The sequence below is a fragment of the Sturnus vulgaris genome, chromosome 1 (assembly GCF_052056855.1).
Source record: "Sturnus vulgaris isolate bStuVul1 chromosome 1, bStuVul1.hap1, whole genome shotgun sequence".
Classification (NCBI taxonomy): Eukaryota; Metazoa; Chordata; class Aves; order Passeriformes; family Sturnidae; genus Sturnus; species Sturnus vulgaris.
The window spans coordinates 132,679,695-132,823,873 of NC_142243.1; the positions used below are offsets into that span (position 1 = coordinate 132,679,695).

Genomic DNA, 144,179 nt, shown 5'->3' on the forward strand with positions numbered 1-144,179 from the left:
AGAAAATCAAGGCACTGGACCGTCTCCAAGCACTCAGAAGCCTCAGTGATAACAAAGAATTTATATGTAGGGAAGGTGAAGTACAGTTCTGTGCCATCTGTATATCACTGGCTTTTAAATCCAGTTCACTTTGTAGCTAGATTCATGTAGACATTGAAAGGGACTAGAGAAAGAATGGGTCTTTGTCTGCTTGAAGACTTACTTTGGATTCATGCCACCTGTCAGACTTGACATAAGGTCAACAGTGCCAAATACTGCAAAGATATTAAGGAGAATAAGAATGGATTTCTCCCTTGTATCCATTGACAGCAACAGACCTTCTGTGCCAGTCATCCATCAGTGCCAGTGAGACAGATTCAACGTCCTGCCCTGGCCTGTGTCTGGGCCGCCTCTGACCCTGGATTAACATGAATAAACTTGTAAGTGGATTCTGTATGAGCTTGCCTTAGAATACCAGGTTTGATGGTAGGTGGCAGATGAACTGAAATGTTGTATTCAGGACAGATTATTGTGGAGAAAAAAACCCTGAGTTTAGGTACTTCTAGAAATACTGAAAATCCCTCCCTGAATTAAGCATTAAATATTTCTGCCTAAATGATAAAGCAGCAATATAGTATTAATATGAATCTTCAGATCCTTGACTCCTTGTCAAATGGGTGTAATGTTAGTATAAATTAGTAATCTGTCTAATTTGCTAGAGCCCAGCAATCACCTCAGTTGCACTGGGACCACCAAGCTTGGGGATAGCAAGGGAAATCTTCAGAGTGCTACTGCACAGACACATGGGCACAGGAAAGCTCTGTAATATGTGTTAGCAAAATTTTAAAAAATCAGCAGAATTCAGAGTTAGCCCTAAAGAGGCACGCAGGAGATGCTTACAGGGTTACTCATGAGTTACCACTTGTAATGGTTGTCATTCTTGTTCTTTTGCACCTTAGTGATCTCAAAAAGTTTGTTTTGTCACCATTGATAATAATAAAAAAAGAAACATTTTACCAAAGCCTATAAATCTCTGGCAGAGATGAAGCCTGCTTTTCCCAAAGTAAGAGCTTTCCCTGAACAAAAGTACATCTCTTTCATGTGAAGAGGTTGGATATCAGAGGCAGAAGGAACAGACAGATGATCACCTTGTCCTGGTTACAGAAAATTCTGTAAGTCAGCCTGATTTGTGTTTTGAAGTTAGGCTATTAGAGATGGACCATTCTTTAGGCAAATTTTAAGAAATGGCTACCAAAACTGTTTTATCACCCATGGTTCAATAAATGAATAACAAAAATAAACCAGATGAGCATCAGTGAAACTTTGGAGACCTGCAAAATGTTAAACCTTTACTTTCTCCCTTTTGTAGGTTCTAGTTATGATTGACAGGAGAATCAAGTTCGGCAGAGGGGACATTTTAAAGAATAGAAGGTTCCCCATGATTGCAAGTGCAATTTTTCTTGTGCTCTATTTGACATATAGCAGGATATAACAACATTGATTTGAACTCATCTAGTGAAGTGCCTGCATTTCTTGCAATTACAGTGAGAGTTATGGAAATAGGAATACATTAAAATGACCAGATATTAATATATTGTTTTGGAGACCGAGGGACTTAAAACAAGTACGACAGTTTTTATCTGAATTTGACTTAACTGAAGGAATCATTCCTATCATAAAATTAAATATTCACATCCATTATTATTATCGGACTAGAGACAATAATTTAAACTAATATCAAGATGCATTTTTAAAAATCATCAATCTGCCATCTTAACTACATTATATTCTACCTTCAGGCTCATGTTGTAGTTTTTATGAACATGATTCAAATAAATTGGCTCTTTTTCCTCGGTGGTTTCTTTAATTACTTTGTTATTATCCAAGGAACTGGTTTAATTTAAATGAACACAGTGTTCTTGCTACTACTACCCAGAGAAAACACAGACTCAGAACATGCTGTTTTGTAGTTACAGTGTGTGCTTCTGCATGTGGATGCCAAAACTGGTTTGGGCTTACCTGTTTACCTACCTTCATGTGATACAGAAGATTCCTAATCAGCCCAACATTGTCACTTGTCCTGAAGACCTTCTTGTGTCTCCAGATAAAGAGCAAAGGTAATTATGCAATTAGATTGAAGAACACTCTTACAGAGCATTTATTATATACCTAGATAAGACAGTTACTTCATTTTATGCAGGGCAATGTTCCCTTACCAACTATTTGTATATTTTTGATCAAAGAAATGTGTATAAAAAATAAAGACAATAAATTAACAGTATTTGCTGTTGTGTCCTTATATTCCTCTCATAATCATACAAGTTGGTAACTCAGTTCTGTACATAGGTGTAAGATTCTTTCTCCCCCTCCTTTTGGTGTCTTTCCAACTAAAGTACATAATAAAATACATAAGAGGGTGTTTTAAAAAAAAATACAAGCAAACATTGGTACTTCATAAAATATTTAAAGACCTTACAAAAACGCAAAACTGTATTTCATTTCCTGAAACAGTTATAGTTTCAAACTCCATCTATTTCTTTTAAACCAAACCCATATGTGTTCGAGGCAGTTTTAATCTGTGGAAATACTTTATTTTTGGCTGGCCTGCATGACTGAACATTAAGTATGAAGCAACAAGTATTGCAAGTCAGGATATTGAGAAGCAATTGTACTATCTCAAAGAACAAATTGTTAAAATCTGAGCAATTTCAGCTTGTTTCTCCTTTTCTGTGATTAAATATGAGCTATGTGACCACATTTTACAGCAGTGGTTACGTAGATAGAATATTTGGGGTTTTCTGTGTGTTTTAATGGGGAGAAGTCTTTCATCTGCTATGAAGCTGGCATGTTGTGTCACTTCTTTCTACATGGACACATGCACTATCCATTTTCAGAGCTGTGTTCTCATGTAGGGTCATATGGGGGCCAAATCATCACATAGATTGCTTGCTATTGTTCTTCCTTTATCACTTAATACTGAAAGGAGCTCTCAGAGGCAAGCTGCTCGGGACAGGAGCACTGGGGGAAGCAGGGAGGAGCAGCTCCCTGTCCCCAGTCCCACAGCACAGGCACCTTGGGAAGTCACTGCAGAACGAGTGAAGTGCAGCACCTTCACCTGTACATTCCTGTACAGACAGAAACAGCTGCTCAAAAACCACCCAGAGGAGAGTCAGGCTGGGCAGCTCACTGTGCTTAATCTGTGCTTGCTGTAGACAACAGCCCTGGTTGGCCTTCATGTATCGCCAACATCTAATTTCTGTTGCTGTTAGTTAATTAATACTGTCATCACTAAATCAGAGGGAGAGTATAGTACAAGGGTCTGTGGTTATTTTCTTTTTTAATGTGATCTCTGCTGAGCATAAGGTTTATATTTGCTTAATTAGAACTTTACTATAAACATTAATGACCCTAAGGCCAAACTGATTTGTTTGAGAAAGGTAATAAGTTATCTGACAGAACAGTTTGATCTCTGTATAGAAATCTTAGTCCAGCTGGAGCCTGCTACATCCTCAAGCTTCCCATCCGTTCATCTCACACATCTTTTTCTGCACCACAATTCCTCTTGCTGCAGCCTCAGACAAGTCAGTAAAAAAAAAATATATAAAAAGGCTCGTCTTTCCCTTTCAGATGGATGCTCTGCTGCCCACCACAGCGCTACATCCTGAACAATCATTGCTTCTTGTGACTACTAGGAACGTGTCAGGATCTTGAAAGAAATAATTAGATGCCAACTTTGGATAATAGAGTATTTAAAAATCAATTAGCTTTAATGGGAATACTTCACAAGTTTTCTCATGATTCTGCTGTTTGACACGATGTGTTGAAGTGTGTCTCACAGACAAGTAATAGCCCAGTATCTCACGGGAAAGTGAGGCCTCCACTGTGATGTACTAAGAGTGCATTTTGCTGCTTCTGGAGTCCATTCATTTCTTGCCATACCAGCATCAATGAACTTCCTAGCTGCTGTCAGCATGTTTAGTGCACATGTCAAGCCAGCACTGTGCTGGTCCTGACATCAAACAAACTGGCAGCAATCAAGATATTACCTCGAGCTGGCAAGAAAGAAAAATAACAGGAGCATATAAGGAACAATAACTGAAATACTTCATCGACCACTCCAAGTTTCCTATATGTTGTGGCCATAGAAAAATTAATCTGCAAAGACAAAGGCATGAAGAGTGTTGAATAGGAACAAATTGTATCTCTTGCTTCACAGTTCATGGAAATGTAATTTTAAAGGTGAAGTTTTTGGGAGCATGTTCTGCTTTTTCATTTCTTGGGGTCTGTCTGGAGGCCAGTCTCGCCTGCTCCCTTGCTACAAGTGCATCCTTAAATATCTCTTACCCACAGAAGGCAGATTACAGACAGAGCACTGCTGGTTGGCTTGGCAATTTGAACACTTTTTGGATTTTTTTTTTTAATTTTTCTTTTTCCCTCCCTGTTTTCTCTATGATGTTATGACGGGCCGATTAGTGACTGATCCTTGGTCCGTATGCATTTCTGAATACAACTCTCCCCAAATCACATTGACTTGAGTGTAAGATTTACTTCTAAGTACATTAAAAATGCACATTTTGTTTTTCTACCTCTAAGGAAAGGAAATCAAAGAACCACAGACCTACCAGTTCCTCCTCTATTCTCCTTTTGTTACAGCTCTGAGATCCAAGCACACAAGAAGTGGCAGATTTGGGATCTATCCCCTTATTTCATGGGATGTGCCTGAGCACATTTTTTCCAGAGAATGACCAGCACCAACAGTCTACCAAGTACTCCTAGGCAGAATTTTGCTTCATTATTCCTGTTGATGCTATATGCAGCTGTTACACCAAATATTGCCCCTGCTAACCTACCCCACAGAGAAGGTGCTTGAGAAACAGCAGGAAGATGAGATATCTGACTTTCAGAGCCCAGTACAGTGAATATTTTGTCCCTTATCCCCAGTAGCAAAGTGCCAGCAGGGCAGATCAAGCAATCCCCACACTTTGCAGCAGCCCTTTGCCTGGGGGAAAATCCAGGGTCCAGTGCCTCATACAGCAATTGCCCTCCAATGTCTCAGATATGTGCTGTAAATCCTGGGCCAGGGATAGAAGGGAATAAAGAACCTCAGCCTTGCTTTGTCCCCACCATTTCTTGACTAAAACACCCCATCCTATTTACATACACCCTCTCCCCACCACACACACACATAAAAAACTCAGCCCCAAAACAAATCCAAAGCCAACAAATAGCTACTATTTCATTATTGGCCAAACCAACCTGATGTTTTGGTGATGCTGTTTTATAAAATGCTTTTGGTGTTGAACCAGTTTGATATATTTTAAATGTTTCAGGAATTGAACAGAATGGCTGTTCATGTAATAGATAAATATTTGTCTGCTATACATACTAAAAGCACAAAAGTACTGCATGGGTAAGGGAATAGTAAAGATATTAAAAAATGCTTCATAAGCTAAGTAAACAAAAACACATATATAAATCAAAAATAGCATAAATCAAATTTTGTCTGTGGGGTGCCCTTTCGAGCATCAGAGCGTGGGAAGAGACTGCTGTGAAACATTAAAAAAATAGCTCTATTTGCATCATTTCAGTGGTTCCAAACAAAACAGCCATCATTGCATGAGATGAATAAGGGATGCACTTTCCCCTGTCATTTTGCCTGGCACTTTCTGACATCAGCTCAAACTTTAAGCAGTACTCAGCCAATCCTGCAGCATTTTCATATCACTTTGGCCATAAAATGAATAAATAAGCAAACCCACCCAGATGCAGCAGCATATCTGCGTAAATGGGTTGTTCAGAGATCTCTCGTTGAAGTTAGTTTCTCAGACTTTTTAAATGGGTAGCCTTGGGCTCATATATCTCTTTAAGTACCAACACTATGAATCACCTTGAAGAACTTCTTTAAAAAAAAAACATGAGAAAAAGAAAAAACTCTCTACTGTTGTAATAAAAATGAAAAATGGAGTTCCTTCTGGCTTCCACTATCTAAGAACTGTGTCATTGCTTTCTTTTCCTTCTTATTCTAGTTTATACACTAAAGGAATAAACATTTCCCAGGATTTGGCTGACAAATATTTGTGTATGAAAGCACCTGCACGATTAAACAGAACAACATGCTTATAGCTTGTCCTTTACTCTGCTCAGCAATCAATTCTTTTGCAGATTTGCATAGTTATGATGCACAGCAACAAGGAGCTCTAAGCACTTGTTTCATCTACCCCCTTTTTTCGAGTGCTTATCTTTCAAGTATATTAAAAAATATTGCTTGAGCTGTGCAAGCTGATAGCTAGGAGCCCGAGAAAAGATACAGGGACCATTGCTTCACACTCCTGGAAGCAGATGGGAATGTAGGGATTGGCAGCACCATGTCCCCTTTTCCCAAAGCAACAGGTAGAAGCAGATAACTCAGTTGGAGTAGATGGACAATATTCCTTCTTAGCTGCCCCCATCATGCTGTTGGCTGTTTGGTGGGTTTATTTAATACTGCTGTTGGCAGTAAAGGAAGCCTGCGGCAGAAAGGAGGCTCCTGTATGCCTGTCCCATTCCCTTGGACATGGAGCCAACCCGTGTTCTCTTTTCTTTTCATCCCTCTTTTACTAGAGTAATGGTGAAGTATTTATTTTTAGTCACGAATAATCTGTTATATTTTAAAGAAAAGCTTAGAATTGAGGGTTGGTTATTTTTCTGAACTATCTTAATTTAAACAAACTAATAAGACTGAATTTTGCAATTCTTTGCAAAAATTCATTGCAAGGGGAAAGAAATAAAAGGAGAGCAGTAAAAAACCCAATAGGGTTGTATTTAGCATCAGAATATGTTCATGCATGGAAGTATTTTCTGTTCTCCAGTCTACAAGGATTTAGTTTTGAGATTTGATTTCCTCTTTTTCCTAGCAAGCACAGCAAGAATCGAGGAACTACCAAGGAGACAAAGGATGGGAATATAGGGAGGGAAGGCATCCCATTGATGATTCTGTTTGTAACTGTCTGGCTTCCTGTTCTAATTTGTTTTCATAGAGGTTTTCCCTTCCTCAGCCCACTGCCTGCTTTGCTCCTGCTTTTGAGCCCTTCCAGGTCTGAGAGCAGCTGTGCTAGCCTTGAACCTTGCTGCATAGCTGGGCAGAGCCAGTGATGACCCCGTGGGATACTGAGAGACTGCAACATCCCCCGGAGTGCTTTGATATAGATTAGGGTCTGGAGGTACTGAAGACAAGTGCCTTTTCTCCTCTGATCCTGCTATGAGGAAGCACAGAGGAGGAGGGGGACCATTTCACCTGCAGTGTGGGATCTGGCATTGAAATACCTTCTGGGGATGGGATGCAGAACATGAACAGAATAAATTCATCTGAAAGGAGCTCTTGTGCCCAGAGAACAGCCCTATAGTCAGGAGAGTGAAGCTGTGCATTTATATGCAGTGTGGAGGGTTGGCGAGGCTGCTCCCTGTGCTCCAAGCACTCACTTGGTTAGACTTCAACATGACAGACAGCCATCAGGTGCAGACACAGATGGGAGATGTAGGAATTCTTCCTAGAGAGGACTGAAATAGCTGCTGACATTCAGAGAGCTGCACTGGAGATGGACACTTCACAGAGATGTGGGTAAAAACTGCCGTGGCTCAATGTGAGGGGGTGGGTAACGTGGAAGAAACTCTGTCTCCTTCAGAAAATATCTTAGCACATCCTGAAAAGAGGTGTCTTCTCCAGGCTGGGAGCACCTGAAGCTGCTCAGCCAACTCCTCTGCTCTCATGCAGCAGCTGAAGCAGTTGGAAATTTGATATTCTTTTCCCACATCTAGATTTGGGTGGTCTCACTGCTGCTTCAGGGAATCCCAGGTGCTGCTCCCTGCCCACTGTGAAGGGGCCACTTCAACACTCCTTGAAATACAGGAGTACATCACATGTCTTCTCTGAATTATGCACAAATCAGTTATTGAAATGAATGTTGAGGGTTGGCTTAATAACAGCCTTGAAAGATTGAACACCAGAGTGGTACTCTGTACAAATGGATTAGGAATTTTCTTTCCATTCAATCATCCCTTTCTGTTTGCACTGTGGGCCTTTCTTTTCCTGTGTACAGTGATTTGCAGCTCCAGGTTTAGGGCTGACACTGCTTTTGTGCTTCTGGTTTAGTTTTTTTTTTATGTACCCATGGAAGCAAAGAGCAAGGAGAGTAATCTCAGGTGGAGTAGGGATGCTTCAGATAGGAACTTGTTAAAAACCATCACCTCTGCATGCAGGCTGGTGAGAAAAATTGCATCCAGTGTTGTATTTTTCCAAAAGAAAAGAAAGAACACGACAAATTAGCAGCTAGGAATTAAAGACAGGTAAAATGCCACATTGTCTTACTTGGACATTAGTATTCCTGGTAGGTTTGGTGTTGCTTAATCAATGCTTCAGCAGCTAAGCTGTGAAGGGATGGCAGAGACTTCAAACCTGTGGTGATTCACAAGCAGCACAGCACATACCAGTAGGAGCAGCCATGGGATTCCACGTGAGCAATGCCTTTCACTCAGATAGGTTTCAGCAAGCCCTAACTCAGTCTCTCACAAATTCCCTATGAGGGAAATTCTTTGTCCTGCTTCACTTATATCCAGTCCTAGGCTGGAATGAAGAAAATGTTTAAGAGTGTTCATTCAGAAGCACTACAAATAAGGAGTGTACTTAAAGCACAGAGGAATTTCCACATAAAAAGAATGAAAAACCTTAGATTGGAGAGCATTAGATCTAGGTGCAAGCCAGCAGCACCTGCATTTTTATTACATGCACACACACACACACACAGACCCCAAATTGCCTGGTTAGCACTTACCTTGCTTTCATTTCTGAGGAATATTATTGAAATGAACCTTGGATATTGTATTCTGAAATGGGTACAACGCAATGCCTGAACCTGCCCCCATACTGCAATCTTTCTTTCCAACCCCAGCCCCAACCCCAATGGACTTGTCAGCAGTTTCTATCATTAGCAACATAATCCCTCCTCTCTCCCGCTCTTTCTTTTTTATGTTTTCCCAGGGCTGCACCAATAATGAATAATTTACCAGTGTGGAGAAAGAAAAGTGTCACTACTGGAGTCTCAAGGCTCATCACTCACAAACCTGTCACATGGTCAAGAGTCATCAGTGCCATTATTTGTGTGAAGAGAAATTAGCACTAATCTACTGCTGAGTCTCTTGCTCCAGCCACTGTAAATGGTGCCAGCTTCTTAACAGAGCAGATTGTCTGTGCCACTGCTTATCTCAGTAAAGTTAAAAAAAGGAAAAAAGCCTCCTCACCCACTTCACAGAGGACATCCCACATGTGTTTAGAATTAGAGGAGAGGCACTGTAATACAAAGGGCTGTTACCTTTCTCACACTGAGAAGTGCTAGAGATTTGATTTGCCTCTCTGCTATTAATAAATACCATTGAATTCAGAGAAAGGGATCCAAGCAGGACTTTCAAAGGTGCACATTCCTGTGCAAAAAGGAGATATGACTTCCCATGTCACAGAATAAGCATGTGAATGCTAAGATTTTAATTTTAGGGAGGAAAGGAAATGCCCTGTACTGAGCTATGAAACATAAACAAGGCACAAAATAGAACAAAATGGTGCCTTCAGTAAATAATCAGGGCAACAATGAGAACTATTGTGTGAGGGGCTTCCTCCTGTGAAAAAGGGAAGAGATGGGTAATGTGCTCAGTTTGCTCCAGCAGTCATTTCCATCCATCAGTCCAGGGATTTTAAACGTGCTACCATCAGCAGGTTTTTGGAACACCCACTACACAAAATCCACAGCAAATGCAAAGCTGCCATTGGCCCAGCTCATCCCAGTGGCAGAAGAAGTGACAGCTGTGGCTCAGAGGCAGAAAATCCCACAGTCCCTCCTCGAGGCCTCAGTGGATCCCCATCAAAGGGCAAGGCTTGTTCCCTGCTGGGGACAGCCCCCACATCTGGTGAGGTCCAAGCAGAGCTCTTGGCAGAAAAAAAAAAAAAATTGTTTCCATCTCTAAAGGTTTGAAATGGTTTCGTTTTCTCTCTCTGTGCTTCCCTTTGTTTAAAATAATTTTCCAATATTAATTTCTAGCAAAATAGACCTGTCTGAATAAATGAATAATGATTGTGAAATGGAGTCCTTTGGATCATGAGGGATGCTGGCCTAAAGTCAGAAAGAGGGTTTATAATACAAAATTTGGAAGCACAAACTTTTCTGATTTTGATCAGAAGAGTACTTAATTTGTTAAAAAGTCTTTCCTTTTCTCACTCTGGGAGGATATGCAGGGAGCCAGGTCTGCAGCCTGGCTCTGTGCCCAGCAGCCAGCCTCCAGGACTGCCCTCACACTTGTTGGCAGCACAGCTTTGCCAAAACACACTCTGGGGGCACCCCCCAGCTACAGCAGCCAGCCTAATCCCCGAAGTGGGAGACTACATGAGAAACACAACACAGCCTTGGGCTGCACTATGGTTTGCACCTCAGATCCTCCAAGGACACTACACATCCTACCTGCCAAAAATTCACCTCCTCGCAGCCCTTGGAGGTCACTCTGTCTCCGCCTGAAGCTGCAGGAAGACTGAGTTTGCTGTGGAGGAAAACAGGGAGAGATAGTGCAGCCTGGAGATCTCAGTGCCACAGTGAGAGCAGGGAGAGTGTGGGAGTGCTCCTTAGTGCTGGGACTGGGAGGGACCCAGAAGTACCCAGCACTTATGGAAATATCTGCATCCAAATGCAAAACCTCTAAGAGCTTTTAGATAGGAAAATAAGTGTGGACTTTAAAAGTTCAAAGATCTTTGAGCTTTTACATCCCCCCCACTCCAAGATTAATCTCTTTTCTTTGACTGAAAAAAGGCAGAATCTCACACAAGTTTTCTGTCACTTGTGCAAACTAATGGTCCAAAGCTGGATTCTAGCCTGAATTTCCCGAGTACCTTTCCAAAACTTATCCTCTCCACTATCCCTCTCGTCTTGATTTTGGTTTTATTGCCACTCAAGTTTGGAAAGTCACCATTCTTTTCAAAAACGTAGCAGACGAGCAGCCCAAAATATATCCAGGTTCTTTTTCCTTCTCCCCTTTTTCCTGCAGCTCAAAATCATATATTGCAGTGTAGTTGAGTGTCCCAAATCAACACACACCACTGCCAAAGCATCTCCGCCTCACTGCACTCTCTGCATCCCCAGTGCCCAAAGCTGACTCCCTTCCCCACGTTCAAGGATTCTATTTCTCATCACATCCTTGCCAGGAGAAATTGCCTACTTTACAAAAAGGCATTACAAATGTGTTCTGTGGCTGTGGGACCAGGAATCATGGGAGGGGACTGACCCTCAGTGAAGTCCAGTTACTAAGAGAAGGATGAGATCTATGAGAGCTGCTTGACTGAAGAGGCATCTCCTGGTGCTGCTGGGGATCAGGTCACTATATCTTGCTTCTATTCCTCTTTATCTCTGCACAGCAAATTGCTGTTACTGTTCCAGCTCACTAGAGCAAAGAGGCAGGACCTCAATTAAGGTGTTTGAAGGGACTTTTCAGAAAGAAAGTGAGGGCTGAGATAGGCCCTATTCAGACATAGATTTCATTGAGATTTTGCTCAGGAACCCCTGATGCTTTCTAGCTCCCTGAGCACATCTGTTGCTGGAAACATAACAGTATTTACCTTGTTAAAAGCAACTTGTGTCAAAAAGCATCAGGAAGGAGCAGAGTGGCTGTGGAGGCTCCTGGGAGAGATTTCCTCCACGTGCTGCTCCCAGCAGCTTGCAAGGTGAAGGAGAGGGCACCCTCGGCCCCTTGCCTGGACTCACTACAAAGGCAGTCTTGGCAAATCATGGTCCCTCAATTAACCACGGGAGGATTGGTCTCCAGCATCCACAGGGAGGGCAAGAAATTCAGCTGTTAAATTTTCTTACATCATTCCATTGGCAAACAAGGGCTTTCTTCATCTGGCAAGGCGTATGTTGAAGCCATGAAACCTGCAACTGCAGACCTGCGAGGCAGGTCTTGGCTTCCTCTGTGATTTTCCAGTGTCTCCACCCCCACATGGTATCATCTAGTTAGGTGCTGGGACCCCAGTGCTGCCTGGCTAGATGAGAACCTCACAGATGACAGAGTAACACCCACAGAAGGCATTTTGGGTTCCTGAAGCTCCATCTATCCTGACCAGCATGTCGGTCTTTTCAGTCACATTTACTTTGCCTTCAAGAAATAAGTTGATTATGACCTTTGCTCAGAGCAACTGGAACCAGCTTGAAATATGAAATCTGTAACATATCTGATGATGTCAGCTCACACTTTTCTGCAAGCTTCCCCCGGGCTGAGTCACAGCAGGAGGATTCAAAGTCAATACTCAATAGCATGAGCTTAAAGATATACTGCCAGTGGGCTAATTTATTGGTAATTCTGAGTGGAGTGAATTTTCCTAACTTGTTGCTGCTCCCTTGTCTATCTCCCGGTGCAAATGAAGAAGGATGCCCTTCCCATATCTCTGATTAGTAACAAGCTTGATGTGATTCAATGATTTTTATTTACAAATACAGCTGAAGTACTTGCTTTAGTTATTTCTTAGCACACACTTCATGCCCTTGTACCTTGCCAGGTATCAAACTTTAAAAAAAATATTCAGAATTTAAAAGTATTATAGTAAGACTGTGACCATGTTTGACATATTCATGGCAAACTGTCCTCTGTCAAATGTACATCCCAAAGCCTTGTTCAGCAGTTGTGGATGCTTCAAAATGATGTTAAAACAAATCAGAGTAGCAATCTGCCTCAGAACAAAAAAGCTTAGGTCACTCACCACATGTATGACCTCCTGAAAAAGCTCTTTGGCTGGTAAACAGAAAGTCCATTAGAACCTTCCAAATAGCTGTGATGCACACACATTGAAACTTCTGAGCGCATCGGTCCCTTGCACCATCATACAGCCATTAATGGCTGGATATCAAATGTATTGATCTACCAGCACTCCAATACACAATCCACTATTTAGACTGGCTGCTCTCATGAGCAGCAAGCACTCCCTAAGCAGGGGAATGTCATTTTTGTCTCTGCAGAATTGTTGGCTCAGAATGTCTTATGATACATTTCTTGCACTGCCATGGCTCTGAGCAGAGCAGTCTCAATGACCTCTGCAAAAACAGCTCCTACTGCAGGGCCACTGCAAAATTTGTAGCACCACTCATGAATGCTAATATCTCCCAGTGACTCGAGGAACCTCTCTGAAAAAAACAAACAAAAAAAGACCACCTTTTTTGTCCAAATAACTCTCTGACTAATGTAGTCTGCAGCATTTGTCTTTTGTCAACTCATGCTTGCCTCGTGATGCTGTGATAAATCACAAATGCTGTGGTGCACTAGTTGGTTTTGCTGCACTCCAAACCCATTGCAAATATAGATGTAAACAGTTGCTTTGAAACTTAACCTCTTTTTTTCCCCCCCAGCTTTCTTTACAGAGGCATGTTTTACAACTACTGGTGTCTGCTTTCTCTCACACTTTATTATTATAAATTAGCAGGGTCAAAGAGCTCCCCTTAGGAAGGTTTAAAACAACACTTTTCCCCTTTGGTTTTAATGCCCTACACCAGTTTCTGTGCCATCTACTGTGTAGCAGCATACCTCCCACTTGCCTTTGTGATCCTAAATATCTATGCCCTGATTCATTGTTGGGGCATGCAGTGGGAGCCAGATCACAGCACTTTCATGCAGACCTTTTTATAAGAGCACAACAGTACCCATTAAAAGAAAGGAAATCTCTTGCTTGAGGGAAAACAAAAACACACACGCACGCACAAAAAAAATCCCACAGCAACCTTATATTATAGTCTGCAGCTAAACCTGGAGCTGTGGACCTCAAGCCAAAACATAACCACAGTTTAGGGAAAGTGGCATAATATATATTGTAATTACAAGGTTCCACTACAATAACAGACCACAGAACTGGCCAAAAGGTGAGTTTATTTGTCTTTGTTGGCAGTGGGAATATGGGTAGGTTCCTTTGGCTGAATTTTTTTATTTCCTTTAAAAGGGAGAAATGGAACCTTCCCCTTTCTCCATCACTCTCCACCCAAATGGCAGTTCCTACATGCTCTGTCAGCTGAGGTTAGCTCCATAACACAGATCTCTTTTCACTGAGCTATTATTTTACTAGTAGCTGTAATGGGCTATTATCTGTGTGACACAGCCTCTGGAGTGGCAGAAGACACCTCTTTCTCCTCCACTGACAGATTGAAGAGCTAAATTATAATTTAAGGAACCAGGTGCCCAATTCTGTCAAAACATCTCATGTGATGGTTTCTTATTCAAGAGAAAACTATACATAATCAAGTAAAAGCATGTGAGGGTTCCAGGCCTAAAAAGAGATATCAGAGACAATATCAAGTAAGTGATGTTAATGCAAAGATGACCTTCTAGCTATTGTGTGCTTAGGGTTTAACAGCTTAAGAAAAGCTCAGTAAGGAAAACAGATATTGCTAGCTTTGCTAAAATCTAAACGTGAAAATAATTCCAAATCAAATTGACTGTCTGAATTTCACAGAATAAACAGGAGAATGCAAAAATTAGTTAATTCCATAGGTGAGATAAAATACCTAACAGTTTTAAATTCCTTCATTTTAAAGACTTTATGGTTTTAAAACTTATTAGCTAACACATGAGATGCTGTTATGTTAAAAATTTAGTGAGTATTCTTCCACTTAAATGAACAGAATGTGAATTTGAAAACATTCAATGATATTACTTGAAGGATTATATGTAACATTCCCAGTGTAAGTTTAAACAAATGTCAAGGTGCCCTGCTCTTGGCATCCCAAGTCTTTGATTTGTAAAGCAGCTTTTAGATAATTTAACAGCCAGAAATAGTTTAAAAGAAACAGAATTTGCTGGTGCATGTAACAATTTGTATTGTCTGTCTCAGATCTCATAACTTCCCCCCATTCCTGTGTGACAAGCATTGATGGGAATGCTTGTGAGGTGTTTTTACACTATGTTGAAGCAAAACCTCTCCCAACTCTACATTATTTATATAGCACCATTTACTGTTCCTGTGTGCTGGTTTTGGCTGGAGTAGAGTTAGTTTTCTTCAAAGCAGCTAATATAGGGCTGTGTTTTGGGTTTATGTTGGAAACAGTATTGATAATCACAAGGATGCTTGAGTGATTTCTGGGCAGGGCTTACACAGAGTCAAGGTCTTTTCTGCTGTTCACCCACCCCAGCAGCAGGCAGGCTGGGGGGGCACAAGGGAGGGACAGCTTGGACAGCTGACCCCGGCTGACCAAAAGAGTAGTCCATAACTAATACACAACCTAGGCACCACTAACACATAATCTATGGAATCATGCTCAGTATATAAAGCTGAGAGAGAAGTAGGAAGGGAAAGATGTTTGAAATGACAGTGTTTGTCTTCCCAAGTAACCTGTCCTGATGGAGCTCTGCTGTCTTGGAGAGGGCTGAACATCTGCGTGCTCCAGGAAGTGGTGGATGAATTCATTCTTTAGCTTTGCTTGTGCATGGGGCTTTTACTTCACCTATTAAATTATCTTTATTTCAATGCACAAATCTTCTCACTTTTACTCTTCTGAATTTCTCCATCTCCCTGGAGAGACTGAGTAGGCAGGTGGCTGTGTGGTGCTTGGTTGCCAGCAGAGGTAATACCCCAACATCCTATGAAATATATATTTATATTCTAGGAATAAAACTAAGAGGAGACTGTGGTAGTGATCTTAGGGACAAAGCTACTTCTAACCCAAAAATGTTACATTGATAACACCTGCTGAAGGTGACTGGTAAACTTTACAGAATCCAACTCACAAGAGTTCTAATACAGCAGCTCTCTTGCTTCAGTGCAAGCAGACACATCTTTGATCTCTCTCCTAAACTCGGCTTTGAGATGGTTTCAGAGACACACAGCATGTAGGAGTACAAGGTGAGCTTTTCCACTGAGATTTCTTTTGACAGTCACAATCACACATCAAAAGAAGTGAGACAAGCTAATTTAAACTTAAAATAAAGGAAACATGACACAGTGTTTGGTGAATGCTGGCTGTTCTCTTTGGATCGAGTGATGCCCCCACCCCAACACATCTGGGCAGGTCCTGTGGGAATGCATTGCAGACCCTGCTCGTAACAAAATTCATGCTCACTTTCTGAAACTTGATTTTAGAAATAGTCCTCTATGAGTCTCCTCTTGTCTCCTCTCTGACTATACGATACCTTGTCCTTACAGGCAGCATTTTCCACAGCCAAGATCTGCTCAAATGAACTGTGTTCTCACAGCTGGGGAGGACCAAAGTAGAAAGTAGTTCCTCTTCCCCTACATATATTTAGGTGCTGAGGGGCCAAGCCTCCCTGTTTTAATTCAGTAGTTTCTGTATCAGTGCAGGAAGACCTTCCTGTCCTCCTCTTTATGAACTCTGTTTCCATCCTCTGCTGGGTTAGTGGAGCCAGATCCAGTGGCACAAAACAGCAGGAGGCTCAGCAGTCACAGCTGCTCGCACTACATTTATCCATGTTAATGGTGGTAACAGCCTACTTATTCCCTCTTTTTGCCCTTCCTCTGTAGCCCCACACCTTACCTCAAAGGAAGAAGTAATTGCTGTTGCACTTAACTCATCTGCAACAGACTGCTGAGAGCCTTCCTTTACTACCCTTGCCTCACATCCAGTTACTCCTATCCTGACTTCAATAATTTACCTGGAGTCACAGCAGGGAATTGCTTTGCTCTGATGCTTTCCTGAACAGTGCTAATGATCAAAAATACGTCAAGACACAGAAAAGTCACAATTTTCAGTTTATTCCAGTGATAAATTTTTATCCCTTACTTTTTTCTTCTTGAAGCTTAGAGATCCCAGATTCCTTCCTGAAGAGTCCATTAGCACCCAAAGTGTTGTCAGCCTGAAGGTGAATCTAGAGCACTTGTGTAATCTTTCAGTCTTTTTCTCAACAGAATAATTTAGATCTGTTGAAGCTTGCAAATGCAAAGCATTTGCTGTCTAGCTTTGGAAACATGTATGTATATCTCTATATACACATGCATACGTATTTAATTTCCATTTAAATCTTCAGACATCTTTTTTGAAATGTGTCCATCATGAAGCCAGCTCTGTAGCTACTTCCTACTTTGTGATTCAATGGTTACATTAACTATTGTGCAGCAGCTTGAGATTTGGAGCTCATTTTGAACTGTTTATGCCTAGGACCACTACTTTTGGAGGCACTGCTTGCCAGATCCACTGCTGTGAAAGTCTGCCACCATTCTTATCCCTGCTCATCTCTCCACATTTGTCTTTATTGAAATGCAGTTTCTTTGTCTTGACCAGTTTGCCAAGCCTCGCGTATCACACTGTCTGACTTTCTCACCCTTACAAATATTTCTTTTTCTGTTTACTTTTCCATTACCTGGAAAAGTTGCCAATTGTCATTTCATGAGTATAAAATGAGCATTGAACTTCAAATACATATACTTACAGATTAGAAGCAATTTTATACATGTTTGTATTCATTTTGTTCTTACATCCAGATTATTTGTGAATGCCCTGAATATCAGATGACTCAAAATGGCTTGTAACATGACAATTTCTCTGTAGATGACTCCTCAAGACAGCTGAGACCCTTACAGTTGCTCTCTCAGGGTGTTCTTTTTCTATTACAACACTATTCAATATTAAGACAAAATCTCTGTAAAATTTCTGTGTATTGTCCAATAAACTCACAGCCTCAAATCATGAGAGCTGCAGTGTTGAAAAGTGCTTCTGAGCAGAGACCTGTTGGCCATAAGTACACAGCTGTGGGGCCTAGTGATCCCAATCCTCTAATATTACTGATTTAAATCTTCTATCAGTCTTTACATTCAGGTGCTCTGTGTTGTTAACATTTTAGCATGACACCAGCCAATAAATAATTTTCCCCCTAGTATTCTTAGCCTTGCTAAACAGACTTTTTTCCTGTCTTTGGGTCTCTTTATTAAATTTGTAGACTTCAAGCCTTTTATCTGTAGTATCCTTTTTACTTATTAAATATAGGTGGTTGGGGGCTTTTTTATCTCTAATTCCTTCAGTTGGATCCAATTTTAATGAGAGGCAGCCAGGCAATACTACAGAGAGCCAAGATCTCCAGATCTCCATATTGCTATATGCTCCCCACACATTTACCAGCCCGTTCTTGTTTCTCTGCCTTTCTGTCACACAAGAGCTCTGCTCCTGTGACCAGTGCCTTTCTGCATGACCTCACATATTTCCATTGAGGAATACCACTACCAGGACAGGATTCCCAGGGGACCCATGGTCATGCCAGCCACTGCAACCCCACCTTCCTCCCACCCTGGCTGTGTGGCTGAACCAAAGCCAGAGCCTCCCAAGCCACGCAGAGATCTGTGCCAGCAGCTGGGCTTTGGTCACCACAAGAAGTGGTTGCCTTCCTTCAGGCCATGCAGGTGACACACTACAGAGGATCTGTGGTGCACTTAGGGGAGCTTAAATGACCCTATTAAGCCCTTTGAGATACACAGGTATCAGCTATTAACTACTGCAGATATTGGAACAACAGCAGCTCCCTCTTTGGTGGTGTTTTATTTACATCGATATTTCTAACATCTCGAACCATTTATTCTCTAACAGAACACAGACCTTTCCAGGAGCAGCAGAGTAGAGTGAGACTGAATTTTAATGGATTTTTAAAAAGGAGCAAACTTTTCAGATACTTTTTAGACATCATAAAAGAAGAAAGAAGGGCAACAAGCCCATTTCCCCACTTTTTGCAGATCTTCTTTAGGAAAACACGGTTTATTCAGGCAACTGAACACAGACACAATTAATATTATTTCCTTTAGACCAGAGCCTCTAACGAAACTGAGCAGGAGGGCTTCAGCTCATCCTGTGTAGCTGGCAAAAAAGAAAAAAACCACATTCAGCAAGCTGATCTCTTGGTATTCTTTGTCTCGTGCCCCAGCTAAGGCAGCACAGCTGCTTTCTGTACATGTCCCTGGGCCTACATCAGGCACCTATACCGATATTTATTGCTTATTATCTGGTTATGAGGAGAATGGGTGACTTTTACTTGAGAAAATAATTTATTTAGCCTTTAACAAATAGAAATGTTTTGAAATGGGATAGAAATAAAGTTGAACATAAACACAGCCTTCAGAAAACAAGAGGTTTGGCTGGCTGTAGTCAACAACAAAAATGTGACACCTTCTTTTTGCCCACATTTTTAACAGTAAAGGACTTCTTAGCCTATTTTATTTCTGGAATGTTTCAAAGCCCCTCCACTTAAGCAGCTCACCTGAGAGTAGTACACAGCATTACAAAAATGCCCCAGTGATGCCATGCTGTTCTCTCTCTCATTTGATGAATATTATTTAATTTCCAGCATCTCCAGTATAATGTTTCTTCCTCTGAAACACCTGTGCTTGTGGGCTAAGAATAGGATCCATATTCAGAGCTGTCACAAAAACAAAGAAGAACATCTGGGCTTCTATGTCCCCACTACATTCTGGCAAACATTGTTCCACACATGCCTATTTCCCACTTTTGTCTTCCCAGCACACGGGGGGTTGGTTGGTTCTGGAGAATTTTCACTGTCTTGCTCAGGGGTAGCAGGGACAGCATGTTTGTCCATTGGCCCTGGAGGGACAATTCTAAGAGGTTGATAACTAGAGCAGCTTTCCTGAGAAGAGTGGTTGATTCGTCCCTGGTATAACTCTGCTGATTCTAATGGCTTTTTACCAGGGATGAATTTGGCCCCATGTTGTTAGATGTCTGCATATTAGAAACAGAGTCATTTGCTACAAGGGAAACAGTCAACATCTTATTTGCATCCATGCATATCAACAATGCAATTAGGGCAAACTTCTTTGAGAATTGGATTCAGATGGTAATTAAAGTATTGTGTTATGAATTTTAATTTGGCATTAGTGAAGTAAATTATTCTGTATTGCTCTGTTCTCACAGTTTGGGCAGAATACATTATGCTTTGCTTACTGAGACCTTTGAATTAAAAAAAAAAAAAAGAGCCTAGTCCCTGTGTCCTCAGAATCTAATTGTGTGGAAGAAAATGAGTTACATAAAACCTTTTACCAGTGATTCAAAGTCAAGCAGCAGTGAACATCATTCCTTTGATACCCTCCCACAATTTCGGGACTCAGTTGGAAGGGCTGGGGAGGAAGCTCTTCTAAGCAGCAATAATTTGTAAGATTCAATTTAAAAAGAAAGCATAAAAACAACTACTTTCAAAAGTCAGGTGAGATACAAACATTTAAAAATGTCAATGTCTACATCATCACTGATAATGATATATGGCCAGCAGATGAGAGCTTAGAAAAACAGAGTGAATTTACAAATTCTTATTGGACTCCTGGCATACACATAGCAGAGGGTTTTAAAGGAAGACCAGTAAGAACAACACAATGACTGTTCAGATATAACTCTCTCTGAGCATAAGAAATCTAGGTGCATGCATGTGGAGAGGAAAGGTTTTCAGTAGTTGTCTGATGACTTGCTTAATGGCAAGTGAACCTCATCATGCAAGATGTTCCACATGTTTGCAGTAAAAGACAATCATTGCTTGCAGAATTTGCCCACCAAGTAGACAAGACAGAGGGCACTCCATGGGAAGAGTAAGACGTTATTCTATCCATGTTATAATGGCACAATAATCTCCATTCTTCATCAGTGTTTTCCTTTGATCCAGCCTTCCTTCCAACTCCTGCATCAACAGCATCCAGGCATTCTTAGGGTTTGGCCCAGCAAAAAGGTCTAGAAAAGGCAAGAGATAAAAATCAATTATGTTCAAACCTTTTTGGCTGCATTGACCCTGGTTGCACACCAGGTGCCCACCAAAGCTGCTGTATCATTGCCTCCTGAGGTGAACAAGTCCTCCAGGGAATCTGCTCCAGTGTGGCCTTCCCATGAGGTTACATCCTCCTCTGGGCACTCAGCTGCTCCAGCTTGGGATCCTCCAGGCTCTGCAGGTGGATACCTGCTCCACTATAAACTTCCATGGACTACCTCTCCATAGTCTTCTCCACAGGCTGCTGGGGAATCTCAGCTCTGGCTCCTGGAGCATCTCCTCCCTCATCTTCTGTACCCTTTCCATCCACAAAATAAGTGAACATCCGAACTCCCTTTAGGGAGTGGGAGACCTGGCTCATGTTTCTAACCACAGAACTGCTCCCAGCAGGGTGCCCAAGAGGGTTTGATAGCACTTGCTTCTTACACAGGACGCTAATTGAATTGATGGGGGACTCTCAACTGACACAAGTATCAATCCCTTATCTAAAACTTTCTTACCTTTCCCCTCATTGAAAGTAGGCTCAAAAGGCTGATGCTGAAGATGATAGCAAGCATCAGCAGTTTATTAAAACCTTCTGCCTTTTTTCTGTCACAATCCTACAGGCAGCATCACATAACACAAACTCCTTCCTCTCACAGCACAACCTGCTAGCTCTAACAACACCTCTCGCCCCCCTCCCAGCTCTTTATACCTTTCTTTCTCACCTGCATAACACCTGTGTGCCCTTTTACTCTTTTATGGTTGGTCAATACACATCAGCATTCCATGCTTCTCCTTCTTCAATGCTGTTCACCTGTCTTATAAAGCTGCACCCCATTAGGGATGAGGCTTGACTGCAGCCCCATTCCTAATCTCCCACAATCTCTTCTTCTACAAGGATTTGCACTGTGGGGTTGGTGAGGGGTCCTCCTCATGCCACCTTCAGGTTATGACCCCTCAGTACTCTCTGTGTCCTTTGGAAGAGTCATTTGCCTGACTTACTCTTGAGGCTGGTGACAGAGATGTTGTATTTTCTCTAGGCAGTCCATCCCAGTATTTCACAGTCTTACTGTTAAAGTCAAGTATATGCTCACATTTAACTGGAATCCTTCTTACAGCAATTTCAGTCAATCAGGCCTTGTTCTTTGACTAGTGAGAAAAATCTTCAAGTCCATTTCAAGTCAATGAAGCTGAGACAGTTTCTACTCCCTAAAGGTATAAAACTGGGAGGTGTTTGAGTTTTTTGTTACATGGTCTGCATTTCTTAATAGAAAAAAATTGCAGCTAAAATTCCAGAGCGTCAAACTGCCATGCAAAAAGGTTATGCTTTTAGTATTTCTCATTTAGAGAGCTAAAGAGCCAAATGTTTCACAAAGACCAGATGCTCTCATGAGAATGAATTTCTCCATGATTTTCATAGTAGATTAAAATGTTTAAGACTTAAATAATCTTTGGATGAGGTCCTGACCTCATGTTTGTATAAATATGGGCTTGTTCAGCTGAAGTCTATGGAGCTATATAAAAATAGCGCCAGTGTAAGAGAGAATCCAGCCCAGAATATGTCAGCATATCCTCAACCCCATGATATTGCCCAGCACATACTGCCTGGCCCCATATGCTTCCACGTGTCCTGACAGAGGTGTTTGCAACTGCTGTTGGAGCGCTCAGATATGTGCTACAGTATGAAACAGATGGTAGCTCCATGTAAAATAATATATCCAAAGGTACTGCTGCAAGAAGCCTCATGGTATTCATGTCTTTGAGGTAAGTTTGTTACAGATGTTAGCCAGAGGACATACTAAGCTTATTCACTGGATGTCTTTAGGGAAGGTAGATGCTTCACCACCTCAGGAAATCAAAAATATATTGCATTTTCTTCTTGCTGAGATTAGTATTTATATTCAGATGTTATTCATCAATTCCCCATGCTCTGTGTGAGCAAGCATGGGTGTTCCCTCTTGCTGGTGAGGTGCAGGGAGGTGTGTGCAGGTATCACAGCAGGCAGACAGAGCCCACAAGGGATAATATCTTCTGCCAGCAGTGCAGCGCAACAAAATCCATGGCAGTGGCACTCAGCATCCAGCATGCCCAGCTGCCCAGTCCTAAATGCTACAGAACATTAAAAAGTAACAACAACAAGAACAACAACAACCCTATGATGTCCCTCCTCATTAACTTTTTAAAGCTTCTGCTCACTTTGTGGAATCACCATTCTATCGTGTGGTCAATAATGTATGAAATGAAAAACTCCTGTCCACTCTGCGATGCAGACAGAGATTTACAGTAACTGCTTAGTGCTATTTTTGGTAGACCTGAATTCAGGGGCAATAAATAAAAAAAAAAATCCCACAAACACAAGAAAGAGCAGAGGCAAGAAAATTAAGTTAAACAAAACAAAACAAAGATCAAACATTTTAAAGACAGTTGCAGTGAGGGAGATATATTTTTCTTTCTTAATCTCTTTTTGTCACCTGCTCACAAGAGAGCCACAGTCTAGAGAAAAAGCAATGCTATTTTTCCTTATTTTCTTCTTTAAAATCAACTTATTGTTCATGGAAGACACTTATCTCTGCTAGCCCCCAAGACCCAGAATTAGGAGTAAATGAACATCTTCAATCCATCCTCCCATCACTACCAATCTCCTTGACCTATTAACCATCTCACTGTTAGGCTCAGCTGAAGCATCTGTCCAGAGGTAAAATATGGCAGGATTTTTCTGGCTGTGTACAGCCCTCTAAGGCTGGAGAAATGCTTTGCCCTCTGCAATTGTGTGAAGAATAAAGAATAATGGCAAAATATATTCCTAGCCTTTTCTTCTTAAAATTAGAAAGCACTTATTGTTTGGCAGAATGGGCTAGCTGAAAGAGGGCAAGTAGCAGTTTCAGAAGTATATTTACAAAAATAATATGCTTAGCCATCATGGCATGCTGTCTATGTCCAGTGTGACTCTTTCTGCTGCCACTGCTACTGAATTCCTTTGCAGAGGGACCAGCACTGGCAGACCTACATACACAGCATTGGTAAAACCTATTTTCGGTAAAACCTGCCAAGGAAGCTTCCAGAAATGGTGCTGAACCCTGAACCTATCCTTATTCCTACTAATGTGACCTGCTTCATTGCTAGGGTTGCTGCCCCAGCCTCCTTTTACTTTAGCACGTGGATCAGAAAATTCACTGACGAATGGCAGCAATGAATGGTTTCTTCATCTTACAACAGCTCACAGCAAATTGTTGTAATCTGCATTTCCAGCTACAGGAGTTTTGGAGCAGAATTAATTGTAAATGACTTCTAGCCTAGTTATAATCTAAAATACTGTTTCATTTTGGCAGTAGAAAGGAACTGCACTTTCTGCATAAAGCCAATGCCTATGAAACAGAAGAAAGCAAAGCATGATCAGTGTGGTGAGCAGGAGATAAAACAAGCTCCTTGGCACTGGGCAATGGCAGAGGAAGTCTGTTTCCTCCCTGATAGCTAGTCGAACATTGTTACCCTAAGCTGGGCTGGTTCTCCTCCCACCAGGCTGTTCATATACCATCTGCCCATGCTGAAAATTATCAGGAGCATTATGTTGCGTCTTTACTTATTAAAAGGCTGAATGCAAACTTTCCAGAGCATACAGAGTGTTACAGCTTACTGCACTGGAAACTTTATACCATTATGCCTAGTGAGGCCCCTGAGTCTCTGTTTTAATGCCTTGGAAAGGCGACAAAGTAGAGCCAAGAAAGGGCAAAGTAAAACCTGAAACTTGAAAATCACGACGCACCGTCTTCTCGCATTTCCCTTCTTCACTCACATAAAACTACAAACAAGCCAAATTTGTACTTGTATTTTTAAAATAAGGACAGAGTAAAATCTCTCCCACAGTCATTTTGTCTGTTCTGGCTTTGGGAGACAGAAAAGCCTTTAGAAAAAAAGACCCATCGTGCTGGCACTTTTTATTTTCCCTCAGTTCTCCCATCAAAACTTACTTTCACGAAAATGCAAACAGAAATCCATCCTCAGATACCACCTAGATAAAAGGTGAAGTTCTTGCTATTAATAATTAAGAATCACATATCTCTCCACATGTTAAAACATTCTATTACCATCACCTGTGTCCACTTCCCTTTGATAGGCATCTTGATATTTCCTGTAGCAATAAGGTGATGATACGCTGACTTGACCTGTATCTTAGATATTCATTCAATGAAATTAGAAAATCAGTCACATTAGAATAATACATATGTGAATTCAAATTCTTATTTCCATGTGCACCTCGGGGGTGGACAGGGGAATATAGAAAGAGAACAGAAATTGCTTGCTTTCACTCACAGAACAGGTAGATAGCACATGCTGGGCATAGGGTTGTGCATCCTGGTATTCAAACCACTGCTTCAGCAATTGACTCATTAGTATTTTGAGAAACATATTTTATAATTCCAGAATTAAAATCTGTCACTGCTGATCAGTTTCATGTAATTGAAAATAGGATATAAATTCAGCAAAATGCCTTTAGTAACTCTTGAGCAACTTCAACAAGTAGGAACGTGTATCAATTTGTTGAAATCTATCACTGAACACTCTATTTTTAAATACTATGAAAAATAACAGACCTTGCCTCTATTAAACAATCCTTTGGAATATTCTGCTCTATGTGAACAAGTAATTTTATTTATTCTTACAGATCTTATTCTTTAAAGAGCTTATTTTAAAAGCCTTACGTAGCATGGGAAATCTTGTTCTGTAACTTTTGCTATGGACTTCATGGATAGCTGATTCTCCTTGGTAAACATCCTGATGGCTCCTACTAAGGGTGAGAATTTAGAAGCCATCCAGGCAGTGTTAGGACAGTGCCTTTGAGGAACCCTGTGCATGTGCAATAGCCTTGCTGGCCAAGCATGGCCCACGAGAGGCTCATCTTCCCTAAAGCCTTCATTGCTCAGATCACCCTTCTCTATTTATTCAGTTTTGCTTCTCACCCAGATCTGTCACAAAGTACAAAAGCATATGTCTTTCTAAGCCAATCTCTATTACTTTATAAAACCCAGTGAAAAACATACAGGAATTGATTGTGGTAGCTGTCAAGCCTGCAAGTGATTCAAGCGTGTTTGCCCTTTCATTCGCTGCATTTTTGGGTGTTATATAAATAGAACAGGAAATGTAAAATGCAGGTTAAGTCATTCAACACTTCTGTTTTTTTCTGATTTCTGCCCTGTTCTGGCAGAAACTACATTTGAAACTACATTTTTGTCAGTCAGCTAGTGTTAGAATATCTGTAGGTTTGAAAGACAAAACAATAGGCTCTGCAGTGAACTTATCAGCTTTGTCAAAATCAAGTATTGACTCAGAACCAGGATCCATCCAGGTTCTTCAAAAACCATAATAGACACATTCCTCATTAGGCATCTGTTTATTCCAAAACACAAACACACAGGGGATAGAATTAGATAACACTTTTCTGGCTTACTAAATGGGTTAGACTTAGTAAATATGGTACTGGATTTTCAACTGATTCTACCATCTGTCAGCAAACTTATTGCTTTTAGCAGGGGTTTTTCTTGTGGTAATTTCTGGGTTTTTTTCCCCTCTGTTCTTTTCATGAATATACATGCCTACAAAGTTTAAGGGAAAAGTAAATTGAAGAAAAATGAATCAATCCACAAAATCTGAACAGGGCAGGTCAGATTATAATCAAAAACTACAAATGGACTGGCAAATTGCTATTAACAAGCAGCATAGGAAAAAAAATCTCATGTGTGGAAGGAACTTCCTATTGTTTTTCAGGTATATCTAAATCCCAAAATCAGTTATCATGGCAAATGGGGGTTTTGCAATGAACAGCACAGCAGCAACTGTGTGCATGGGTAGAGACTGGTGTGAAAAGGACAAAGAGCTGGGCTGAGAAAAACTACCCAGTAAATTATCTAGCTGGGACCCAATGTCATAAAAATCTAAGCATAACATTTCTGTTGTATTTTCATACTGAAAAAAAAAATAAAGTCTCAGATTATTGATCACCCATTCTGATGAAGTAGGAGCAGAACTAAATCATGGAAATTCTGTCACATGGGGATGCACTGGTACAGGCAGTGGTTTGAAGCTCCTGCAGCAAGCTCCAGTGCATGGTGCAGATGCATTGTTGCTACACTAGCAGCTGCCTTGCATCACACAGGGATGGCTGTGCTGCTGTTGAAGAGCATGATGAACTTAGCTACTTGGAAAGCAGTTTTGGCCTCATCCAACAGAATGGAAGGGCTTTTGCAATATTTCCAGGAGATTTTTAGTCTCAGTTCCTGACTTTTTTTATGTTTAGGGAAGGCATGGAGTCTTAGAAGCAAGGAGAAAAGGAGAATGAAGACTCAGTCAGAGTCACTGGTGATGGTGATGGGTTTAGCAATGTGTCTCTCCAAGGTGTCTTTGGTGCCAAAGACTATTTCTCTCCTCCTCAGGAGCCTCCAGCAGCAGAAACTGCATTCTTGCCATCCCCCTCTTTTGCAAAAAATGTTGTTGTTGACTGGGAAGAAGATGTAAGGGAGATCTTATACTTCCCCTACCAGTAGGAGGGAGAAGTTGGTCGTGATATACAGTTCATCAGACAAGACTACTCTGCCCTTTTTTCACTCACAGTTTCAGGCAGAGTTTGTCCCCTTGACCAAAACAACCCTTTCGGCCCAGGAATAAAACAAAACTAGGGCAAGGCATTACTTTGCTATGAACAGCTTGGGCAGAGAAGTCAGCCTGCTGAGATTTAAAAAATTATGAATGGCTGGGAAATAGATTTGGGAAGAAAAACAGCAGATAGTCAGCGATTCCTTATAGGCAGGTTCATCAATATATCCACAGCATTAAGCACCATTGGAGTGTACCTCATGCAATGAACAAAAGTACAAAAATAACAAGGGATGAGATAAAAGTTAGCACTGGACATAAAACATCAATACAAGGGAGGAGTAGGAAGATTATAGAAATGTTTGTGGTACTGTAGTAAAGTTATAAGTAAAGTCAAGGTGAAGAATGGAAAGAGGTGTGAATGAGATGTAGGATAAATGGGAAGACACATTCCATATACATAAAGGAAGAGGAGATGGCAGAAAAAAATAGAATTAGATAGAAGGGGTAATAAATTGTTGAAGGGGCTGACACAGTAAAAAAAAAAATTTATTCCTACATTCACAATCTGTCATACAGTAATAATCAGATACTTATTTTCCATGAGAAGAAAATATACCATGATAAATCAAAGCTATGTCCAGAATGAAGTCAATGAAAGCAAGACATCAGAAGGCTTACATTAATTTCCAGTATCAAAGACCCATGCTCTATTCAGAAAAAAAAAGCATAAATTCATATATATAAGCAAATGTGCTGCATTAAAAAGCTCTTTAAAATATGAAGAAACAAAATCTGTAAAATAGAAGATATCATATTTAATGCCTTTACTTTCAAAAAGGGATTTGATGTGACAGCAAGAAACCATTCCTTTTATTCAAAACAACACTGAGAAAAGTAATCAGGTGAAGATAATATTGGATGAAAGTGCTGTCGGAGAAAATATTGGGGAAAACTTGCAAGAGAAAGCTATAGTGACAGTTCTGGTTTCAGTTACAGCAAGCATCATAGACCCAGTAAAGGCAGGAGACTGCAGATCTCCCAGCAGGATGTCATGGCCAAAAGACCTAAAAAGAGCCATTCATGAGTGAACAGGGAAATAGAAAGTAGGGTTATAGATATTAATTTACCTTGTAGTTGGTAGGAGCAAGAGAATTATTGTGATATGTTGTCTCTGCTTACTTCACCTACACTTCTAGGGGACAGTAGAAGATTGGAGAGGGCTTAGATTGCTGGCACAAGGATGCTGTGAAAAGTGGACAACATTCACTGGAGGGAGAGAAGTAAGGGAGGGAGGGAGGGAGGGGGAGAGGGACTCTGAAATGAACTTTCCATATCCTTCAGGGGAAAATTACTGAGGGCATTAAGTTGTTTAATCTTAACCACAGAAACAGAGCAGGATGCAGTGGCTGGAGGCTGACATCAGTCAAATTCAAAGTAGATTCAAACAGCAAACTCAAAAGTGCGTATTTTTCACGGCAATGTTAATTAGCCACCAAGAATAAGTGACCACTGGCTGTGGACAACTCTTACTCCTTGAATTCAAGACTAGGAGTCTTCCTGAGATATAGTCTGCAACACAAGGAGTCATCTACTCAACCTAAGAATGGTTGGATAAAACTGTAGTTCAGGTGACACTGAAGTGAGATGTCCTTTCTGGTGTGAAAATGTATACATCTATTAAATGCCAAAAAATTCAAATTCAAAATTCTGAGACAGTTAACAAGCTTACCACATGGCATCTGCTGACAGGAGATCATGATGGTAAAGGAACCATTTTTGTAACACATCTCCCCAAAAAATGCTTGGTGTAATAAATTATACTGACAGGGAATATAGAAAGAGTATTGAACTTCAGAGTGATTTAATGGGAAAGGGGATTATCAGAGAGTCAGAAGCTTTATTATTAGGGCCAAGGTTTGTTGTGTTTATTTATTAAAAGGTTGTTTACTCAGGCAGTGGTATTTGATGATACCAGGCTTGGAGAGAGGCAGTCAATAACAAGGCAGAGTGGATTACAGTTGAAGCTGGTGCTGATATACTACAGTCAGAGAGTGAGATAGACAGATCAGTGTCATGTAATTGATTGTAAAGAAATTTAAAGAGATGAAGGACTAAAAAGGAACAAGCATCCTCAGCAGGAATAGAAAGGGAAGGGGGAGCCTAAAACAGAGTTATAAGTTAAAAGCTAAGCTGCTTGATGGTATTTGTTGCATCTCTTAAAAATAATGTAGAAAAGTATAAATAGGCTTGAGAGGGAGATCCTTGAAAGGCATTCCAATGAGCTCATACCATAAGTCCTAAACACAGGTACTAAACCTGTATCCTCATTAGAAACAAAGGTGTTAGAGCATGATTTTATGTAAGCAGAAGCTGGAGAAATTCCGTCCAGTCTGCTTTAACAAATGCAAAAAAAGATCATATGTATATTTTTGAGAGCAATAGTTTCTATCAATCAAATGCTTATATGCAGACCTGGAGAGAATTCACAGAGCCACTACAATTATATGAAAGGTTAATGCAGAGTGTTTTGTGATAGCTTCTCTCAGCAAATGGCTGATATTATGTTCTCGTGAATACTCATTTCCTTAAATGACAGTGTCTGGCCTGAAGAATAAAACCAATTGAAAATACACTAGGTAATATTTATCATAGATTTTATTGCTCAAAGGGCCTGTGGAGATGGTACTCTGACTGCTTGGCACAGATATCCTGGCAACATCACTTTCATCCTGTGGTTCCTGTCCATCAACATGCAGTGGTCAAAAGTTGGCTCAAGGCTGAGGGCAACTTGGTAATGGATTTCAGCTGTGATCCTTCCTGAATTCCTGTACGCAATGTTTCTAAAAATTAGTATATTGTCAAAATAAGGGCTAAGAATATCTGAGAAAATATTTCCTTCATATAAGAAGAAAACCATCATACTAAAGGCTGGAGGTTAAATCAGAAAGTAATTTAGCTGCCTGATATTTGTTGAGCCCCCTTCCATGAGCAAACCAGTGGTGAAACCAAGATGAAGTACCATTTCCAAAGAGAAAGGAAAGGCTGTCACCTGCACTGAAGGATTGCTTGCAGGGGAGAACTGTCCCTAGGCATTAGTGTGGTCTCACAGGAGCTGTGGGCAAACACTGCCTCAGCCTTGGGCTGTTCTCCCTTCCTGGGGCTTTGCACAGGCATTAATTTAACCCTCTTCATGCTCCATCTCATGGACCTTGCCTGTGTTTTTTCTTCCTACCTAACACAGGTTTTATTCTTGTTCAAATTATTTATCCCAGTGGACCTAAACTTTTGCTCAGTCCCCTGCTGAGTTCCTGAAAGATAATGAACTAACTGATTTCTGGGTAATTTATGCATAAATTTATATACTGAGCTGTAGTTTAATCAAACTCCTTTGCCTTGTGTAGTATAATAGCAATATCTAATGAAAACATATGAAGTATGTGTTCCATAATTACCTCAGACAGCTCATTTCGATTTGCTTCCTATTTAAATCCCCAAATTCCTATCTTCTTGCATTGTAAACACTTTGCTTCCTATCTCATCAATCTGAGTTATGTAAATGATGTGGGAGTGGGGGTGGGGGTACAATTAAATTTTCCCTCAGTGTTATAGAAGGCTCTTTTTTTCCCAGAAACATCTGACTTGGGTGCACACGAAATATGGATTTTTATTTGACTGAAAACAAAAGTTAACATAAATCATAAATAATGACAAACACAAGTACAGTGGTATTACTGGAGCCAGGGCATACAGACTTCTAGATCAATTATTTAGAAGATACAGACATTAGAAAACTGCCTTTGTGATACCATACCAGAGATAATGAACATGAAATACACCCAGAATGGTGGCCTTTACTCTCACTGAAGGACAGTATATCAGGAGAATCCACTTTGAAAGCAATGTAGCTACAACAGTGCAACTCAGAGAATCCAGCACTGTTTTCTGAGAGACAGACAGTTTTTCAGAGCAGAGGAGAAGAAAATAAAAAACTTAAGTAAAACTAGATATTTGCTGTGCAGCAAAATTGCTTTTCACCAGCCCAACACAGTATTTCAACATCCACCTGCAGGGATGCAGATACATTTTCACTGCATCCAGCAATAGTGAACTTGTAGTTATATCTGGTGGCATTAATGCACCTAAGGAAAGGGCAAAGAAAAAAAATATCAGCACAGATGCCAAAGCAGTATAGAAAGAAATTTTGAGTGTCTGACAATTTGACATTCATGTAGTGTTTCTGCTTTGAAAGATTATTCTTTCCCAGAATTAATTCTAGGCATTTACAGTATAAGTGTCAGTTTGCTTCTTTATTATTTTTCCCGAAGACTACAAGTTGCACATACACCATCAATGAAACGTAGCTACCTCTCTGACAAAACTGCAAGAAAAGGACACAAAGCAATATGATGCAAAAGCAGAAGATGAAGAGAGCCTAACCAAGAGCACTGCGATAAGCACTGAACTGTTGATTTGTTTCAGCAGTTCTGCTTCATATACAGAGAACAAAGAGTGTTGGAGCAGCTTCTCAGTGAGTATGAAGTGAGAGCCATTTACACCAGATAAATTCTGCCCCCTGCTATCTAGTCTGGGACAAATTATTTTATATTCAGCAAAAAAACTGCTCAACCAAAAAGCAAATTCAACAGCTCCATATAAGACAGAAAGAGACAGTAGAAATTTGAGATGTATGAGGTTTCAATTCTCAAGTGCAGGATTTCAAAATCCAGAGCCACCCTCTCCTCCTGTCTCCCTGATTCCTTTAATTGTACCTTTTGCCCCTGTGCTTTTTTTCTAAACCCTGTATTACCGGTGGGTTATTTCCCTGTCTGGATCTACTCCTCTTCCATCTCCTGTGGTCAGTGCTTGTTCCTGCCAGGTCATGACATCACCATCCTTCATGTCACAAAATTGATCAACAGCTTCACTGCTTCTACTTTAAAAATTAGAATTAAAAAAAGACCTCTGTATTCATTTCTTAGCAGCATGTTTACTGTAAACCACGGAGTTTCACAAGGCTGGGAACAAGTAATTTTTGAGGTAAAATTAACAACAAAGCATGGCAAAATGGTCGTAAGAGGATTTTTATCAACTAAGTATTATCTAATTCTAAGTTGGGTGGTTTTCTCCAAAAATTGCACTACAATAAAAAGCCTGGGGTTTTTTTCCTCCTATTAAATAGTTTCTACATAGTAAACAGTTTGATTAGTAGCTTTTAAGGCTCCTTTTGTAAGAAATTCAGTACATGAGGAGAGTCCAATCCTCCAAACAAGCTCCAAGGACCAGCCATGACAGGACCCAAGAGTTAAAGATGTCAGTTTTGATACATCTGCTCTAACACATCATTCATTTCTTGAATCATGAGGTAAGTAGAGTTAAATGAGATTGTAATTCATTGAGTGAAAATGTGCAAATAGATATCCTTGGTGTGCTTGGAAGGAATATGAGATCAGGGGAGAGCCAGCAAACTGCAGGCAACAGGCAGTGAAGTGCCAATCTCAGGCTTTGCAGGAAACGTGCACCTCATCAGCCCCAGCTGACGAGTTATTATCGAGCTGGTGGAACACTCCTTGCATATGCTGTTTCTGTCTTAAAATTCATGTGCCTATATGTTTAGTTCACCCCTTCCACCCACCCCCAAATTGCTCTGCTATTATAATATATCCTCCTTCAAGCTGACCATGTTACTGTTTACAAAACAGCAGAAATATCTGTGTCTAGAGAAGTCCCAGTGCTCAGGAACATGGAGTCATTTGACACTTTTGCTAGCTAGCCTAGGAGAGATAACGCAGCAACAACCTCTCCTTCCAACTAACTGTCCTCCCAGGAAAGTTTTCAGCGAGAAAAAGTGTAAGGGAAGAGGAACAGTAAGGAGCAGTGAAGTATTATCAATATTATCACAAAGGGACGAAACCATGCAGCAGTGTTTTCCGTTTTGTGTAGTGAATGTGTTATTGAAACAGAGCTGCTGAGTGCTGCCTGCCGTTCCCAAGAGAGAAGTGATTGTCCAGCAGGTGAGGCTACGGCAGGGGACAGGTTCAGAGGCACAGATACAAGAGCATCTGTAGCCATTAGACCATAGCTCTTCACATCCTGGAAGCAAATCTAGTATTCCTGAGCAGATTCCTTAGTTGTTTAGGAGACGGGTTTGAAACCTTCTGGCAGAGGAGGGCCCATCTGTTAGGGGTTGTCATGGCCAGCAGCCCAGCAGAGGGGAGGGAGAGAGGCTGGTGCAGCTCTGCAGCCTCCAGATCAGCCAGCAGCGAGGCTGGCATGCATTCCCCACGGCTCACACACACACCACGTGTATACACAGACATGTGTACCTGTGACCAGCCACGTGCATCCACACAGATGGAAAACACAACCCTTGCAAGCACAAACAGCACTGTGGCCTCATCCTGTTCCCCTTTCCGGCTGATCAGGATGACAGCTGCTAATGGGAAAAAATGTACACCTATATACACAATACATGGGTCCCTCTACTAGCTGTCTCTAAACACTTTGTCTGCCCCAAAACTATCCCTGGATCTTCCATCTCCCAGCTGTTGACAACCAGACACATGGGTTCCTAAGGCAGCCCTTTCAGTTACTGGTGGAGAACTGGCAGACCCTCTGGTCCTTGCCTGTCTTTCCAGCCACCAATTCCAGTTTGATGTTTGGTAGCAATCCCCACTGGCACCCAGGCACCCAGGCAGTGCATATGGGCTCTGGCATCTTCACTTGCTGGCACCTGGGGCCTTATGCCCCCTGGCACAACTCCAGTTGTTGGACCCACACACATGTAAAATGTCCCTTACCCAGGGAAAAAGTTCAAAACAGATTTTAATTTGAGAACAGAGGCAATGCTTCATGTACCTGACCAAGGTATTGAAGCTCCACCATCTGCTCCTGTGTTTCTGGGATCCTTCATGTCATGAGCCTTTTATGCCACAACCCAACACCATCCACTTTCAGGAGAAGACCCACAGATAGGGTAACAAACTGTTCTCTTCACTGAAGGCTGACTCAAGCCTGACAAGACCTGGGACACTCATATTAGGATCTCAGACTTCCTGTTTCTCCATGCAGTGCATCTGAACTTTAATTAACATAGCTGATATTTCGGTTCCCCTTCTAAAATAAGATTGAATGTGAAACAGCTTATAAAAAAGATATGAAACTTTAAATCACTATGAAACATGAGAAACATGGTTCAGCTCTCACCCTGAGTACAAATGCTCAGGTATCTGTCTACCCCCCCAAGTTTTTTTTATACTTACCTTGACATCAAGGCTTTGATGAACACAATGCTTTAAATGTAGTTTAAACCAACTAGTTTCGACCAAAATTTCTCAAAGATGAATGAGACTTCACAGTCTGTACTTTGTGTGGGTTTGGGGGCTTTTTTATGAGAGTGAGCATCTGGATACTTTTTACTGACTCCTTTAGAACAGAACCTTCAGAACTCATTCATTATTACTGTCAGAGAACTAAGACAAGAGAAAAAATCTCCAATGAGGCTTGACCCTGGCTGAGACACAGAGGACATGAGGCAGTGTTGATGTCACTGATTTTGGTGCTGAGGCACACCACTGGTTTCACTGGGTGTTCAGACAGGATAATTCTCACCATATGCTGGATCACTCTGGGTTCTAGTCCTGTCAGGGGAAGGCCCTTTCCCATCCAGTCCTGGTACTGAATACAGGCATTTTACTTCAAGTCTTCTTCAAAGCACTCATAACTGTTACATCTAGCTGGTTCAAAACCTTTTATGACTTTATCTACATAACAACCTGATGATGGAGAGAGGCATAATTATCTCATTTGACTAGTGAGGAATGTAAAAAATTAAGATGAAAATAGTAAAAAAAAAAAAAAAGCCCATTAATTTTAGGTGCCCACTTTAGGATGTCTAGGAATTAATCTTTTAGAGTACTTAGCATAATGTAGTCGTATGCACTCAAGAATTTCACTGCAGTCAGAAGTGCTTGGCATTTTTTATGTAGAAATTCTCATCTAAAGCACTTTCAAATAGAGGAACTTGCAATTATTGGCCAATCCAAATGGCTGTCCAGCATCACACCAGAATTTGGTAGTGGAAGGAGGGAGAGAATCCAGTTCTCCAGGGGTCCTCTGACATTGCCCTCCTCTTTTCATGACATCCTGCCTGAAGCACTGAGTGTAACCTAACAGCAGTCACAAAGAAAGCAAAGATCTTGCAGGTAATAAACTTTTTCCCCCACAGATATAACACATCCCCTCTGCCATGAACTGAATGAGCCAAGAATCCTTTGGAAAGCAGGTTGGGAGCACGTAAGTGCAGACTATGCTCTTTCACAAGGGCTCAGGTTAAGAGTTCATAGACGGGCACCCATTTTTCTAATCCCTCTCTCCTAAACCTCCATCTCCTTATCTACTTTCTTCTAATTTTGGAACTCTTGGATTTATATTCAGGAAGTCTTCTAAACACATTTCCCTCAATACAACACAATTGCATATGTATCATCAAAATAAGCACTAGGAATCTCTTTTAATTTCAGAAATATTCCATTTAAAATAGAGACTTATAGAGGGCACATTTTTTGCAATACCACTGATATTTATCTTGAATTCCTGGCAAATGTTGGGCTTGATTTTCTGTGAATATTGACAGGATTGTAAAACAACTTGTCTCAGCAAGTTCTGGATGGGCATTCTGCTGCATCTCAGATATTCAATAGTATATCCAAAAATCTATCTCATCCATACCATCTTTTCTGAAGGTAGTTTTCTGATATTGACTGAGCGAAACATTTTTAAGATGTGCAGATTTTCAGATTGTAGAATTGACAATACTTGCATCTGGTCTTTTTGAAACCAGCTCATCCACACTGAGATGGTACTTGTCAAGCAGCATCAAGAAACAGTGTCTAGTAAGAGTCTTAATGTCAAGCACATCAGTTTCTAATTTAACTCATAAAATAGCTAAAGTAATCCAGTAATCTCACTTTTATAAGATAAGGACACGAGCAGCTCGTGAACTCAGACAGTAGCCAACATTTTATATTTTCTCTACTTATTTGTTGCATATTTCAGCATCTCTCTCCCCTTGAACATAAAATACATTGAAATGTCATGAATAATCACAACACACAGAGTTGTGATTGCTAAGACACATGTTGTGAGTAGCAAAAGTATTTAACTCAGATATTAATGTGGAAAAATGAAGGTCAATCTTGACTGTGGAGCTGCAATTGCATCATTTTGACTCAAAAATAAAGAAATAGATGTAGAAGGAGGATGTGTGTGGGAGTAAAAGGACAATAAACGTAAAACTTTCTAATGTTTAGCACAAAAGAACATGAAAGAAATGTAAGAAGGACGTGACACACTGAGCTATTTCGTCTACGGTGAGCAGCAGGAATAAGGGGGGCACACAGAGGACCCAATGGTGTCCTACAAAGCAAATGGCAATGGGGACATTCTCCAAGAAACTTCATCACTCCCAGGACATCCCCAGCACAGAGATGTATTCAGACAACGTGAATTAGCTGTGAGTTAATACATTTTGGAGGGTTCTACTTGAACAGAAGATACACATGGGCCATTTCTGAAAAATGAATATTCTATAGCTAGCATCATTAAACATGGGATAACTGCCTCCCACAACAATAACACTGTCTACAGCATTTGTCATGTTTCCAAATATGGGAGATGCCACTGAACAGATAAACATGACAGCTTGGTAAATAGCCAAAGCAACTCTTACAAGTTATGCCTATGTCAAGTAATATTTTTGACCTGATTTGCACAGTATGAGTGGGAAAAATAAATATTTTATTTTGAAAGTTTGTTGGAAAAATAATGAAATGATCCGAAACAGATCCACAAGTGACAGTCTGTTAATTTAAAAGTATACTATATGATAGGAAGCATCTTTTCCAATTAGCCAGCCGTGGCTGCACTGTATTTTGAAAAGACTGAGAAAATGTACTAGCCTGGCTTTGTTGATCTGATCATGCTCTGAAATTGCTAGCCAGGAATTTTCCCATGCATCCTTAGAGAAGCATCAGTGAGGGCTTGAGAAAAATCTCTGTGGCCCTGCACTGGACTGGTACAGGCTGGGCTTGTCAGCCAATTTACAGGAGAGCTGAAGACTTCTCCCTACTGGATTGATTGTCTTTGGAATGAAAATTTTCAGTCCAGTCTAAAACCAAAATATTGCTAAGCATATCTTACTATCTCCACAGAAGTGAAAGTATGCACACTGCTAGAGGAGAAAAACTATGTTTGTGGCCCAGGATAATTTTTAGCTGTGTGTTTTTGTGTGTATCTATGTACAGACACACATGCTCTTACAAACATGCATCTATACATTGTGTATTGTTGCATCCAGGAACCATTTTAAAAAGAAACACCAAAAAATCTTTTCTTCTACCAGAGATTTGGTGCCTCTTAGGGAAGAAAAACCCCACCACTGACACAGAAGAGATAAAATACAACTGAAGGACTAGTCAGAACAACAAAAAGGAATTACTCGTTTCAGGATGTCTGTATGTATCATGGCAATAATATCTAATTAGGTTAAGTGTTCTATTTAATAATTCACTGTGTAATGAGATAGAGTAACAGAGAGTAATGGGATTTGTCAAAGCCCAAGCCAGAGCAGTATAAAACATGTTAGATATTTAAAACACTTTCAGAATAACAAGATCAGTTGATTTAAAAGCCACTTATGATGTTGTGCTGTTGTCAACTGCCACATCCTATGGGTTATCTGACAGGAAAGCTGTTTACTTGTCCTTTTAAAACTTTTTTGTCACTGACTTTCAGGAGGAGATTATCTCTGTGCACTAAGCAAATTGCATAAAAGCAAGAAACTATGAAAATATGTATTCTTAAGCCTTTCTGAGGCAGAAAAGGAAAAAGAAAAGAGAAAATATACCTCCTATAAAATAGCCAGTACATAATCTCAGAAGTTCATTATAGCCTTGAGCACACTGGTTTGCATCCCAGATTAAAGGATTTTCAAAAGGAACTGTGATTGTCTTGTCACGGTTGAGCTAGATATTAGTTGGCTGAGCTGAGTATCAAATATGGGAAATTAGTTGCCATTAAAAGCTAGCTTCAGGCAGTTCATTTCTCATCAGCCAAGCTGTGTGAGCCTCCTGCTGTGGACAGTGAACATTAGCTTACTAAATACTTTTGCTAATCAGACACCACATTACTAACAGAGGTGCCTGAATTTAGAGAGGAGGAGTTGGATGGCAGACACTGAAAATCTGTCTGAGGTAAGATTAACTGCTTTTCTTTATCAGAAGAGTTAACTTGTCTTTTCACCAGGCCTCTTTTACAAAAAGATAAGAACAAATGCTTCTCTGGTTTTGTTTCTGCTTTTTGAACCATTCTTCTATCGTTATTATTTTCAATCCTGGGACAGTCATAGAGGAGACAAATTGAGTCAAGGTAACTTAAAAGGTAGATAATAAGAATTTGCTGCACTGGTGATGCTTTAGGAATTTGCTGGCTTGGAGGAGAACAACTATTTGTGACACCTTGGCAAATACCATCATCTTCGAAATAAAATTTGTGCACAGTGTGAGGTACAGAGAGTTGAAAAAGGACATGGCATGCCACATTTGCACTTTTGCTGTGTTGCTTTTAAGGAAGAAATAATCTGGTTTTGAAAAAATCAGAACTGACCTGAGTGTCTGACCTAGACCCAAATTTATTTTCCTTTTATTGCAATGGTGGTTTGGAAACATTAGTGGCATTTTTCTTCTCTTAGCATGCCCCTTTGCATTTGCTTCATTGCTATAACCACACACTAAAGTAGTAGTTTCTGGTCTTATTAGATTTCCAGGAAGATCTCTAGGTAGTGAGGAAATTGAATAGGTAACCTGCAGGTAAATGTGTTTGACCTAAAATGAACAGGCAGATTTTCACATGTCACTAGACTATTTTGTTGATGTTGAAAATGCCTTTGAAAGTATAGTTTGACATTAACCCAGAACATTATACAGGGAGATATAAACGTGATAAGACAATTAGTCCAGGAGAGGCAACATTCAGGAGCAATGGGAAGACTGAGCTAAGTAAGGAGTGTTGTAACCAAAGCCAGACATGTTCCTTGTAACAGAAACTCTTATACAAAGAAAAACTGCTCTGCAGTGAAGATGCCTGATTCCTAGGACAGGACACAGGTGCAGCAGCTACACATCTCTTATCCTACCTCACTACCCCGGCTTCCAACCAACTCCCAAAACTTCTACTGCTGTTAATACAGAAGAAAAAGGACCTTATAAATGTGAAGAGGAAAGGACTGTGCCTTAGGTATCTGTTCTGATGCTTGACCTCAACACAGTGATCAGCTCTAAAGTCATCCTGTAGGTAAGCATCTCTGCTCTTTTACGTGTTTCTTCAAGAAAACAGATAAGTGGATGAGTAAACCAACTTTCTCTAATTGATGAAAAAGGTAGAAAAAACTGTCTCCTAAGGGTAATGATGGAGATGTTGCTTCACTTTCAAGATTTTTATGCCTCTAGACAAGCCCAGGAGTAGATTTTTAAACACCAGATAAACTGCAGCATCAAAATCAGAAGCCAGTAAAGGCTTTAGATAGCACCTAAGTAAGAACCATTACTAAAATTCTGCATATAAAAGTGCCAATATTTATGCCTAACACTGAGGAACACACCACCTTGTCTATCTCTAGGTCCGGGAAACAAGAACAGGAAACAAAAATGCCCAGCTGGTTCCTTGGTTACCTGAAACTCAGTGTGCTTCAGCTACTACATAATCCTCATCTAGTCCAATGCTGGAGAGAGGCTTTAATGCATTGATCCACTGGCAAGGTGGCAGCCCTTCATCCTGTGATGAGTGGCTCATCTCAGTCCCATTAGCCCCCAGCCCAGCTCTCAGGATTGGGGTCCATGCAGAAGCTCCCAGTAGACAGCATATCCCTAACACCAGAGGAGATTTCTTTTCCCCTGCCATGTCCTCACAGAGTATTGGTTCCTGAGACCCTCCCCATTGCTCCTTGTGAGGGTCTCTGTCCTGCAGGAAGGCTTAGGGAAAAGGCTTGATGCTTTTTAAGAGTGACTCTTTAATTAGGAGTGCTCCCTTACTTTCTTTTTCTCTGCTCTGAGAGTTGCCCACAAAATAGATTTCTGTAGAATCTGGGTAAAACTCTGATCTGTTTTTTGCTGGCAGAGCTACATGAGGAGCAGAATGAGGTCTACCAGCTATTTTTTTAGAAGAAAGAAATATACATTTCTCTTGCATCATGAAACTTCCTTGAGGAGATTTTGTTATGTTATGATCCAAGTCCTGCTATTTGGCACAGCAAGTAATTATTGTACAGTTACTGATTTTCTGACTCACTCCTTTGCAGATCCGTTCTGCTTCTTCGGATTCATTACAAGCCTCAAGGAGCTGAGCAGAAAAACAGCATGTCCCACCTTCACATGTCAGATAGTAAAGCTTAGTCATGCAGCTTAAAATAAAGTAAGCAAGGGGCAGATGGCAAAAAGGACAAAATGTGGCTTATTTAATCTGCCTGTGTTTGCAAGGAAGTAATTGTCTTTTAGGCTCCAGAAAACAGAGTGCTACCAGAAGACAAACAATGAAGTCTCTCTTTCCAGGGCACATATGACACTATTTGTATAGCTTCAACAGGAGCCTGCAGTTAATTCAGGGCTTTCAATAAAATTTACATTCACCATATGTAGAGGATAAAACACCTTCCTTGAATTTGGGAGCTGAATTGACTTGATTCCCCTCCCTCATGTGATCAGTTCACCCAGAGAAACTGTAATCCTCTTTTGAGCCCATACAGTAAAAATGTCTTTAACAAAACAGACCTTCCAACATAAAACTCTTACGTGAGGAAACAAGGTACTAAGTGGTACAATAACTTGAAACACATAATACTGTCAGAAACAATGACTGTAGGCTTGACAGTTTCCATCAAACTGCTACCAATTTAAAGCTTTTAGTAAGTACAATCATTAATGTATGCAGAGCTGTTAAGTAGTGAGTCAGAGTAACTTAGCTACATTTTGTTTTGTACTGACAAACCACAAAAGAACAGCTCAAATGCTGGAAGTACAGTTGCTCATTAGGTATTTAGTTTTGCAAATACCTTTGGAGTTTAATTCAGTTATTTTCAATGAATGTGTACAATGCAGTTCTGCATAGGCTGAAAGGATCTCTTTCTTGCCACACATAAATAGGACACATTTTAAACCCTACCATGTTACTGGTGAGAAGATGAGCCCTGAGCAAAAACGAGAAGAGGGATAGCCCAAATTAAATTGTCTAAATGCTCTGAAAAGTTTTAGCTTTTAGATATTTTTGAGTAGGGAGCACCTCCTGAAGATTCCAAAGCCAAACATATGTAACACCCTTTGGGGAGCCAGAGAGACCCTGGCTAACTCTAGAGGATGCTGCATTGTGTTTGTACGTGTTGACAAATGACAGCTGGGAGGCCTGCATGGCTGGAGAAAACAGGCCACGGAAATCTGATGATGCCTACAAATTTATTCTACATTCCTAGATTTCCAGACTTGAGGTCCAGTATTTTTTAGGTGTCTTTATAAAACAATGATGGAGATGCAACCATTAGGGAGAGAAACATCAGCCATTATGAGGAGACACTCGAGCTGAAACTCCAAGTGAGAGGAGGAAGGTGTTTCATGGATGCAAAATCATGGAGATGACAGCTAACATTAATGCAGCTCTGTCATCTGCCAGTTGTCCAGGCACTCAGTAACTACTACAAGACTGCTTTAAAACAGACAGAAGGAAGGTCTGGACAAGCTTGTACCAGCTTGATTTCAGCTGGTTTAAAGAAAAGATGGACAAATCCACAGAATAACAGTATAGTAATAGAGTGAATAAATGAATGTACCCTCCATCATCTCTAGTTTTGGGACTACAGTGAATGGATTAGAGGGGAGGGCCAGGTGTTTCATGCTGCTGCTGTTGGGGCAGAACACTTGGCCAAATGGCAGCAAAAATAATTTGGAGAAGGGGAAGGTGAGAAATCTCCTTTGTATATAAGGCACTTCTGTGTCTGTGCCTATACAGGAAAGTAAGAGTTCACATGTAGGTTATGTATCAGGAAACCTACTGGTCATAAGAACTCTCCCAAACATAAAATGTACTTCTTTGGTGGGTTTCATCCTTGTTTTAAAGTATTGGAGCAAGGACTGTATTTGGGTGACTGCTTTTATCTAAAATTACAGGTACCATATACTTGGGATGCCTTTCTATTACTATGACTACTAGAGCAGTGGAGATAGACTTGCTGATGCACTCCAAAGAGCCTGAGAATTTGCTGAGCTGTGTAACCAGGCAGTGTCTTTCACATCCCAACTGCCCAGGCAGAGACACCTCAGCTGGGGCAGTGAGTCAGGAACACTAGAGCCCAGAATAAGGATAGTCTCCAACCCAATGACTATTTAGAGCAACTTAAGACTGAGGCTTTGGCCTGCAGGGAACATTGGCTTCTCTTAAAGGTCAGTGCAACCTTCTTGTCTCTTCCTTAAATAGCAATTGGCCATTCTGGTTTTGCACCTTTCCTTTCCAGCAGCCAGAACAGCAGGGCCAGGACAGCAAAGACAATTCATCTGTATGTGAGTGGGTATCACACATGATAGGGTGGATCCACCCTCTGTGGGGAAACACATCCCACACCCTTTCCACATTTTCCCCTCCATTGCCTGCTCAGCATTCTGCAGGTGGTCTTTCCTGCCATGATGTTCACATGCTTTTTACCTGTACATCTCATGGACTATATTTTGTGGCCATCGCAAAAGATGAAGGCTGGAGGATGGAGGGGTGGGTCAAGAAAGAATTGCATCTAGTGGAGATGCAGTCCCAGGATGCAAAGGAGGAAAAGGTGCATCCAAGAGGCTGGGTATATGTGCATGGTCTTCCCAGGGTTCTCCTCTGGTCTTAGGAGGGCCAGGCAACTCGTAAGGGTGATTCAATGTTTAAGTGGACTGAAATCACCTTTCTTTGACTACAGACGATCTACAGAGAAGTATGATCCACGTGTTAGGTGCTTAATGACAGAATCTGGGCTTCTACCTGAACAGTGATGACAGCTTACTAGGTGAGAAGGAGAATCATAGCAGAGGATATAGAGCTTTTCAGGATTTGAGCTGTGAGCTCATCTGAGTAACAGGGGGGCCCTGGATGCTCAGAAAAAAACCAGAAAGATGTAATCTCCATGGTACATTTTTTCTTTTAACTCTATCCCCAGATTTAAATCCTTCAGTCTTTGATGCTGTAAAACAATTCTGTGCTTAATATATTACGACATATTTACAGGTATGTCTATTTTAATACACAAGAGAGGTTGCTCTAGAAATTATGTGCACCGTTAGAATGATAGTAAAAGCAAGTGTACGGATTGTCGTATTATCCTACTTTCTCAATCTTGTGCCCATCAGGGAAACACCGTCTAGGACACTTCACAGAGAAGCAGTTCACTATAAAACTATCAAAAGATTAAAGTTTTCTGTGTTTTATTGCCTTTTGATACTGGAAGATTTGTTTATATCTTGGGAGGCCAACATGTGCTGTGATAGTTGCTCTGATGGTGCGTGGGATCTTAGGGCTCTGAGGTTTAACATCCCCACAAGCCAACACAGATAAGAGCAATCTGAGAAGGCTCTGCTGTCACACAAGGAACCTGGAATAACAAAATCCAGGCAGACCAAATACAGAGTTTCTGCCTTTGTTTGAAGTGCTGAAGAAGTGCAGGTCAGAGCTATAAACAGGGAAGGGAGGAAGGATAAAACATTTCTGTCATTCCTTCAGGAGCTGTTGCTACTCAGAAAAACTTGAGTAACTTGAAAATTCTGGGCATTTTTTTCTTTTCTCTAAGCATATGGGTCCTTATTACGTAGCCCAAAGACCTTTAATATCCAGCAGCACAACAGGAACACTATGAGATTAGCAGTTGCATTCAGATAATATCTTTGCCTTTTCTCTCCCTTTTCTATTCATAGTAGTCTGCTTTCCAAAGCACTGTCACAGACATACTGGATATGGCACAGAATCTGACAGACCCTGCTCATACACAGCAGAACTCCTTAACCAGGTTTCCAGGTCTCAGATAAATCCCTCCTAAGCTTCCCCATTTCCGTGTTTTGCCACTTCTAAGCTCACAGAGTCCTCATGTGAAGGATGGTAAAGCCAGTTGTTGTCCTTTTCTGGCACTGACAAGGGGCATAGCTGTGCCTTTGTGTTACGCTACTCTCTCTTCAAACAAGTCACATATGGTGAGAAACCACAGTACCTTAACTTTATAATGATTGGGAACTGCTCCTCTCTCTTATTACAGGCACACTGTGGCTGTGTCCTGAGGCTTTATCCATGCTGTGAACGAAGCACCAGATGACATGGGCACCCAGCTTCAAAAGGAAGTGATCTGTGCTAATAACAGAAAATAATACAAAGTTTCCTGTGGGCAAGGAAGGAGTTTTTTGTTTAAAACTCAAGACTTCTAATTTATAATGCTTAGGAAATGGAAAAATTAACTTTATTTTCTTAAGTGCCTGTTTTGAAGCAATTGCTTCTACAACAAGCATACAATTTTTTTTTCTCTTATTATGCATCCTCTCCCTATCAAGGCACAGAGTTGACAAGGTTCTTTAATAACCAGGATTCCTGGGGAAGATCAGTTCATCTCAGCAGTACCTTCACTACTCATTGCCCTAGCACCACCACAGAGTCTGGGAAATTGTTCCTGTGCTGGGAACTAAACAGAGGTTTGGGGGCTGGCTGCCCTTACAGCCTGAGTTTTAGGACAGCAGGATAGTGCTCACAAAGTTGCTCTTCCGGTGTTGCAGATAAAATGATGCTCTCCTGAATGAATTGTTGAGCCAGAGGGCTAGTGATTTAAACTCAAAGTCAAATGAAACTTCTTGCCAGCAACAGGCAAAGTCATGAAGATATATGTTTTCACAACGTGCTATTCCATTCTGATGAACAATCCATCAACTTCTTGTCACAGTCCTTTCCATAATCTCCCCTAAAACTTAATATACTTGGGAGAATTTGCAGAAGAAAAGCTCTAGCTTTTATACAATCAAAGCAATATCCCAAAACACTTTCAGCTTGAACCTTTCTCAATTACTGCTGTGGAGTGTTGCGTGGAGGGAAGGCTCTAATAAGCTGGGCCAGACCATTTTGGTTTATAAAGGTCAATGCCATCACCTTGAATCCTACCCAAGAGACCACTGGGAACTGCTGTGGTTTGTGGCACATTGTTGCTAAATGTTCCCTGCCTTTGATAAGTGGGATAGCTTGCACTGTTAAATTCCCTCCAGAAATAGCTGCAAGTAGAATGCATTGCAGTTGTCTGATCTCAGGGTAACATGGATAAGTAGAAGAGGATGCGTGCCTGAAACAAAATGCATGAACAAGCGCAGAGGCAAAACCCACAATTTTCAGCACAAACTCTTTCTCAGGAATCCAGTTTCTCATATACTACAGGTCTTACCTTGATGACTGCAGTCTCCCCAAGTCCTGTGAAAATTATGGCAGATAGAACCTTTATACTACTGTATATTAATGCAGATAAATTTCTAGAGATTCTGTGCAGAGCATGGTGATCTCACGAAAGATTGGCTTATGAATTGGGTCATTTGTTCACACAGAAATAGCTATAATAGGGACATTGAGAGGCACACCTTCCCCACACTGTAGACACTGTAATTCTACCTCTTAACTAACCTTTGCAGTCTCCCTGTGTTTGAATGAGTGAAACAGAGTGAAGCTTTGAGCTGACCTCTCCACAGAGACCTTCGAATGGATAAATCTACTGACCTTTGAGCTTTTGCAGTATAAAAAAGCAGCAAAGTCACTTCAAAGCAAGTTCCAGCTAGTACTACAAAGAACCACTGGCTTGTCAAAAATACTTTTAGATCAGCTAAGTCTGACATTTCCAGTAAAATCATGTTGGACATGTTTTACTCATGTTTTCACTCAATATTATGCAGAGCTCCCTGACTGATAATACAGATGCAGTTTTTGATCTCTGTCCAGACACGTGACTCCTCAATAATCTCTACCCTCTGCCCCAGAAAAGATACCTATTGACAGCAGCTATTTAGATTGCAACTATCAACATTCAACAATGTGAGTGGAGGCCTCACCAGACCCTCTGTGAGCCTATTTGTCCCCATGCCTTCAGGGACAGTGGCAAGTCCCAAGCAACACTAAAGCTGTGACAAGATGCCATCCAGGAAGAGTCAAAATCCAGACTTCACATCAAGATGTTGCTGCTCTCTCCGTGGTGTCCAAATGACAATGATGAAGCCGTTTGAATGCTGAAGCAGAGTATTCACAGCAAGAAAAAGTCAGTTTCACTTGTGGTGGTGCCAGACTTTATGATCTAATCTGTTTGTATCAAAAAAAATTGTGTTTAATTTTTCTGTACCAACATGCTAAAAGGTTATTTTCCACCACCCCTCCCCAGTTTTCCCCACAAATCCTTAAACTAAGACTTCACAACTTTGTTATTCCTTAGGTGGTCACGCTTTGCCATGTGCATAAGATGTTCACACCAGGAATTTTAGTTTCTTCCTCCTGTGACATCATTTGTGACTCATCTATAAAGCAGCATGACAGCTGAACAAAATCAGGGCAAAAGACCTTTAAAAGCCCTTGTGTCCACAGTGAGAGAGAAAAGATCTCCATAATTATCTACCCAGTTCTCCACAGAGAAATCGATGACCACCCACCCTCCTTCAGATTTCTGAGAGTACCAACTTTTTACTGCACTTATGCTTTTGTTGGATCTTATACAGACAGCAAGGTACCAGATAACAAAGGAATTACATTTATTGCAGCATAACAGTGATACCAGAAAACCACTAAGATGATTATTAAAGTAATATGCTTATCACGTTACCACACCATGTGAAAATCTCTAATACTACAGAAATCTCAGGAATTCTTAGTATGAAATCAGCATGGTCAAACAGCTGTTTCTCATGACACTTTGAGTAAGCCTGGTATTATCTGGGTATTTAGTTGCTTCAGATTGGTTAGGAAGTGAATATATATTTTTTTCACCTAATTATTTCTTGCATACTTTTATAAACTTTTTTCATGGGCTTATATAAACTAAATTAATGACACTGATCTGAACATGACTGTCAAGTGCTAAACAAGATGAATAAAACTTTTTTCATTGTTATAGAAAAAACGTCCAACTGTTCCCTATCTTTAATAATAGTAATATGTGACATTAGAGAAAGTCTTCATAAACACATGCTAACATTATTTACGTAACAAAATGCCTGATACCAAATTATTTAATAGATATTTCAACAAATACCAAAAAAAAAAAATCCTTATATTTAATAGAAATGCTTACCTTTGGACACTTTTCCCTGCCCATCCCTCTGAGGTGATGTGAGATTGACATGTCCATTAAAAATACATCAGATCTTCACACAGAGTGGAGCTGACATCCCAGTGCAAGAAGAATGTTAGCTTGGATAAGTGATGCTGAGAATCCCCACAACAAATCTATCACTCTAGGTGTGGGATTCAAGATTGTTCCCTGGATAGGCAGTAACGTCTTCCTGAAACTTGACTATACTTAATACAGTTATGAAGGAAAAAAAAAATCAAAGAAATTAGGGGAAGCAAGCATTAATGCCACTGGAGATAGACTATTAAATGAGAAAAAAAATCAAAGAGCAGTACAATTCTTAATTAAAAGAGCAGAACCGAGAGAGGGAGAGAAGATAGAGAAACTTATGCCACTATAAGGATGAGTGAGGAATCCATCAGGAGTTACAAGGCTGTTGTGCTGGAGAGGCTTGTATTGCCTTAAAAATATCTTAACAAAGGTACATTTATGAAAGTACATAAACTGAGGTCAATAAAAGCATAAACAGCTCTCAGTAACTTTCTTGAGAGTTAAAATGAAAACTTGGTGTTCATTTTCTATAATTTTCCTGTGCAGTAAATATTAGCTTGGCCAGGTATTTTCACAAACACTTTTTCATGGACTAGGAAAAAACATCTTTACTCTCATGCCCTCCTGCAAAGTAGAGTCTGCACAGATAATGCCTTGTGGGGTCAGCATCATTTTCATTTGCATACTCAGAGTCAAACTGCTCTCCTGCATCTGTCACAAATGCCTGAGCAAATCAGTGGTGAAATGATGTGTCTTATTATCCACTCCCTAAATCACTTAATCATAGGAAGCATGATGCACTTTGAAAGGTGTCTCAAGACACACTTTGAATGTCCTTCAGATGTGCTGCATAAAAGGTATCTGAAAGAGACTGTCAATAGTGTTTTAGCCATCAAGAAAAAACAGTATTGTAATTGCATACTACTTACTCTTTAGCACCAGTTAAGCCAAGTTGGACTCTTACAGCTTGTCTTACATTATAAGCAGCCAACTGGCAATCTAATGGCATGGGTATATCCATATAGTCATGTGGGAAGTGTGTAAAAGCTAAACTGAAAATTTACAGTCAATCTAAACCACAGCTGAGAAAACAAAATGCTGAAGAAACAGTGATTAACCTAAGGTTATGAAAAAGTAAATTCAGGGCTAATGCAATTCCTCCTTGAAGTACTGTGTAACCTAAACTGAGATAAAGTCTCATACAAAAAGAGGGACATAAGGCAAGAAAATGGACAAATAATCAAGTAATATTTCTGGAAGTTGTTGATTTTGAGGAGCAGTAGGAGGCCACATGAAAATGTAGAAAGTGCTGGAAATATGAAAAGCTTAATATGTTAAGAAGAAAAACAGGAGGGTGCCAAGTAGCCGAAACAAAGAGAAGAAATATGGGATCATGAGGGGATGTTTTTATTTTAATTGAAAGTAAAAGACCTACAAATAATGATGGGCTGCATTTCAGGTGGTTCCTGGTGCTGAAGGAGGCAGAAATGGACATGGATCACAGCAGTTGTCAGCTCTGAGTCCTCAAGATGAAATTTGGCTTGTTTCTGCTTTCCTGCTTTGGGAACTTTTATTTCTCCTGTTCCATAGCTTTGTTTTTCAGCACGTTATCCTCCTCAATACTCCAGACCCAAAGCAAAGGGTGCTAAAACATGAAGGCATTGCCTGTCTTGCCTGTTCAGCAAATTGATCACCAGGTCTACTATCCCAATGTCATTTCTTTTCCTTGAAGCTGAGATACCTCACTGGAATTAACCCTTTGCAATATTATTAGCACTCCAACAGCAGTCCAAAAAGCAGATGGAACATATAATATTCATAAAAGTTATTACAGGCATTCCCACATCCCCCACAGAGGGAAACAGAAAAAGTTGAAGGAGAAGGAGACTAAGCAGCATGGATAAACCTTAGATCTTAGATCATGGGAATGGCAGGAAGGATATAAAAACAGGTAGCAGGTAGAGGTTTATTCCACCCTCTAACAGCAGTGTGCAGCCAGACTAAGGCTGCACTATTTCTTTGCTTTCTGGCCAAGGATTCACACCTCTCTGCACAGCAGAGGATGGCAGCAGCAAGGGTGTAGGCAGAAGAACTTGCCATTTCTCAAAAATGAGGGTTTGCCTTTGCATTAATTAAGGCATCAGGCTCCACTGTCATCCTCCATCCTTATTACTATCCTTGGATTTTAGGCTATATTTAAAATCATGCCATTTCAGAATCCTTTATGAATAAATATGAGTGTCAAGACCTGTGTGCATCTCTTATGCACACAAGACAGTAGAGTACATCACGTACTCACAGAATCTTATTAAATTTCTCTGAGACACATAATCCTGTGAACCTCATCTGTAAACACAGGCAGCAGTTGTACTTAATTTCTGTCCTCTATCCTTCACAATCTCCCTTCAGCTATCTCCTCCTTAGTCACTAAGTGAGAATTGAGCAGGAACTAAGCACCCAAATAAGTATGTGGATAGGGTACCTGAAGATATGTGTCACGGAAAAGAGAAAATCTTGATCAAATTGTAAATATAGTGCATTGAATACTTGCCAGTTATGTGAAGGTATCTGAGTATTAAAAATTATTGCAGAAAACTGAAAGCAGGATAAGAGGCCTTATTTGTGTTAAGTGTTTTTTATTTTTAAGAATTTTTAAAAATAATTATTTTAGCAGTGACAACAAAATGAAATGGTGAAGTATTCAGTTTGATTATTCACCATTCAAGTCTATCACCAATGTGGGACATTTCTGCCCTTGGATGATTCCCAGTGTCAGGTACAGCATGGTCCAGAGTAACCTCTGCAACCCCAGAGATGAACCAGAGATAGTCAGGCAGAGCAGCACTCAGAGTTGGAAAAGAAAATTAAGTTTTGTAATTGCCATGGGTCATGCCTCCATCACCTATGTTGGTGTTTCTATGGCATAGGGAAGACAGGTGCTGTAAATGCAGTTCATGGAAAAAAGGCTGCAGCAGCCCAGCTCAGAGACCCCAGCAGAGATAAACAATCTCAGGGATCAGGTCTCAAGTCTTTGGTGGTGAGTGAGAAAACCATCAAAGTCAGAGCATTCTGCCCTGTTTAACAGATATTGAGTAAACAGAGCAAAAAAAATTAGCAGGCTAAGCTTGTTTTATTATCGGCTCAAACCTGATACACAAGAGGGATTTAGGCCAAGTTTGGCTGGTCATTCAGGACATGTTTGAACTTAAAGACATGTATTGTCCTGTCACAACAAGACACACTATCACTCTTGAATTAAGGTGTATGCTTCAGTATCCCAGAGAATAGGGAAAGTAACCTCAGCCTACCTCTCCATGGGAGCCACGCTTGAGTCTGCCACATGAATGAGAGTGTTCATTGTAGTTATTTGCAGAATGTGAACTTTGATCTTTTGAGGGAGGTGATGATAACTGCAGTTATAACAGCTCAGAAGCAGATCCTGATATTTTGCAGCTCAGGCTGATCATTCTAATTGTTATTGATTAATAATGAATATTGTGCCTTTGTATCCAAGAGAGACAGGAGAAAAAGACTCACATTTTTTTCTGCAGGGCTGTATGATCTGCTGCCCCACAATATGAGACTCCTCCAGCACATGGTTAAAGGGTAAGGAAAATCAAAAGATATTCTTTTTATTAGTTAGCAGTAATGACCTTTTATTTTTTATTATTTGTTCATTAACAGCATGGAATGGAGATGTGCTATGTAAGGAAGTTATTCTTTGCTAATTTGAAGCTTTTAAAATACACAGCACACTATCTATTATGTATCATGCATTACAATTACAACAACAGTTTAATTAATCACCAGCACCCTGTTTTGTATCAGTCTGCTGCTGAATTCTGGGTAATGGTGTTGTTTACCATTTAGCAAGTAGCAACATTTCACTCTGTTTCACTACATTAAACTGCTCAAATAAAGCAAACGGATATTGGAAAGAGTTGGCCATCTGCCTTTATTTTCTTTTACTTTTGTTAAGGAAAGGGAAAAAAATAAACCCCACCACAGCCTCTGAAAGGAGAAAGAGCACAGCCATGAAACTGATAGTGACAAAAAACACCCTTTTTTATCAGGTCAAAATCTCATCTAAATGCAGTTCTGATGAATGGTAAAAAGCTTGCTTTGTGGATTTGGAGTGGGTCTCAAGACCAGCAATGAAGTCTAATGATTATTTAATGGTGCCGCACTTGAAGCAGGATTATGTGAGACTCTCTTCCCCGTTAAGAGTTTGATGAATAGGTTTTGTGACAGCCATTTAGGAATAAACAAGAATTCATCAGTCTGCATAAGAAGAAGCCAGTTTATAGATTAAGTTTCTTGAGGTAATTCATGAGGTCAGTCCCATTTAGATGTAGACTATTAGGGCTCAGCTTTTGAGAGCGGCCATACAAGGGAGTTACTCCAAATGGACCTCTCTAATACAAAGCCCCCTTTCAGAAGGAAGCCTGAAATTTTTATGACCCTGCTGCTAGGAAGCACATCAACTTGTCACTGTGAAGATCTGCTGGGGCAAGACCTCATCACTCTATTAAAGAGCTCTGTGACCCTATTGATTTGAAGTATTTAAAGCAGGGGTGAAGTTCAAAGCAATTTCTTTTCTATACTATTACTCAGCCTCTCTGTGTCTTGGCTCTAAAACATCTGCTGTCAGTTCCTCTCTGGTGTCTGACTCTGGAATCTGTCACTGGAGAACAGAGTAGTTTTATTTAGAATAAATTGGATTCCTTTTCAGTTTTCAGCATTTTCTATTGTGATCAATGGTTTACACTCCTTCATGTGCCAGGAGACTTAACTGCCACTGTACCCTTTCATGTGTCCTCATGGCTCAGCCAGGGCCTGCTCCTGAGGCTCTGTAATCAATTCTTTCCATTCTAACAGGTCAGCTGCCACCAGTATTTCTAATTGGCTAATCATTAAAAGTAATAAACTTTTGCACTTGGAAATAAATAAATAAATAAACTTTAAAACTAAAAAAATAAAGGGGGGTTGAGAGGGGGCAAAAACTCCCAGAATGCCATTTTGGAAACAAAACCTTCACAGGATCTTTTATGCTTATTTGCTTGGAGGGAAAAAAAAAAAGACACTGAGTAAACAACTCCATTATTTTTAAATGTCAGCAAGTAAACATCGTAGCTGGCTCTTGGAGAGGCTTCTCCAGAACAGTGCAGGCTCCTCTGCTTCTCTGCACAAGCTGGAGGCACCAGGGTGCCTTCTCAATGCTTAATAATACATCAAGCTGGGTGTATTTATTAAAGTTGTGGTTTCTGACACCAGGCTAGTTATTAAAGGCTGCAGAGAGGACAAGACAAATATTCCGTTTTATGATGTCAGACAAAACAAATGAGATAAAGGAAGGAACAATGGGATGGAAATGGTAATGAAATGGTTACAAAAATATTTAATATAATGATGCATAGCAACAGAAAGAAATTAGGTAGGAAAGATAATTATGCACAGGATTACATAGAGCAAACCTATCTGTTATCTTCATCAAGGGAACTAACTTCTGATGAGGTGAAAAATGCACTTTCTCTCAGGGGCTGCTTTGTCAAATAGCTATCATGTTCATATCCTACCTGTAACATTTTATCACATATTCTAACAAATTGCCTAATATAACTAAGATAAAAGGGACATATTCTACCAGACAGAAATGTAGCCTTTGTTTTCAGCTGATTTGTACTGATTTACATTGCCTACGACTCTGCTCCATAATATATGTTTCATCATTTTATTAGGGCTGTCGTTTTACACAAAACTCCTTTTAAAATTGAATGTGTTTCTGGGGGGAATGAATTATGTTTATTGCAATATGGTAACTGCAAGGTTTATTCAGCAGTATCTTTAAGAATCTAGAAGACTGAAGACAGATGTACCTATTGCTTGTCAATCAAAACACATGTCCTTTGCAGCATTGTATTTTCTTTAGTCAGCAACGAAATCATGTTAGTGCTGTCTAAGGTCAATAGTAAATGTACTAGTAGGATCCCTGACTGAGAATTTTCAATAAAGGCAGAACCAGAGATGAGGAAAGAAGATATTAGTTTGTATTCTGCTCCTCTAAGGGAAGGGCTGATAAACAAAATTCTAAACTATTCCTTCTATTTTTCCTTTTTTTTTTAGAAAAGGGGAGCTGGTAGGAGTCACACAGAACACTATAACAAGCTGATATCATCTTGAGTTCATGATGCTGAATATGTTGGCATTTATGGTGCATTCTCCCAGGGCACATTTCAAAATGAAACTGAAACTTGATGGACCAACTGTACTCCATTAAAAAAATTATATAAAGCCTGTTTTTTTTCCCAGTGTAAAGAAATGGAGAGCTTCAAAACACTGTTTTCTGCCATATAAATCTACATGTTGGAGGTCAGTCCAAACACAACAAATCAAAGTGGTTTTTTCGCATTTTTTATTTTAGATTATGAATGATACAAGAATTTATAGAGCATGCAAATTTATAACCGTGTTAATAGGCCCCCCTGTTTATATCTGGCAACATATGTTATATCTAGAATCACTAGGAAGCAGCAGCATTTTTAGGGATAGAGGGGGAGGCAATTAAAGAATTAGGCCTAACTACCGTGAAAAATCTCTGGAAGAAACATACAGAAACCTTGTGCAGAAGAGACACAAAGAGAAGGCAGGGAAATATTCTTTAGCATGACCACAGTTGTAAACTGCAACTCTAATCCAGGCATTTGTAATCAAAAAGCAAACACAATCTGAACTCAATAACTCTTCTCATAAAATTAAATGGAAAGAAACAGAGAAAGAATATGTATCTGTATAGAAATTTTCTCTCTCTCTTCAGATCTTCATGGACATTTTGTTTTAACAGCTGAGCATGTACTGATTCAAATACTCACTGGACAGCAACCCAGTAGCTTGTTTAACACCAGCTTTAGCCCCAGGATGGTGGCAAAACCATTTGGCAGTCACTGGTAAAGGGACAAGAGATGAAAAGTAGAAATGGCTGCAGAAGAGGTGTTTCAACAAGGAATTTACCAAAGGCACTCCCAAGGATCCCAGGCTGCATGACAGCAGTTTGATAGAAAATGTAGAAAATGTCTCATATAGTGTTTCTTGCAGACATGTAAAACCAGACTGGTAAAGTGTTTGCCTTTTGGTAAACAAAGAGGTCAATTAATTGAAATTTGTGATTCTCACAAGAGAAAAAAAGTGTTTTGGGGAAAAGTAGATAGGTGTCCCACACTTTATACTTGTGCTCTTCAGTGAGCCAGGTTCACAGCTGAACCTGCATCCATCATGCCCTCTCCTGAAAAGAAAGTGAGATACTAGTTGCTATGAGAAGTGCAGTAAGAGTGCAAGGATGAGGTAGCCAAAGGGCTGGATGTACAAAACACCACAGTGAAATTTCATCATCAAAACCCTAGGAAATTAAATTTCTTTGGGAAAAAAAAACAACAGCTTTTCATGGGGCAACATTATAACCAGCCCTACAATTTTCTGTTCCTATAACAAGATGGAGATGTGTTGCAGGAAGCAGAGTAGAATCAGGCTGTAGAACTGAGCACAAATATTGGGCTTTTAGCATCAGCTGCTGTGACCAGAAAGCAGGCCACTGGAAGATGTTAGCTGTAATGGAAAAAATGTATGGGGGCAACAGGCCTAAGCTTTGCTAAAAGTATTCAGTAATTCAGTAACTCTTCAAATACAGAAATTACTGTCTAAATTTAACTTTTGTAAGGCTATGTATGACAGTGGGGGTCTACCAGGGAAGAATATTTCCAGGTGTGGTTAGGTCTATATGTCTCCACAGGAAGATCCTGAACCCACCACAATGAGCAGGTAGGTAACAGGTATGTCAGCCTCACTTCAGCAAGGACTGCTGTTACAATGAATTCATGGTCCAGCTTCTTCAATTGTTTTATATCCTAAATATTGATCTCCTTTATCTGTGTGTTGCCATATCCATCTTTGTCTTTAATCATTCTTCCTCTACAGGTGGGTTATCATTTTTCCAATGAGTGTGTATTATGAGCTTTGCCACCAACAGAGATAATATCTCCCCATTCTAGGTTGTTCAGTGTGAGTCCTTCCCATGCTGGAGTATTATTAATCATGTTGTCATCACTTAAATAAATAATAATCAGCAACAATTATTTCTATTTTCACAAAGCCACTAAAATAATAAAAAGCAAATCTGATATTAATTATTAATAAATATACAGGGGACATGTGTTAGGATTTAATTTCTATTTTTCATCTGTATTACAGTGTCATCTAGAGGTGCTGAATAAGAAGAGGGTATCTCTGTCTTAGGTGCAGAAATTCCAGTTTAAATGACCTAGCATGTCAAAGAAGAAGGTGTGAAGGGGAGAGGAGGAGCTGGAACTAGAAATCAGTCCCTCCACCCCTGTTCAGCTCCCATGGTCATGCAGAAATGTAGCCTGGCAAGAGAAGGACTCATACAGACCTACCCTACCCTGTTATTCCCCCTCTTCTTCCAAGGCAGCCCAGCAGGAGCACAAGGACACAAACCCCTGTCCCCAGCCCAGGCGGGGACAGTCCGGACACAGCAGCCACACTGCTGACAGCCCTGGGGCATCTCTCCCTCCTACCACATTTACACTCTGGCCTTGTCTCATCCATTTTGAAGATGTGTCTTTTCCCTCTCTTGCTCCTTTGAAGACAGACCTCCCTTCAGCCCAGACCAAGTAATTTTCCATCTGGTTTCTTGCAGCCATGACATTTTTGCAGCTGTCACATGTGTCTGTCTGTACCTGTCTCTGCATGTGCTTTTCTCCCTTTCTTTGCTAGCAATTTCTAAACCTATTTGCCACATTCAGCTGCACTTGGCACAGAGGCTGAGGTTTAAAAAAAATTAGATTTCTACAAGACTTTTGAAGAAGAAACTTCACCCTAACTTTACTCAGGAGGCAGGAAGCCTGAGATGTGTTCAGGGTTTGCAAGACATGCATGACTTTCCTAGCTCAACATGCGAGGGCCAAACAAGTGAGATGGACGAGAAGAATGCAGGAGACTAGAGTGGTTTAGGTAGAGTGGTAGAGGATTTATGGGGTGCAAATGTCTAGACAACCATCTCCTTTGGTCCTGCTACTCTGAGAGCGATTTGTTTCATGGAAGACCGATATGATTTGTATGTGTTATGTCCAAATGCAACTGGGTATCTTACAAGTCACTGATATAAAAAGATACAAATTCAAATAAAGAGGAAATGCAGCCTCTGAACGTCTGAAAGAGCTCCTGCACTTGTCCATCTGCTGTAGAAGCAGAAGATGATGCAGAACCAATGTCTTCAGACTGATCCTTTAGCAGAGGGAGCAGTACCTGGGAACAGCAGATGACTTCAGCCTTTGTTGATGTCCAACCTGAGTGTGATGTAGAGGGCAGAGCCTAGGTTCTGCTCTCTTAATCAGAGAGGAAAAAGGTCTGCAGCACAGCCAGTTCCCCTGACATAAGGTGAGAGTTCTCCAAGGTGCTCCTGTGTAATCTAAGCCTGTAGGGCTCATCTACAACCTGTGCTGTGATCACTCTGGGATCCAGAAACATTTATTTCTCTTTGGTGCTGGAGACACTTGAATGATACAGAAAATGCACAAACAGCTCCTTAGAAACCTTGCCTCCTTCTTCCTAAGGCATGGAATTGTCACTGTTTGAGATTTGCCCCATCTGTGGTTTCTGTAGTTTGAAAGCACTGGTGCATCTGTAGAAGGAGAAGTTGCTGCAGCACTTGGTCTCTCAGCAGAAATGAGCCAACCTGCCACAAGCATGTACTGAGCTGGACTCTGTGATCCACAGCAGGTTAATTGGCCTAAAAGGTCTGGGTTGTCTGGCCTGGATTTTTGCCACAAAAGTCCCAGGCCAGACCGTATGCCAGGATTTGCAGGTGGTTTGCACTTCAGAACTGCCTTTTCCAAATGTAAGAGGAAGATGGCACAATCCTTTCCCACTTTTGGACAGATGCAGTAATGTTTGCACCCTACTCATTATCTTGCTGAAAAAGAGGCTGGAAATTCACTGGCATGGCAATGCAGATAAAAATGTTATCACATTTACTGCACAGCATTTCCAGATGCAGTCAGAGGGCATTTCTGTGGGCAACAGACGGTGAAGTCAGAGCCAGTCTGAGGGGGAGAGTAGCAGAGACAAATCCTTAAGATAATTTGGAATAGCATTTGCAGACAAGACAAATGAATGCCCCACAGCTGGACAAGCTGTTATAAGTCCTAACAATGTACCTTACTTTTTTTTTGTCTTCACAGTATTCTTATAAGATGGGAAAAACTGAAGGCAAAATACTACTCTGTACAATAATAGTAATAAAATATAATGTGATAAATTCTGTTCTCAATAAGTACAATTCCATACTGTGGATTATTCCTCAAAATCTTCACAAATACAACCCTAATATAAACCTTAAAACTTTGCACTTGTTTGCATGATAGCATGTAGTACCTCACCTTTCCTGAAGTGTTATGCTTGGTACTATTTGTTTGCACTGAGCATTATCACTACATATGGCTCTGCTTCACATACACGATAATAAATACTGAATAGATCACAGATAATATTCGCAGACTTGCGTGGACAAACTTGTTATTTTAGGAAAACCAGAAAGTGACTAAATTGCCTTTCATTTGATGGAATTTTGTTTGTCAAGCAAGTAGAGAAAAGCTGCCTTCTGAGCAATTATTGCCATAGCCAGGCACGTTTTTAGCCTGAGAAAGCTGTGCTTAGCACTCAGCTGCAAGGCTTGAAATCTTCATTTTGAGGGAGGATGAGAGTTTTCAGTGATAACATGAATGTTAATTTGTTGGTTTAAGCCCCATATATACTTATTTTTATTGATATTTTCAAATTCAGTGCTCTACTTCTTCAGCTCTTCGACCTTTTCAGCTCCATCCCAGTTCACTTGACTCCTGTGCCTAAAGCCACCTCAACACTTCTTTGCAGCTATACATTGTACTGCACACTCTTCCTCTACATTCTACTGCATCAGTTTTTAATGGGGGAAATCTTACAAGTTATACCTCTCCCCTACTTTCTTCCTCTTTTTTTCCTTTGACAATATATGGAGGCTCTTCTTTTGCCTACAGTTCTCCTTCAAACCTTCCACTTAATGCAATAATAGCATCTCCTCACCTGCTCCCCATTACATATGCTATCCATCATATCCTTCATTTTCTTGTGAGAACTTAAACTTTCCACCTGGTGCCTCTTTGGTCTCTTCTATCTTGCATGTTTATGGGATAATAATATTTTTCTCTCTTTTACTAAAACCACCCACATTTGCCTCCTTCACCACTACTCCATTTATCCATCTCTAAATTTATTTAATGACAATGTGCTACTGCTCTTCAGAGGGCCTCTCCTCCATTGTCAAAGTCATTTCTTTTCACTGGCTTATGCCATCTGGTCTTGGTGAACTGTTCCCAGTGAAAATCTTCAACAACATTTTCCAACTCTCACCCTCTTTGTCCCACCTTTGTGAATGAAACCTTTTCCAAAATAATATGTCCACACTCAGAAATTTCCTGAAACCATGTGTTCTTCTTTAGTGCAGTGCCACCTGTGATGGTAAGGCCTGCTAGCAGAGATAGTGAAGACACGGTGGCCTTAAAGATAATGAATTATTTTCTTTCTTTACTTCCTCAGCTCTGTTCATACAATGTACTCTTTAGAAGCTCTGTGTTATCTTCCTTCCAGGTTTCAAAGCAGCAGAGGCAAGTGATGAGTCACACTCAGGCCACCTTTCTTCCCTTTTTCCTCTAAACTCACTTCTCTTTCTTTGCCTTTCTATTCAGAGCTCCCACCATCTGTGCAAATTATAGGTTTGACTGTTTCTGTGATGCATCTTTGTGAGGAGTCATGATCAAAAAAGGTAAAACATAGGTTATTATTTCCCTTGTCCTAAGTCCTCCTCAGCCTTCTCTCTGTCCCATACATTATCCAGTGTTTGGCTCAGTTTTCTTCCAGACACCAACATCTGGGTTATATTTAAGGTCTACAGAGTCTCCCTGTTGAACATCCTTCAGATAGATCTTTAGCAATCCTAACAAATTTCTAAAGATGTTGCCTGAATCATGATAAAGCTTTTGATATTTTCACTGGACATGAGAAATATAATACTATATTAATACTATACGAAGTCAAAATGCTTCTGCAAGATTATCTTCTCACCCCACTGCTCCAAAAACATCATCTCACTCTCTGCATATTCTCTTCTGATCTCAAGTCATTCCAGTCTGCACTGTACACGTACTAGGGCCACAAACAGGATCCTCCAAAACTTTTATCATGTCAGATATGGTGAGATTTTGGGATGCAGAGAAAGATGAGGGCTACCTCTCTGGTACATACTAGATATGCACTTTGCTCTCCTTCAAAATCTTGTCTTGCAATGCTTCTACCAATAAAATCCTTACAGTAAGAAGGTCCTGAGTCTAAATTCATTCAGACCTTCATTACTGTTTTAAGGACTTAAATGCAAAATGTGGATCCTTACAAATTTTTAATTAACCCTAGAAGATCGAGGATTGCCCAGAACTTTGAGTTTGCTCCATAAAGCTGTTCCACAGGTGTCTGGGAAAGTCTCCCCCACGGGGTATATACAGACTATGTTAATACACAGCAGAGCTGAGTACAGTGGGGTGTGCTTTATACCAGAGTCCATTGGGATGCTCCCACCTGCTGGACCTGCAAAGCCTGAACTGCTGTGACCATCAAAGAGATAAACCAAAAGAGGAGCTGGGGGTAGTTTATTTTCTTTGAACCAAAAAGCACCGAAAGTCAATGAACTTAGGATACAGAAGACCCAGGGTCAAAGTGTCACTGCGCCTAAGATAATCTCGGTAAACTAACTTTTCTTCTGTAAGAATTTAAACTTTGTTCATCTAGGACCAAATGAATATTTGGTAGGGTCATGCAGATGAAATTCTTTAACAGAAAAATCTAAGGAAGTACCTCTTTGAATTACCATATGGCTCAACAATTTGGGAAGTGTCTGATCTAAGTCTGGAAAAGGCATACAAATATAGATGCCTAACAATGCAGGTGAGGCTGGAAGTAGATGGTGACTTCCAAACTAAGTTTTTCACCACATCAGCAAATACTAATTTCACCTGTGAAGTCATATATTTCACCTTTATAGAGGTTTTTATAAAAAGTTAATTTAAATTGGAGTTCAGAACAGAAAGGTCAATGGGAGTATATGCACAGATATAGAAAGGAGAAATATTTAATCCCACATTATTCTTGTAAGGCTAATAATAACACAAAGGGCTGAGGTAAAAACCTCCCTAGCAAGTTAGACAGTAAACCTAGATGTACTGTGACTGGTATTGGCTTTTTGATGATCAGTCTGAGCTTATCATTCCCAAAGCAAATTCTGTTTGCAGCCAAAAGTGCTTTCTGGTGGATGCACAGCTGGTCATATAATTTTGCCATAGTAGATTCAATTCATTGTGTCCTATTTCTGTTTCCATACTGTCTATAAGTTATCTATGAGGCTCTTGAATGTTTTTGCTATGTGTAGGAGTTTGTGAGATAGTAATTTTAAATTAAGGCTTGGTTTGGAGCTGATTTTCCCCTACTCAAGAGCAAGATTTGCATTTTTTCATATTTGGTCTGTTCTAGTTAAGGACGAAGATGTGGGAAAGGTTTCTGTTGCCTGACTGGATGAATTTAACCTTTGAGTAGACTTTTTTTTGGTCTATTTTACTCAAACTCTTGCCATGGATGAATTAGAAGTTTATGTGCAAGATAGAGTCTTTACTCAAAGTGTATGTCTTCTTTAGGCAAGAGTTTCATCTACTAAAATCATAGTAAAAAGTATCTGCAGAAAAATGAATACAGAAGAATTTCAGTGAAGTTGTTTTTTAAAAAGTTTCAAAAAATTACTGCATTTATTACTCTACACTCTTAAAAGATGTTTTAATCAGGTTCCTGGTATTGTAACCAGTATTACACTGCTACAGCAGAAGCAGCAAAAGTGGTGGCAGAGATGGACACAGAAGGAGCACTGGTGACAGCAACAGACAAAGTTCAATATTTAAGACAGACCTTAATTTTTAAGTGGCTCTTTATGTAGAGAAAAAGTGCAGTCTTTTTATATAATGTTTTACATAAACATTTGCAATGTTTATCCAACACGCACTTCTGTATATTCTAATAATATCAGAGATTTAAATATTTAACTTTTATATTTGTGTACCATACCTATTGCTAACACTAATCAGTGATAAGATGCATTTTTACACTTATTTCACGAGGATTATTTTAACTGCTCTCTCTGCATACTGGTTCTCTTCTGAGCATCTTTGTTTCCACCGTTGCACTTCAATCCATATCGTGCATGTTCTTTTGAAGCAAGCTGCCTTCATGTACTGCATTTTCTTTGCATTGCAGGACTCTCTTGAATGATGTGAATTGGCTTATTTATACATTAAACCAAGCTGTAAGATGAGCTCTAGAAGAGCATTTAATGCCACTAATAGGCTTTCAGTCCACACAACCAGACTAATCTTAAGGGCAAAACCCCTGAAAGATGTATACAAGGGACACAGACTGAGTGTGATCAATTTCCCTCCACAAATTCTCCCCCTCTGAGCCACACTTGTTAGTGAGTGGGAATAGCCCAGGAGAGAGTCAGATGCCTCAGAGGGGCAGAAACACAAGAGTGAAGAGATGGAATGAGATGAAACACACAAGTGATGTCACACTCAGACTTATTTGCCCTTAAAACACTGTGTACTGTTGAAAGTAATAGAATTCTAATAGCCTTGAATATTGAGGTTCCAATGATGTGCCTAGGACCACTAGTGCAGAATAGCTGTGGAAGGACACAGATGTGCCCAAACCACTCCCTGCTGAGGATGTGCAGGTTAACTCCTCTTAGGCATGCTGTGGAAAAAAAGCTCAGCCATTTGAAGGGTTTGTCCAATCCTCACAAAATATTTTACAGGTGTGTGTGTTAATATTTCTCACTAGTTGTTTTGTATGCTCAGCTCTCTGTCCTGGGAAGTCTGAGTTTATTAGACATCCATTATAATTGACACATTGTTGAAGTAGGGGTGAATAGATGCATTAGACAGATGATCTTAATTGGCTTTCATCCAAAAGAATTAAAATAAAAAGACAGCTGAATTTCATTCACATTTTCAATTAGTAAAACTTCCTTTCATTATTATAATGCCTGCTGAAACAGCAGCCACATCAGGGTGACAAATCCCGTTATCATGCTTTCTGCAATTGTCTTCCAAAAAGGCGTCTATTGAAAGCATTGTCTGAGCGTGTGTATAATGCTGACAATCAAGCTCCACTCAGAGAGCTGGGGGAGGGTGTCTGACTGTGATCTATATAGAAATGCATTTCTTTCCCGTGCTGCTGGTTCTTCGGTGCTGTGTGCCTGCGCTGGGGCAATGTGCTCTGACAGGCAATGCGTACTGACAAGATCAATCACTGAGCATTAGTGGAATTCTCATGCTTTCCACCTATTTTTCTTCCCTTTCTTTATTGAGCATGATCCTCTGCAGGTGTTATTTGTTTGTCAGGCTGTTACATAGCCAATGTGGAAATAATTTTTTTTTAGGGAGTAGATAACAGCTGAACTCATATTGCAGACAATGGTTTCACATCGAAGTACTAATCGACGAGAATGTGAAAACAATTCTTTAGGCATTAGAGGAAGAAATAAATGGCTTCTTGGAACTGGGGAGCAAACAAAGGGGCATTAGGAGGCTGATTTTTTAAATCCTTTTTGAGTGGCTAACAAACCTAATGCACTTGTAATACATTCCAGATTCTTAGCTTAGCCAACTCACCTAACTTAATCAGACAAAATTATATTATTTATTTGTTCCATAGGAGACATTGAAGAAAAACATGTGGATAACAAAAAAAAAAAATCAGTTAATGTGGGGCTGGCCTTATCCCGTTTTCTTTTGCTGAGTTATATGCCAAGAGCCAAATGTATTGCCTTAGGGCTGTTTTGCTTTCATTTATTTAATTATTTATTTATTGAATAGTTCCAACTTACATAATTTCCTACATCATCTAACTTTTGATGTCCATGTTCTCTTATATCATCCCACCTGAAACTACATATATGGATCACAACTGTCACATTAGGGGTTGATTAGGGGTTCAGTTTTCCACATACAGAAGCTGGAATCCATTAATTTCAAGCATCCTAACAAGATATAGTTGGTCAATGACAGAAATCCAGTTAACAGACTGAACACTTGGCACTATGATGCCACAGAATTTCTGCAAATCACAGCCCTTTCAGAGATGAAAGGCATTTTCAAATTAATGTAATTGATAGTTTTTATTTATTAAGATTTTTTGTTCTTTGTCTCAGCACAACTGGGCCCTGCCAGGCTGGGAGTGTTCCTCACTCCTGGCCCTACCAGTTTAGTTTTCCACTTTTTCATCTGGCTGGCCATCTCTGAAGAATTAATTAATTAACCATTAATTTAATATCTGTCAGCATTTCTATTAAGTAAAACCAAGACAATTTTGCTCTTGGTCAGGTCTCTGGTAAGGAAGAAGATGTGTTTATTTTTTAATGATGTACTAGAGCTCCTGAAGTTGCTGTAAAGCATTCTTTATAAAGTGTGAAATGTGAAAAAAAAAACCAAAAAAATAAAACAAAACCTAAAACTAAAGCCACTAAGGAATAATGATGAAAAGGGAAGAATGCAAATCATTTCTCATCCTTCCTACTAGAGACGCATTTTATAGCTAATGCATTTAATGAGTCAACATTGACTTATATTGCCTGAAAGCTCACTGAATTATTGAATATCTGTGGTATGGATTATATGGAAAAAATAGTTTGAAATGGCTTTTTCCTCTGTGAAAATTTAATTTTATTTATATTCAGCTGCAGTTATTTTCCGAGGTTGTTATTAGATGAGTTCATCTTTCCTGTATATTTTAAAGAGCTAATGCAATTTAGTAAAAAATAGACTTTTTGCAGAAGCTTTAGAAGCTCTGCGGTTTGAAAAACACCTGAGGAAAGCTTAACCGAAAGAAGGACAAAAGAATAAATCAACAACAACAGCATTTCTCTGAGACATATGTCTACTAATTTAGCCCGAATAAAGTGTCTGTCATATACTGGACTTTTTTTCAGATGGATAAATATTGACTTGGTTTGATTTTTTTGTGTGTCCTCTAAATAAATAATAACGATCTGAATATTTAATTTTTTTCCCTTGGGTAATAGGAGGGCATGCTGCTGGTGAAGAGAGATGAAGAGAGAACTGCTCCAGGCACAGGTATAGTACATCCTTCACTGTGGACTTGTTTATTACATTTTCAACTTCCAGTCTTGGGTGGTAGATTGATTTGGCAGAGATTAGATAGGAGATAGAAAGGAAAGCTGTCTTGTTAACCATTTCCCATATGATGATTTAATATTGACTTGGCACTATTCTTTAGTGCCCTGCAAGCAGACAGTTTTCCAAAAGAAATGGTATCCGCAGCTCATATGTGAGCTTTTCAATAGCTCTGCTCTGCAGACGTTTCTCTGAAAACCTGGCCATGGATGACACACCAGTGGGAGCCATATTAGCAATATCATGCTTGTCAAACACAGCTTTGAGAAATATTATTTATAGGGCTGTCTGGTAAACAAACCCACTTTGTGAAAAACTTTCGAGTTTCAGAATGTGATTTTGGTCACATCAGAATGAAAATGCGAGCTGTCAAACTTTTTGGGCTTTTGAGGAGGGAAATAAATATCTTGGGGACTAGCCAGGATTGCCAGAATGTGCTCCCAGGATGCATGGAAATGCCAGAACTCAGTCTGTGTTTCTTCTGATTCTGCAAAACACTCTTGATTCAGCAAAAAATAAACATTTTCTTATGAAAAAACCATGTAATCAATGGTTTTTCTACCATCGTCAGTGATTAGCCATCTAACAGTTTATCCATCCAGTAACCTCTGTACCATGTGCTATGGCTCTCCATGGTTCCTGCCTGGCTAGTTAAACCTTTCATCTTTGTTACTGCTAATTCATCTGGTGCTTCTTAAGTGAACAAGAGTTATTAAACAATATGATTTGCCACCACAGTGAAATACATCACCTTTCTTTAACAGTGCTGTCTTTCAGGGCTGTGTGTCCCTGCATGTGCCTCATGGTGAGCAAAGCAGAAGATTCTGGCTCTTGAGTGCAGCCCTCAAAAATCATAACACATATGTTAATATGACTCTCTACAGAAAGACTTGGTTTCACTGGACCACAGCTTAAATTAATGAACTTTGGAGAAGAAAATCTCTATGCATCTCCATCTTTCAAACCACGTTCTTGTCCTCTGCTATCAGATTCTGAAAATAAATATTTGTTTGTTTAATTTTCGTATTCTTAAGTCGGAAGCTGGTCTCATCCAGCAAACTAGTCCAGTGCTCTTTACAGAATAAAGGCCTTATGTTGTAAATTCTTCTCTAAAAATCTTTCCATTTGGGCAATGATTACATATTGTAGAGATGAGAGTATGACACAGTGAAGCCTTAATTCCTCTGGTCATTACCACCGTGCAAATAACCAGCCAGCAGCAGTGAAGACCCAGAGTTGCTGCTGGCATAATGGCAAATTCATGTGCATAAGAAGTGATGACAGAAAGGGCACAGTCACAGCATAAGGGAAATATTAAAAAACCCAAACTTTCATTAGCAGGAATTAATTTGCACGGTCTTGCCAGGCCTACTGCACATGCTTAGGAGTTGTGTAAATAAATATCACTGTCCTTCTGCTGTAGCTGTGAAGCTTGGTATAATTTAGGGATGAGCCTGTGGCTATGGGAAGCACTGGGGAAGAGATCCCATGTGCTCTGCTCCCCAGCCTGTGCTCTGAGCACCACATCATGCTGCCTCCCAATAAAGCATGCCATGAGACTGACAGCCTGGCATGGCAGTGTATGAAGGAGGATATCCTAGCTCAGGCCACAGTGACCAGCTAGCACATATGACAGAACAAACCTCCAGAAATGAAGAAAACGATATACCAGGCAGGTGGCTTATGTGCCACACTCAGCATCACAGAATCATAGGATGGTTTGGGATGGTGGGCAGACCTTAGAGGTCGTGTAGACTCCAACCCCCCTGCCATGAGAAGGGACCCTCAGTAGACCAGGTTGCTCAAAGCCCCATCCAATCTGGTCCTGCACACTTTAAGATACCTTATCTGACGAAGGGTTAAAATTTAATCTTTCAACAAAATTCTCTCTTCAGAGGGAGCAGAAATAGCTTGTGCAAAAGCCTGTGAGGGGAGCACACACTGAATTTTATTTCCACAAGGCCCCCATGAAGGCGTAGGCATGTGACAAATCCCAGGCTCTCTGCACCTTTTGGAGAGGTAGTGAGACTAAAAGTTCAAGTAAGGCCACCATGAGGTGCTGTCTATGCAGACACCCCTCGAGATCTAATGGGACCTTTGGTCTGAGGACCTTAATATGGTAAAGCACCTAAAATGTTTCACAGATAAAGGTCTTGACTAGAAATGGAAAGCCTCTCTCTGAAGAAATACTGTACTACTGGAACAGTGTTCACTGGTTTAGCTGGTTGTCTTTGCTTTAGGTTGTGACTGCTCATAATTATGTCTTACCTCACTCTCCATGTGGCTGAACTTTAAATGGAGAGTGAAATTATGTACATGACACAATAAACATGCTCCTATACCAAAACCACATGCTGAAGGAGGCTCTGAGTTATCCTGAAGTCTTCTAAAATTGCAATGTGAACAAAATCTGACCTATAATTTTACAGTATATTTGCACAATATTGCTGGTTTAGGAGAAATACATTTAAAATACTTTCATACAAATAATCCTCATTTAATAATTTATCTATTTTTTTTAAATTGAAACACTGCTTTATACGCAAGTAGAGGAGTCTTGTTGAATATGATGTTACCTCCTTGGAACTCACTTTTGGGCTGCCAAAGTTGTGTTGCTTGCTTTTCTCCTTTCCATGAAGCAGCATAAAAGTCTTGGTGGAAATGCAAACTCTGCTGCCCTGAGCCAGCCCTTGCTGCTCCCATACAGCATCATCTGGGGAACAGCCTCACACTGACCCATGCTGAAGCACTAATTTGAGAGAAAGAGAGGAATTATAAATACAGATCCATCCGGAACACTGAAAGTGCCAGAATGTCTCTTGCTGTTACGATTATCCTGAATTTTAATTGAAGGCAGGCAACAGTTTCTAAACTCTGTGTAAATACATATTTGATTTTCTAAAATCTTCAAGTCTATAATTTTTTTTTTGTTTTTTAAATTATTGTTTCTGCTCATCTCAATTTGTTACTATGCATCATTTCTTTCAAAGATAACACACCGGAGTAATTGCAGTGCTTTAGAAACACACAAAGGGATGGTCTTTGATATAGCAGAAAATATGAACATTAATTCTGTGCAAATCTCATGGCCCAAAAGCTCATTGTGTCTGGGACAGATAAAAATCCACATCTCAAGCATAAATGACACCAGTCAGACCCTTTTACATCCATACAATAAAGGACTTATAATATTACCAATAAAAATAGTAGTTGTTATTAACAGGCACTGTGGTCTAACATCTGGCAAGACTTTTTAAGGCCTTGCTCCACTCCTAAGATGATTGCAGTGGTGCCAGATCATGAAGACAGCAGGAATGACAGAAGGGGATCCAGTCAATTCTTTATATTAATTGATGTATTAAATGTGGAGTCATACTGAGCAAAGATAGGTTGCATTGCTGCTTTTACAGTGGTTTTGTTGTCATCAGGATTAATTTAGGCTAATGTTAAGGCCTCTGCATTTCCCCTGGGTTCCTTATAGACAGTTGATAATTTACTGAAGCATATTTGGTTGGGATATTCGTTTCTAAAGAGCACAGTGATGCCCTTTTATTAGCATAACCACTCAAACTGTGTCCACGGTCTAAAAGCAATTTATACAAATCATAATCACTTGAGAATTTTATTCTGAAATTAAGGTTTTAAGAGTTTTGATTAATTCACTAATTTCAAGATTTCTGCTTTAAATACTTGAACAGTGTGGATTAGCACTTTGTCATCCATGGTATATAGAGCATGTGACACTCATGATCTCTCAAAACTGAAATCAATCCACAGTTTAATCTAATACCAAGCAGGAGCAATGGTGATGGAAATTACATGAGGTCCCATAACATTCAAAGATGATTCATAGTCTAGGATCCCATGAAGGTGCTGTGAAACTTTGCAGTCATCAACTTCAGCTCTGTAAAAGAAGTAACTAAGCACACCAGAAATTTATTCTGATTAGACAAACATTAACTTTACTGTGCACAGAACAGTACATTGCATCTAAAAAATGTCACATCCTTCTGTTTCATAGTCTCCTTTGACCAGGACCAGTCAGCCAAAAGTTGGTGGAAACTTTGGGAGTTGGAGTGTTTGGTATCACTCTGTGCCTCCTGTTTTTCCCTTGTCAGAGTCAGGCGTCCTTTTGGCCTCAGTTTCCCAAGTTCCGGGAATGTTATGTGACATGCTGAGCCTGACTGAGGCTTATTATTTGCAATTATCCCAATGGCTGTGAGTATTCCTCACAGGCATACTGATCTGCAGCACAGAGAATGCAGTGGAAAGGTCTATTTGGATATTTCATTATTGCTTCAGCAATAGCATGCAGCCTCTCCTCACTAGAAGAGAACTATATGGGAGAAACCTCTCAAACACTACAGATGATCTAGGGACGCATTTCTTATGAGGGTGCCATGGGAGCCAAATGAATACCAGCCATGTAACATTCATGGCTGACATGCTGTTAAAGGTGAGGTTTGTGGCCAACAGATGAGACAGAACTGGGATGCCTCCTTCTACTTTTCTGCTACAGGTTTCCCGGGTGTGCATCCCAGGGTTTGTGTTTTGCCTGTCAGAACACATCCTCATTTGTCACATGGATGGAAAAGGGCCAGGGCTAGAGCTAAACCTCTGCCTCTACAATCTGTGGTTTCAAGAGACACATCTGAAATAACACAAAGACCTCCAAAAGCACCCGAGAACTGAGGAAACAGAAGCTGTGAAGCAGTAGTCATAAAAGACAGCATATGTGGTTTAACTGAATTTGTCTGGAGTCCAATTAAGCAATAAGACACGATAGGGTGTGTCGTGTTACTGGGCCATTAATGCAGGTCTCTGGGGCACTGTGAGGCACACGGCCAGAGTGCAAAGTGCATTAACAGCCCCCAATACGTGCTTTGTCATGTCCCATTGTTTTCAGAGGATATTGTTTGTCTTCTGAAATGAAAGAACGAGGTTCTTGAAAAATTTGGGAACCAAGATCAAATTTTTATGTGAGAGTTTAGGAGAATGGAAGACAAGGGTTTGGAGATGTGGGATGGAAGGCTGTTGGCTGCCTGGAGCTTCTTGTTATGCTTCAGACACCTCACTGATGGACAGGTAAAGGTAATTTTCCTAACTTCTGACTGAGTTCACCTGGCTTTTGGGTGAAAAAGAAGTGGAAAATCAAAGGCAATGTATAAAGCTGAAAAATTTATAGTACTGAAAAAATAGGTGGAAATATGTGAAAGACCATTTTAAAAAATAAAGTTTCTTAATTCATCTCATCCAGATAACATAGTAGTATGTGTTTTCAATTTTTTGGCCAAGAAAATCAAGGCATTTGCTGTCATTTTTTTGTATGCAACACTATAAAGATTGTTGAGGACTCCTGGAAACCTCATCTTAGAGAAATAGTGAAATAATTTGGTTATAGTGACATCAAAACTCAGGCAAACGAATGGACCAGCAAATGAAGGGTTCAATCAATACAGATTTAAATTATGATAATAAATAATTATGTCAATCCATATGGTTTCATGGAAAATACATCTTGTCAAATTCATTTAATCATATTTTTTATGAAATTGCAATATATATTGGTAAAAGTGCCTGCAATGACTTAATATATTTATACTGAATCACTTCACCTTAGTACCCCAAGAATATCCTGATAAAAAATTAGCATCATACAACATCAATATTTCAAATATTAAATGCATTCAAAACTGACTGTATGATTCTGTAGCATTCAGAAAAATGCCATTAATGTGTTTTTCTATACAGTCTAGAGGCTCTGCAGTGGCATCCCAAAGATGGTGAGTGTGACGATATGGTTCAGTATTTCTATAAGTAAGCTGGGGGAAATAATGGAAATTTTTAGACAAGTAAATAAATACTGCTGAGGAAAATTAATAAACAAACTACAGAATAAAACAATATAGAGCCATTAGTTAATGTGAAATAAATTGAACTTCATCTACTTTCATAAAGGAGATGCCTGAAACTTCCAGAGAATGCCTCAAATGCCTGCACTCAATCATCCAGGTATGCACAGAAATGTCTAAGTTAAGTGCCAAGTGGAGAGAAAAAATAGAGAAATATCTAAGGCCCCAAGGCAGTCTAATTTATTTGCTTGTACCTAGAGCCTATGACAAACTTGAATTTCCTTCCTGGCTGCCAGCTACAGGTAATTTCCTAAATTGTGCAAGCATGTCCAATGATACCTGGAAATAAGAGTGGGTACTTGCAATTCTTGATATTCTATTTGCACATTTCTACAGAAAAACACCTATTCTTCACATACTGACTTTATGTTTTATTTTCACAACTGTTGTGGGCTGGTTTTGAACTGTATTGTTAACTTCAGTTCCTTTTTCTTTTTTTTTTTTCTTTCCAGTAGTGGCAGAGCAGATATAGCAGGTACTTTTGTTCTGAGGGCAAAAGGCTAAAATGCAACCAAAGCAAGGTCACTCCTTCTACTGCAAAGCCTTGACACTCTTCTTTATTCTATGAAAACCATGAATGGGTGCCTTGTATGATAAATCATCAAGTGATGGGTTTTGAGTGAAGTCCTACACCCATGTTGTAACATTGCTCTGGCTGGGCTATGAAAGTCACATCTGAGTCTGGAGAGGTGGCAGGATTTGGAGTGACATGATCAACAGTCCCAAAACAACTAAATACTGAATCTTCATTATTTCCAGCCTTATGGAAAAGATAAAGATGCATGTTGAATTCAATGTCTAGTGTCTTACCCCCCTAATTTAATCAATGTCAGCACATTTTTGACTAAATATTTTGTCTGTGCATCACCTATTATAACCTGCAGGCACAGAGGGATCAGTCAAGTGGCCTGCCAGTGCCCAGTATTCTGCAACACTAGAACCAGATGAAATGTGGGTAGTGGCTTTCCCACATTCTGGAATCTGATGCCATTTGACTTTACCTTGTGCAAGACATGTAATTCTTCCAAGGCCCTTTGATTTGGTATTGCTTTTGATTTAAGAGGAGCACAACAGGTAGGTTCTTATTTCAAGCATAGAAAGGTTTATCTTAGATTACTGACACCTAGCTATAAGGAAATCAATAAAAAGAAATAATTTATACAGTCACATTTAGAGAAACATTCCCACAAGATGAATCTTTCTTTAGTTTTAGCTGTTAAAAACATTTAATCAGCAGCTCCCTTCTCCATTCCCAAAAAGCCTTGGTTACTCTGGATTGCCACCTTCTAAGGTCCAATTATTGTCTCTCATTTTCACTGCAAGGTTTCACCCTCTACAAATGAAATCTGGAGAGTAGATTATGACTGAGAAGCAAACATCATTAAGGAGAAAGAAATACTAAAATCATCCTGTACAAATTAGAAATGCTGGCATAAATTACTGGAATAATTTTTGTCATGGAAAATGAAAGATAATATGTACATGGGAAATGGAAATTACTTTCACAGTAAAACAGAGGGATTGTAGAAAAAGAAGGAAACTGGAATGTAACAGAGCAGAGTCTTTCCCAGCAGTGTTACCAGCCATAATGTGTGTGCACGGTGCTGAACACAAGTGCACCAGCTTTCCACCTGCACTGGCTCCGGTCACTGCTTCTGGCTTTGGCTTTCCCATCTGGAAAAATCCAAGGACTGTCTTCAACGACAATTTGTCACTGAAATGGGAATTTTTCTTTTCTACTTTGTCAAGGAATAAAACAGATGGGAGAACAGAAGAGAAATATCAATACTTCATCACGTACTTACAGTATTAAATAGGTATATTCACCTGCATGTAAATAGACACGTGCACATAAAAACATAGGCAACCTTACTATGAGAATAACTACCTAATCCTGTTAGCACACACCCACAGCCACATGTGTGTGTGAACATGAACACATTATATAACTTTGGTTATGTAGTTGAAATCACTACATGAAAATATTCAATTCAGAACTGTTTCCATGGGAATATCGGGGCTTGCACATCATTGTGAAGAAACATCTGTCCTGATTTGGGATTTCACCAATGTACCTTAGCTTTACTTGCTTAATGTTGGTTGAGATTTTACAGTCAAAAGCCCTCAGGCAAATTAAACTAGCCATGTACACCCTCAGGGAAATGAGACTTTAGTTACATGCCTGATACCAACTGATGCCAACTAGAAGAACTTTATGATATTAATGAATGTCTATAATTAAAGAACTGTTAATTAAAGTGAGTCAACCAGTCTATTGGAAATCTCATACTATTTTTTGAACCTGACTTTCTAATGTAATTGTATTTCAAGATGACTGAGAATCACTTAGCAATTACTTAGTGCATTTTGCAAGAACTGAGCAGAGTTCTAGCCATCCTGTTCATTGATTTTGACAGTAGAATAGCAATTCAAATCCCAAACAGAGTTGAGAAATTTCTCTTTTAAAAACTTGGCTAAGCTTTTCACTTAAGTCCATATCCTAAAATCTACACATGATAATGCATTTGCAGGATAAGGAGTATTTGTATTGCACGCATTTTCCTTCAGTTCCAGTTTTGAAGGGCTTTCTAAATGCGGATACTGTTTTAAATATCTCCTTAGGAAATAAGATATCCATTATCTTATAACACAATCCCATTAAGGACAAGTAAGTGCTATGAACGCGTGAGTGGCTTGCATAAATTGCCAGGATGCACTGCCAGCTCTATCCCATGCTCAGGGCATCAAAGGCCAGTGATAAGGGCCATCAGCAGCACTGCCAGTTCTTACTGTGAGCTCTGCACTTTCATGCTGTACCAAGAGCTCCCACTTGCTGGAATCAGATGATTTTTTAATGTTAAAAGCTCTGATTCTAACTAAAAGCGTATTTCTAGCTCATACGGCAGTAAAAAGCCTGAGAAGAGCTTCCAAGAGCAGCTTCAAAGTCACCAAAACCCTGAAATAAAATAGGGAAGCCCCATTCAAATGAATTTCTTGATGTACAAAGGATAGCACTGGCTAGTCCAGTTCACTTGCCTGAAGCCACAAGCTAATGAAAGTTTGACTCTGCTGCAGCTTAGCAAAGGGTAGATCAGCAGTCTCAGTACAAAGCTCAATAAATTAGTAGGCCTACTAGTTTACTGCTCTTAAGTGAAAATGTTTTATGTTGTTTTGTTTTTTTCATTAGGCAGAGGAATCTGGCCTGGCAATTTCTGATTTTTAAATATCATCTTAAAATGTAGAACTACATCTGGCACCAAGTTAATACACACATAGGCAGGTGCCTGTCCACCTTATCACTCTGCTGCTAAATGAGGACTTTTTTGGGATTTTTCTCTACTGTTTGGTTCACTGGACACATCTGAGATACTCTGACTCCAGCAGAAAAAATTAACCACAGTTCTCCCAGGCTGGATCAGGTGAGCTCAGAGATCTTGGACTCAGAGAAAGGTCTGCAGTCTTTCAAGCTCAAGTCAGCTACAAAGAGGGGCTTGGCACAGGAACAGAAGGTGCATATGAGTTTGGAAGTGTAATTTTGAGCTGCACTTCAAGCTTTCAGAATAAAGTAGGAAGAGGAATCTCCTCTGCCCATCTCTAATGATAATCAAGATAATGAATTCTGCAGTAGCTGCCATTTTAAGACTTAGTTAAGCAATTCTCAAGTAACCTACATGAATTTTACACACAAAAATAATTAAACATGCTATGGAACAGATGCTGCACAAACAACAGCAATCAAATGATTCACACTTAGCAGACCTTACCTAGCAGTTAGTTTACAGCATCTCTGTGTCTGAAAGAGAAAGGCGGACATAATGTACATAATTTCAAACACAGCACACCTGACTCACACCATTCAGGAAAAATCAATAATTTTATTCCATTTTCATTTTGTTTGAGCCTTTCATTCATTATAGGTTTTACTTTTATATATGTATATATCAAAACACATTCTAAAAATTATTATTTTGCATTGCATCTCAGTGGCACACTGGTAAAAAAAAATCCAAATGCAGACAATTCAGAGTCAGGTTTTAACATACTTAGGTACACTTGCATGTGGAAAAGACATAACCATGTGCCCATTGAAAGCTCTCATGATTATTCATTCAGACTCATCAACTCTAAGCCAAAAGAGCAATCTGGTGATTTTATATATATATATTCATGTAGACTCTTCATGGATCATGTAGCAAATATACAGATAATGTAAAAATTGTTCATATGTCTATGCATTGTGGACACTGACTTGCTACCAAGGCATGTCATTAAGGTATGTTCATTTTATGTACTGGTTACCTTTCAGGTAATGCAGTGATAACAAATAAATATTTATAATAATAATTAGATAAAATTTGAGGTATTTAACCTATTTCTACTTTGTCTAAGTAAGGGGTGCGTGGGGTATAAAGAAGCCAATAAACTGCCCTAATAATTAGGGGGAACTGTAAATAAAAGAAACAGAAAGCTCAGAGAACAACAAAAGGGAGCTGATTTACATGAAACTTTCAGATTGACTTAATGTGCACAGCTCCTGAGGAAGTTTCAGGGCAAAATTCAGCAGTGACACAAGCGATGGTGTAAGTTAGATATGTGTCAATCACAAAAAGAGTGTCAACCGGGAGAACTGGCAACATACTTTAGTAGCACTTTCATGGGGTGATTTGATGATGGATGGTTGTGTGATCTAAACTGTAATTTATGCACTGTGGCAACTGAAGTGGAGGTTGGCAGCACAGAGAGTAGATGACAAGGGTGAAAAAATAAAACAGGCTTTCACCTTTAGTCACAATATCTCCATCCTTCCAAAAAAACACACTGGGGATATTGCAGCCTGCATTTACCAGGGCTGAACATAACCACCACTGAGTCATTCACAGGTGCCAATGACAAGTGTTTTGCTGATGTACTAAATAATCTTTGACACTTACTTCCTTTTCCTGATTGATTTCACCTGAATTGGCTCTACTGCTTTTCAAGGGGGGTAGGAATCTACATTTGAAATTCAACAATTTAAATGTTATTAGTCTCTTCTTTCCCATGTTTTGACTTCTCGACTAGCACTGCCTGCCTGACTACCTGCCCACCACTTGAGGCCATGTCTTGAGGACATATTAAAGACCACAACAACACAGACAGCAGCAGTTCTTTTGTTCTGCAAGGCTCTTACTGTGAGAGGAATGGCTCTGACACAGCCTTATGCCAACCTGTTTTAGTTGACACAGGAAGAGATGCATAAGCCAGATCTGTCAGAGTTGAAGAGACAGAGCCACCAGTAATTCTCACCATTAGTGATCCCTTGTAGAATTGCCAAAATTCTCCAGTAAATCTGCTTTTTGGGAAGAAAATTGATTTTTTCACAGAAATCAATATTTTTGTTAAAGATATATCTGGAGTCTTTTTGCCCCTGGTTATTTGAAGTTTTCATTGAAACACTGTATACTTCCATCTCCAATGAGTTTTGTTCCTTTTTTTTTTAATCTTAGGAACAACATAAATCAGAATCAAAGCAGTTTTGGTACAGAAATGCTGCTGTGATACCTGATTCCTGGTCAGACACACTTCATGACCTTATTGACCTGCACGGACTGGCTTCCCTAACAAGATCAGGCTTTCCATGATGCACTGCAGTCAGAGCCGTCCCCAGGCAGTTCTGCCCTGGCTCAAGACAAAGAGAAGCTATGGTGCATCTGTGGCCTGCTCAGAAAGTCAGGACCTCAAAATAGATGAAGGACTGAGCTATAAACATAGCACAGGACACTGGGATCTTTTTGAGGCTTGAAATTGCATCATTAAGCTTTCTGCTGGAGAATTTTCCTCAGCAAAAACCTCTCCATTTTTTAACCAGCACGAAGCCTTCATTTTTGACATCGGTTTTCCTGCATTTTCTCCTCTGTGGTCCTCATTCACAAGCTGGAAAACCTGAGCAGGCATTTGAGAGGATGGAACAATTGTGACAGGGGACAGCGGATTTGCCTTTTGTTTTCTCTGGGCAAGAACAAAAGGCACAGCATTTTCTGCTTTGTGCTGTGTTTCAGCTGACTGTGTATGATACGTGTGCTAATGTTTTGGGTTTTCATCATTTTAGTGCTGCAGTTTTCCAGGAAATTTCCAGGAAAGGATGCCCAGACAATCAGACTAAAGCTTTTTAATGTTGTATTTAAATCCATAATAAATAACATTTAAACATTAATGTTGCTGCTAAATTGAGCTGTAACTTAGAAAAGCTGTTCCTTAAATCAATCTTTTGCAATGCACAAGTGTACAAGAAACAGTTTGCTCTCACTACCAGTCCTGTAAATTCTGATAAATCATTTAATGAACACACAAAATGTGTGAGAAGAAAATAAAGAGTAAAATTTGACAAAATTATTCGGGAGCTATCTGACAACATAGCAGTGATGGAGGGATTTTAACACATTTTAACACATTTTTTAAACATTTTTAAATAATTAAAAAAAAAAACATTTTTAGTGCTGTAATAACATGCAATTTTCCTTATATACAAAAATTTAGTTTTATTAAAATTGGATATGCACATATATAAACTCTGTTTCATCTGAAAATGGGAGATAGTCAGCATGTTCTATCATCTGTTTGCAGAGAACTAATCAGCAGCAACCTCCAAGGTGAAGGTGGTTGATTATTAAGTGCCATCCAGTTATGGTCTGTAAGGCTTCAGGATAATGAGCAAAGGCCTTAGCTGTCCTCACTGACTTTGGGTAAACCAAGTGACAGCCCAAAAGTGATGCTGCAAGAACCTGCCAGACCAGAGCCACTCACACTGTCCAGATAGAAGATTCTGCTCTTTTCGTTTGGAGTATTTAATATGCAAAATTCCTTCAAACCATCATTCTGAATTTTCATCTATGACATACGTTCAGCAAATAGAAAAAATTAAAAAGTAATGAGGAGAGTTCCCAACTGCTTTGAGAAGATTCCACATATGTGCTAATTAGCGATTCTGTCTGAAAATATTCCCTGAAAGCTGTATGGGTAGTGCAGCCTGGGATAAATAATGCAAATGCCCCATGGCACTGTCACAAACACCACAATCAGTGCTGTTTGCGATTTCAGTGAGACTCTTCAAGTTCTGCACCTGAGACTAAAATATTAATGAAGTAAAACTGTAGTAAACAAACCTCCAGCCCCATTCCCCCACCCACAGCTGACACACACGGTCACACACCCTTCACCCACTGGCTTTCTGGCACAGGATTAAAAGTATTTTAGGAAGATGAGTGTTGACTGGTGTGTCTCCTTTGTACATAACTCTGCTCCTTCCCCTAGTTGCTACACCAAGCATCTCTTCCTCACTGGGCTAGTGCCTACATGTATCTTTGATGCCAGAAATGGAAGGAGCAATGCTGCACATTGATATTAATACTGGCAGGTTCTCTGCAACCTAGACTCACCCACCAGCATGGATGAAGGGAAAACCTAACAAACCAGTGTTTTTCCCCCATTTCCCATTCCCTCACAATACAACTGCATGGCTCTGCTGTACAACCAGAGCTAACAGAAAGTTCCTATTGCAGGCAGCAGGCAAAACCCAGACACACAAACTGTAAGGCCTGCTCTGCCCTGAGGTCTGAGCTGGGAGTAATGTGATGCCCCGGGGGGTCCCAGCCCAGCTCAGTGTCCATAACGCCATGGCACAGGTTAAGGCTGCCACAAAGGCCATCTTGCAACAGGAAAAGGACATGCCAAGGTACAGCTCCCTGGTCGTGTGAAGGGTGGTATAAATACTAAGATACATCTGTCATGGTCTCCCCTTGGATAAGCAAATTTTCATGTCTGAGTTATGCTTTAAAATACACTAATTTACTACAAAACACAAACCCATTCTGGAAAGTGGTACTGGTCTCTAGCAAGATTAATTCTACTGACTTTCAGTGCATATAAAAAAGAAAAAAGGTGCCTAAGCAGTATTATCAAGCTATCTAGCTGCATAGTGGGCTGCCACTGACTTCTGAAGGAGGTTAAGTCTTTAATCTACTTAGATGCTTTGGAAAATATCTCTCAGCTAAGCACCTGAGCCACTTCTGAAATAGGAGCTAAGGTTTCAAAGCTGCAGAGAGGTTTTAAGAACTTCATGTGGCACTATTCTGACCACACAGGTGCATCTCTAGAGTTAAATTTTGCTTTCCCACAAATTCAGTTTCTGTGTTAACTGCATTGCAGCTATTTCAGGTGCATAGCCAGAGTGAAATGCAGAGCAGATTTCAACCCCTAGTGACTGTTCACAAACTCTGGTCCAAGTTACAAATACCCATTAACCACTCCACTCATATTTTAGTATACGGTTTCATACTGCAAATCATTCCTTCTGAGATTACAGTGACTGCACATTCCTGAAGTTCTTTTATGAAATTACAGGCCTGCAGTTTTAGTTCCATGTTACAATACCTGCCTACATAATTTAGCATCACACACTCGTCTATAAATGTCAGTCCATGAACAGCACCTAGTAAAGCCAGTGGGAGAAAAAATCCTCTTCTTAGTTTGATAAATGCAGGATCAATAGCACCATTAAGAGAGTCTCTAGATGTACAGAAATCTAGTCAGAAGTTGAAGATTTGACACAGAGCTCTCATCTGTCCCAGACTACACTCACAGTAAGTCATCAGACCTTGTTTTGCCATAAAGTCTGTAAACTCTGGTCTGCAGAGAAGTTGTGTGTGTTTGCCCATGTATGCCCACACTCCTTTCCCCCTGCCTGTCCTGAAGAAGTGGCTATCCACTGGGAGCTTGAGGATCCTGGGACACGCAACAGATTAAAAACAACACCATATTTTCCTGATGATGCTAATTTACTCCATAAATCAGGAAGAATCATCTAAAGATATGCTCATCTCTTTGTGGGACACATTGAGAAAGTAAGAAAATTACAGCCTGAAAAATATTCCAGGCTGGAGCTTTTCAGCTCTGTTCCCAGCCGATAAGCTGGGCCAGCTCAAGGCTAGGGAGAATTTCTCCCAGGGTGATCATTTGGTCAAAATAAAAAGAAATTAATAACAAAGATAGAACACCTGTTGTGGTGTGTGACCAGGCCCTGGGAATGGGGTGTCTTCTCTCTGAACCAATCACCTCTTCTCTACTCTTGGAGTTGTGAGTCATGCTATAAAGCCAAGTCTGTTCCTGAATAAACTTGTCTCTTTCTTCCTGTCATGAAAGACGACCATGTAGCTGTGCATCTTATTTCCACTGCACTTAAAGGGTTAAAACCTCTTTCCACGGCTACATCTATCCCAGGAGCACTAGTGCCCAAATTATTGCTTATCTTCCAGGAACTATTTTAAAAACTTTTGAAATTCCCCTCAAAACCTAAAGTATGGCCTGGACTACCCCACCATGATGACAAATGTAATTTTACAATGGCATGAGATGTGCTAATGCAGCCTGTGTTCAGCAGACTGTTGTCACCTGGCATCAGCCTTCCTGCCACTGCCTCAGTGCCTGCTTTTCCCTCTCCCTCAAGCACCTCCTGGATGCCTCCCAGCCCAGACCATGACTGCAAAATATCCCTGTTGTATAGCTGGCTTCTTAACCTCATTTAAATTCTTCCTTCAAGCTACCTCCACCAGGATGCCCTTAAATTGCCACCATCTTTTAATGAGAAGGATGCTATGCATACCCATTTTATGGTTATTGTATTCTCCTAGCCCAGCTGCCTTCCACGGGTAGCTCCTGCCTGTTATGCAGATTGTGAGCTCTCTGGGGTGCCAACTGCTCTCTTCCTTGCATGTCTTCACAGTGTGTACCACGGAGGAGCCCTGATCCTGGATTGGGGTCCCATAACGCAAACAACTAGATAAAAGAATAATTTGTTAGCCTGGATTGCAAATCTTCTTTTGCAAGAAAAAATAAAGCAATTTCCCCAGGCTGTCAGAGGCACTTTCATGTGTCAGTATCGCAGCTCTCTTCTGGCAATGACAATGGTGCATCCAATTTCCCGGCACAAGGGGGAATGTTTGCTGAGCTGATGCGAGCTCTGCGTGTTGCTGCTCTACATCTAGCTGTGCCACAGAGAACCAAAGGGCTTGGAGGGAAGGGACCTGCTGTTGGGAAGGCAGCTTTCTGTGGGATGTTATTTTTAGTGTGGGGTGAACTCAGGGGGCGGCCTTTGATGGGATTTTTCCTGTGTATGATCCTCTCAAGGAATGTGATATTTGGCTTGTGTTTTGATTTTGTACCTCATAATGGTGAAGGGAGAGACTGTGCAAAGTTTGTTTGCCCATATTTATTATTAATTACAAATCTGCACTCTAGGTTACATATACTGAAGTGAAATCAACACTGCAGGTTTGTATCTACATTCAAAATTCATACAAAGAATATTATATTATCAGTAGGTATGTGATCTGTCTTCTACCTGTCTAGAGCAGTCTCAAAAATATTCCAACTTCTGTACCTTTATTTCAGCTCACTTCTTGGGTAATTGAATCCAACTATTAGCAGCCAGGTACTAAAGTTTTTGTCCCATAAGGATTTCATTTCTTGGTACCAAAAAGGTCAGCTCAGCCAGGAAGAAGTGTTGGTCTATACTGTCAGCACCTCACATCAGTGGTTTCAAGTACTCCAAGGTCTGACCATAAATACATTTTCAAACAGAACATAGCCAATGGCATCTCCTACTTCTCCAGAAAAATAGAACTGTTTCCACTCAGCAAACATTGCACAAATACACACTTATCTATTGCCAGGCATATCTACATAATGTTTTACAAATAATTCATACTTCACTTAAAGTTTCACTTGACATGCTCTGTACTTAGCTTTATAATTTTTAATTGAAAATACGAATCTCAGGCATCCACAGCTTCAGTGTAAAATCTTTTTTCTGTCACTCATATAATATATTCTAGAGTGTATTTTCCCACTTGTAACCAAGTATCCAAACCTATACATAACAGCTGCTATTTCACCTTATGCATTAAGGTACTCCAAAAAAAAATGGACAGACATTTTCAGAATGTTTAAAAATTTGGCATTACCCTGAACCCATTCCAGCAATTTAGCTAAATTTCTCAGTAAAACCACAGTTAAACAAGTAACTAATTTAGCTTTGTAAAACAAAAAGTATTGCATTGTCTACAGGGGAAAGAAAAGTTTGGGAAACTCTAAAAATTGAAAGGAAAATTGAAAGGAAACGGTTCAGACTCATCACCTCAAGTATTCCTTTACTGATACCCCTGAGATTCTCTGTAGCTGACATCTGTTTGGCAGGTAATTCCACCTGCCTTAATATTTTGCCCCAACTTTACATGTAAAACCCTTCCCAGTCAAGTATGGGACAGCTGCCCCATCAAATTAAAATCTTTAGGTAATTTTCCATCTATTGACTAAGATGTGGTCATTAAACTGCTGATTTTAAAAACAAATCTGTTAGAGATATCCAAGCCTTGGTTACTATAATCCATCAATTCCACCTATAATATTTCCTTCATTTCTTATTCAGGTGATAACATAAATATTGCCTTCTGTGGATGTCTGCATAAGTTCTCTTTCTGTTATATAGAGGGGCCTACAGTTTGTATTACAGTTTCTCTAGTCCACAAAACCCTTCCTTGAGCAAAATTTAATTGCATTATTCACACAATGCTTTAACTCTCTGCTTCAGTTTCAAGTGCTAGTGCTTCACTCCATCAGTTCTTCCCTAGTTTCTGGTGCTTTAATGACCATTGGACTTTTTAAACTGATGATGCCACACAGAAACTAGACTGCAGTTTTCTTAATTCAATTTAAATTTCCAATTTTTGAATTTTCAGTTTAACTGAGAGAACAGCAAATGGATCAGTCATTTATTTAAAACCTGCCCAATATTTAAGACACATCTGCACACTGTGCTCAAGGCAGGCTGTGCAAACTGTTGCAAAGGGATGTGCAGCTGCCTATATAATGGTGCAGATCATTTTGCTCTGGCTTCACCCCACTTCACACAATGGCATACTGCAGGTCCCAGGGTCTTCAGTCCCTTTCAGTCTGAGTGAATCATCACTGAGGGCTCATTAGAGTAATTTTGTATGCCAAACACTGCAGAGGTACTGCAGACCTCCCTCTACAATTTGCCCAGAGCTCTCACAGTTTAAGTTTGAAAACTAGGCTAAAATTCAAAGAGAGCCATCCATGCTGGACATGCTGCAGAATGTAGAAATGCAGATGGTGGTGTCAAAAGAGGGCATAATGTGAAACCAAATGGGTCAGGTGTCCCTCTGTCTCCCCACATCACATCCTTGTCACCTTGACAGTGATGTGCCCATGAGTGAGCCCTTGAACAAGCCTTGTGTTTTTACTGCAAGAGTGGGGAGCTGGGAACAGACCTGATTATTGCCTAGAGGGGTGTCAGGGCTGCTCGTGGTGCTCTTGTCTCCATGACCAGTGAGAAGACACTCGGTAAAGGGCCTGTCCCTCCTCCTCTGCCACCTCAGCTGCAATGTCCCTTTGCTTGGGCCCTTCTGTTTGACAGACCTCATGCCCTTGCTCAGCCCTCCCACTCACTGCTGGCCACAGCAGAGGGAATGAAGAAATGAGTGTCAGGGAGCACTGCAGGAATAGCAAACTCCCTGGGGGAGTGCCCACAGTTTGTGGGGAGCCCTTGGCTGGGTAGAAAAAAAGCCGAGGGAGAGACCATTTCTCAGGGCTGCAATTACTCACATGAGGTGCTGAAATGAGATGATGAATGTTAATGTTGGAGTAGCTGGGAAATGGCAACCTCTGGCTGTAAATGTGGGTCTATTAGAGAGGGAAGTCACCCTTTGGGGACTGCAGCAGGGGAGGCGAGGAAGAAAGGGAGCTGAACTTTCAAAGCAGGAGGTTGAGCTGTGGCCTGTATTTTCTTCTCTACCCACACTGCAATGCTTATTTGCTGCTGGGGCTTATTAATTTTTCACTTATGCCACGCTAAAAATAGTTAATTATTGAAAATGCATATCCATCTGATGGTGAAAGGCTGTCTCTTCTGAACAGGTGACTGGTTCAGATAACCCCAGAAGGCACTTCTGGGTCTTCTAGGCCCTTGATCAAAATTTCTTTTTTAATTTGAAAAGAAGAGAGGTGATTAAAACTGAAAATGATGGTAAGTCTAATGAAAGCTTCCTCCCTCCTTCCCAAGAGCTGGTGTAATGGGCTGAAATTGCTTTCTTTTTTTTTAATTCCTTTTCTTTTTCTTCCTTTCTTTCTTTCCTTGTTTCTTTATTTCCATCCTTTTTATTTTCCTCTAAAAGAATGTTTTCAATGTTTTATGTATGCATCATGCTGGCCCTTTGATTTTTTTTTAAATCAGATGTAGAGATTTTGCTGTAACAATAGAGTGAATGTGTGTGGATAACATTACTCACAGTGCTGGTGAGAGTTCAAAGGCTGGAATGTCCAGACTAAATACACAGCAGAAAGATCAGTTCTTTAACATTTCAATTAGACAGAAACATGAAACAACAGGCTAGTGACTTCAGATTCTCAAAATTAAACAGTTTGACACTGCACAGAGCACACATCGAAATTCATTATGCCTTCACAGCTTAAATCTCCTTCTGCCAAAATAGTGGCGGCAGCCATTCCTCAAATACAGGAGTTGCTTTATAAATGTAGTGAGTCCTGTACTTACCTGGAGGAGGGAATTATCCTTTGCATGGCAAAATCTATATCAAGAACCTCTCTGGAAGAAGCAGCTCTCCAAGGATCCTACTGTGCTGGGAAGGACTTGTCTGTCTGTCAGCAAGCTGTGGGATTGGTAGAAGGGAAGCGCAGCCTACACAGGGACAATGTCTTTATCCCTGCTCTGTAATACTGTCGACCCTGTGGCACTTACTGGCTCTGCTGCAGGATGAGAATGGCCACATCAGGGCAGTGGATGCCCTGGTGCAGGGAGCAGTGTGTGCTCACACCGCCCAGCCTGCTCCTGTCCCCTCCTCCTGTCCCCTTTCCCACCCTGGTTCTCCCCTGGACCTATGGGGACCAGGAAGCAAGGCAGGATTTCCATGAGGGCAGCCACATAGCCTTCCTTTGGGGAGGTATCACTGCCCTAATTAGAAAAAAGGTTAAATTATTTGTCTAAGGAATCATGGGGAAATCTACAATCTCCAAGTCCACAATATAAGTGGCTTTGTTAGTAATTAAATGTCCGCCGTGTGTGTCTCAGGAGTAATTGCCAATAAAGCTTCTGCACTGTGTCAGCTCAGTCTCACATACTCCTCTGACATGTTTGCAGTGGCAACTGAAACATTATAGTTCCCTGAGAAAATATTTCTGTTATAAAGTATACACACAAACATACGCGGTCTGAGAATTGCTTTTATGTTGGAAACAAGATCATGGAGTTTGCAAAAGAACTTTGATAGAAAGAGAATATATCTGCTTTTAAAGAAAGGTGTCTAGAGATGACTCGATTACCTCAGGAGAATTATTTCTCAATTACTGTAATTGCTGTTTTATGAGCCCTTCTCATGGACCTGCAGTCCTTGTCCTTAAGAATTGCCAATCTCAGCATAAACTGGGAGATGACAGATAACTGCAAAGAGAAGGGAACTAAAAAGTAGGGGGAAGGACAATGTTGGCCATCTTGATAAGCCAGAGTTTTAGCTCTCTGAAGTCTTGAGGGTATTCTGCAAACATCATGAAAGGTCTTTTGAGGATGGACATGAAGAAGAGTGAAGAGTACACTGAGATGTATAAAGGGAATTTCTTCCCTATTTCAAAGGAAAATTGGAGAAAAAAAAAAAAAGGGCAATTGCTTCCAAAACTAAAAGTTTTAACAACCTGACAGTGGAAGCTGACAAATGTCATCTACTTTCTTTATGTAAATTCATGAGTCCGTCCCAGATCTCAAAGATGTATTGGTCATTCATCATCTACAGAAACCATATCCAGCTGCAGAGACACTTCATACATTACTTTAGCTATTCACTGTTCTTCAGGGTCTATGCCTGGTAACATCAGCTTTGTGTCAACTATTTTGGCCCCTAAACATCTTGAACAAACTATGTAATGAGAAATAGTGACGAATATCAAAAATCTCTTTTTCTCACATGACTATGAGCATTTAGCTTTGCCAAATCTTCATTTTCTCTTTTCAGTATCTTCCCAGGAATACTAAAACAAATTTAAGGATGTGGTTGTAGAGCTCCACAAAGGTTGAAATCACACTTTTAGGCAAATGGTATCATTTTAAGCTTCCCAATTTTCTCTAGAGCTGAGAAATGGGCAGCCACATAACTTCTTACAACAGCTCACAGGGGACCTGGCCAATTGTTCTTGCTTTGGGTCTTGTTTCTAGAGAATATCAGACTGACAAGCCTTAGCATCCTCCAGATGTAACACAAACCTATTTCTCCATATGAGCCTTTTCCCAAAGAACACCACTACCTCATACACTAAGAAGACATAAAGACAACTCTGAGGAGTTAAGACAAGATTGCTAAGGAAAAGATTTTTGCTGATGATTGGTGTTGATTTTTGTTGATGATTCCCAAATGGTAACCCAAGCACTTTGACTATCCCAGTGTATTACCTTTTTTAACTATAGTGTGACACTCCAGCCTGATGGAGAGAATAAGCCAACAGGGGCCTGTAGGCCAAATTTCCCATCCTGATACCAAGATGACAATTATTCATAGCATCATGTCAGCACCCCACTTTTGTTTCTTTCTCAGGAGAAACCAGAGATAATAACCCTGGCTTAACTATTTTACCCAGGTATCATTGAGATGAACTGGTTTTCTGGTCACAAAAATCACTTAGCACTGCATTTTATCATTGCATTCTCCCTACTCCCTAAATTCTGACTCCTATGCTCTGTCAGACTGTCCTCTACACCTCTCACATCTTTCTGCTCTGAAGGTCACTCATCCTACTAGCATGGTAAAATGAAAAGTTGAGTTCAGCTTGCTATAATGCTCCTACAGAAAGTAACAACTGTTGAAACAAAAATGGAACCAGAGCTAGTTCAGCATTTAGAAGTAACCACACTTCAGCTTCACACTCTCACATATTTCACTGTCTCTTGTCATCCATATCAGACAGATACCTAACTATATTTGCCAGAGTACTCTTATGTGGTACACAGCCCATGCTATAGTCAAAGCCATCTGCTCAGACATATTCTCCTGCAGATCTGAGACTGGAGAATGTGAATAGGCAATTAAAAGCAGCTCTGTGAGCAAAATTTGCTTTTTAACCTGACCCTTCACAAAAATGCTGCGACAAGGATGGGGGGAAGATAAAATCTTGGATTTCCTACATTAAAAGAAGCAAAGTTTGGATCTCATCATACCAAGCTTATTTCTAACAAGACCCACTCTGATCATCCATGCCAACATCCTGGCTACTAGTGCTCACTCCATAGCACATTGGCTTCACTGGGACTATGTGCACAACTGAAAGCTTGAAGCATCCATCCCCAATAGTTTTAGTTAGCACAGCAGATCAAGGAGTAGGCACAAAGAAGTTTATGGAAGTCAAGGCAATAAAAACTCTATCTTCTTAGGGGGGAAAAAAAAAGAGACTATGCAAGTGCAGGTGTGAAGTCCTGGAGTTTGAATCTAATCTCATCAGATGCCCCATTAGAATCGAGTGAGACATATTATTGTGAGCAAATATGATCAGTCTGGCAGCTCTCTCATGCAAGCAGAAATGCTATTTTTACAAGAATCATTAATAGCCCTTTTCTAGCACTGGGCTAAACAAGGAAGAAAGAAAAAGAACAGGGTGAGATGAAAAGAAGATACAAGACAGATGAAGAGGATATAAACATGAGTGGGAAACTGGCAGATTTTCTACCTTGAAGAAAAGACAGAGAGCAGCTAAACAGAAAATGGGACATAAAATTAGTCTAAATTCAATTTTGATCAGCCAAGAAGGAAAATGAAGGAGGAAAGTCAGGAACAACAACATGGAGGGCACCTAGAAATTCCAAACCAAAAGGCATGGATTTTCCTAGATGTTCAGCCTGAGGCAGAACCAAACAACAAAAAAACAAGAGAAATATAACATATTACTTACCAATGCCTTCAGTTAGCCATCTGCTGACAGCAGTCTAACAAAGAACTGACTTACTCAACTCCATGATGGGTGTGAAATTCACTGGATAAAGTTTTCCATATGTACATCCCCTGCTCTCCCCCACATAATGAGCTCATCCAAAATAAATCAATGAGGTCCATTCTCCCTCTCCAACTGACAGAGTCCCATTAGTTCCACAGCATTCTGGGCCTCACCACACCAGTGCCAGACTGGGAAGTGCCCAGTTTCATGGAGACCAGAGATGGTCAGTGCCTCAGGCTGAGCTAAGTTACAGCAAGCTCTAAAGTCTCCACACCAGTTCTAACATCCAGGTTATAAACTTCTGAAAAATATGAGTTCATCATGAAAATAATAGTACAACAAATCCTATAATACTCACATTTACTATAAAACCTTAGATTATCTCATAAAAATAAATAATACACATCAGCTATCATAGAACCATGGAGATTTGTTCCTGTTTTTTAACTCAGATCGCTGTTTTGCATACAGAGGAAAATGATGATTTTTGGTTTATCTTACAGCTTAATGTTTTTTCTGAACAGACTTTTGCTGAGATGTCTGTAATCCAGCTCTCAGGCTACATAGTTTCCTCTGATATACTGTGATCAAGTCCCAACTGGTAGGTCTAGTTTCTTCCCATGTATCTTTTTAGATAAAGTCTCTGCAGGAGGGAGAAGATAGAAATGCAGTTGCCACAAGCCTTGGATTTGGCTAGTTTATCTTGCACCCTACTCCACTTTGCTGAAGGACATTAATTGTCCTCAGGTCTCCTTGGCCTGCACATTTTTTTCCCCTTTTCTCCCCTCTATTACCCTCCCACCAGCAGGAATCATAACCGTGTGAGCAGCAACTGCCAAAAGGCAGCAATTCATAATCAGCAGAGTGATTACAAAGGAGCCAGCAGCAATGCTGAAGTTTACAGCACTTCCTGTGCACAAAACTACGTGGTAAAAACATTTGCTGCAGAGAGTAAACATGCTTAATGGGTTCCAGTTTAATTTCTCTTTTATAATCCTCTACTGAATGTATATAGTGCTGGGGGGAAGTGCAGTGCTGACAGCACAGACAATGCAAGAGCCCTGCTAAGCTGCACAGTGTGAGCAGTGTGAGCACCTAAAAGTTCCCCATCTGTGTGCCCAGGTCTTGATGTGCCCTGGCCAAGGCTGACCCGGCAGAGCTGCCAGCCTGACCCCAGGGAATGCCCTGTCACACTGGTTACCCACAATACAAACCCATATTGCCATTATGAAAAAGAAACCTGGGCGATACGAGGCCACTGAAAAGCTTTAGTGATTTTCCAGCCCTTTTTTAAACAGACTGCGTTTCCAGATCCCAGGCACAGAGGATGTTCGCCGTCTGGAGCTCCACATATGCAAGACTCAATGTGTTTTTCTCTCATCTTCCCTGCACTTCCTCAGAGCTCCAAGAGCCAGGGAAAATTTACAGAATCACAAAACTACAGAATCATTTGCTTTGGAAAATACCTCTGAGTTCATCAAGTCCAGCCTTTGACTGGCGACCACTTTATGGGCTGGACAACAGCAACAAGTGACATGTCCAGTCTTTTCTTGAACATCTCAAGTTCCACCACCTCCCTGGGCAGTCTGTTCCAATGTTTAACAACTCCTTCCCAACTAGGCTGGCTCCAGTGGAGATCAGCTATTGGGAGGAGTAACAGGTTACAGAAGGCTTAAAACCTTCAACTGATCTGACATGATGATCTGGCATGGAGGAAAGTCAGCTCATTCTCCAGATCTTTTGTCCAATCCAAACTTTGCATTGAATGCATCAGGAACTACTGGGACTGGCAAGTAGCTATCTTCTACACAAGAGTGGAGAGCCATGGAGGAGATATATCCTTCTCCATCGCTGGTTTTACTAAGTACACCTTTCCCCACTCTTTTAGTAGATGCAGAAATGGGACAGACAAAATGAGACTAAAAAAAAAAAAAAAAAAAGACAAAGAGCCAAAAACAAATAAACAAACAAAAACCAACCAACCAACCAACCAAAAAACCCCACAACCCCCCGCCCCGCCAAAAGAAAACAAACAAAAAGAAGGCAACCACCAAAAAAAACCAAAAAACCAAGTCCTATTCAATTAAGAGTGGAAAAAAGAGATACAAAAGAACAAAAAAATATGTCATATTCTCTGTAAAACAGATACAATTTCACTTTTTGCATCTGAAAAAGTATATACTTGTCAAACAGAGGCTGCAAGGGTTTCCCTGTCTTTTTAGCTCCTAGAGTGAAAAGACTGCAAAACCCATCTTTTTAAACAGAGGCCTGTATCACAGTGTAGGTCTGCTTTTCCAGGAAACCAAGAAGTTTCTACTTTTATTCTTGTGTGATAATCAAGAATCTGTTTAAATACTGCCTAAGACTGTGAGTTTAATTAATTCTGGCCTCATTAATTGTTTGAGGCTATCTTGCCATTCTAGCCAGAGGATGGTATAGAGAAATCCTGAGATAATGGAGCAGTCTGGATCCGAGTTTCTCTAAAGAAATGTGGAGGGATTGAGTGATTTGCTAATCAAGGCTTGAAAATACAGAAGCTTTCAATATTGTCTTTTGCATTTAGCACTTAGGAAAAAATCTCCTCATCCTTGCAAGGTGGCAGGATAATGCACAGTATGCCTCAGTTTTTCTGGGAACAGGGGAAAGAGACAAGAAAACCATCAGTGTGATAAGGATAATGTGGAGTCTTGTGATCTAGAAAAGATGGCTGATACAGTCTTGTATTTTTTTGTTGTCAATAGTCCCCATTGCTAGGGGGAAAATTCTACTCCTGAATAGTTGGCTTGTATACTAGGGGCCACTGGTAGATCTCATAGTGGCTGTCATTCCCAGAGAGACAGTCCTGGGAAGAAGACATATGTGGAATTGCCAATCCTAAATGTCCCATAAACTTTAGTTTGCAACCTGAAGCAGTCAGTCTATGATGTCTCCTGTTGCACCACTTGTTGCTGGACATTTCACTTCAGCAGTGGATTTTGCGTACAACAGAGGATAACCTCACCTTCTACAGCTTCGAAGGAAAATAAAGCCACAGGAGAAAAAAGACTTGGATAAAATGATCGAAGTAAAGCATCCACTAGGAGAGTATTCACTCAAGAAAAGGAGCTTCTGCAGCAATGGAAAGGTCCTTAGAAGCACTTTATCTCTCACATCATGGAACCTAAAAAGAATTGAATGTGATAGACATTGCACAGGTACACTATATGGGTACTGCAAGAATCACAAGTCTCTAGTTTTCAATGTTTTCAGAAGATATATTTCTGCAATGTGAATGTGGACATGTTGGTGAATTGCTTAGATTTTTCATTTTGATTCCAACTTTCATACAGCTGAGATGAATACAGACATAGAGGACACCTGCAGGATCAGATCACTCTTGTTTGTATAACTATTTTTATCAGTTTTGCACTGCTTTTGTTTTGTGCTTACAGATTGCTACTACATAATGAAAAAAGCATGAGGACTGATTTTCTCTGTTGTTGAACACTGTATGCCATCTTCAAAACATGAGCCCAGAAACAGCCTGGCCCAGGGATTTTTCAAATGAGTCAGCTATAGAATGAGTTTCATTACTGACATCAGGGCAAAAAGCACCTGATAGCTCATGAGGTGCTGACAATAGCTCATCATACCCTTAGTGATGTCCTGGGTTGTTTCTTTGAATGGCTCACAGCTTCCAGCAGCTGCCTAAAGGACAAATGGACTGTGTTTTTATCTCCCTTGTTAGACAGAGTTCTGCAGAGAGGTGACAGGATGAGGCAAATTATAAGGGAAAAAAACAGAAGAAAAAAAACGCAAAACCAACAACATAAAAATTGCTTTCTTAGAAATTTCTGAGCCACATTGCAGAAAATACCATCTGTTTAAGAGTTTCTCAAACTGCATTGTCCAATCTGGACCCCTTGCAAAGATCCAGACCTACAATGTAGTGAAGACAGTGCAGACAGACCCAGCAACATCAGAAGAATATGATTCAGGGTATCACCATCATCTCTCCAGGTAAGTTTTTAAACAACTAAATTTTGTGACCTGCTTTAATGAAGATCTGGAAAAGGAAGCACACCATCACAGCAGATAAATATATTTATTTCCAAGGATCACCTGAGAATAATTTAAAGACCTAAATTACGAGATTCCAGATCATGGTAAATTATGATTCACATCACAACCTTTAGCAGTCAAAGTCTGGGGTGATAAGGAGTTGATTAAGGAACGTCCACTTTTAAGACATCATTTCTTCAATTCACCACTGTAGTCATTAATGAAACAAATAGACAAAACTGGGAGCTGGTGTTTTGGAGGAGAGAGGTGAGAAAAATTGCTCCCTTTGAAATTTTTTTTTTTTTTGGTCTAATGCCTAAAACAGCAGTAGTAACATGCTGCATAATTTTTTACTGAATGAGGTAAGGGATAGTAGAAGTGTCTTATCCTACAGCATTCCAATGCTGGCTGTATACAGATCTTTCCATACTCTTCTTCTGTCTAGGAGTAATGGGACAGGGAACTAGAAACAGGATAAATGTAGTCATTACAATAAAATATCAGCATTTTTTAAAGCCAAGTGTCTGCACTTAGGAGAAAAAGAAGTCTTGAGTTTCATAGGTGCTATTGCAAGCTTTTAAAATTGCATAGGAGAAATTATTAAGATGTTCTGCAAATTTCTTTGGTAAGATTTTAGGCAAGAGTTGATAGATATTATTATATGTATGTACGTTTGTGTTCTATACAAAAATTCCCATGCTGTGGCATTGTGTTACAAGAGATTGTGAGTATGTGGTGGGATGGTGAACTCTCATCCATCACCTCCCAATGAACTACTCAGAAGTCCATTTATTTATGACAAGGCAAAATAGTTTTGCTGTTTTCTAGCTAGTGGCAAATAAAAACCAAAATAAAACCCCAAACCAACTGGAACTACTCGGTACACTTATATTTCTAGAGGCACATTTTTAAAAATGACAAATGTCCAGGGGGAGAAATTTTTTAAACAGTTACTTATCTTTCCCTCAGGTTTGGATGTCTCTCTTCTCAAAAACAAATCCTTTCTAAAGTTTTTGTAAGGGATCCGATTCAGACCTCTTTTAATGTATAGGATCCAAAATCCAGACAATTGAGGACAGTTTCATGCTGTTGCCTTTCAGCAAAACATTTTTCTTGGAGAAATGGAAAAATCAAACTAATTTTTTACACTATTGTGTAAATAACTACTGTTATTAATTACTGTTATTAATTAATTATTGTTATTAAGTTTAAAGAGAAATAGAAAAAATCAGAGAAGGCTGTACCAAAGATATGAAGTTTTTATCCACTCAGAAAAAAAAACCCTGAACTTTACGATAATTATAAACAGAGATTTTCCATCATCAGGGTATCTATTTCCACACTCAATATTTGCCTTTTGGCTCAGGTAATTTTCTTTTGATTTCCTAAAAGCAAAAATCTTTCCAAACTTCTTATTTGTTCTGGTAATTAACTTCAGCCTCTAAATTTTCTTCAAATTTATATACCTAAAGTGAAAGGACCTCGGAGAGGCAGATTTTGTTTTCCAGGGTCTTTTAAAGGTTACAGCAGTAAATTACAGATTCTAAACTAACATGCATATGCGAAAGTAACAGAACCTGAAACGTGGGAAAATATTAGAAGCTAAGAACATAGGAAAAACTAATAATGAAAAAGGCACAAGATATTGTGATGTTTCCTCAAGGCTGATTTTCTGATTTCAGAAGCAAGCCAATACTGAATGCTCTGGAGAGCAGGGCAATTCATCTATTTCTACAATACTTTGCTAGAAAGCAAATGTTGGCCTGACCCCAGCTGGTGATTAGGTTATACTGAGGAGTCTGAGGATTGATAGCCCTTGTCATTTTAAATTAACACTAAATGTAGTTGAGGATGTTATTCTTATTTGGGTAAATATTGCATTCTTTTTGCAAATCATCTGTATTAAGGTATTTGTCTCATAAAATAGATTGAAATGCACTATTAAACTGTGTGCAGTATAAAAAATAGCTCACATAATTCATTTTTGCAAGTGTTGCCTTTAACTTTCATCAGTAAGAGCTCTTGACAGGTCATTCAAGGTTTTTCAAGCCTCTATTAATCCCTATCTCTTTCTTTCCCTCCCTTTCCATACAAAATACCAAGACTTCTGATCTAATACCAGAAAACAACAAAAAAACATTCATATGGTTTGTGTTTGGAGTTTGTAACATCCCTCAAAATTTTCTTTTATTGGAAGATGTACTGTTACTTTACATTTTTGAAGTAACTTATGGCAAATATAATATACACATAAATGTTTCTAAAAGAATGCATCAATCCACCTGCTCTTCCTTGTCCAAATTTAACACTTTGGAACAACTACTATACAGGGTGTGAAAGAGGGGCTTGAGAGCATTTCCCAGCCATCAGCCTTGTTTTATTTCAGTTTCAACTTATTTGAATAACTGTAGAGAACCGTATTCCTCTTCATCAGCTTGGTCATATCACCCTAGCATGGGTAAGGCATTAGAAGAGCTTTTGTCCAATTGTGCTAAGTGCAAAAATTATGACCCTGAGAATGAGATAATTTTTTTCCCAGGGGAGGACAAATGTCCATTAGAGACTTTGTGGATGCATTTTCTGTGACTGGAGTGTCCCCAGCTCACCCTCTGCTACGGGTCTGGCATTTCTTTCATAGCAAAATAAAAGAAAGTATATCACTGTGACTGATTATGCTAGCATTTAGCATTTGCTTTAATAAAGTCTTGGAGAAAATGCTTGAGTTTAAACACTGGAGTAATTCTATCGACTTCAGTAGAGCTATTGGTATGCTCAGAAGAAAGTATGTATTATAAGTGTTTTGTGGAATTTTAACAATAGGCAGGCACTGAGGCATTAGATGATGTAGATTAAATGTACAAGCCTCGCATCTTCCACCAAGCCCCTTCTCTTGCACACAATTTAAAATCTTGTGACTGATGCGCAAAAAATGGGAAAATACAATGAGGAAAATGTCATGTGTCTCTTCAGAATTGCTAAATATTTTCAGCTAGCTTTTCTTATTATATTTGCCCCTTTAGAAACATGAAGCCTGCTAATTAAGCAAGGACTGGAGACTTGTCAAGATTATGAGAGTACTGCTATGACATAACCATAATTCTTGATGACATTTCACTTTCCCCATCCAGAAAAATCTATCACACTTTCTGAGATGTGACCTTCATCTTGTTAAATGAATACTAGAGCAAAGAGCTCGTTTGACCTCTTACCTGCCCTCCCCTCTCCACCCTCTGTCTGGCCTCAGCCATTCTGTCAAGCTTGTTTGCTTCATACTAATTAGCTTGATTTCTTTGGCTATTGTTACTTAGCACACTTTCTTTGTTTTTGTCTCTCTTGACTTCACATGTAGCTATTTGGACCGCATAGTTTCTCCTTTCTAACTTGTTCATCAGATTCTTATCTTCTTTCTTCCTTTATTTTTTTTTCCCCAGGTTTTGGTGAAACTCCTTATTTAGCCACATTTGTCTTTTGATACACTCCTTGCTGGCAGAGGAGCATCCTACATGGTTTTTTTTCTCTATTCTATAGTTCTTGGGGTTTTCTGTTCCCTCAGTCCCACTCCTCAGCCAGTTTGATTTTTACAACCATGTAGCTATTCCTCTGGAGAAACACAAGTCTGACTCCAGCATCTTTTTGTTCTCCTTCTCCTCATTTAGCATTCATTTTTGCTGCAATCTCAGTTCTAATGAGATTGTGATCAATGCTTCCCAAGTTGCCCCTTGCCTACATGTCTTCAATCATACCTTGGCTGTGTAATCTACTACACTCTTCCTTCTGTCAATTGGTGAACATATATAGTTAATGTTAAAAGCATCCTGGAACCACAAAACAAAGCTTTATTTTCCCCTTCACTTAATAAAGTGGAATCTACCTTGGTAATTGCAGAATTTCCTTTGCATTCTTTCTCATGCGAAAGCTGTAATTTATGTGTTTATTTTTTTGTGGAGTCACTTTAGAATCCAGCTCTTTCTATTCTGGAAACTCAATACATTCCAGCTTTCAGCCTACTCAAGGAAAAAAGCAAAACAAGTATGACAAAATATCCTTTCACACATAATTATCTACCAGGCAATCACTATCCCATAATATTATCTCACAAAATAACCAGCTCTCAGGCGACATTAGCTTATCCCTGCAATGTTTGTGTGTGTGTCTGTCTTATACAAGATACCCTGGATTTCACAGGTGGTAGGGAGCACCTTGGGATGCCGTGGTTGGTTACCACTGTAATTAACCAACTTTAATCAGTGCTGGGCCTGGAGTGGACACAAAAGGGCTGTGATGCCAGGTGAAAACATCAATTCTTTTCTCTGCTGGGTAGAAACCCAAGTCTAGAGCTCTTTGAGCTATGCTGGTTTGCAGTCGAGTAGTGCTTCTCTGCTTTGCCTGAATTGTGGACTCTGATGACTCTCTTCCTTCAAAAGAAACTTAGGTGAAAATCACCTCCCCAACTTTGGCTCCACCAAAGGCTCCTATTTAACCTTCAGAAGAGAAAACTTGGGGTTTCTCAAAACAGTCGTAAACAAATGAGTTTTGTCCTAAGGACTGACAACAACGACAACAAACACAACAACAATTAAAAAAAAAAAAAAAAAAAAAAAAGAAGAAGAGAGAGATGAGCTCCATGTCACAAAATATTTTGAGGTTTTGGCTTTTTTTAAGCCTTTAAGTCATCTCTACTCTGTCAAGTGCCTTTCTTTTGTACATTATTTGTCTTAGACTGGTAGCTTTCTGACAGCTTATGTGTTATATTTGAATGCATTTTCCACAGCATACGAGCTATGACAACACAAATCACCCAGACAGATTACAAGGGAACAGTGCAGTTCATCCTCTTTACACCACAAAGCAGGAGCAGAGGGGCTGTGACCAGGGGGAGGCTGATGGAGCTCCCCTCTAGGCTCTGCCCTGCCCACCCTGAAGCGCTGGGGCACTGGGGAAGAGCCAGCGTTTCACTTCCAGGACTTCAGGGGCTTTGGGGTTCCGCACAGGAGATGAAACCAATTTATGATCAGACCTCTGCACATCTGTGCCATTATGGAAAGGTAATAAATATCAGGAAAGGAAAGGATATCACACACTCAATTTGAGAAAAACTGAAAGTCCTATGCCACAGGCCAAATATAGAACTCCATTAACCATTGTGAAGCACTGTTGATGAGGAGAGTAAAAGAACAGCCCAGGAGGAAATTAATAATTCTGTATTAAGTGCAGAGCTTGGATGGTGTTTGGTAAATAAAGCCTGAGGTCATGCATTGACTGATGGGGAAAACAAAATATTGAATAACTACCAGTTCAAGCAAACACTATCCACCCTGTGCAGGGAAGGAAGCATTTTGTCTATGGATTAAGAGGAATATTGTCACCTGAAAAAAAATTGCACCAGAATGTTATGCACACAAAGGGACAAAATAAATTTCCACAGTAGCTTCAGTTATTCAGTTCCCTAATTTCTGACTCTTCACATTTTTCTCTGAATGTAGTTCTTTTATATATTTCCTTATGAGCTTGGTACCTTTTTGTTACTGTTTAAATGAGAAAGTGTAAAAACAAGCAGATTACATCAACATAAATCAGCTTCAACATTATGCAAGTTTACCTCAATTGCTAAATCTTCTGGTTCCAGCAAGGCTTGTAGGCTAATTATAGTATATCACAGGAGAAAAATACTTGTATCATTCTGCTGAAGGACAAAGGCTATCTCTAGGCCCCAATGACTTAGAGCATCACCCTTCTCCATCCTCATGCTGGAAGAGTGAGAGCTGGTCCAGCAGTGCTTACAGGGGAGTGCAGATAGGGCCTGGCTCCTTCCCTCACACAGAGATGTCCTGGTGCTCCTGCTGAGCCTGAGCTTCTGCTGCTGCTCCTGGGCTGATGGCCAGGCCATGGCCCTGCTCAGTGTTCAGCCTCCCCAACAGCAGGAGCCCAGGAATAAAAAAGTTTCAAAATTCGTACCTCATCTAAAGCTCTAGCTGGCGTTTTGGAAGGGATGGAAGGGAGCACAAGGAAAAAAAAGCAGCAGAATTTCCTCTGGTTTGAGTCTTTTACTTGACAACTTCAGAGGTGTTTTGCACAAGATAGACAGCTTAGAGCTTCTAAAGATGAAGATGAAAACAAAGATGGCAAAGAAAAGGAAGGAGATGCATGAGGAGGAGAGGATGGTAGAAGAGATTATCACAAAAAAATCTGGAAAGGTACACAAATGATGTTTCATTACATGTATTTTTTATGCAAATCAACAATACTGACTGCTTAAGCTGGTCTTTGCAGACCCAAAATTGCACATAATAAATGACTTGTGACCAAAAATTAGCAACACATACCATTGATGGAGAATCCTCTGAGGTGAGTGTGGAAACTGATAAAGAGGTGTCAGAGGTGAAAAGAGCTGGTGAAAGGAACTGAGACAGCACAGGGCTGGAGAGCTGGGAAATGCAGGCAGACACCAAGCCATGAAAGCAATGACAAGAAACAGAAGTCTGCCCCAGAAGAGCCGCTGAGCTCAGCGGGTAACTCAAAACTTAAAAATTCCAAGGGTTGATTTTAGTATTTTGCTACATAAGGCAACTACTTGGAATTAATCAGATTATACAACAAACAATGTCACTCAACACAAAGATTGAAAACTAGGATCAATATAAATCTGTGCGCCCTCTTTCAGAGAAGTGATCATAGAAGCTAATGAAATGTAGATAAGTGCATTAGGTTTTCCTCTTTTCATGCACTCCCTTATCCTGTCATTTAAAACTCAAAATCAATCTGAGTTACTTTAAGTGGCAATACCGTGTCTTTAATCCTTGATTCATTTGTTGTGAAATATAGTCAAAATAATAATTTGAAAGGGAAATTTGAAAATGTCAGATAGTAAATGCATATTTTACTTATTTTAATGTTTGTTGATTTGAGGCTTTGAGGGCAACACGGTAAATATTCAGTTTGGCTGGCACAAACTGTGCAGGAATCTAATAGAAAGCAATATTGTCGAAAATGGATATCAATTGAAAACAGAGAGCAGTGTCAACTATTCCCCACTGGGAGCAGACAACAATAAAACCAGTCAAGCATTACACAGTTGAGCCTGCCAAATGTCATTAGAGTGTAGAAAAAAAGTAAAGGCACATACGAAGCGGGGGGGAATGTGGTGTGGTTGTTGAAGGGGGAAGTACTTGCCTTATTTATATTTTTCCCCTAGACAATTCAGTAACATAAAACTGGGGGGAGGGGGTGTGGTGGTGTTGGGCTCAGACACGATGGGATGGCGGACTCGAAAGTTTAAATTTGTTATAATGGTGTCAGATAATTCAGAAAAACAGGGAAACACATCATCCTATTGTGAATTAAGAACACCAGAAAGATAAAGCAACGCAGTTAAATGTCTCTCAACTGCACGGCAAATTACATTGGAGTACAATTTTAATTTTTAAATATCTTTTCGTTTTCATAAGTCTTAATACCGAGATTACAGTATTAGGTGGGATAATGAGGCCAATTTATTTTTTAAGCTCTGCCAAAACAACAATTAAAAATAACAAAACAAAAACGCAAACCCCGATCCAGGAGGATTTTTACACCGCGGCGCAGAGGGGGAGATTTGCTGTCTGAAGCGAGCTCCGGCTGTGAGAGCTGGAGGAGGGAGGGCGGGCGGGATGGAGGGATGGAGGGAGGGGAGAGAGGGAGGGAGGGAGGAAGGGAGGGAGAGATGGAGGGATGGGGGGAGGGAGGGATGGAGGGATGGATGGAGGGATGGAGGGGGGGAGGGAGGGCTAGAGGGAGGATGCCCGAGCTCTGCCGTGCCCGGCGCACCCAGGGCGTGCCCGGCGCTCCCTCGGCGCTCCCGCAGCTCCACCTAGTGCGGGGCCGCGGCCGGAGCGCCCGCCCCGCCACCCACCCCGCACAGACAGCTCCTCCACACACCCGGACGTACAGGTCTCGAAAGCCAAGGCATCAGGTAGTGTTTGGTCCCAGGACTCAAATTTTGTGTGTGCTTTTACCTGCCGTACAGATAAGCAGCTCCACCATTCATGCCCTTGTTCTGCCTACGCGCCTTTCCTGCGGATCCAGGTTTCCACATTCCTTTGGGTACCAACCAACCTTCCAAATCAGGAGTTTCTGCTTCACTGACTGCGAGATGAGTTTGACTAAAGGACTTTGCACTTCTCTGAGTAAGCTCCTCAGACATATTAGGTTTTACTGCCATATTTATTGTCTGCTCAGTCTAGGTAGTACCTCATTTCTCTATCTGCTCCAAAGTCTGAAGTTCTTCTTACCTAACAGCAAAATGTGCTCTCCAGCTCATCCCAACCCATCTCTGCCTCAGGCAAGCAGGGAAGACCCACCTGTTTAAAGCTCATGCTGACCAGTTACTGCTCTTACTAGGGAGTACCTCATCTGTGACTCTATAGTGCATTTGGGTCTCTGAAATGCCTAGCAGCACAGGTTACATTGCTCAGGGAACCACGGGCCTCAAGTCAAATGCAATCATCACTCCAAAAGGAACGTCATTGTTTACTCAGTCCAAACACACTGTTAAGTGAAATTATAATCTGCAGAATACTATAATATGTTTATTTGCAAAGTAGGTTGCCTACATTGCTGCATAGTAAAAATGCAGGTCAAAATAGCTGGGTAGAGATAAAGCATGTAAAGCACATATCAGAACTACCTTTACCATGTGGTAATATAGTTGTTAGATCAGAACTATGTCTCTGAACTGAAAGAGCCTGCATCCTGTTAAAAATTCCCACATCCCCATGGCAAATTTTATTTCCTTTTGAATTCAGTTGTAAAAATTGGAAGCAAGGAAATTCACAGGCCAAAACACTGTCTAGATAACATTAAGGGGCATGTTGCTTCCAAAGCCTTGCGTGGGTTTTAGCCACATGTCTCCCACTGATTTTAATGGGATTTGCATGGCTAAAATCCTGTGCAATGCTTTGAAAATGTATCCCTAAGGGTCTGTCATGAATTCATAAACCCCCAGAATTTCTGAGTTAAAACCAAAATACAGTGTTGGCTGATTTTAAAGGCTTGTTACCACTCTCCTAATTAAAATACAGCTCAATTTGGTAAAAGGTCTATTCTGCTTTGCATATAATGTATATGTGTTTAATATAATTCTAGTATGTGTATAATTTATATGGTTGTGTTATTTACACTACAAAAGAGTTGTGTTATATGCAACTTCTAATTTTCATAACACTTTCATTATACATTGGGTAGTAAGCTCCAAACAATGAATAAAATTGCTACTGTTCTTTCAATGGGCTCATAAATGTCACTGAAGAAATTGCCGTCATGCTAAGGGTGAGTTGGTTTTGTGGTACACTTATTGACAGAACAGTTTGTTCTCATATAAGATTACAACATTTTCTTTAAAATGTTTTACATGGTATTATATCATTAAGGATCAAGAAAAGTAGGAACACAAATCAATACATCACAAAATGTTTGGTTTCTGACCAATGCACAAAATTAAGGAAAGTCAATGGGAAGGCTGTTCTTCTTTCATTCTTGTGCCTCACAGGAAGGCTCACAGGTCAACATTGTCTTGATATTAAGTGGTCCATGAACAGCCAGTATGTCGGGTCACCAAAAGCAAACTGGTACTACAGACTTTAAGCCAAATTTTTTATGCTTTGCATTACTATGCCCACCAAATATGCAGGTTTACTTGTCTTCGTTTCCAACACTCCTAATCTGTTCCTGCATTTCTCTTTGTTTTCACCCTCATTAGAGTCGGATAATGTTATATTTGGTTATGATCACATAGAAAGAACACCTTAGTCCTATATATCTACCAAGGTAAGCAGGCATTTTAGCACATCCTGACTTGTCATATTAGATATTCAATAGGTGATTATTGAACACACATAAACAAATCTGATTCTGTGTAAGCAAACACACTTCAAATACTTGCCAGCAAAATGAGTAGGTATAAGAAATTTCAACCCAGCTTTGCAATTTGGTCTATTTCTTGTGTTAAGCTTAAAAAAAATCATGGAATCACAGAACAGGTGGGTTGGAAGAGAGCACAGTGGGTCATCTGGTCCAACCTCCCTGCCTAAAGCAGGGTCATCCCAGAGCACATGGCACAGGATTGCATCCGGATAGTTCTTGTAGACCTCCAGTAGGGAAGACTCCACAACCTCTCTTGCTAGAGAGGCTTGGTTATTTTTGCTGATCACCAAAATCACCAAAACCATTTTTGTCCTAGCTACAAGGTCAAACAAGTTTTGGGAGCATCAGTTTTAAAAGTAGATTCCAGAAAGAATCAGCTTTCCAGGTTCAGAGTTAAGTAATAGTAAAGCACAGAAAACTTGCTTGACATCATCAGCTGAACTAGCCCAATATGCAAAAGCAAATCTCCTCGCAGCAATCCAGTCCTTTTAAAATTTCTTATTTTGTATTTTGCTACCAAGAGGACGCTTAATGTATGGCAGTTACCCCGCAGGATGAACAATCCCTGGCAGGTATTCTTTAACGAGGACTGGTTCCATAGCTCAGTGGTCCACAAACCGTAGCCCATGGCTCTGTAGTGGCCCAAAAGCTTTGGATAATAAAAAGGAAAATATACCAACTTACACTGTGTCCAAACATACCATTCTGCTATTTTCAATGTAGTTTTACTGACTTGCCAGGAGGAAGTTTTCAGCTAAGTGCAATTTGCACATTTGCTCTGGGCCTTTCTTTGAAAAAATGCCCTGGTATGTTCCTCAAAGGGCACATGGCAGATGAGGGTTAAAGGTGGTTCACTAGTCTAGAAAAGCCTTGGGGCCATTGCCTTAGCTGATTCTGGGCAATGTATTTTCACTGAAATCACCAATCCTTGCATTTTAACTCTGATGCTCATTACCATTCTTTTCAAATACCATAAAAATTAAAGATAACTGTGCATGAACCCTGAAAGGCAATATCCCTTGGCCTCACATATGCATAAGATTTCTCCTCCTCTCCTTTTCTCTTTTCCTTTCTTCCTCCCCTCTTATCTCTCTCCTCATTGATCGCTTTTTGATAAACAATAACATACAAGATGCAAAACTCAGAGAGGCAATCAAACATGCAAGAGTAAAACCATACAAGAGGTAGTGTCTATGCACTGCTGTGAATTGCCCCCTTCTTCATTTCTTTTATTCTTAATTTAAATCCCTGAGGAATTTTCCTGTTTGCCAGAGACACGTTGCACATTCTGATTGAACATGTTCTAATTCTTCCACGGGGAAAAAAAAAAGGGGGGGAAAAAAGCAAAGAACAAAATAAAATCACAACCTCTTTGATTTTAAAAGAAAATTGTAATCTGTATCGTCATCTCTGAGTTTGCCTTTGTCAGCAAGGCTGGAAGAATATGTACTCGTCAAATATTTGGGTGTGTGCTTTTCATTCTGAAGATGAGGACCTAAGCTCCTGACATATCTTGGATGGTGGCCAAGTTTAGACCCCTAATAATTTAAAACAACCACCACCTGCTTCAAAGGGAAAAAGGCACCTCCTTCTTGCTGATCACTAGTTTAGGATGAGCAAAATCTTTCACTGCATCAAATTGAAATGTAATAGGTGCAAGAGATTTGAAGTCTTGCACTAAGAACTTCATTACCTGCAGGTTTCTATGTTTGCGTTTTTTTCCTGTCAAAAACATAACTATACAATGCTTTTTCAGATCTCTGAGTTAGCTACTTTGTCTCATAAGACCTATCACTTAAGCCATGTAAAGTCTGTCATTTTCAGCCTTTTGATGTGATCTGAACAGGATGTGTGTGTATATATATACACATTCATCATTAGATATGAACATTTGCAAAGTAGAAATATGTGTATGGCTATTCTGGAAATTCTTACAGCTATAATATCCATTCAACTTCTACAACAGTATCTTAAAATAAAGACTGTCCCAGTCTTATTCTTTTCAGACCCAAAAAGATTTTAAACAGGGTGTCATCCATCTTTAGGAACAATGGATAATGTTTTTCAAACCATCAGTTGCAAAGAAAGAAACATGCCTTTGAAGACACATGAAGTGGGAGCTGCATGGACATCCTCAGAGAGCAGCACTGCCCCTTCAGTTGCTCTCCCAGCCAACAAGCTTCCCCCAGTAGTGCTAAACTGTAAATGCAGCATATCTCCCATGACTCCACCAGCAACATCAGATTGCTTTGCATTCTCCAAATAAAACAAAGTCTTGGTTGCCCATGTCTTGACTTTCCTCCAAAGGCCCCAGTTGGCCTAAAGCACCAAATGGGAAGATGGGAAGATGGGAAGATGATGGGAAGATGGTTTATCTCAGGCCAACAGCTGGTCCCAGGAGATGACTGAGAAGCATCCTGTTGTCTAGGGTGAGCTGGGCTCAGGTGCTTGGGAAAATATGAAAATAAAGCTAGTTTTGTGGGCAAAGGTGAGGAGGAAGGGGATTTACTGCAGCAGCCAGAAGGATGGGGCTAAATCTCAGTAGTGAGACCCAGCCCCATGTCACAGGGCCATCCTGAGATGCCCAGGGTAGCCCCAAGGGCCAGGCTGCAGCTCCCTGCATGGTGAAGGGGGCTCAGTTGCAGGTGGTCCTGTGGGTCCAGGACAGGGGATGCATGCATGGCTGCTAATTAGAGGTTTCTAGGTTCATTAAGGCATTGCCTGAGGACTGCCCTCACATGGTCTGCTGTGCTGGAACAGGATAACATCCCCTACAGGAGATGGGATCTCTTCTACAAGAGATTCAGTCTTCTTCCTGTTAACCCAAGGGACTCCTGCTCGACATCCCCTGCACCTCCCAGGGAAAAGGAATATGTCTGTCATCTCACCTTTGAGCAATAGCTCCGGCTTGGATATTTTTCATCCTTCTAAAAACGTATCCTCTGTAACAACTCTTTAGGCAAAAATTGAGTTCTGATGGAAAAAAAATAAAGAATTCTTTTTTTCTTTTTTCTTTATTAAAAGAGACATCCAAAGTTGTGGGATGTGCTTCTTTTACATACTCAAAGTAATTTACTGGGCAAAAAGGAGAAAAAAAGACCTTGTTTTTTTTCACCTCCACAGAATCTAGCAGACATGCCTCAGAACATTCCAAAGGAAATGGTAATAGAAGAGTACATTGTGGCTCCACGTTTTTGAGGGCTTTCATGAATTGTGAGAATGATTGTCCATGCATGTAGATTCAAAGATAGGCTTTTTTTTCTTAACTGCTCCTTGAACAGCACAGTCCATATTTGACAAGTTAGAAGCATTAGAGAATAAATTCACAGAGATGAAAATAGAATTTCCAAAAAAGTTTTCCTTAGACTTCAAAGCAGATAAAAAGAATTCAAGGAAGTTTGATCTTTATTTTATAAGTATGTACAAGAGAAAGAGAGAACGAAGGCAACAGTCAAAGAAAAGTCTAGTTTAATATTTCTCTTGTGGGCATACATAATGAGAAGTGGAATGCCACAATTCCTCAGTGTTCATAGGGTAGCAATTCACTGCCATAAAATTATATCTGGCTTCTTAGAAAATTCCTTCACTTCTCTTTTCTTGTCTGAAGTATGACAACTTGCTCTTGAGGCTTACAGATGTTGAGCTGTAGTGGATGGATTATTTCTAGAAAAATTAAAACCTAACGGAGATGTAATATTTCTTTAAGTTTCCCACCTGAAAGGCAGTATATTTTCTCGAGAAAAACTAAGGGGGAAATTAATTTTTAAAGCAAAACCTTATAAAGGTTTCTAGTTTGTAGAAAATCAGACAAAAAGGAATGAGTGAATAGTATTCCTATTTGAGCAAAAGAGCATTTCAACATTCTAGCATTTGCAGAGAAACTGATCTAAGTGAATGTTTACAAAATGACAAACAATACACAGAGACAAGGGTGCAAAGAAAAAATCAGAATTAAGCAGAATGCTTTTTTTCCTGAGATTTTATTTCATAAACTGTATTTTTTTTCATAGGTCCATGCCTGGTCAGGCTAATTATATCCATACCAGGAAACTAAATAATGCCTGGGACTTTTTCCAGCTGTGGTGTTCCATCAGCTGTACCATTAAATTGTCCTCAGCAGAACTTTGGCCCAGGCTAATAAAGAACTCTTTCAAACAGGTTCTGGGCATGGCCTAGGAGCCATTGTGGCCAGATACCATTTCTGGATAAATTTTTGGATATAATTACCCTGTGCAGGAGAAAATTTGTTAACATAAATGCAACCTATTTTGTGCTGGTTGGCTCAAATATCAAAGAAGAGAGCTAGTCACATATAATTCGCTTGTATGAACACGACAACTTGATCTGTATCATGTCAAAGCAGAAACCTGATAAACAAACCTCAGTGACTATAGGTGTGAGAATGTGTACTGGATTTGCACTGTGCTTATAAAGGTGCATGCTCATGCATGAGGTCAGTGGTAATGTGAACTAAGTGGAAGACAGTCCAAGAGCACAGTGAAACAACCAGGACCTGTTTTCCTGGGTTAATTGACTGTTTTTTCTTCTCATTTCTATACTCTAAGTGCAGAGATACACTCATCTGATCAGTACTAAAACAACATTTTACTCAATGTCTTCCTTGCACAGAGTAGATTTGTCTTTTCAGAGGCTCATGGAAGTACCAAAATTTGACATGAGTTACGTGTGAATTTTTAAAACCTGATGAAAATCTGATTATTGGCAAAAATATCCAAATAATAAAAATGCATTAGCAGTATCATACCATGGACTGCTGCAAAGATCCCAGGACCAGCACTAGACAAGCCAGCTCTGAACTAGACCACATTGGTGCAGCATGTACCACATGGACACAAGAAACTGGAGTCAACACCAGCTCAGGCATATCCAGCAATTTTGATCCACCTTAGTGACCAGCAGGTCACTCCAGAGAATGCTGGAGCATGTACCAGTGCAAAACGCATAATATTTGCTGCATGAGAGCTCAGTTCAGAAAGCATCTGAAGTAAATTTTACTAAGGTTATTTATCCCAAGAGAGTCATCCAACTAAAAAAGTATTTGAGGACTGAGATGAAATTTTGTTAGTTAATTAAATATCTAGTTAATGGCTCTGTTGATTATGCTGCTTATCAAAATGCAAACATGTTTATACTTTTTAACATATAGTCTTTTTCACAAAAATACGCAAGTGAGGAAAAAGGAAGAATGTCTACAGTAAGTCTCAGGCTTCTCTCATAGTTGCAGCAAGACCTTCACATGTTTTGTTGGTAGAAAGGACTCTGGGGTTTGATGCTCTGAATGCCCATGTCTGATGCACCCAGTTATGCAGCTATTTTGCTGATAGATATGTTACTCACCCCACTTGCATGAACGACCGAGGGTTTTATTAGTCATATTGGAAGTGAGTGTTTTGAGCTGTGATGATTTTTTAAGGCATGATGAAGGGTCCCATCTACCCTAATCAACTTTGCATAGCCGGGGCTCAACTTCCAGTGTTGTCTTTCATCAGTGCAAGTGTCAGTCACTGGCCAACGCGTTGCCCACAGCCCTCTGCCCTCATTTCTTCATGGCGGGATGCATGTTGTTCTTTCAGGACAATTTCTTTTCGCCTGCTTTCCCAGCTTGCTTGGCCATGACAGGTCTGCCCCGGTTATGGCATTCACCATATGGCTGGGCTTGGCTCCACCCTATCTTTTAATAATTCCATCTCACTGACCATCCCCCTTGCGTTGCTTTCACTGAGGGCATTTCAGAATTCAGCCCCAAACTATTGGTTCTGACTAGCTTACCCATGTTAAATCTGAAAATATTAGCATTCATTTTCTGCTCAGTGATAGCCCCTGAAGTGACCTTAGTAGGTTATGTCTCATTTCATATATTTTCCTCCTATGGTAAACTGATACAGTGTTGATGCAGCTACAGCTATTAAGTCACAGCTTGAATTCAGATAAATATACTTGGAAATATGGTTCTAGAATATCATGTAATTCACAGACATTTTTTCTCTCATTTTCTTCACATTTCTCTATTGAAAATACATGAAAATATATTAAAAATCTACCAAATTTTCTAGAAAATGCAAATATGGAAAAATAAATATAGGCAGGTATGTACAGAATGGACTACAGACCTCCAGCTGTTCTGAAAGATTGGTGCAAATTCACAATCCAAGTTAAAAAGCAACCTAGAGAAATATTTGAAAGAATAATTTTTTTAATATAAAGCCTACAATTTTTTAAGCTGTTGAAAGGCAGAGATGGAGAGCTGCTTATTTCATCAGTGAGAAAGGCGAGCACTTCAAAAAGTAAAAGCTATTCAGCAATCTTTTATTATTACAATAACTGTAAGTATATTAGTTGCATTATAATGTATTTGATCACTCTTTTTACATCTTTTTGGTTGCATAGTTAATACAAACACTTTTTTTACCTAATTCTGTTTGTTTACACACTTGGGATCACATGGGATTGTCCCTGCATAATCTGAGCCTCATGTTAAGGCTAAGAACTTTCCTATTGCACCACTTTGGAAAAATTGCCTACAGCCATGATTTGGCCTAATTAGGCATATACATCCATATAGTTTTAATTACCTCTGTACATGCTATTTCACGTAAGGCTCTGGCCTCACACGACACGGAGGATGAATAGCAATCACCATGCCAGTGCCTGTTTCTTTAATCTGGTCAATGCTTTGTGTCCTATGAAACGAGAAAACATGGAAAGGCTTCTTTCCTTCTGAGCTTTGCCAAGGCGCTGTTCACTTCAATATCAAGCAAAGTGATAAAACTGAAAAGGTAACAACATGATCCCTCTTGGATTGAGAGGGATGGAAGTGATCTTACTCCTGTGTGCAGGCAGGATGATCATGCACGGGTCGATTAAGCAGCATCCCTCAATTTAGGGTGCACAGTTTGTTCAGTTATAACTTCATTTTATCCATGTTTATACATTTGATGTGTCAATACCCAGCTCCTGCCCACAGCTGGTCCACAGGACAGAGTTGCCAATGCTTTGGTTTCACATGAGGAGCAGGCTGAGGGTGAGGACTGTGGTCAGTCTCACAATGTACAAAGAATTAAATCTACAGTCAGGAGCCTCCAGTGGGATGACAAACCTCTCAGCTTGGTTCCCTCCCCTATTTGCTCTCTTCCCTGCACTCAGCAACCTGCTAGGGGTGATTGGAAACAAAAATTCTGCTAAGGGCTCTTTATACCCTGCTCCCCTGTGGCAGGGCAGGGGAAGGAGGTGGGCTCACCTCCAGTCCCCATGCCCTCCATCCAGGGGAGACACAGCACTGACAGAGGGTCTGGAGAGGTGTGACCCCATAACTGCAAAAATTCTTAACAGTAATCAAAAACTTCTTTCTTTTTATTCTTAAAAATCACTTTGAGGTTTTTGCTGGGAGAAGAGTTTTCTCTGAAACTTTTTTAAATGAAAGACTGGCTTTTAAGCCTTATGTCCCCTTTTAAGTGACATTAAAACATTGCTTTGTGCCAGCACTTGAAGTGTGGTATATTTCAAATAAAACAACAAAATAAAATTATTTAATGAGCAATATAAAGAACCTGAAATCAGTGCAGCTTTGTACATATAGTTACAGATGTATGTATGCAGCACACCAAGAAGTATAGCTATATGGCAAGACAGCCAAATTCCTTGCAACTATGTTTTTATAATTTACCTGTGCAAATTATAAGACCCTGTATAAGAATTATATGTTTTTTTATCTGGCACCATTTGACTGCATGTGTTTCTGTTCTGGTTTATTGCATATCAGCTAATCGCATAATTCGGCTGGATGCATGCTAAATTAAAGTCCAAATGCTGTACACCACAGTGTAATCCCTCTGGATAAATGAATAGTCAGTATACCCACTGGACTGCATTCCACCATCACTACTTTGTAAACAGCTGTTAGCATGTGTTGTAAAATAGGAGAAAAAATCTGTTACTGCTACGTATATAAAAATGTGGTTCCTGCATCAAAATCTTCACTGCACCGGTGAGAGGAATGTGCAAAACATTACATTGAGCTGAAAAAGCAGTGAAGTCCTCAGCCCTTCCCACGGTAGGTGCTGCTTCAAGAGCACAGGCAGCAGGAGCACACAGTGGGGACAAGGCACAGGAAGCCCTAGAGGTGCCACCAGTGATTCCTGCAGACCAAACCGCAGCTCTACTTAGGTCTTGACAGACTACATAGACAAAATGTAGCAACTACAAGACCTTTCGTGATTTGTGCATGTTTAGAAGATGAGACAAATCAAAGTAAAGCAAAGCAAATGAGAAGAAGGTGTCTTTTCCATCTGTTCTGCCACGGAGCAGCCTCTCCTCACCTGCCTCCCCCCCCGACAGCCCACAAGTTGTCCTTGCTTTTTGAAAGAGCAAGCAGTGGCCAACAGGTATGGGGTTTTGGAGAAGCTTTTTGAAGCAATGTCTTGTTTCAGACTTTTTGTCTAGGTGGGCAAGGGGGGTGAGTAACAGTTCAGGCCCGAGGTGAGAAGTTCCTGGCAGCTGAGAGAGCAGCTGTGGGCAAAGGGGAAATGCTCACAGGGGGACCGGTGTCCAAGCAGGGTGTGCACACATGGTGGGAGGGAGGGAGCCTTTGCCTGCTTCACCTCCAGCCTTCAGAGGTGGCACTGGCCAAGAGGCTGCAGGTTCAGCATTCTGTCTGCCGTCCCTCCGGGGATGCCTCGGGGCAAAGCTGGCTGCATCAGCATCCTTAACAGCAGAGTGAAAGTCTGAGCAACTGATCGTAATGGTCCCCTTCTGGCCTGAAATTCAATGAAATCTTTCTAATTCTGTCTTTATAGCCAAGGGGTATTGCACAAAAGCAATATTCCCCAAACACTCTTAATTTTTAATCCTTTCTTTAGTATTAATTTTCCTTTGATCCTATGACCAACTAGTGTTTTGTTTTCATATTTTCCATCTTCAGTCTCCTTTCTTTCCCCACTGAATGATTTAATTCTTGAAGCCAGATTTGAGAGACCTGAAGTTGGAGTTTTCCATGCCAGGAGGGCTGAGGCTGGTGCCCCTCAAACTATGCTTCAGCATCTATCATTCCTTCCATGTCCCCTTGCCAAAGGGGATTCAAAACTGGCTTAAATGGCAACCAATATACAGACATAGTGGAGGTGTGTCAAAGGTCTGTTATTTTACCTTACTCTTCACTTCCTATCAGGACAAATCAAATCTGAATGTAGTCAGCAGAAGCCACTCTCCATTGCTCAGGCTGCTAACACACTCAAGTGAGGAAAGGGAGGGATATAATGCGACATTGCTGTAAATGAGATTCTCATCACTGAGGCCAACAGCATGGCAGGATTATTAAAAGAGTTATGCACTTCACTGAGAAATGGAAATATCCATACTGATACTAGATAAAACAGAAAAATTAAGAGACCGACATTCCCATGTTGCAGGACAATGGCTGCACAGACAGATATGAAAGTTGTATTTTCCCTAGAAGTAGATTATTAAGATAATTGTTTAAAAGATTTCCTATGCCCTGCTCTGAAACATCTCCTATAGCCACAGTGTCCATGTCAGATGATCCTCTGTTTGGAGCCAGGGTGGGACATCTTCTTCTGCTTCTAATTTAGGGATGGTGAGTATATACTGGAAATTAGCTGTGTGCATTCCCTCTAATTCGTTGTGCTTCAAGGATGTTCACATCTCTGTGGTTCTATTTCCACTGGCAATGCAGGAGATGAGTTCACTGGCAGAAAAGCTCATTCAAATTATGAGATTTACAGGAATATCAGTGACTGTTTTTTTTAAAAAGTCTGGTGAATATTATTACTTACTTGCCAGGGCAAAGCTGAGGAGCATCTGAAATGCCATACACTGAGCATTCCTGATGAACTGCTTAGCAATAAGATTTGGGAAATTTTGGGATAAATTCTCACATACATTTCATACAACTCTAAGTTACTCATGCCTAACTTCACAATGGGAAAATTACTTGCATATGTCAAAGGTATTTTTTTCAGGCATGGTTCTGTTTTAAAATTCCAACTAATATTTTAACACGTAGCACAGTCTTTAAAGCTGTATTAAAATAACAAAAGTGACCAGAAAAATCCAGCTGGGAATTCTGTTGTAATTTTAATTCAGATGTATTATATATCTTATGCATTTCACAATATGCAACCATTATTCTGTAAAGAGCTAAGCATGTGTTTAAATTTATACATTTTGAGTTTTAATGAGAACTCATAGAGTGTAAAGTTAAGCATACATAAAATCAGATTAAGAGTTAGTGTTAACACTAGAGTGGTACATTCAAACTCTGGAGAGACAGAAAGACCCAAACACATACTCTAGATGAGAAAAATTTGATGAATTAACTTTAAACTCCAGGTGGTATTTTTATTTTTTTAGAACACAGTCTTCAACCCCAGAATTAAGTAAAGTAATACTCTGCTTTCTTGCTCCATTTTCTCTGTATTAAGCAGTTTTTGGATACAATCAGTCCCTTTCTATGAGAAAACATATTCCTAAATATAAGTATCTGTTCTGAATCCTATTTTTCATATTTTTGCATCACCTGACCTTTTCAAGACTCTGGCTTATCTGATCGTCTTTCCCAAGGCAATCCATTATTCTGCCATTGATATGCCTACCACAAGGGGTTTTTTATTAATTAACTTTATAGTGAAGAGGAGATCATGGGTTTAAATAGAGGTGAACATTTTGCAGGGGCATGAGTCATATCTTACTTAAGCAGCAGAGGCTATGAGAGAGAAATTCAGCCTTTTCCAATCAGCAGTTCTAGTGGTATCATACCCAGTAATTAATTTTTCTTATTCTTCTGCATGTTCCCCTCACAGAAAATAACTCTTTTCTTCTAGGTCAAAGTAATTAATGTGCTTCATCTCAGTTCTCCAGAATAAAGATTTTTTTGCCATGGAACTGGACAGTGCTTGGAGCAGCAGTACCTTTATTTTCTGAAGTCTTCTTGGAGCTTCTCGAACGTGCAGTGAATGCAACAGCTGCAGCTCAGCATTACAGCTCTGAGTGTGCAGGGACCCCCAAAAGGAGCTCCTCAGTGCATTCCTCTTTGGGACATTTGTTCCCACTCGTGTGCCACAGGGTCATCCCACAAGTATTCTTCCTTTGGCTATTTCCTCGGTTACTATTATTTGAGGTTACCACATTAGTCCAACTCTGCAAGCCTCATTCAGGAATATTCTTTCAAGCACAGAACCTCTGGGATGTACTTCTTCCAACATTTTAATCCAGCAGCAGTATGATTTAGCAGTGTATGCACAAAAAACAGTATTCCCCTCCCATCCACAGACTAGCAAGAGAGAGAAAGGTGGCCATGAGATTTTAGGAATGGTGCAGCTCTGGAAGGGTGGAAGCCTTGAGACAATCTACTTCCTTCTCCATCCAAATGTGGCATTTGTGCTGGGAGTCCCCATCCAGCCCCTCACATCCCTCAGACACAGTAGGTGCCCCATCCTTCCAGCCCCACTGCCCTGAACACCTTCCCCCTTCCTGTCCTCTTCCTCACCAGTTGTAGCCACCATGAGCTGATGGTGTCTTCCAAGCACCTCATCCCCATCCCTCTGCCACTCCCTTCACGAAGAGATTAACACCTGGGTTTGGTTTCTTCCCTGCCCTCCAGATCTCTTTGAAAACTTCCTTTCCCAGGGAGCCTTCCTATCTCATTTCAGCTACAGGCAGCTGTGGCAGATGTGCCCCTTCTCAGGGCACCAAAATAAGCAAATGCTGGGGAGAGTGGGAGGATGACATTGCTCCAGCCTCAGGATTTTATTATTTACCTGTGTAGACAAATAATATGAAAAAATTGTGAATGTATTAAACATGACACATTTTCTCAGCTAAATATTTACTGGTTTTTGTCTTATGGAGATAATGCTGATTTTACTAACTGGGGTGTGATCTCAAATCTCATTCCTGGCTTTTAACTATGTATAATAATTCAGTTTACCCATTTATCCCTTTAACACAACATTTAGGTTAAGCAGTAGGCCTAAGGGGAACAAGTTATTACTAGCCTGTTTTTTATTTTTCTTTGATGTCCTCGATTCTATTCTCATTCATGTATTGGGGTGTGCAGCAAATGAACCTTGAGCATTTATTTTATTTACTAATTTTGCTTACTAGCATTATCAAAAGAGTGGAGCAGCTGCGAGCTTCACAGATTGAGCATACATCTGAACATTTAACGGCCCTGGTTTATCCTGGCTTCAAGGCATCACAATATAATATTCACTGACATGAAAGCTGAAGAAAGGATGTCATGGGAAGTCTGAGAGTCACGCTGTGAGAGGGTATGTACTGCAAGACCCTCACTCCATTGGCTTCTAATAGGCTAAGTATTGATATGCAAATAAGAAAGGAGCTTGTGTGTGGCCTTTTAATACAGTCACTAAACATCAGTTCAGGAAAAAAAATAGTAAGACTGCTCCTCTTATATTTCTGCCTACAGATGCACAAAAACCAAAATGGATGCGTTTTCACTCAGCTGCTTTGAAAGCAAATGAGGCCATTGCTCAAAAACTATGCATAGGACCTGAAAGCTGAAAAATTGTGATCCAGATTTCAAACACCAAGTGCTGAGGTACGCTGATAAGCAGAAGTGGGCTAACCCATGTAGGGAGGGTTAAAAAAAAAAAAATCAGTTCCTTCATTCCTAACATTCCTCCCTGGGAGCAATACATGTGCCTGTGGAAGATTAGGTGCTGGGCTGCCATCTCTGAAAATAGAAATGTGTTTGCAAGGTAGCAGAAAGAGAGACCCAAAGGGCATCTCCAAGGAGGCTTTGACTCTCCTGGTTTTGACACACACAGATAATTCCTATTTCAAGTTCGAAGCAGGAGCAGCAGATGAGAGGAAAGCAGCTGTTAGTTTATCTTGTAAACAAGCCCCAGCGTGCCACCAGATTATGACAGGGCTTCAGATTGGAGATGGCCCTAGACAGCTAAAAGAGTGAAGTGTTCAAAAAATAGAATGGTTTCTGAGAGCACCATTACCCAGCTACTTTGGGCTGCCTCAAACACCACAACAGGCCTGAAAGCCCCAAAGTAGTGAGGATGCTGGAAGCCATCAGTCCTATAGCTGGGAGGGCATGTGTGGTCCTCTCACAGGAATAAATCAATGGGAAGAAATGTAGCCCAAAACCTCCTTTATGCTTTGAATTTATCTGCCCTTAGTAGGCTGTACCAAACCTGGGCTTCCAAGGCATCACAGAGGAAAACCATGGCTGCACATTAAAGGTGGTGCCAGATTTGCTACATATTCATAGAAATATAGAATATCCTGAGCTGAAAGGAACTCACAAGGATCACTGAAGTCTAGCTCATACATTTTGTGCATGGATCACACACAGCATTTAATAGAAAGCTCAGTGGCCAAAGGATGCACTGGTAAAGGTCCCTTGGTCCAGGCTCTTTGTGCTGCAGCTCTGTGTGGCCGAGCTCCACGCACATATGTTAATCTCTATTAGCATATGTCAGCTCCAGCTGCCCACATGCCCACATGTGACTGGAGCTGATGCCAGGGGTATCATGAATAGCCCAGCCTTCATTTTTTCCACTTGCCTCCGGGCTTGTCTGTGTGGGAGCATATAACAGTGCAAGATAAGATGCTATATTTATATTCCTATAAGGCACTCACAGATTTGCATTCCAGAACGACTACATTTTTCCAGCTTAACTTAGGCTGCTTTGAAAACAACTCAAGCTAAGCAAGAAAAAGCCATTCTTTATTCCCAAATAAGCATGTCCCACATCAGTATTACTGCTGAGTTGCTATTCACTGCTGTGATTTCTCACATGAAAACAAAGAGGGGCAGCAGGGCAGGGCAGACCCACCTCTGCAGAGCCATGGGCCAGTTGCCACTCTCCCCAAACCTCTCCATGTGCAGGTTCCCCAGTGCCTCTCCTCTACCCCTCCTTCTTCAGCAGCTGGTCCCACTTCCTCCTGCAGCTTTTCTCTAAATGGGTGCATGCACTCAGCCTGCTGTATACACATATTCCCTCCTAAATTCACTTCCTTTCCTCTATACACAAGCCTAATCACAAGATTCATCTTACTTTCCATTTTCCCTGCTGACATTAAATAAATAAAAGCAGCAGCAAAGAAAGAGAAATGTGGAAGTCAGCTTAATTCCCAGTGCATATAAACTGTTGCAATGCTGTAACACATACCTGCACACACACACTCACACACCCATATGAATCTTCATAAGAGATGAAATCACTTGTGTGTCTTCCTATTATAGAGCACACTTCCCTTTCAGCACAACCAGTAGGGAAGCTGCTTAATAATGAAGACTTGAAAATCTGTTCTTATTTCTGTAGGCTTTAAATGCTCAGATCAGCCCTGTGTTGTGGGCATCATCCTTTCTGGCATGGAAGGCTTAGGAGGATTCACAGAGAGCCCATTAACGTTGCTCCTTAATTGGCTCAAGGCATCACTGCTGATCTCAGCTTGGGGCAACCTTCATTTCCCACACACCACCCAAGGTCCCTGCCAGTTCAAAAACTGGAAAATCAGGACTAAAACCTGAGAATGACGCATAAAATTAAAACTACAACTTAGTCTGGGAAATCACAGGTGAAAGATGTGCATTCTGTAGCCTTCCTGGGAATATACTGCTTTCACAAAACTAGCAATGATGATGATTACAGTTTTAAATTCTGAACTTGTCTCAAAGTGTTTAACCTTTCACTTACCAGTTCACCACCACTATTTTAAACTGTGATTAAAATGAATATTCGCCTCCCTTGTTTAACTGCCTAATGCTTAAGGGAGTGTCGTGGTTTGACACTGGCCAAACGCCAGGCACCCACAAGAGTCACTCACTTACCCTCTCCTGCCACAGAGGGCAGAGGAGGGAAAAAAATTAAATGAAGGGTTCATGAGTTGGGATAAGGATTGGGAGAAAGCACTCCTGGGACAAAACAGGCTCAACTTAAAGGTACAAAGTAAATTTATTACTAACAGAGTCAGGGGAAGATAAAGAGAAGTAAAATAAGCCCTTAAAACACCTTTTATTCCCCAACCCCTCCCTCCTTCCCACTGAGCACAGGGAGACAGGGCATGGGGGTTTTGCTCAGTTCATCACTGAGATTTTCTTCCACTGCTCTGGGAGAGGAGTCCTTCCTCTGTGAGGCCGTGGGGTCCCTCCCACAGGAGACACTTCTCCGTGAACTTCTCCAGTGTGGGTCCAATCTCATGAACAGCAGCCAAAGCACACCTGCTGCAGTGTGAGTCCCTCCCAGGGGCACACAGTCCTCCCAAAACTGCTGCAACGTGGGCCTGTCTTTCCATGGGGTGCAGTCCTCCAAGGACAGGCTGCTCCAGCCTGGAAGCAGGGCCCCTCTCTCCACCAGGTCTTCCACTGGATCACAGCCTCCTCCAGCATCACCTGCTCCAGCATGGGCACCTCCCCCATGGGCTGTGAGTGGATTCCTGCATCCCCCGTGGATCCCCACGGGCTGTGGATGGATCTCTGCATCCCCCATGGATCCCCACGGGCTGTGGGTGGATCTCTGCATCCCTGTGGATCCCCATGGCTGCAGGGGCACAGCTGCTTCACCATGGTCTCACCATGGCCTGCAGAGGAATCTCAGCTCCAGTGCCTGGAGCACCTCCTGCCCCTCCTTCTCCACTGACCTTGGTGTTGCCATGTTGTTTCCCTCACATGTTCTCACCTCCTTCTCCTCCCTGATTAGGAACAAAAAACCTGTGACTTTGTTTTGATTTTCTTCTTAAATATGTCATCACAGAGGTGTTACCAACCTCTCTCATTGGCCCAGTTTTGGCCAGCAGCATGTCCATCATCAGAGCCAGCAGGGATTGGCTCTGCTGGACATGGTGGAAGCTTCCAGCAGATTCTCATAGAAGCACCTTCATGACCGCCGGTACCAAAACCCAGGCCATGCAAAACCAATATAGGGGAAAGTAAACACAAGGTGTACAGGGGCATGTTTTGCATCCTGGGGCTGCCTGTGGACAAAACTCATACCAGCAATGATGATTCAACCCAACGCACCTGCACTCTGCTGCATCAGAGCAGGTAATTGCCATAAATCACCTGCTCTCTACAGCATGGAGAAGATTAATGGCAGCACACATTGGAGCTGCCAACTCTGAAGATTTCTGTGGTGGAGCAGGGACAGCTACGCATGAGGAATTTGTGATAAAAAGCTACACTGGGGCTATAATAAAGTGCTGGAAAGACGCTGAGGTCCTCTTCTACAACACAGACACATTAAGGTCTGTCTGATTGTGGTGACAGACAGGTATTTGACTGAACACACCCGCAGCTATTAAAAAAGAACCAGTAACTAAAAGCTAATGTCAAAATGTGATGTAGAACTGTCAGATGCCATCAGTAATAATTTTTGCTGTGACCAGTCTCTGGTAGGGAGGGCAAAGGAAACAATATTGCTGCTGACTGCAAGGGACCAGCCACCTGTGATTTGTGGGTTTCAGAGGCAGAGGGTCTGCTGCCACCCTCTTCAGAAGAGAGAGAGATTTATTATCTCTACCGGTTTCCTTTGCCTTGGTTAAAGGGAAAACTTTTCTGGTGAAGAAGAGCATCGGAATATGTTGCACAGAAATAAGCAGCAGTACCTACACCAGGATATTATATAGGCATAAAGGTATCAAATAGCATATTACATAGGGTAAAGGGCCACTGTAGCCTTTGTGAAGGGGATGCATAAGAGCTGCTGGACAAGCAATATTTATAACAAGGAAATATCATGAGCAATTTAGCAGGAAAATCAAGCAGACAATTAAGACAGCCCCAGACCTTTCCTTTACATCCATCCTGAGGCTGTGCCAGCAGGTACACACTGCTGAGAGCTGCAGGGGGAGGTAGGTGACCCAGTCTAGATGTGCTGCTACTGTCTTGCTTCCCTCTCACTCCCCAGCAGCAGCGTGGCTATGAAGGAAAAGGAAAATTACCAATTAGTCCCAGTTTTGGGACCAGCAGTGGCCCTCTGATGTAGAGAGGTGCACTGAGCTTACCAAATCACCTTTAGATCCATCCACAGGAGCGGGGCCATGCTAAGACGTGTCTTCATTTGCAGGGTGAAATTTAAAACTCTGCCCCTACTCTCCAAAGCAGGCTGTTCTGTTGGTGTTTACGTCGTGTCCTGGCTTGGGCTTGTTCCCAGCAGCACTTCCAGGAGCTAAGGTTGGGCTACACAGCCCAGGAGCTTCAAGTCTCAGACTGATTTTCTAAATGTTGAAGGACAGATGTAACACCACCTTTCCTCCGGTCTTCTAATGAAGATTTTTAATTTCAAACTGAACACTGCATTTCTGTATTCAAACAGACTTCAGGTCTGTTTTTCTCTTCTATTAAAGAACCCACTCTCTGCCAACAACCAACTGCTTGTCTTTCTTATTTTGTTCCTCATGCATAAAGCAGGGTGCAGCTTTCCCAGGACAAATTCCACCACTAAAAACGTTTCCCCCAAATTTCAGAGTTAAAAGCAATGAGGAAGCTTACAGTGAGGGTGAAACTAATAATCTGCTGCTCTTAAAGCTGGTGAAGCTTTTAGTATTGCCAGCAGCAGACCTCGGATGAGATCTTTGCAGAGTAATGCAGCGAAGGCACGCTGTGGCTCACTGTGACAGATCCAAATGTATCCTGTCTGTCCAAAGGGGGCCAGTGGCTCACAGCAGCTGTCGAGCTGCTTTGTAAACAAGTGGGGGACATAGCTGTTTAACCTAGAATCATGCATCTGAAAATATGCTTTGCCTCTCCAAGGATTTTGCTGGAAATGCTTCAAAGGATTCTGTTTTTCCCAGAAAGCTGCATCATGTGGTGTTTATCTACTCCTCGAAAGTACTCGCAGCCTTCTTCCATAGGAGAACAGCACTTTGCAGTTTGACAGTAAAATCACACATGACTTGTTAAGCACAACTTCCTAATGTAGCTCCCTGTCTGTTGCAACAGTCTCCCTGGTGGTAAAAAAATACAGTACATTACACTCGCTATAGCAACTGTGATGGCAATATGCAGATTACATGACCATATCGCTCTCCAGCATCTAAAAAAGAAATATTTATTTTAGCATAGTCGGTACTCTTTTCACAGTCTCTTCTTTCACTGTTCTTTTTTGTTACACTCTCTTAACTTCATCCCAGGATGTCTCTGATAAAGCCTGATACTGACCATTTTCTTTCTTGTACACATACTTCTGTATCCCAGCTGACCCTTTGTATCCTTTAGTCATCCATTCTGGCCTCTGTATTCCTGTCTCTTTATTTCTAAATAGCACACGTAACCCAAGTTCATAGATCATTTTATCTTACAATACATTGCATTCACATATATCTTCATTCTCTCCTGCGGTTTATCCTATTTTTCTGCTTTCTTCCACCTATTATATCTTTCTTTCAAAATGTGCCCTGCTGAAAGATTTTTTTCCTTATCTTTTCACCGGATTTTTAACTGAATGTAGAGAAAATTAGGACTATTCTTGTTTTGAAAACCTGTTACATAACAAATTCCCATCTTTTGCAGATTTTCTCTAAAAAGTCTCTGGTTTCCAGGTCAAGGACTAGATTTTTTTATTATAATTTTTTATTCTTTTTACAGGGGCACCATAGGGAAAGGTATGTTATTTGAGCTGCAGCTACAGGCTCCTTTTAAAGCCAGGAATAATGAAGTTCTGGTTTGAAGCTCAAGTGTCGAATCATTCTTCTTTAGGACTGAATTAAATCAACTAATTGTTTTTCCATCTCTAGAATAGAAGCAATATTGTACATCCTACCTTACAGGTATATGTGAGGTTGAAATAACAACAATGAAGTCATAAACTACCCCAGACCATCCATATTACTCTTGAAAAATGTATTGCTGTACTCTTTTTTTCTCATTTGGTATTGTGGTTTGCCTTTTCTCAGAAGAGAGGATTGCCAAGTCTAGTCTGAAGCCTGCATGCTGCTGAAAGGATATTGTACTGAAATAGGAGTGTAGGTGTGGATGAAGACTGCCAGAAGCATCTCCTATTACCCCAACAGGAGAAAATGGCAGCCAACTTCTATATATCCTGTAGTCTGGAAAATTGTGAAATACCATCTTTTTGGCAGCCATAAATGGATAAACATTAGGTAAAAGCTAAGTGCAATGTGGATTCTGTCCAAAAAGGGCACAAGAAATTAGAGACACTATGAAAATGCAGAAGGATAACTAAGTAAGGGAGACACAACTAACCCCACATGCCTAAATAGCACAGATTAGAAATCTTTAGACCCACACTCTCTCTGCACCTGACTGGCATTCACCTGCACGGTTAGAGAACAATCCCCCCCAGTGCTGGCAGAGAAGAGGTCAGTCATTCACGCTGGGGTTTTCCTTTTGCTAGGTATTGCCCTGTGAGAAATGTCCTGTTTTTGCCAGGCAGAGTCTGCATGCACTCTTGTGGAGGGTCCAAGCACACACCACGTTTCTTCCACAGGAGGTGCACACAGATACGGTTTTTAGGGTTGTGGTTTTCATAGGTGTCTTGTGAGAAGATTGTTGGACTGTTTGCTTCAAATTTTAGTGGAAGATCAGAGAAAAGAAGAGAAAAGGTAGTAAAAATTGTAGCAAGTGTCTCTACAACACAGAAAAAAAAAGGAGAATTCTAGGGATTAGGAAGATATTTCTGCATTAGGTAGTATACGCTATATGAGAAGAAATACATTTTCCCCTGCTTCTTTTGTGGTCTCATGTAGAATCAAGCTCCTCCTCAGGTTCTGTACCTGTTGGACAGAAATCCTACTTTTAAAAAAGTACACTTTAAAAAAATTGAGAAAATAAATGAAGATTTTTACCAGTTTATTTTATTTTGGCAATATTTTTGAACAGTAATATTGTGTTTCTTTTGCATTGCTTAGAAAGCTCATGTTGATTTAAAGATTAGCTTGGGTTTGGCAATGTAAAAATACTCATTTTAAAAGTAAGGATTTTCATATTTTCTTCAACTCATTTTTCAGTCCAAAAGAGGGAAATGTTTTTAGGAAGGCTGAATGGAAGAAAACAAATTCATAGGATTTTTTATGGGTTTTTTTCAAATTCTTTTGTAAGGAAGTAAAGGAGATTTCTTTACTTTTAGATGTATTAATTCCTTACTTCTGTCTTCCACCCTTAATTTTCCATTTGAAATTAGTGGAATGAGGAGATTAAAAAAAAATCATCATATGAAAAGAAAACCAAAACTGATAATTTTTATTTTTAGAAATGAAATTACTGAAATCTTTGTTGATATATGAAATTGTAAACAAACTTTCTGCTCATATTTTCCAAGTATAAAATAAAAAAACTGTCAAAAAAGGCTTTTGATTGCAATGACCCCACATCTCCTGAAAAGTATTTTTTTGAAAAAATTTCTGCTTATTCTGCCAAAGTCATTGACACTGACCTTATACATGTAGATTCAAAGAGATTAATTAAAGGCAAGAAGCACTGCTAAATTGTCAGCAGCTGGGAGATGAAAGTGATTCTGGAGAGTAATTCTCCAATGATGCTGTGGATAAGGCAGGACGTTTAGTGGATAAATTATCTCCCTCCTGAATTTAAGCTGAGTCTGGTGAAATGGTAGTTTTCTGAATGTCCCTTTATGGTCAGGTCCTATTGCTAGTGGTGTGACTCTTTATAGAGCCAAAACAAAACACAAAATAAATAGTATAGTTAACATAAATGCTGCAAGTATACCAAGTATATAGAACTTACTGTGCACTAGGGATTATACATAAGATGAACTTTATCGTTTTTACATTTCAAAATTATAATTATTTTCTCCCCTGCATTTCTCAATATGTTTCACAGGCATTCAAAGAACAGGAGTAGAGTTCCCCTGTGGTTAATTTAACCCTAGGAAATTCCCCAGAGCATAATCAAAGACTGCACAGTGGCTAACATTTCTCTCCTGTTTCAAAACTAATGAAGTTAAATCCTGCTGGCTAAGGCAGTATATCTAAAAGTCTATTAGACTTTAAATATAGTAACAGAACAGACATCAGTAATAAATACAAAATGCATTTATTCCCAGCTGTCTAAAAGAGGCAGCACAGCCACAAAAAGACCTCTTCCACGGGCTTGTACCAGCCTCATTATCACCTATGAATTAAATTGAAACTGCCAAAAGTCACAGCAGTGAATTCTAGACATGACAGTCGGACCATTGCCCATGACAGGAAGGCGAAACACCTTGCCCAGACCTGGCTTGGGATTCACTTTTTTCATACCCCCCTGGGACCCACTGACTTCAAAGGGTGTTCAAGTGGATCTTAGGCATAAGAGATCTGCATATCTTAAGCAATTACAGCTGTAGGAAACAGCCGTATTAGGGGATAAATCCCAGTTTAAACCAGGCAGGGAACAGGGAGGCTGTTTGAGGGGACCAGGGTGAGCAAAGCCACCAGCAAAAATCACCACAAAACTCCAGCAGCATTGACAAATGTCTGAGCCCCCATTTTTTTGTCAGCATTTGTGCAGCTCTTGACTCAGGATATCCCCACAAGGGAAAGAAAAATGAGAAAGTCACACACATGCATTTTGAATGGATATTTATGCATATTTGTGCAACTGCTCAAACTTCTCATTCTTGTAGCTGCCTGAACCTAAGGAAGAAGAAGAAACACAAACCATCAGTCCCACCAGACAACCCACATAGAGAGCCAAGCAAAATCCTAAATACACCAGGGCAGCAAGTTGTTTACATATCACTCACTTAACATTTTGTGCATATGTTAGACTTGCAAATAGGATGAAAACAATTGGAAATAAAAAGTAACTACAAATGGTTCATTTTAACAGAATGAACATGTCAACCATATTAAAAATATTTCTCCTTTTAAATAATCTCTTTTGAAACCCTTGGAAACAAACTTGCTGGTGGCTCTGAATAACTCTGTTCTCTTTATTTCATGGGAGTCTTGCAAACAGCTCATAACAGACACCTCTTTTAACCCAAACTGCAATTTCTATCATTATGTTTTAAACCCTATGCAAACTAGATAGAAAAAAATGTTGCTTTCAATTCATGTTAAGAACTGAAACCAGAAGTTCTGTATTTACTGTGTTTTTATCAGCTAAATGATTACAAATGGACCGGTTTAGCCCAAATTATTGAAGAACCAAAAGAAGAGGCACTTGACGATTCCCGGGATTTGTTCTCTGCTCACTGATCTGGGGAAAGATGAAATTTTTTTCTGTGTTAATACATTTCTTCTATCCAGCCCATTTCTGCTGCTCTTTTCTCCAATATCATCAGTAATTGGATTAAACACTGACAGATCCCTCTAATTCATTAAAGAAGGGAGGAAAAAACACATACTGGAGCAAAACAATCCTGCCCTAGCTCCAACAAAACCAACACAGTACTATCACAGATAAATTTAGTTCATTCTGTCTTAATCTAGTCAGTGAACCCTCCACCCCACCTAACAGCAGAGCCATTACATATTTTTCCACACAGGATTTTCCTAATGGGAGAGACAATATCTCAATCTTGCCTTTTCTCGCTGCTAAAAGCAACTGGATATAACAAAGCCAAGTGAACAGCTAGGCTTGGAGCAAGTGAAGCACAAAATTATCCAAAATTAAACTGAGGAGAGGGTAGCTCTCAGCACATGCTTTTCCCACTTTCCTTCTTCACTGTCAATTGATACAACAGCCCATTTGCAGAGGTTGGGTTTAATACAACGATTACACACTTTTCATGTCTGGTTGGAGCAAATCCAAATAAGGAGTTAGTGTGACTCTTCTGGAGGGCTTTTTTTCTTTGTTAGTTGGATTCTATTGTTTCTTAGCATACTCTGTTGATAGTATATCCAAAACCTTCACATTTATTACAGTAGTTCATTACAGTACTAAGAGCTGGTGATATTAGTGGTTTTGTAAAGCTCTTGAATTAACTTTCAAGATTAAATCTGTAAACAACCTCTAGTGTGGTTCTCTGTGTGAATAAACAGCAAGTAATAAACAGTAAGTAGTGCCTGGCTGCAGACATGGACATTAGAGAGGGCAGAAATTGCATGGCTGTTTTTGTGTACATTTCTCAAAGTTTTTGACAAAAGGGGTCTGAACCCTGCAGTCCAGACCTCAAGTGTCCCAGCTCCTGCAGCCTTGGCAGGGGAGGAGCTCCCTGATTCACCAAAGCCTCTCCTACCTGGATTACTGATGGCATCTCCCTTTGTCCCATGCTGGCTTCCCACACCATCTTCCCTTTTCCTCCTTCCTTTGCTTTGAATCTTCTCCCAACACAGGGCTTCCAGTTCTGTCTACCTGGACTGGAGTTTGGAAGCAGAGAGAACATGACCAGTCTGGAGTGTAGGAAGAGGAAAAAACGAGGATGCACAATACCCAAGCCTGTGGCACTCAAATATTGTTCTTTAAGCCAGACCCAGGGTGAATGCCAAGCCAACCCAGAAGACAAGGGGAAAAAAATCTCACTGCAAGCAGGGACTTACATTTTCTCCTCATGTTCTCTAGGAAAACATCAGGCTGAGTTGTAAAGATTTAAGAACTGCACTTGTTTGCTGCAGGAGAGCACTTGGCAAAGAAATAAATGGGAACTTAGTTTGCTTTGGGGAAACTTGCACTGTATTTGATTTATTCTGAATTTAAGACTTTCACAAAGACAGTTGCTAAGGGGCACCAGTGCAGGAAAGGACAGGGGAAACAATGACACTTTTTATCATTTTTAAAAATAAAATAACTTAACTGATCCTGTTTTAAAGCCACTGCATTGCACCAGCAATTTTACTTCAGTTTGTGTACAACACAGCCAGCAAGTTTCAGCATAAACAGCACCTGTCTCTCTAATTGCTCTTCTATATCTTTAAATGCCACCATCACACACCTCCCATTACACCTGGGCAATAGTTGTAATCAATCTGTTTCCATCATTACCAATCTATTTTCCTGAGACTAACTACTTGCAACCCCTTTGGCCCTGTAATCATTTTAAACTCTACAAAGCAGGCTTTTCTAGAAGTATTCTATCTATATACTGCTGTAGGGCTTTAATTGCATCAAAACAGGTGTTATTCTTGGATATGTCTTTTCCCCCACCCCAAATAATTTAACTGCAGTTGTTAAAACCTGCATTAAAAAGCCCAGCTTTCCATATTGCACGGTGCAGTTTTTAAAACAATGAGCCTGAACCTGGAAGCTGAACAGAGTGTGAGCTGCAATTTTTCAGAACTACAAAGCAATCAATTAACATAACAGGAACTAAAGGAGAAATCTGATTATATGAAATTGCCAGCCAGATGCCAAGAATGCTGTAGGAATTCTTTACAAATATTCACTAGAGTTGCACCTCTACTTTTAAAGTCGTTCCCATTTTCAGTATTTCTAATTTTCTAGAAGCTTTGAGGTGTCTTCTTGGCATGAAATTCAAAAGCAGACATTTCAAGGGCCAAAAAAGACTCCAAAGATAGTTCCAGAGACCAAAAGCCACGTACCCATGTGCTGATGTTGGCAAATGAGCTTGGGCTTTCTAAAAGGTTGTGAATGTAGTTGACTGACATCTTCCAGGCAAATGATTTCTTGGCTGAAAATATTGAATGCAGGGCAGCATCTTGGACTTTTTTGACAAATACAGTTGGAATTATGTGTTTAAAAGTTGGAAAATATTGAAGTATTCTAGGATGACATCTTCTCAATGAAAGATTTCAACAAAGGGCTGCATGAGACTGATCATTGTTTCTTTTCTTCCTTTCTCTTTTTCGGTCTTTTAATACTCCTCCTGATTAATGTTAAGAGAAAAGTGTTTTGAATTTAGTAAAATATTACGTTCAAGCCAAACTTATTAGCCTTTCGCATATTTTGTCTTTCCACCACCATTCTGAAAAATCAGCAATGTATTTGCTATAGTTATTGCTCAGCTAAGCAGAAATATTAGGAAATCAACATGAATTGAACAAGAAGTAGCAGAGAATATTTTTAAAAGAGCTTTAAAAGGTAGCTTATGGCTATGACAAGACTTTAATTTTTTTCAAAGTAGAGAAGAGTAACTATTGAGGACAAACTATACATAGAATATAGAAATCATGGTTTTATTCCCAGAAAAATGTTGTCGCACACTCCCTGATAGAAGCAGTATTTCCAAGTGGAGAGGGTCAGAGGAGACCTTGCTGCTCTCTGTATTGGAAGGTGTGGAGAAGATGGGAGCAAGAATTCTTGGAGATGTGCAGTGGGGGATGAGCAGCAAGAGACATGATCTGGAACATGGCAGATTCATTGTAGGAGAACCATAGACTGGGACAGGCTGCCCAGGGAGTCTGGGAGCCTTCATCCTGAAAGGTGTTCAGGACAGGAGAGTATGCAGCCCTGAGCAACATGACTTCATTAGTCCTCTGAGAAAGGTTAGATTGATGACATCCAGAGACCCCTTCCTACCCAAACTGCTCTGTTTGTCAGTCTAAGAATCATCTGATTAGATGATTCTTAGACTGAATGATGATGAATATGGATGGCAACATCTCTCATATTCCTAAAGATTTCCACTCCTAGGGGAAGTTTGAGACGAAAGAGCAGATCCCTGGTAGTATGTGGTGGAACATATTTGCCGTGGTCCATTGAGGTTCATACCCTGCTCACCAGGGCTTCCTCCTCCATGAAATCAGGCACTTTTATTTATGGTTTGATGACAGACCTGACGTTCTGCATCTTCTTTGGGAGGGGAAGTATAAATGGAAAGAAAACTCATGATGAATCCTCTTTTCAGAGGAACTTGAGGACTTCTGCATCTCTTGAGCCTTCTGTGTATTTCACCTTCCTCATTCCTTGAATGGGAAATACAGGATATATTGTGAAATTCATTAGGAGGCGCACACTCTATCTCACTCTAATTCCTTTTCATCATGTTTGCATAAATAGGGGATTCACTGTATGCAAAAAGCATTAAAAGGATAAAGTTACTTGGATTATTTTTTACAAGCAGAAAAATACATCAATCTCCTTTAATTGGGGTCTCTTATGGAAAAGGACCAAGATGCTAATTGGAAAAAAATTTCCCTGGAAGAGCAACCGATGTTTGAATACCACATTTTTGTCACTTGAAGTACTAGATCATTGATACTCTAAAGCAAAGTGCTTGATGTCATTACAGCTTTCAGATCCTGTTGCACTCCAAAAAATTCAGACTTAGCTATTGGCATAGAGCAGATACTCTATTGTCTTACACCAACAATCAGGTATTAATGAATGCATTATAAAAGCAGGCATGTCTCTCAGGCTCAAATCCAAGTTTTTCAATGATAAATGTGCTAAAGATTTTCTGCAGCTCTGTGTTCCATTGGTGATTGAGACAACAGTCTCAATACCACTCTGCTTGTACTCAGAGCCTTTTTCTCATTGCTTTTCTCAAAAACTTCGGAAATAAAAAGACCTTCCAACCAGACATCCACTAATTACTTCTTGCCTAGACAGGATCCTCAAATTCACATCTCTTCTGGAAGTATATGAAAGTGAATTATTCTTTAAAGAGAATAAATCTGTAAATCTCTTTTCCCTTAAACACCACTAGCCTCTCATTTTCAATGTAACTCTCTCAAACACTCTCTGCATATTGTGCTTTGTATTAGTTAGCATGGGCTGGATTATGAAACAGAAGTCTGGTTCTTATGCATTGGAATGTCTATGTAGATATAATGCACCATATTGCTTATGGTGAGATGCATCCTAGATTTTAGTTCTTTATTTCTCCATAATCACTAGCCTTTGTTATGCTACTATAGCAAATGCTTTCATCACTAATTCAGATCCAAAATCTGCTGGCTAAACCAAGATTGCATCTGATACTGCCACAGTAGGGAAATAGGCTAAACCTATCCCAGAGTTGCTGGGTTCAGATTATCAGTGATACAATCAGGTAAGTAAAACCCTCAAATCTGCATCAAGTCTAAAGGGAAGGTGCTTATGTTTCAAGGTCCATAAGTGATTGAAAAGGGAATGCCTATTGTTTGTTTCATTGCTTTTTCCCCAAGTGATGCTACCTCTGGATAAACAAATAAATAATTTGGTATAAGGATGTGTGTTACTGTTTGTGTTGGACCAGAAATGTCCATAACCAAGGGATATCACCTTGCATCCTCATCTTTCCAGAGCATTATATTCACTCCTGCAGGAGGCAAGAAAAGCTAAAATACTTTAAAATTGTAAATGAAAGCACAATCACATCCATAATTTTTCTATACTGACTAGATGAGAAAGAACAGCACAGACCAGTTTCCTGTTTCACAGGGACAGAGCTCTACAGTAACAGAGTCCATAAAGAGAAAGTGGCATTAAAAATCCATAGAGGAAAAAAAAATCTGCTATTACATTTAATTCAAAAAACCTGCCACATAGGATTGTCTGGGAAAATGTTTGCTACATGTGAGGCAGCCAGCCTCAAGGAAGCAGAGGGAAACCAAGTGGTCCTACCAAAGCCCAGCCCCACTTGGCGGGAGGATGCAGTGGTGGAGGGCTGGGCTGGTCCATCCTGTGCCTGCAATAGATGCTCTGGCTGCATGGCCAGGGAAGTGAGAACACACCGTGTCCCCACTGCCCCACAGCTCCCTCACCAAAGAGCCACCCAGGAGCCAAACCTGACATGGAAATTTGCTGTACAAATCACCTGCATAATCTGGTGTTTCTTCCAGCTCCTGCTTTCTCCTGACCAGCCTCTAGTGCCAAGGCTTGTGCTCCCACTGGTGCAGTCAGGAGGGCTGATGTTCCCCAGGCACAGACATTGCCCCAGCAGCTCAAGGGCAGGGCACTGGTGTCACCAGCAGTGAAACAGGGACATGGGCCATGTTTGCCACCAGTTTGATCCCATCACTGATCTGCCCTGCTGTCTTCACTTGGGGGAGGAGGGATGGGGCCAAGGTCAGTGGGGACATCACCCTGAGGCCAGGCCACCACTCTCTGCACCCAGCCTGCTTTGCCTGGGAGCATCCAGCCCTTGCCAGCAAGTCCAGGTGCAGCAGCAGCAAAGCAACTTTAATGAGCATTTATCCCACATACAGGGATATAAATAACCTTATAAATACAGAAAATACATAGTCAGTGTGAGAATGCCCTAAGGGAGAACAAGGAAGAAGTGCAAGCTTCCAACTACCTCGAGCTCTCACTGGCAATGTACTTTCCCAATTAAAAGGCATGGAAAAATATCAGATTCCCAAATCTTTCTGCAAGCTCTGCAGTGGTCAGGAAAAGGCACTTTGAAATGTTCTTGTTGAGGAAGTATAGGTTTTATTCTTTTATTGTTAATTTTCAAGTTAAACATATGCACAGTGATTTTTGTAATCTTGAAGATGTATTTTAATTGATTTCCCAAGTATTTTAAGGTCTATTAATTCCACGGATCTTGCAAACACTGCATTTTCTGTATTCCAGCTGCTGTTTTAATCATGTTCATTAACAGAATTACTTTTACCTGCCAGTGAATATTTTACATTGCATTAATAAATCTTCTGTTTGCTATCAGAACTGAGCAGACAAATAAAACACCGAAGTGTGTGAATTTCTTCGGGGTCTAACACTGTTCCATTATGTCATCCTACCAAGGGATTTAAGCAGATTTGAATATAAAAGCGACAAAATTAAAAATATGTGTATAATATTTAAAAGTGTGCACTTTTACATTATTAACAATGTATTCTTTTTCCACATAAGGAATCAGCCAGGTTTCCTCAGATGCTTTGTTTTGGTGAAAGTCTGATGAAAAGTCTGCTTTCTCTCAGAGGAATAGTTGGCACTTGCCATATCCAGTATTTCACATACTGTATGATCAATTAATTTTCATACATTTTATGAGCAGCATAAAAAATACAGGTATTAAGAAATACATTATATCCTCAAAATTTCAGACTATATACCCATTAAAAGAGAGCAGAAAGACCTGATGCAAAAGTCTTTTTGCTGATATTGTTTCCACAGCGTTCTCAATCAATTTTTCTAAAAGCTCTGAGATTCTGCCAGCAACACACATGCATGGAAGATAAAATGAAACAGCAATTAATCCAATCATCTTTGATTTAACATTAATGTAACTCAGTGCATTAGGCCTTGTTTTACATGCAACTGTGTTGTTCTGACTACACTTTAGAGAGTCCCCAAATTAGCCAATTCACAAATCTTAATTGAACCAAGAAGGATGAGGGTATTCCACTTAGCATGGCCCTTCTGGAACATGTCTCTTCCCTGAAGAAGGATGGCAGATTAACAAGACTGACAACTCTCCATCAAGACAGCAAGAACTGAAAATGTGAGATGCTGCTGAACTGACATTGAGCTGTGCACTGCTTTCTGCAAAGCTACAGCAGAAAATTGGGGTGATCAGAACTTCCAGGGAAGAAACTCTGTGTCCAGGATGTCCCTTCTCCTGTGACCCTTGTGTGGTCCCGCAGATGAGAGCAGGACCCAGGCATGCAAAAAGAGTGAAGCACGTGGTCACACATTTGTAGGGTGGAGGGGCAGACTGGTGAGCACCCTCTTTATTGCCCTGTGAATCCTGGCACAAGGCAAAATGATTCATCTTATTGTAATAGATGGAATAGCATGGAAATTAAGAAGTATTAGGACTAATTGTACCATGGTACAATTACAACAGAGCTTTAAGCTGCAGAGATGACTTAGCTGTCTGTTTTGCATTTTGTTCTTTGCATATTGAAGGTTTGCTGACAGAGATGCAATATTTCCTGGAGATACATCCTTTCATTGTACCCCTCGTCTGAATGTGGTTTTGATTTTATGGGAAGGGTTGGACTTAAAGATTGTCACTCAATCACATGGACACCAAGCAAAGTTCAATTGCAGTACAGCTTTCGTTAAGGATTCATTAACAGACACTTCATATAAAGTGCTATCACATTCTCTTTCGTACTCTTTTTTCCTCTCCCTACCCCCACATTTTTTTTTTCTTTTTTTGCAGCTGAGAATAATTAACTGTTCTTTTGTGAGTGTCATTTGTTCTCAAGGAATTAAATGCCACCTTATTTCTCAGAACAAGAATTCAACTGTCATAATTATAGCTTCATTTCAGGAGAAAAAAATCATAATTTATTACAGATTGTTCAGCATGTGAAATAGGTTTAAATGTCTTTGAAAGTAAATTGTGGCATGTCACGAAGGGCTTTTGCCATCACTGTAATTGATTTATAATTTTGCATTTAAAATTAACAACATTCATCCATTGTTCTCCTTTATATAAGGCTCTGGCAGGGACTTGAGAGTTTTGTGTTCAGTTCTGGTCACCACATTACTGTAATGACAATAATAAAGTTTTAATAGCTGAGGAGATAAAAATGATATGTAGAAGTGAAGCCAATACCAGTATTAAAAATAAACTTCAGACTGAAAATAGTTATAGAAAAATTTCCTATGTCCAAGAAAAAATGAGCAAATGGGAGATTTATCTCTTTTTTTACTGTGTCAACAAGAAAGCTAGACTTAATTCTAAAGTTTACATTAAAGTGACCTACCAAAAATACAGAAAATATTTCCAAATTAATTTTGAAGTAATTGGGCCAAACTGCTTCAATAGGGTTCCTACATGTCAAACCATTGGTCTTTTTCTTACCCCAGAAAGCTTCAATGATTGTTGCAGAACTATGACCTTGTCTTGCTTTTCAAAACTGCCAGACAGTTGCAGAACAGCAAAAAGAACAATTTCATTTTGTTCTGGGCAATGTTAGTGTTGTGGTACAGTCAAGCATTATGATTGCCCATCCATTTATAAAGTGGCTGAATTTATGGAATAATGATGTTGAACAGTGCAATAATGCCATTGAACAAAGACAAAACTGAGATAATAGCATTGAACTGTGCTGAAAAAAGTAGTTTCTGGGAATGCATAGAAAATACAGAAAAAATCACATGACTCCAGACCCCGGATGAAAGATGGCACTTACTGCTTTTCAAATACTGTCTGTGATTCTGACCTCAGCAGTTTCTTCAGGTTTATTTCATTTCATTGGTGTCATCAGATATCACACATAATGACATTAGTGTAAATGACAATAGAAATGACAACAGAATTAGTCCCATTAACTAATTATTCTACACACAGTTATAGGACAGAGAGAGAAATTAATGAAGAAAGATGAGAAGACTGATTTTGTCATTCTGCCAGACAAACAGGAAACAGATTCCCAGTTGCTCATAGAGACTCCTGTCATGGTCTCCATCCTTTGGACACCACAGCCCCCAAAGAAGGTTGCATACAGTGAATACAAATGAGATAACAAAATACTAATTTACTTTTTTTTTTTTTTAAGGCAAAGAGTACCAACCCTTTCCAGAGTGCATGGAGATCATCATGCCAGAAACTTCTATGATACTTCAAGTAAGAAAAACCTGCCCTCTCAGAAGCTGCCTCTCTAATTTAAGGCTAACAAAAATGATTTACAATCTGACTTTGTGCCATAAAACCAGCTTCTAGTAATCTCTTACTTTTCTTTACTCTTTTCCTGATGCCTAATATGTGGAATCACATTTCGTGAAGCTTTACATTTTCCAAAGAAGCAATCAACAGTGAAATTACAGCTTTATCATTGACATCTTCATCAATTAAATAGTATTAAAAAATGCATCATGCTGGCTTTTGTTTGGATTTAGTTTGATTTTTTTTCAGATTAACAAAGCAAAAGATAATATCAAATCAGGGTGAGGAAACTAAATCAAAGCCATGAAATATAGCCCAATCCTACTGGAGTCCCTACAAAAAAAGATGGGTTCTGGAGGAGTCTGCGGCAGACAGGGGTGCACAGAGAGCACCAGCTGAACAGCAAAGGTTGCCATCTTCTAGTGAAGCAGAGGCAGCTCAAGGACATCAGTCTTTCCTCCTCCTCCTCCTCCTTGTCTCTGGAAAATTTTCTCCCCAGGTATTTAGCATATATAGCTTATGATGGTCACTGCCCTTTCTACAGACCAGCAAACAAGAGATGTTCCCCGGGACACTTTCTTTTCCACATATGCCTGCAAAAACAAGTCCCAGTCTAGCAGATGCCATGAAGGCCATGAGGTGATGTCAAAGACCAGGGACAGAACAGGGAGAGGTAGTTGTGCTCACCACACCAAACACTTCCACACTCCACAATGAAAAGAGCAGGACCGTGCTGTCCTCGTGCTGCAGAGAAGCCTGCTGGAATCTGACACTGCCGGCAAACTCAAGGTCAGTTTCCTCCAGTAAAAATATTGTCTTGTAATGTTGTCAAGGTCAGTGTCAGCTTGGATTACCTGCCATGCAAGTGCCACTCATGCATGCTCTGCTTGCCTTGGGCTAGTCGAACTCATGCTCAAACTTTTCAAAGATGTTAACGCCTACATCCTCACTGGCTGATATGGGGCAGCCTTAACGCAGATTTCACTGCATAGCAGCTGATTTTAGTAGCTGAGGCATCAAACCTGTTTTAACATAAAATCTTTCTTCTTCTTTTATAAAGCATATATAGTTTGTCTTCACACTCTAATCCAATCATTCAACAGTGAGCTTCCTCACACTGAAAACATGCAGTGAAAACTGTCTTAGAGCTGAATCACCAATACCCCTAAGAATGGTGGCTCTCACTCCCCGTTCTCCCGCAGCATCTGCTTCTGGAGGCTGTTGGATTGTTTCTTCTCAGTGTATGGAAGTTAAAGCATACATGGAGAGAAATGAATTCCCAATTTAACACACCCCTTCTTTGTTTCTATTGTGCTGCAGGACTGCTGTAATGATCTGCTGCAATGAAATGCTGCCTCTAGCAATCATCTTCTCTGCCTGCCCACCACTGCCTTTCCCCAGCAATGCCCTGGGGCTCTGTAGCACACAGCTAACAAAGCCAAGTTCCCAAACCTGTCCTGTTTACCAGAGCTTTACAGTCCTACTTCCTTAACCTTCTTCACCCTCTGGATATCACCACACACAATCCATCCCACTCCTAAACTTGAGAAAAAAAAACACCGGCAAAAGCTGGAAATTTTGTACAAAGAATGTTCTACATATGCCTCATTATTTTTTTCCAGGAGCTTGCTCAATTTCTTGGAATTACTCAGGAGTTATTTTCAAGGTCAACATGTATTTTCCATTAACATTTTTTGTGGTTTAGATGGTTCGCCTGACACATGGTGATGTCTCAACCTCAGCAGACCTTGGGGGGGAAACTGGGAAGGGAATTTAGGACAGGGATGCTGCAGCTTCACCTTAGGGTAGGAATTGCTGCCAGGAACCAGGCTAGAGGCAAGGAAATGGTCTGGAGCATGTGCTGAGGGGTAGTTTGAAAGTGGGATCTATCAAGCAGTTGTCACCAGTGTCTGATGTGTAATATAAACAATTGGGCTGATTTTTGAGAACACAGGAGCAGTCACACTCAAGATTTATACCCACTGAATACCAAGAGGGGTGATATGTCTGCTCTGACTTGGGCCAAAATTGCCACTGCATCAGAAATAGCACACACTTTCAAGTAACCAGGTCAGATTTGAATCAGTGACCCAAGCAAAAGGGTCTTTTTGCTCCAGTTATCAGATTAATCTTGGCCCCTGTGATCACTTCTAAACTTCACTAATTTTATTAGAAGGTTTTTCAAAGATCAGATTTATGTCGTTCCACATTCTAAAATCAACTGCTGCACAATATACCATACATAATAGCAGTGTCCACATTTTACACCCATTTTATGAGCCATGTTCGTTATTCTTTTATTTTACAGGGGAAAAAATGGCAACTTGTCAAAAAGGCAGGGATTTATTACTATTGCTCCCTTTGTCTAGAGAGAAAATGCAGTGTGATAGTGCTTTAGTTTTGCAGGGATCTTCCTTTAGACCACCAAAAAGAAAATCTTTTTATTTTTTTCCATCTCAGGCAAAGTTATAACCTCTTCCAGGTTATGCTTATCTTAATGCTAGCAAATTACTTCTTTTTTTTTCTTTTTTCATCTTTAGTAATATGGAATTACCATCATTTGAAAGAACTGTTTAGGTTCCTTGACCAGAAGAGGTGTTTAACTATGTCATGTGTGATGTATGGTGCATTTAATTGCTCTGTGCAGCTATTCAAAAAGCATTCAGAAGTAATCATTTAGCATTAATATCCTGGGGCAATTCAAGGTCACAGTACATTAAAAACTAATTCAGAGTAGTTCTAGAATACATTTTTCATATACAGAGATACATAATTCTTTTATGATAAAAGTGGCAATGGCATTGCAGTGTGATGAGGGGATGTGGGTATTCTAAATATCTGTTACTGGTCTTATTGTAAAAGCAGAAAGACACCTTTTCATCATTACTCAACAATTACTAATTTCCAGTAAACTCAACACATTCAGATAAGTGGTGATGAGCAAATATGCTTACAAGAGCAACTTGTTTTCAAAGCATTTTTAACTAAAAGTATCTAATTCCTCTTTTCCTGGTCTTCCTAGAAGTCAAGCTTCTGGGCAGATTTTTATGGACACGCCAGCCTGAAACAATTCTGACATGCCCACATCTATTTACATGTTTGGTACTGCCATGCAAGAATTCAAAATAAAATTACTGTTTTTTACTTAATTAGATTGATTTTAGATATGGGAAAGGAGAAAGAAAACATGAGGACAACATTACCCTCAGGAGTTGCAGGGAGAGCCCTCTCGGAGTTCAGAGGACAGAGCAGTCACTCTCCTGTCTCAGGGAGAGGAAATTCCCTTGAGTTAAGAGTGCACAACACAGAAAACACAAACAAAGAGATATGCACAGCCTGCATGCATCAGAACACAATTAAGTGTAAAAATTTTTATAGCCATCCTTGTTGTACTTTTACACACACGCTGTACAAGAGTGATGCTGGCAACCTGCACGTCAGATCTCATTATGGAAGGAGAAAACAAACAATTTAAAAATCAGTGCTTTTTCACAGTCTTACCCAACAGCTATTTTATGCTCCCTTAGAATGCCTGGAGTACCCAGAAAAGAAGCCATTCAGATTGTGCAGGTATATTACTGATATCAGGTGTATTCTACTCATGCAAGAAGATCTCAGCTTGGGAGGAAGAGACTGAGCTGAGCTCAAGCCCAGAGCAATCCCCTTCTGCAGGGGTTGTATGAGCCTTCCCTCATACTGGGAGGCTACAACTGCTGCTGGAAGCTGGAATTGGAAAGTAACCAGATCAAAGCTATGTCACTTGGGTCTGTACCAGCTGCACTTGCAGTTCATACTTCTGCTCTCCTACACAGATATAAAACTTGAACTGAGGACCATCACTTTTCAGCTCTGAGGATGGCAGCAGATGAAACACAATATATAAGCATCAAGAATTGAGTATTGGACACCTGCTGATGCATAGTGAATTAAAGCACAGTCAAACACAGAGGCTGCCAGACACCAGATTTATCTGTTTCTATTTAAAAAGAAAAAGTAAAAGGTTGGTTGCAAAGGGAACCATGAACAGAAACAATGTAAATGTAGGCAAGAGGTCGAGTGATGTGCTACACTACATCACATGCCGTTTTCTCACTTCTTTCTACCATTTTTATATAGCCAATATATATATTTATATTTTTTTAAATATATATGTGTAATATATAACCAATGAAGTTTCTAATAAAATAGGCACTTATTAGTATAAGAATTCAAAATGCTCTGATGAGCAGGCAGGCTGTATGCCTATCAGCAGCATTACTGACACCAGCTAAGGCTTTTCCTTACTTTTGCTCCATTTTAATAAAAGCCCAATTTCGAAAGGACCAAAATGCCACCCTCAAAGGAGACACAAGTAGCAAGCCTGAAACAAATCATTTTCTGCAGTGCTGGGCTAATGTTCCTAAATGGTGGATATGGTGGAATGTACTAGCTTTTTATAAATTGTCTCACATAGCAACTTGATAATCATCCCTCCATTAGATACGTTAGATCAAAGTGAATGTTTTAATGTAGATATCAGCAGAAAATGCTGATCCTAAGATTTCCTGGTACAACTAAAGCAGCAGTTCCTCTTTAGAAAAGAAAAAATAAATAAATAAAAGGAAAAACATTAAAATTTGGAAAGGTGATAGTTGGAAACTTGATAGTATGCAGAAAGAGTTTGAGCTCAGTTAAGGTACCTCAGATGTGATAATGTACCCAAATAAATACTTGTCTTTGTAGAAACAAGGGATCTGGTAGCAATAACTCTACAGTCAAAATGTTCTTATTCCAGTCCTAAGCCACCACCTAAACTGTAAAGATGTTTTCTTGTGCAGATCTCTGTTTTACTTTGGTCTTTCTCCTCCACCCTTACATCCTTCTTTTCTGTAATGCACAACAGCTCCACAAGTGCTTCAAAAGTAAAGCTCATCAATAGTGAAAGGAATTTTGAAAGCAGTGAGTGGCAGAGACATGTGGAAGAATATCCTAAAATCATCCTGAAAATATTTGTAAGCAATACCTCTCAGAACTTTATTTTTAAAATATCAGCATCTATCATGCTAGGCATTAGTGTGACAAAATGTACTGCAGTAGCATTGCATTTTTCTTTGGGATCTTATTATTTCTCTGTAGGCAAGTATTAGTCTTTGTGTATCAGAATCCAAACTACTTTTAGTAAAAAGAATACAGAAATAGGGAAGACTAAGGAAATGAAAATATTATTTTTCAATTCTCTGACAATTCAAAAGTTCAATTTTGAATTTGGGGCAATAAATCAGTTTTTGTGAGGAATTGAAGACATCTAAATTGGGTCTCAGTTTAAAACATAAATTTCAGTAACTAAATTCAACTTCCTTTAGATTTTGATCCTATATTAATAAGAAGATATTAAAATAAAAGTGTTGATAAACAACATATTTCAACAATAACCTTTTCACTTTAAAACATCTGTGTATTGATAATGTTATTTTGATCAAGGATATATTTTTAATTTTATTGCTCTAAACTGTTGTACTGTCTGATACAACTGCACAGTAGTGGTGAAAGAAAGGAACTATTAACTTCCCTTTAATGATTAACATTCTTATTGAGCATCTTCCAGTGTTCTAGAGCTGTTTGTCACCAAAAGCTCACACCCTCTCTTTGTCCTTGCGAGCTGATACCTGAATATAAAACACAACTGGAAAGCCTAAGAAGTAGCTGGGCGTGAAGGGCAACCAGGATAATAGTTAAAATCACAATGACACATAGATTGATGTTTATGTTTTGACTTAGCTTCACTGTCTAGATGACCAGTCTTAATTAGCTCAGCAGTCCAGATAAACACCTGCTTAAGTATTAGCAGGTTTTTTCTATCAGTGAAATATTGAAACAGGTTTCAAATTAAGTATATTCACAAATACTCTGCTGTGTTGAGAACTTCTTAGGCATGTGTAATGCAGATCTATCCAGAAACGTGCTGCTGTCACTATGTCACACTGGGTACACAGTGTGTACAGAGACCTTGTGCCCACAAAGAGCATTCACACATGATTTCCCTGCTAGTTAACAGATGGGCAAACATCTCCAAAGGACCAGTTCTTTTGACTTTATAGATTTTCAGTATCAATTGAAAGGAAGGTCAGAAAGCCACAGCTGTGGCACCAAGAGAAAACTGAACATGGCACACAAATCAGTACAGAGTCACAACATCTGGTCAGCAAGGTAACAGCTAGGCTTTGAGACAGACCTCAGTCCAGCTAGAGCTCACAGTGACTTAACTGAGAACCTGACAAATCTCTGCTTTCCCATTTCCCACCAATGCATCTGGTATTATCACTGTGAATTCATTCTCCCGGTCTTTTTCTGCAGTTGGCCAATGTGATACGGTACAATGAAAAATCCTGTTTTTCTGTTTCCCAGTCTCGTTAACAGGTTTATGCTTTAAAGTCCAGACATTTAAAAATCAAATTCTGCAGAAAACAAATGGAAATTACACATGGCTTCCACTGTAGTCATCCTATGGGCAAAATAATTAATTTTTGAAATACTTTATAACTCTATGACATTAAGGACCCATTCAGAAAATCAATTAAATAAAAGATCTTTAAAGAGAAGAAGGAGACAGCATTTAACAACTAGACCCATTCATTTTGTCAGGGGAATATTTTTAATATGCTTTCAAGTTTTCCACCCAACATTTCATATTCCCTTCAAGCAGTCTGATTCCAGAAAATGCTACACAGACAGCGTGATGACCTTTGCACAAAGGCAATGAATTCAAACCCTCTTGTCTGTAGCTGGTGTTGCCATAGAGGACAGAATAGATAGGAAGAACCTGGCCATATGGCAATTTTCTTTTTGTACTCTCTGTTTACAGGGACCACACGTTCCTATCTTCAAGGATTTGCAATTCCTTACCAGACCTCTTCCAAAAGGTGACCTGAGACAGTCAGGACAGGACAGTCAAGATGGAGCAGGCACAGAGCTGAGTGCCACTGGCACAGTGGCATCACAGGGATGGCACATTCCCTCTCACCTTCCCCAGGTACTTCCTGGGGGCTACATCCACCTTTGCCACGGCAATTCACCCCAGCTGCTGTGCAGGTCTGCAGGCTGAGCAGGAGGACAAAGCAGAAGACAAAGGGAAGAAGGACAGATCACTGCAGAAGGATCATGTAGCATCCTGAGTAAATGTATGGGTAATTTTAACCTGCCTAATATAATTACTTTGGTCATTGGGAGCTAATAATTTCAGTGGGGTTCTGGTTTAAACCCACTTTGATGGCAGTGACAAACTATGCACTGATTTGCTGCACCTTCAAATCCCCCCAGTTAAACCTTGTGAGGGGAAGATAAAATCCTCTGTGTTCAAAAGCACACACAGGAATTGTATTGCAAAGGAGACATCAGAACAGCAAACTTAATGACTTAATATTGTACAATATAAAATCATTCCAGTTGAATAACTTTTAATTTATTATAATACATAGATGCCAATTATGCCTGATTTATTAAGAGAAGTTCAGTAATGCCAAGGCCCTGTGTTTGAGTGGTTGCCATGGTACCCAGCTTTTACAAGGACATCTTAAGGATCATTAAAGTGTCAAGGTGATAAGTTTGACACTCAGTGGATTTAATGATGGATGATAATAATGTTACCTCTTCACATCCTGAAACACATAGGATTCAGGAGGCACCAATTTTAAGACTTTTTTAAAAGAGACTAGCTGGAGCTGACATTAAATATGTTAACTCAAACTACACTCTGCTCCCTTTAGTGTAAATTCCTTAACCTCAAGTTTTTTTCGTGTTTTTAGGTTGCCACCATTCCTCAAAGCATCTCAACCTTTTTTTATCAGATCTCACAGGCTTACCCCTGACCAGGGACTCCTGAGCAGCACAGGAAATCATTCAGAGGCTGAACACTGCCAATCCAGCTCCCAGCAACTCTTACAGAATATTTGATGGTAAGAAAGGAATTGAAAAAAAATTTTAAAAGGAGGTGAAAGAGACCTGATGGCAATATGTTCTGCATCTAAGCGTCTAAGCCCTACCCCAGCTGTCAAGCACAACCAATTCATCTCACATTGGACATATAACAACCTTAGGCTGGTAATGACTTTCAGCGACTTGCATAAACTTGATGCAAGCCAATAACTTGAATGCTAAAGGATCTGGAGGCCTGAGCACAACCTTGAGACTTAAAGATGCACACACAGGAGCTAATGCCGTTTGGGTTTTTGCCTCTTTTTTTTTTTTTTAGTATGTTCTCTTCTGATGTTATTTTAGGTGCTTGTTTCTGCTCTGGCACAAGAGGACATAAAATACAGTATCCTTGTGCTTTTCTCTTTTAACCTGATAGGAATTTTACTCACATAACACCTTCTCTGAAAACAAAAAAAAGAATAGTTAAGCCACCTTGCAAGCTGTAAAGTGATGGGACTATGTATCTCCCTTCAGTCTGCTGACAACGCCATCAGGCTGACAATTCCTAGGATACCACTGCTAATTTCAATCCTTAGTTCTGCTCAGAGCTAAAATCAGCATCATTTTTATGTAGCAATTTACCAGTTTATCCTCACTATGGATTAGAGTTGGAGTTAACAATCTCTTTCTAAGAGCAAATCTATTACACTGACACAGTTTTCAACCTGCCCATTGGACTGGTGTAAATAAAAGACAAGAGATTACAGATCTAAACCCCAAACTCACCACTAGCAGCCAGCACTTGTGCCTATTAAGCTGTGCTTCATTGCCAAGCATCGCTATGCCAGGTATTCCATGTCTAGAGTAAACACATTTGACAAGCATAATCACAGTTTAGCTCTAGTATCTTCTCGTAAAGCTATTCTACTGACATGAGAATAATAGTCTAGGACAAGTACATAATGTTTTCCAGTCATTCTAAACAATTCTGTGCATACTTTGCTCCAGGAGAACAATTTTTCTGTGCCAACATGGACTCTCTTGCTTGACTTGGCCTGTGTTTTTGGCATAAGTTCCAAGCCTTGACAACTTCCTCGGTGTCACTAATCATTTGGGACAAGTACTGGCTCTACCTTGGATCTTTCAGTCCCTGAACAACTTTTGTGTATTCATGCAAATATATTTTTCAGTACCATTTTAGGGAATTACATCCTAGCACTTCTAGCCTATGGATTCCTCAATTTGTGGAATGAGAGTCTGGAGCACAGACCCTTTTGCTTTCTAGAGAAATCCCTCAGTGTCTGTCAAGACTCCACATGGATCTGAACAAACCTAGGATACCCTGATCTGGACCTATTTCTACTGCAGAGATTCTCATGGTTTAAGTTAGCTTGAACAGGATGCTCAGTAGTTTCTCAGGCATTTTTGCTGCTTAAGTTGTTGAGTTTTGCAGATCTTCACATATGATGACTCTTTTTTTGCATCATTTAGTATTACACAAGCCTGCTGGGAAGCACTGTCTTTCCTTTCCAATGCTTCATCCTTGGCTGAGCTGTTTCTGCTTTTTTGCAAGTTCAAAAGTTAGGTATTACTGTTTCCTAAATGCCTTGACTTGGAGTATAGTTGTGGTCCCTTTTGTTTACCAGATGCCTTTTAAAGACTGCAAGATTTGCTTTTAAGATTTGACCCTATAGAGAATTTTATGACCTGTTAAATCACAATCCTTGTGATTAAAATATTTCCTTGCTGTAATTATTTTCATACCATTTGCAGTATTCTTCAGATTTATTAACCACAGCTTGAGGTTTAGTCTATCCTATCAATAGGATAGGTTACCTGAAATTAAGTGAAGTGAGCCACCATAATTAACCAACACCAAAACCAAAAGATGCTTTCTGAATTGTTCATTCTTTCTTTGTTCCAGCTGATCAGTACCACAGAGTAAAGACCTTCCTTTACCTCCTTCTATGTTTCCAAAGAATAACAAATTTACAATGGGTTTAGTTGTTTTGAAATTTCTGTGTCCTGGTGCCACTTGGTGTTAGAAGCTCTCTAAGATGGATTCCATAATAGATACATACTTACTTTGAAAGCACCACTTTCAACACTGCTTAATTTATAGAACACTGACCTTCCAAAAGCACAATTTTCAGTTTTCTGTTATTGCCCACAGTGTATGAATTTTATTTTTAAAAATGTTCCACTATGTCTATTGAGAATCAAGAATTTTCACACAGTTCAAATGTGCATTCTCTGTCAAGATATATAACTTTCCTCTTGGACATTGATTTGATTTGAAATCTAATGGATTCTTTGAAACAATGACTGCCATTTTAACACTTTTGATTTTGTTGTGTTTTTTTTCCTATTGAAAATCAACCTTTTTCTTGTCCAAGAATCTGTGTAAATGCACATGATGTTTCTGAAAATATCTTTGATCAAAGAAACTTGGTGAGGACCTTTCTTTTCCATTCACCTGAATATTTCTGCAGCTTCCCAAAGTTCCTTTTCCACATGCTTGATGAGCAATCAAGCTTTTGACATATTTTCCCCTGAAAGAGAAGCTTAAAGCAGGAGAGTGATTGTGTCAGAAGCAATCCCTGTGCTGTGCCCAGTCACAGCACACAAACAGCATCACATGGTTTACAGCTCACAGCAGCCCAACAGCACCATTCAGAATTGTCATCACTCACCAGCTGCAATGTAAATCATTTGAATGGATGCTTTTTCAGAAACATGGATATTGGATAAATCAAAGGAAAGCACAATTGCTTGGTTAATGTTCACCAAACAGGGAGGGAGCCCAAAATTGTTGACTAAATTATTTGTTAAGAATTATTCACTCCCTTCTACTTATCACCATCTTTGCCAAAACCCCCAGGCTCTCTGAAGTGTTAGATCAGTACTAAATGTATGTTTCCTAATGTAATGACTGGTGTTCAAATTAATCTGTTAATGGGAAAGTTTGTGGCCAACCTTCTGTAGCTCATATCTGTGAGGA

The 144,179-nt window shown here is 40.1% G+C and overlaps 2 long non-coding RNA genes across 2 annotated transcripts; one reads left to right on the forward strand and one right to left on the reverse strand.

Annotated features, from left to right (window-relative positions):
- Window positions 1-18,543: 18,543 nt before the first annotated feature.
- On the reverse strand, window positions 18,544-100,317 carry LOC148225532 (uncharacterized). The gene is made up of 3 exons (XR_015804748.1): window positions 100,019-100,317; window positions 19,219-20,690; window positions 18,544-18,818 (listed from the first exon to the last, which is right to left on the reverse strand). It is a non-coding gene; the product is annotated as an uncharacterized LOC148225532 (long non-coding RNA).
- Window positions 38,434-66,115, forward strand: LOC148225533 (uncharacterized). The gene is made up of 4 exons (XR_015804741.1): window positions 38,434-38,546; window positions 51,256-51,310; window positions 64,923-64,974; window positions 65,799-66,115. It is a non-coding gene; the product is annotated as an uncharacterized LOC148225533 (long non-coding RNA).
- Window positions 100,318-144,179: the final 43,862 nt, after the last annotated feature.